The 144,179-nt window shown below is 36.4% G+C and overlaps 4 protein-coding genes across 5 annotated transcripts; 2 read left to right on the forward strand and 2 right to left on the reverse strand.

Moving 5' to 3' along the window:
• Positions 1-26,138: 26,138 nt before the first annotated feature.
• Positions 26,139-106,560, reverse strand: LOC145668051 (uncharacterized). Of its 2 annotated transcripts, XM_081735533.1 has the most exons (4): positions 106,289-106,560; positions 96,014-96,176; positions 60,828-61,545; positions 26,139-28,262 (listed from the first exon to the last, which is right to left on the reverse strand). In XM_081735533.1, the coding sequence occupies exons 3-4, from the start codon at positions 61,346-61,348 to the stop codon at positions 26,735-26,737; spliced, it is 2,049 nt and encodes a 682-aa protein (XP_081591659.1). In that variant the 5' UTR covers positions 61,349-61,545; positions 96,014-96,176; positions 106,289-106,560; the 3' UTR covers positions 26,139-26,734. The 2 variants fall into 2 exon arrangements, with proteins under 2 accessions (XP_081591659.1, XP_081591658.1); XM_081735532.1 differs by lacking the exon at positions 96,014-96,176.
• On the forward strand, positions 74,504-75,037 carry LOC145667524 (uncharacterized). The gene has a single exon (XM_081734998.1). The coding sequence runs from the start codon at positions 74,504-74,506 to the stop codon at positions 75,035-75,037; it is 534 nt and encodes a 177-aa protein (XP_081591124.1).
• LOC145667525 (uncharacterized) lies at positions 76,332-77,102 on the forward strand. The gene has a single exon (XM_081734999.1). The coding sequence runs from the start codon at positions 76,332-76,334 to the stop codon at positions 77,100-77,102; it is 771 nt and encodes a 256-aa protein (XP_081591125.1).
• A 27,440-nt stretch (positions 106,561-134,000) lies between the features above and the next one.
• Positions 134,001-136,070, reverse strand: LOC145667526 (zinc finger MYM-type protein 1-like). The gene has a single exon (XM_081735000.1). It carries the CDS (start codon positions 136,068-136,070, stop codon positions 134,001-134,003), a length of 2,070 nt encoding a protein of 689 aa, XP_081591126.1.
• Between the last annotated feature and the right edge of the window lie 8,109 nt (positions 136,071-144,179).

Genomic DNA, 144,179 nt, shown 5'->3' on the forward strand with positions numbered 1-144,179 from the left:
AATTTCTAAAATAACCAGCACCATGATATAAGTGCAAATTTCAACGAGGCACTTTGTGTCTTTTGATTTTCAGTATGTGTGTGTATATATTTATCTGCTTCTACGTTCCTCCTAAATCAATCAGCCACACATATTTTAAACGCCGTGATTAAGTAACTACTTATATTAGAATGGAAATCAATTCTATAAATGTGCCCTAGTTGTTTGAGGTAGTAAATTCTTATATTTTCGCTGTTTTGAAAACAGTAAAATTCATGAACAACAAAGACGGAAATATTCATCTTGAACACACACACACACACACACACACACACACATATATATATATATATATATATATATATATATATATATATATATATATATATACAGGGTGTCCGAGAAGTCCTTCCCTGATTACAGAAATTGATAACTCAGGCTAGAAATAAGATAGAAATATGAAACTGGTGTTGAATTGTTTACAAACTATAAAAGTTTTGGTCACATCAGTACACTTCCACATGAGCACCCTTGGTAGCACGTAGCACACATCTAGGCGATATTCAATTTCCATCCACACATTAGCCAACATCACTAGAGGGATCGATGCAACGACTGTGGTTATTCGTTGCTGCAGGGTTTCAAGATCTGGTACACGTGTTCGGTAGACCTCATCCTTGACATAACCCCATAAAAAGAAGTCTAATGGGGTTATGTCAGGAGAGCGTGGAGGCCAAGCTGTTGGTCCATCACGACCAATCCATCGCCCAGGAAATGTCCTATCGAGATAGGCACGGACGAGTTGCACTTTGTAAGCACGAAACAATAAACGTTTGTGTAAAATGCCATGGATAGAGCTTTTTGGCATCTGTAATTCACGTGAGGCCCTGCGCACCGATTTCTTAGGACTTCTCAGAAAAGACTGCCGCACAGCCTCCACCGTGTCTGCTGAGGTTCTTGGTCGACCAGACCTCGGAATGTCAGCAACCGACCCTGTGTTCTTGAACTTCTCATACCAGGATTTAATGCTCTTGACATCAGGTGGAGTTCTCCCAAATGTTGTCTGGAACTGTCTCTGCACCGTGGTCGGTGATCGTGTCTCATGGTACCACAGGACACACTGTGCCTTCTCCTGGTTGGTTGGCATGGCTTCTTGGGCTTCTTACTCACGTACTACAAACCTAAAACAAACAAAAATTGAGACTTGGTAAAACAGAACAAACCTAACACAGACAAAAACTTTTATAGTTTGTAAACAATTCAACACCAGTTTCATATTTCTATCTTATTTCTAGCCTGAGTTATCAATTTCTGTAATCAGGGAAGGACTTCTCGGACACCCTGTGTATATATATATATATATATATATATATATATATATATATATATATATATATATATATATATATAATTTATGTGAATCAAGTTTTTCATCCATTGGAGATGGCTCCCTCAAAATTTTCTTTGGCCCTTCGTTGGCGCCCCCTGAAAAATATTCTAGCTACGCTACTGATCCCCGGTGGGGATACTTCAGTTGATATCTTTGAGGGGGACAAAATGTGACTGAAGGGGAAAATCCCCCTCATCCCCCCGGTAATTCGCACCCTGAAAACTAGGGTACCATAATTAACTATATACAGTAAGGGGTTAATATAAATAAACTGTGTTCTGATGAGCAGGCCTACTGTACTACTAGAAAATAGTTTGTTGATGGTATTTAATATTGGAGTTCTTTCAGATCAGTTTGCGTATCCTACGCTTCTCTATATTATGTATTTTTAATTTTAGATAACAACATTGTTATTATTATATAATTAGTTTAGGAGAATAATAATAAGCAGCCATTTTTTTCTGCCTTGGAATGGGCACGAGTCGAGCTAAAACTCGACTCGAATTCAAGTCGAGTTTCGAGTCGAATCAAAGGTAATTTTCTGGAATCGAGTTCCCAGCCGAATCATTGTTTTTGACGTCGAGTTTCGAGTCGAGCCGTTTGATAAATTGCTCGCTCGTTCCGCTCGTTTTAGAAAGACTTCCAGCATTTATGCACAGCATAGGTTGGAAGCAGGGATTTATTTGTAGCCAGGGAAGCCTGGGAATTTCCCCCCTTCTAAGTTTTGGTTTCCCTGTCTCTAGGTTTAATTCAATCTTCCCTGCCTGGGAAGATATTTTACACCTTTCTTAGGCTATACAATCTGTTTTAAAGTACAAATAATTTAACTCCATATTTTAGTAACAATTCTTTACTTTTTTAGTATATTTATTGTCGCGAGCTATGCTGGTCTTGTTTATAGAATTGTTTCCCGAAGAAAAATCTTGCAACTGATACCACTGATTATCATACTTCATCTGAGTAGCACAATAATAATAATAATACATTTTCAGTTATCTGTGAGCAGTCCCTGCAGTTGTGAATTGGTAGTTTCTTCGTTGACAAGTACCTTGAAAAGAACATAAGGAAATTGATATTACACTATATTTTAATAAAGGAAAAGCTCCTGGCGATTAAAAGGCAAGTAATTCCGGTGCACAAACTAAGAGGCATTCGTGTTAATTGGGAATGAAATTCGTGTTAAAAAGACAACTGTGATATTTAGAACTCTTTATGTTATTGCCCAAAATCGTCTGTCGTTTACCGTGCATCTTATTAAATAAATGGAATGAACCTCGAACAAGTTCTCTACTCTAATGTTACGTGTTCAAATATTATTGATTTTGTAGCTAGAGAAATGAATGAAAAATGACCCAGTATCTTGCGAATTCCGATGAACCCTTCGCGCTAATGATGGATGAATCCTCCACTGTGTCTTATAAATCTGTTCTCATTGTGTATATTCGTACTGTAGTTAATCAGGTGTGTAGCAATATATTTTTAGGTTTATTTGAGTTATAGGTAACAACAGGCAGAGAGATTTGTGATTCCATAGTTAAAATATGTGAAAGTATGAATCTTTCCAAAATGATGATAGCCTACGGGAAAGACTTATAGTAGTTTGTATTGATGGCGCAAATAACATGCAAGGCGAAATAAATAGTGCTGTTTCTTTACTCCAGCGAGGAGGTGTTTACTTAATGTCCCCAAGGAACAGGAGAGAAATCAAATTAATATCAGGAGAACTAAGTATTTGGTTCCATAATATTACTAAAATTTTTGATTTACGGTGGTTAGGCTCTTCATACCGTTCAGTAGAAGCATTGCGGAAGTCCTACTCTGCGCTAGTGGATCACTTTCGAGAAGCTTTACAAATTAGCAGAGAAGCTTTCAGCAGCGTGCAATATTTTCAGATCTGTACGTAAAACGTACTAAGTGGGATTTTGTTTATGAAATATCCATGATCCGAGATGCGCTGGAACCTCAACATATCCTTAGCCTGTTTCTACAAGAAAGGTCTGCATTCCTTGTACAGGTAATAAGCAAAATTGAAAAACTGGAAATGTTCTGAAAGCGTTGAAAGAAAAAGGCGGCATGTCCATGGAACAATTACGTCAGTTTGAACAAACTGGTCAGTTTTGTGGAGTCTCACTGGCAAAACCCTTAGACAATTCTCTTGTGAAGTATCAGAAAATAAGATTGCAAGGGTCTAGCAGATAACATACGCTTGAAACATTCAGTGGGGCCGAGGTTTTGCTACAATCCAATTGGCGAGAAGAATTGCCTGCAAGAAAGTTAAACGGGGACAAAGAAGTAATGCAAATTTCAAAAATAAAATAAAATAAAAAATAACAGAATTACAATTTTCCTCTAATGATTCAGCCAAAATTTTGCAGGAATTCCGAGAGCATAAGATGAAACCTAATATTGGCTCAAATCTACAAAATCTTAACATGAAAATCAGTGTTCTTCCAATTTCTTCTGTAGAGTGTGAGAGGTTTTTCCAGCTTAAACTTCCAGCATACTGATACTAGAAACCATTTATCTCTAAAAACTCTCGAATTTATTCTTTTCATAAACGTTAATGGACCAGATATTATTTCGTTCAATGCAGAAAAGTATGCCATCAGTTGGATAAAATATGGACATTATGACATCATGCTACTACCAACAAACTAACTGGGGAAAAAGACGATATCCGATGTAAAACAACCTCGTATTGCTACACTATTCTAAAGTGAGGTACGTTGTGAAAGTATTGTTAATTTCTAAAGACAGTGTTAGATAATGCCGTTCCTCATTAAGTAAGCTTAACCCTGCCTTTGTTCAATTCTAAATTCATTTTAATGCCAGCATATTTTGTTGGCCAAAAGTTTACTTTCAGCAGAACATTGATAGGTGCACACACCCATGAATCTAATTTTATTAAGTACAAGGAGCAAAATGGCACTAAGACTTATTTATGGTAATGAGGAATGACATTTAGTAGCGTCTTTCCCCTTCTATTTAATAAAATTAGGCTCAAGTATATGTGCACCTATCACTGTTCTGCCCAAAGTAAACTCTCACCTTTTGTTATGTTTATTGTTCGGGCGCGGAATTTGGTCTTTAAGGACCAAATTAGAACAGGCTAAAGAATTACTTGTCATAGCAAAATCGTTTTACTTAACCCTAGAATGGCAAGCATTCGTAAATTTTACGAAGCGCGTTAAACTTTTGGCGGGTACTAATTTATTGTTGCGTTGGCAACTCTGACAATCCGGCTATTCCGACCCCGTGCTGTCTCAAGGTCAGTGTGGTGGCGGCTTCCGCTGGAGTCCGTTCCTTACCCTTGATCTGAGGGCGTAGTCGTGAAAATTACGAATGCTTGCCAGTAGTGTTACTTTTTCTTAACTACCTTTTTTATTTTGTTTTGGTGGTTGTGGGGTGAAAACGTTTTAAATATCCCATATTTTTAGGCAGGACATGGCGTTAAGTTAATCTGAAACAGCCAAATTGTTAGAAATAGCCAAATGAATCTCCAATAACATCTAGTGATGAATCCGAGGAAAATGGCAGTGAATTACATGATAACATTTTGTCTTATTCTGGGTCAGATGATTACGAACCGTCCTCAGATGAACTGATATCTGACGATGAGTTTGAAGACACTTGGCCAAAAAGGAAAAAAAGAAAAAGACCAGCGAAAGTGCATGATGAATCATGTGTTTGATTGAAAAAATCTATTTCTGATTTACTACATGTTATGGATGACCAGCAGCCAGTAAATTCAAAGTCATCACAAGGGTCATTCTCGTCATCATGTTTTCAGCAGCAAAGCACTTCAGTTTCGTCCGTGCAGTTACAATGTTCATCTACAATTCAGCAGCCAAGCCCTTCAATTTTGCCCCAGCAGTTACAGTCTTCATCTTCAGATCAGCATCTTCAGATTAGGACAATGATAACCAACGTTCTGCGTCTTCCAGAAGAGGTCCCTGCTATTCCCCGGCAAGAAAACAAAAGGACAATATGCAAGATTTGTTCTTGTCAAAAAAGATGCATGACTGCAAACCATTGTGATCAATGCCGACAGCCGTTTTGCGCCGAGCATCGAGGTATGATGTGTGTCGCATGCACGGAAGAAAGTTAAATTTCAAATGTAGACTTTGCGTACTCTGTTTCCAAATTATATCACAAATTTATGTCTAAGACCTAGTATTATTACTCTACTTAGTAATTTTGAACAAATTACGAATAATTTGTCAATTTAAACATATATTAATTTATATATATTTTCCTTTACTTTTTTCTTTATCGTTATGTAATACTTTTTATATTGAAATATTTGTATAATGTATTCTTTTACTTAGGTCATATAACAACGGTATCTTATTGAGTACTAAATAAACTTTCAGAATATATTTAGTTTTTTTTTCGTAACCTTGCCCAAATTCGACTTTTTAATATAGTCGTAATATTTACTAATGCTTGCCAATAGTGCTTCTCTTAACATGCTTGCCATTCTAGGGTTAAGAGTGTGACACTTGTTATGACAAGGTGTGCACATTGCAATGCAATTATAGGGCTTTTACTGGATGCTCTACACTTGTCCTCAGCAGTAGGACAAAAAGTAGTAAGGTAACTAACGCATGCAATCGAACAAAATCTTATCTAACGTATCTATCCGTATTCATCATAAAATTGTTTTTAAAAAAGTTTTAAAAATGACGAACTTGGGGGTCTTCTATCAAACTAGTACCATAATTTCAAAGTAGGTAGGTTTAAAAATAACGTTGTCCCAACCCCGCTTTAAAGTTGTTCTTTTATACAGAACACAATCTTGCATAAGTATTCCCCCCTTCTACAAAATCCATAAATAAATCACTGGTTGGAAGGTCATTTCTATATCAACTTCATGAATTAAAGGGAACTCGTATGCCTCGAAAGGCATTTGTTTTGTCCTTCAAGGTCAATAGAAGAATGAAAAAGCTGATACTAGGAGTATTTTAACACGCGACTCACTACAACGATATAACAGAATGTTGCCTCCGGCTGTTAATAAAAGGCTTAACTAGCTGGAACTCGCTAGTATAGTAGCAACGTTCTATGCTGTGTAAGAAATGCTAGGGGTTGTTCTGTCCATGCGCACCGACTACGTGGGTGCTCTCTGGCTCCAACACTCACACAAATAATCTTGTCAGGGCGCTGCAGGCAAAATTTTTAGGTTCATAGAAACATAACAAAATAAATATTTCTCACTTGCCACTATCAAAAAATAAACAATTAAAACATAGAGATTGAAGTTAAAATTTCTAACCTTGAAAGCATAATTATTTCTTTCAAGTTTGTTTGTGCAAAGGCAACCAAGGAACACACTAAGTTAGTCACTTTATACTTTATGTCCACAACAAAATCCTTGCAAGTTCTTTCTGCTTTAAAATTATTTTATTTTATAATGATTTTTTCATTTTAATTTGTATGAATGTAGTATTTTCTTTTAGTAACGTGTTGATAATATCACTGCCTCTTGCACTCATTGTGCATCATGTAAGTTGTTGAACATATACACTAAATGTCACGATTATATATGTTGGGAATATGCATTACAGTAATTAAACTTGAACCCGGGGGATTAAACCTGTTTCTTTACGTTTAAGTCAGCCGTGTTACCGACTGAGCTAGGACAGCTCCAACTTATCCTTATATTACCGGTATATTTTACTTTATCACAGCACAGCCCTTGATGACAGTGTTCATAAAAGATTTTAACTGAAAAGAAATCAACCAAAAAAATCGAGACTCCCCTGGAAACATATAATACGCCCCGCCATTGATATGCACCCACATACATTTTGGAAAGTCGGCGCCGTTGGTTCTATCTGTTGTGTTTGAAACCAGTGTTTCTTTCAGAAACTATGTTCCGGGGGGGGGGGGACATTTCGTATTCCGGGAGGCATTGTTGATATTATTCTGTTTATTATTATATTATAGACGTATTGTTTTGGTCTCTTCCGGGGGACACTCTCAGAGCTCCGGGCGGGCAGTGCTCCCTAAAAACACTTCTGGAAGAAACACTGTTTGAAATACACCTAATCTAATATAAATAAAATAAAAAGTTTCTTTCTGTGTCTGTCTGTCTGTATGTATGTATGTATTTGTGTGCTGCCTGGAGACCAGACGAGAGGCCCGAGAGTTACCAAATTTTGATCTCGGGTACGTTGGTCCAGGTCCTAGATCAAGATGAAGCGTTTTTTTTTAAAATCGAACCAGGGGGTCTCAGGAGACGTTTACAGGGACATGTGAAAATAGCAGAAAATGACCGATATTAGTGTCGAATTCATAGTTTTTGCGGCTCAGACATCAATGGTGAAACTCCGACTGCATTAACTTCCAAATTCACCCCATTTGGTTGCGGGTCGGGGTACCGGAGAGGATATCCTGACATGTAAATATAATCCAAAATACCTATATTAATGTCAAATCCATAGTTTTCGCACTCGCTGAAATCAACGGTGATACTACTACAGGCATTGACTTCCAAATACAGCCACCATGCGAATAATGGGTTTTTCAGATAGTTATTAATAAATGCAAGAAATAAATTATTAATAATAAATTGGAATAGATAGGAATACATTTTTAAATAAAGAAACGAAAGTGTAAACATACATAACCATATCTGACTTTGCATAATCTATCCTAAATCACTAATCACTGCACGATCACTAATCTAATAAGAAGAAAGTAGATTTTGGTAAATTAACTTCGGGGTAATTTTTCGCGAGGTAGTGTTGCGCATTTAAAATACGAATATTTAGGGATGCTCACGAGTCGAGACGTGTCTCAAATCTCGACTGGAATTCGAGCCAAGACACACTTTGTAAAATTCGAGACGTGTCGAGACAAACGTATTTCTCGACTCTAATTTTCGAGTCGAGACACGGGTCGAGTCGGGACTGTTCGTAAAACTTTCGACTCGACTCGAATGTCTCGGAAATCTTTCTATAATTTTTAAAATTATTTTGAAGAAAGTATTTACTCAGAAACAGCCTTGAAACCAATTACAGCATTTATTACTTTAGAAAGGTACAGAACGGATAAACTTAATAGTTAATCTTTCGAAATCAAGATTTAATTTTCAGCTCAATTCAGTTATTTAAAACTAACAATTAATGTCGTGATATTTGATTTTACTTCAAATATAATAATAATAATAATAATAATAATAATAATAATAATAATAATAATAATAATAATAATAATAATAATAATAATAATGCTCTGGGGAACATCCACGTGATCATCCATGTGTCTGGTGGAGCTCGAGCAAGGCACAATGATGGCCGAGGCGTATCGCACACTGTTTGCAGACTACGTATACCCCTTCATGACGACCATGTTTCCCAACGGTAGTGGCATTTTTCGACAAGATAATGCACCATGTCACAATGCCAGGAGTGTGATGAAGTGGTTCAGGATATGTTCAACAATGTTCTATATCTGTTGACAGTGTGCGAATTACAAGGGGGATGAGGAAAATCCCCATTCGTAATACTGGATGTTGCTATAACCAAAGGAGATTTCTCTCTATGTCAAAGAACTATGTGCTGTGTAATTAAAATGCTATGAGTAGTTTTATCTGTAGTGTGTATAAAATAAATTATTAAGATCTATGTGACTTTATGATTCCAAAAATGGCTTTGGTTCCAATAACATCATAAAACTATAAAAAGAAACTAAATTTCATTGTCAAACCAGCATCCTTTGAAACTTAGACAGAAAAAGGCTGACACGTTTGTGTCTTTGTTGGGAACGAGAAAACTCATGGAACAATGATTAGTCACTGATGAAACTGGCATTAAGAGAACTTGTATTTGTATAAAGGATTTTTATACATACATATAAGCACCAGCCCTCGGAATGAAATCTTCTGAAACACTGATCTCGATGCATGGTTTAACATTTTATTTGAATCTGGAACACTATCACAAAATATTTAAACTTGAATCGATTGGAAAATGGAAATAAAAGCTGTTTGTAAGAATCATTTAAAAAAATAACTTTAGGTATTCCTTGTTCTTTAAGGATAGTCCTCATTTGAAATAATAAACACTGGTATACTTTCGAAGGCAATAATTTATTCCGAGTTAATACATTTTTAAATAATTTCAAAAACTGTGTTTGCATTTTTGAGACATTAGAAGAGACGAGGCATTTCAAGAGACGTCTCGTCTCGTCTCTGAAACGAGACGGGACAAGTAGTCTATCTCGTCTCGTGTCTCGTATTAAAGGGTTCTGTCTCGTCTCGTGGCAACACTAGTTGAAAGAAAGAAACAAATATGTAAAAATATATATATGACTACACACACGGATAAAGTAGTCATACATGTATTTTAACCTTCTGACTACTTAACCCCCACTAATTTAAGATAATCTACAAAAAATGCAAGAAAGTAATTATTAAGAAGAAATATAAACATATAGAAATGTATTTTGAAAGGGAAAAAAGCAAACCGTACCAGCCGTAATATGAATCTGGGTTGCTCACTCAACAAGCAGACACCTTACAGAATTATCTGCGGGAGAACTTGCAATTTGTGGTTTCGAAGCTTTATTTATACTGTGTGTGTTACGTAACGACGCTACGGGATGTCATTACTAGTGCGATCACCTCATTCAAGACCCGTTTTGTAGATTGATTGAGAAAAAAAGTGTGATTTCGTAAATCTACAAAACGGATCTTGTATATACAGAGTGTAACAAAAAGGTACGGCAAAACTTCATGGGTGGATTCCTTATGGGTAGGCAAGCAAAAAAAGTTCAGATGACCATATGTCGGGAAATGCATCGTTCCAGAGTTATGGCCCTTGAGCCGCCTAATGGTGTGAAATAGTCACATTCTGATCACTCCTTAATGTGTCTCAATTTAAACCTCAATATCTCAAACTCTAATTAAGATAGTACGCGACAAAACATAACCAATTTTTCCATCGAAGGTCAAGATCTAAGGGTTTACTTGTCCCTACCATAAATCCTTCATTGTAACTAGATTTCGGCGTTGCCGCTCCAACTCAGGTAGAACTGTATAAAGCTCTCATTATGGCTAACCCTATTACGGTTATCATAGTAGCATCGTACAGCGTTTGTTCCGTTTGGCATCTAGCTTTTAAAGCGTGATTGAACAACGTATATTTCGGTAGCTAGGCTTTGCAATCAGCCCACATCATGTGACAATATATTATCTCAATGGAATGATAATATATTATGCCTTTTTGGCATCAAATTTCAAAATTTTGGGTGTGGGCTTTTGCCTCCTAAAGCCGTTTTTCCGCAGAATAAAAAAACCGTATTCTTTTATTTTTTGCGTATTGTCCCTACACAATGTGTCGTTTCAATTCATGTCCTTCAAGCACTTCTGACATACTGTTATAAGCACTTTTGATGTTTCACGATCAAAGTTTTGGAGGGGTCTGTGTCCCACCTAAACGTTTTTCTTTTTTTTTTTCAGGAAAATACTTTGAAGCCTACGACTTGGTCTTAAACACCATGATCAGAAGATTTGAGGACTATATTTTCTTTCCGCTGTAGGATATTTAACAGTTGCTGATTAATAATACTAATGTAAAATCTGTTCACATATCTCCAATTTAATCTAAATGTATTCAAAGGACATATATTTTGATATTTTAAAAGCACAGTTAAAAATACTTTCCTCGCTTCACCGAAGCAAAACTGATTCTTTAAACGTATGTTCTTTCTAGAACAGCATCTCTTTATTGATAAAAATCGTAATTTGGCAGTTATTAAAAGCAATATTTCTGAGTCTAGACGTAGAAGAGAGGGGACCATCAGCATTAAAATGATGACAGAAATATAGTGAAATCTCAGTTTCAAATTTCATGTCTACCTTGAATCCAAATACCTGTGTCGTCATTTCCTTCAATGTTGAAAGGGGCCGAAATTTGCAATTGATCTAAATTTTTCGCTTATGTAATCGTTAATTCCCACTATTTGTTCATAAAATTTTAAAGAAAAAAATGAAATGAAATCTTTAAGTGTTACGTCCCCCGTTTATGCCGGTTAGGCTAAAGGAGACGGTGAGGATGAGAAATGAGTGAAATGGTGGAATGAAGAATGTGGGAGGAAACGGGAGAACCCCGAGAAAACACACGAGCACGGTGTTTCTCTATCACAAAGTCCACACGGCGCTAGCTGGCATCGAACATGGGGCCCCAACCACCGAAGATGAACGCTCTACCACTGAGCCACTGCGCCCCAAAATTTTTAAAGAAATATTAGTTACTAACAAGAAAAACTTCCGATGTGTAACACTTCGATTTTGATAAAGTTTGGCAGGGAGATATTACACATGAAATAAACGAATACGTGTTTCCTATTTTCTGCGGAAAATCAGTTTTAGGGTGCAAAGCCCCCACGCAAAATTTTGAAAGTTGACGCCCGAAAGGCAAAGAAAGTGAACAGAAGTAAACGAAATTTTACACACATATTGCAGACAAAATTAGGGAATAAGTGCTTCGTATTTTCCTAAAAAAAAAAACGGAGAGGTGGGGCACGGACCCCTCCAAAACTTTCATCACGAAATATTGAAAGTGTTAGTAACAGTATGTCAGATAGGTGTAAAGGACATGAAAAATTGCAACGAAACTTCGTGTAAGAACAATACGCAAAAAATAAAGGAAAACGGGTTTTTTATATTCTGCGGAAAACCGGTATTAGGGGGGCAAAACCCCCCACCCACATTTTTTTTAAATTGAGGCCGAAAGGCCAGAGGAAGTCAACCGGAGTCAATGAAATTGTGCACAGATATTGTAGACATAAAATGAGGGAAAACGGGTTTCTTATTTTCTTGAAAAAATGAAAACCGTTTAGGTGGGACACAGAAACCTTTTAAATTTGATCGTGAAATATCAAAAGTGCTAATAACAGTATGTCAGAAGTGCTTGAAGGACATGAAAAATCGGAACGACACATTGTGTAGGGACAATATGGAAAAAATAAACGAATACGGGTTTTCTATTTTCTGCAGAAAAAGGTTTTAGGGGCAAAAGCCACCATCCAAAATTTTGAAAATTGAGGCCGAAAGGCCAGAGGAAGTGAATTGAAGTGAATAAAATTGTGCATAGATACTGTAGACATAAAATTAGGGAATACAGGTTTCTTACTGTCCTGAAAAAAAAAAAAAAAAACACCAGTTTAGGTGATACACAGACCCCTCCAAAAATTTGATCGTAAAATGTCAAAAGTGCTCATAACAGTATGTCACAAGTGCTTGAAGGACATGAAGAATTGGAACCACACATTGTGTAGGGACAATACGCAAAAAATAAACGAATACGGTTTATTATTCTGTGGAAAAACGGTTTTAGGGTGACAAAAGACCCACCCAAAATTTTGAAATTTGATACCCAAAACGCAAGAAGAATTGCACCGAATTGAATTACATTGTACAGAGATATTGTAGATGCAAAATGAGATAATTGGGTTTCGTATTATCCTGGAAAAAGCGGTTGAGTGAGGCACGGACATTCTAAACCGTTGATTACTAAATTTCAAAATTGCAAACAAGCATACGTCAGACGTTCCTAAAGAATATTTAGAATTGCAACAAAACTTCGTATAGGGACAATTTCCAAAACAATAAATGAAACGTGATTCACCTTTTGTGGAAAAACACTGTTGGGGCCTAGGCCACATCAGAAAAGAAAGGAAATATTTTCGTAATAGCACAGGAAGGAGTTGACCGAAGCAAGTGAAATTGTGTGTAGATATTATATAAACCCTATGTTAAATAAACACTTTCGTATTTCTCAAGTGTCCCTATCCGTTTTGCTTCAAATTTGGGAGATCAAGAGCAAACTGGAAATACATCGACACGTGTTTTTGTTTATGCTCAAAAACATTGTAAGGGTTAAAAGTGCCTCCTGAAATACTATTTAAAAAACGCTATACTGTTTGTGCTTGTAGTTGATCTGAAAAATTTAAAGAAATCGGATGGAGAAACGACACATGTGAAACACGAAAGGCCATAGTTTATACACCCAATATCTACATACAATTTCATTCGCTTTCGTCCACCCCTCTCGCCACTCAAAGCCTCAAAGTCATCTTACCTCTACAATACTTGTGCACATTTCATTCATTTCGGTCCACTTCTTCTTGCCTTTCTTGCGTCAACTTTCAAATTTTTGAGTGGGAGCTTTTGCCCTCTAAAACCATTTATCCACAGAAAATAAAAAACGCGTATTCGTTTATTTTTTGCGTATTGTTCATACAAAAAGTTACGTTCAAATTCTTCATGTCCTTCACACACACCTGATATACTGTTACTAGCACTTTTGATATTTCTTGATCAAAGGTTTGAAGGGGCCCGTGCCCCACCTAACCGTTTCTTACAGGAAGATACGAAACCCGTATTCCCTCAGTTTATATCTGCAATATCTGTGCAAAATTTCATTGACTTTGCTTCAGTTCTTCTTACCTTTCGGGAGTCAACTTTCAAAATTTTGGAGTGGGTTCTTTTGCCCCCTAAAACCGTTTTTCAGCAGAAAATAAAAAACAACAGTATTCGTTTATTTTTGGCATATTGTTCATACACAAAGTTATGTTGCAATTCTTCATGTCCTTAACACACATCTGACATACTGTTACTAGCACTTTCGATATTTCGTGATCAAAGGTTTGGAGGGGTCGGTGCCCCAAACAACCATTTCTTCCAGGAATATACTTAACCCGTATTCCCTCATTTTATGTCTACAATATCTGTGCACAACTTCATTCACTTTGGTTCACATCTTTTCGCCTTTCGGGCGTCAACTTTAAAATTTTTTGGTGGGAGATTTTGCCCCCTAAAACCGATTTTGCGCAGAAAATATAAAACGGTATATGTTTACTTTTTGCGTATTGTTCATACACAAAGTTATGTTGCAATTCTTCATGGCCTTAACACACATCTGACATACTGTTACTAGCACTTTTGATTTTACGTGATCAAAGGTTTGGTGGGTTCGGTGTCCCACCAACCGTTTTCTGAAGGATAATATGAACAACCGTATCCTCAGTTTACGTATGCAATATTTGTGCACAATTTCATTCACTTCTGTTCACTTCTTCTTGCCTTTGGGGCCTCAATTTTCAAACTTTTTGGTGGAGGATTTAGACCCTAAAATATATTACCTCAAAACATAAAAAACCCGTATTTGGTTATTTTTCCGTATTGTCCATATACAAAGTTACGTTGCAATTATTCATATCCTTTACACACATCTGTCATACTGCTTTTAGCACTTTTGATATTTCATCATCAAATGTTTGGAGGGACCGTGCCCGACCTAACCATCTTTTTTAGGAAAATACGAGACAGTGTTCCTTCATTCTGTCTATAAAATCTGTGCAAAACTTCATTCACTGCGGTTCACTTTTTCTTGCCCTTCGGGCGTCAACTACCAAAATTTTGGTCTGGGTTCTTTTGAACCTAAAACCATTTTTCCGCAGAAAATATAAACCAGTATTCCTTTATTGTTTGCGTATTGTAAATACAAAAAGTTTCGTTGCAATTCTTCATGTCCTTTACACACATCTGACTTATTGATACGAGCACTTTTGATATTTCGTGATTAAATTTTTGGAGGGGTTCGTGGCCCACACAACCGTTTCCTCCAGGAAAATACGAAACCCGTATCTTCATTTACATATGAAACATCTGTGCACAATTTCATTTACTTCGGTTTACCTATTCTTGCCTTCCGGGCGTCAACACTCAAATTTTTGTATGGGGGCTTTTTAAGCCTAAAAACATTTCTCCGGAGAACATAAAAACCCATATTCATTTTTGTTTTTGTGTATTGTCCATACACGAAGTTATGTTGCAATTTTTCATGTCCTTTACACACATCTGACATACTGTTACTTTTGATTATTCGTGATCAAATGTTTGGAGGGATCTGTGCCCCACCCAACCCTTTTCTCCAGGAAAATTCGAAACCCGTGTAATCATTACACGAGTTCAATATCTGTGCATAATTTCATTCATTTCGGTTCACTTCTTCTTGCCTTTCGGGAGTCAACTTTCAAAATTTTGGGTTTGGGCTCTTTCCTCCAAAAAACATTTTTCCGCAGAACATAAAAAACCCGTATTCGTTTATTTTTGGCGTATTGTTCATACACAAAGTTTCGTTGCAATTCTTCATGTTCTTTATACACATCTGACATACTGTTACTAGCACTTTCGATATTTCGTGATCAAAGGTTTGGAGGGGTCTGGGATCCACCCAACACTCTTTTCCAGGAGTATACGAAAGCCGTATACCCTTTATGTCTACAATATCTGCGCACAATTTCATTCACTTTGGTTTAATTCCTTTTGCCTATCGGGTGTCAACTTTCAAAATTTTGGTTGGGGGATTTTGCCCCCTAAAAGCGTTTTTCCGCAGGGAAAAACAGTATTTGTTTATTTTTTGAGTATTGTCCAAACAGAAAGTTATGTTGCAATTCTTCATGTGCTTTACACACATCTGACATACTGTTACTAGCACTTTGGATATTTCGTGATCAAAGATTTGGAGGGTTCTTTGCTCCACCCAACCCTTTTTTGCAGGAGTATACGAAACCCGTTTTTTTTGTCATTTTACGTCTACAATATCTGTGCACAATTTTATTCACTTTGGTTCACTTGCTTTTGCCTTTCTGGTGTCAACTTTCAAACTTTTGGGTCGGGGAGTTTGCCCCTAAAATGTTTTTTCATCAGAACATAAAAAACCCGTGTTCGTTTATTTTTTGCGTATTGTCCATACATAAACTTATGTTGCAATTCTCTATGTCCTTTACAAACATCTGACATAGTGTTACTAGCACTTTTGATATTTTGTAATCGAAGTTTGGGGGCTTCGTGTCCCACCCAACCGTTTTTTCCAGGAAAATACGAAACCCATTTTTTGTCTTTTTACGTCTACAATATCTGTGCACAATATCGTTTACTTCGGTTCACTTCTTTTTGCCTTTCGGGTGTCAACTTTTAAAATTTTGATCGGGGCTTTTATATTAAAATTTTGCATTATATAACTCTTTTTCCTTTTTATAAGATTCTTTTTTGGGGGTGAAGGAGAGAAATGGTTTCCTCTGATATCTGTTTCTTGCCATTCATCTTGTTTGAACTGCTTAAGTAAGATCATTTTGTAACTTTTGATGTGATCCAAATCTGTTACGATAATAAAATTGTCATTCTTAATAATTTGTTTTATTCTCTTATTTGCAGTTTTCCACACTGATATATTTGTTACGAAATTGAGGTTTGGTCCAACGCCTTTCGAATTCGCAACCAACCAAAGCGCCGAGCTTTTTGGGTTGCCTGCTATTGCAGGAAAAGGAGAATTGCAAGTGGTAATGTACTTTTGGAGTCGTGTATACAATCACTTACCTCTGTTACTTTTGTGGCTCCATCTCTGGATCACACTCGGCCTCAATAATCTCTTCCAGTGACTGCTGTCTTGATGTTTCCTGTATAACACCAACGTGTCGTGATCTTAAATGGTACCACAAGCCAGTCGTTGAATTTCGATTGTGGATAATACTTCGAGAGTAATTGCATTTTGAAGAAACACCCCCCTTTTCACGATTGAAATGTTCCCATATATTTGACTTTCCCATTGTAAATACTTCCCGAAAATATCTCTTCTTGCAGTTCTCTTATATAGTTCGAAACAAGCTCTGCGTTGGTAACTGATATAATGAACGTCGGTTGGGTATTCCTCATAACGAACTAATGCTTCTCCCACTAGGTCAATAAACATATCAGAAGTGGTGATATCGTAGGACACGTGTCCTTTCTCTAAACAACAATCTTTTATTGTTACCAAAATATGCAATCACAGCAAATATGAAACCACGTACCATATCAGCAAAGGCGAGTACGAGATAGCTAGCTAAAAGCAGTCTCAAATAGCTATTACGATTAGAACACGCCGCATCAGCGAAATAAGATACTATTCAATTTCAGTCCAGGAGTAAAGCTTATCTGTATGTAATGATGCGTTTCTTTTCTTTTGTTTATAACTTCAATCAAACCAGGCAGGGAAGGAAATGTTGCTCTTTCGCAACTTCAAATTACTCTTCAGTTTCGTTTCGTCCCTTCGTGTTCCATCTCCAAACTTTGCCCTTCTGTTTCGATTTTTTTTCTTTCGTTTTTCGTTTCTCGTTTTTCGAAAAAAAAAAATTCGTTTTTCGTTTTCGAAAAAATGTGGCCATCCCTAATTTTTATACGTGTAAAGCTGGTATAACAATTCAACCTGATAAAAACAGCTTTTCGTATCTATGAAAATTCAATTATGAAAACTATTTTATTATTATATTCCTTACGCCATTTTAAGATTCCTTTCACGAATGTTGACCAATCGTTCCCCACAAGGGGCGTCCTGCAAGTAACCAATCACATGCCAGTTACTAGTTGTTACTTCTTGCTGTTCACAGCTCAGAGCATTGCTGATTATGGACAGACGCTCAGCTGTAATTACCTTATGGGAGTTGGAGGGCTATATTGCAACTGCAACTGGTAGACGAATGGATCGGCAGGACAGGTGATGGATTCGGCAATATGATAGACCAAGGGCCAAGGGGGTGATAACTCCCCCCCACACATACACTAGGGAAATTTTGCTACTATATTAGAAATGTTCCTTAGGATCCTTAGAATCAAAAAATAGTTGTTGGTCAGCATATAAGTGCAACACCTGGGTCCTGGGGCCCTTAACCCTTTAGCACCCGTGTATATTTACAGACATCGATGGGATCTCTTTAAATGACCGTAGATCAGACCGTTAGTGCAACACTGGAACAAGTTATACCTCGATCGATTTGTAAGACAGTAGGCTTTCAGTTTACGTTATGAACGGGACATTTCTGTGTACAAAGGAAAACTAATTGAGGGATATTTAAGAAAATTTCCCCTAAAAAGTCCCTTCTCGCGATTCTTTTAATTATTATGTGGCAACACTGCAAACTACGTGAATAATAAAATGAATTTGTGTGTCCCATTTCATGTTCAACTTACACTGAAAATTTCATCTTGATCCATCAAATAGCAGCAATGGATTTTTTTTTTTCACAGAGTCCATAATAATAGATTTTCATGAAAGTACGAGTATGACTTTATGTCAATGTTCCTACCGTCAGTGCAACACTGGAACAAGTTATACTTCGAACGATTTGGAAGAGTGCAGGCTTTCAGTTTACGTAACGAATGAGACATTTCTGCGTACAAATGAAAAATAATTGAGAGATATTTAAGAAAATTTCACTAAAAAGGTCCCTTCTCGCGATTCTTTTAGTTATTACGTGGTAACACTGCTAACTAGGTAAATAGTAAAATGAATTTAGGTGTTCTGTTTTATGTTCAACTTAAACTGAAAATTTCGTCTTGATCCATGAAATAGCACCAGAGGAAATATGTATTTTATAGTCCACAATTTTCATAATAATTGATTTTCATCGAAATATGAGTATGACTTGGTGTCAATGTTCCGTTTTATTTTTGTATAGAAAACAAGTGATACAAATTATTTTAGTTGATTTTCTCATTCGTTATATTATGACAGATTCCCAGTACCGGAAAATCCCCCAGGAAGTTTTTATGGTTTGTTCGCCCATGGTATAATAGAAATAATTTCAAAGCAATAATTTTACTGTTGTGCGGTTACGTTATCAAATAACTCTCGAAGTTATTGCGTACAGCATGTATTCTTATTACATGTGCACATAGATAATCGCACTTAATATAGTAAATATAGTATGTAATATGTAGTTTTTTTTGTTTTTTTTTTTTTTAATTGCCGTAATATTAAATAATTTGTTATATTCTTTGTGTTCTTGTGTGTCTGTAAGTTGATAATAGTAGCACATTCGACCTGAAATCCACGTGTGGGTTTCACGTCTTGATCCCAATTTTAACTGTATTTCTGGCCAAATACGCACTGCTCCTCGTTAAACAGGATGTCTGCTACATACTGCCGTATAGCAGTACGCTCCAAATATGGTGAATTATCCACTAAGATTGTACATTTTTCCGCCACAAATGATTCAGCAAATTGACTTAGCAATCGTGGTAATTTTATGAAACTTTGATAGTCTCAGAGATAGACCGTGTTTGTTTGTGTCGTATTCTGTAGGAATTTGGATACAATTTGATGTTAAGTGGTGCAGTTCTTGCCGCAGTACTTTGACCTGAAAGTTCTTATGGAAGGCTTTTTTTTTTTTTAATGAAATTTGTCCTCGCTTCAGTTTTGTTTTATGCGTAGTGTATTACACAGAATTTTCAATTTTTCACAACAGTAATCCTTTTTCTTGTTGCAATTGTCGTCTGTCTGACTGGTTTCTTTTGTTTGTCATTCTTTTCCAGAACAACTGAGAACACGTAGATTTCAGGGCGAATGTGCTATTATCAACTTAGATATACAAGAACACAAAGAATATAACAAATTATCTAATATTACTGCAATTAAAAAACTACATATTACATACTATATTAAGTGCGATTATCTGTGTGCACATGTAATAAGAATACGTGCCGTACGCAATAACTTCGAGAGTTGTTTGATAACTTCACATACCAGCAGACATGTTTGGAAGTGTATTCGTTGTAGAATAGCAGAACAACAAGTATTTTCAAAGGAACATAATGTAACCGCACAACAGTAAAATTATTGCTTTGAAATTATTTCTATTATACCATGGACGAACAAACCATAAAAGTTTCCTGGGGGATTTCCCGGTACTGAGAATCTGTCATAATATAACGAATGAGAAAATCAACTGAAATAATTTGTATCACTTGTTTTCTATACAAAAATAAAACGGAACATTGACACAAAGTCATACTCATACTTCGATGAAAATCAATTATTATGAAAATTGTGGACTATAAAATGCATATTTCCTCTGGTGCTATTTCATGGATCAAGACGAAAGTTTCAGTTTAAGTTGAACAAAGAATAGGACATAAATACATTTTATTATTCATCTAATTATCAGTATTGCCACGTAATAACTGTACATTGACACAAAGTCATACTCGTACTTCCATGAAAATCCATTATTACGAGCCCTGTGAAGACTATAAAATACATATCTCCTCTGTTGCTATTTAATGGATCAAGACGAAATTTTCAGTGTAAGTTGAACATGAAATGGGACACATAAATTCATTTTATTATTCACGTAGTTTGCAGTGTTTCCACATAATAACTAAAAGAATCGCGAGAAGGGACCTTTTAGGAGAAATTTCCTTAAATATCCCTCAATTAGTTGTTCCTTTGTACAATGAAATGTCCCGTTCATAACGTAAACTGAAAGCCTTCTGTCTTACAAATCGATCGAGGTATAACTTGTTCCAGTGTTGCACTAACGGTCTGATCTACAGTATTTAAAGAGATCCCATCGATGTCTGTAAATATACACGGGTGCTAAAGGGTTAAGGGCCCCAGGACCCAGGTGTTTTACTTATATATTGACCAACAACTATTTTTTTTGATTCTAAGGACCCTAAGGAACATTTCTAATATAATGGCAAAAATTCCCTTTGGGGGGGGGGGGGGGTTATCACCTTCTTGGCCCTTGCTCTTTGATACTACAGGTCAGATTGGTAATTTAGTACATTCTCATGTGTCTACCAAGGCGAAAGATCCAGATTAGTAAACGAATCCCGGCTAGACCCACTAAGGACGTCTAGACAGCTAACGGAAGCTTCCAACTTTCCTGGTAGTACCCAAACAGCGCTCTGAAGGCTTCGTCATGTTGGATTACGTGACTGTATTGCTACCATGAAGGAAAATCTCTAAGATGAAGACAAAATTTACCGTCTTGCATTTGCACATGGGAATATGGATCTCAACTGGAAAAACGTAGTTTTCTCACGAGGTACATTCGCGAAGTGTCCCCTCGGGATTCGTGTAAAATTGAAGTTCTCAGCGGCCCAATGTGTATTGTACTAATTTTAGCGGCCCATATGGGTAATTTGCATATTTATGGGCCTTCATATATCCGGAATTCATACACTACTATAACGCTCGGACACACATTGCTTTTAGTTTCGTTAGATGTAAATGGACATGAATGTGGGTATATGCAAAACAAATTACATCAACTACGGCTTCTCTGACACATGTTACTCACCCCGCCGCCATCTTGGATCCACCATATTTAACTTTCGGTTTTTCAAATGGGAATAGGTGCAAGTGATATATCAAATTCATGTAGAATTTTCTCGGAAATCCACTGGTGTAGTTAATTTTACCGTAGCTGGTGCCGTTTGGAAGATATTGCATATTAAATCCCTCCAGGCACTTCACGAATAGACATTTTAGAGTAATGTCAGTTAAGGTAAAGATGTTGACAAATCAAAACAATTTCTAACTGCAAGAAAACAGTAGGCAGTGGCATATTTAAGAGGGGGCTGCCGGGCTTAAGCTTCACCAAAATTTTACTTACTATCTTAAAGTAAATCAAATATCTTGCAGAATTTTCACATTTCCAGAAATAAAGTTGCAAAGCCCCCGAAACAAAATCGTAAATACGCCACTGACTGTAGGTATAAACAAACTCTTTACAACATTGGTGTTATAATCTTATTACATTTATGTGAGTGATTGTTATTACTTTCATGTTATACCATAACAAGGAAGTATTCTATTACAGTCAAAATGCCTAATGTAAATTAAGATACGACCAGATTTGGGTGAAGACCTATCATTTCCGTATCTATGTCTGTGTGTATGTATGTATTTACGTTCAGGGAATATTTCGTCCACAATAAATCGTTTAAAAGATTACATATACACACGGGAAACTGCACAGTTATCTATTTTTTCAACATTCGTGAAGTGCCTGACATTTAACATGCAATACCTTGAAAACGGTACAAGCTACGTTAAAATTAACTACACTAATGAATTTCCGAGAAAATTTTATATGAATTTGATGTATCACATGCACCTATTCCCATTTGAAAACCGAAAGTTGAATTCAATATGCCGTCGGGGATGGATATAATGTGTCAGAGAAACAGTACTTGATCCTATTTGTTTTGCATATACCCACATTCATGTCCAATTACATCTAAAGAAACTAAAAGCAATTTTGTGACCGAGCTTTATACTAGTGGTTGACTAAATTCCGGATATATGAAGGCCCATAAATATGCAAATTACCCGTATGGGCTGCTAAAATTATTACAATACACATTGGGCCGCGGAGAACTTTGCATTTGAATCAATTTTACATGAATTCCGAGGGGACACTTCGCGAATGTACCTTGTCAAATGAATCCATATTCACAACATCGAATGAGGGACGCCACTTTGTGTATCGCCCGAGTGGCATCCGATATGACCCTGGATATGTGGCTGCTTATAATCGCAGTGGTCATGTGTCTATTTCATTTTGAGGGTGATTTCCAGACGTGGTGTAGGATAGATTCACAGAATTGAAGAGTACCTGGACAGTGCTCAGTACTTACACATTATGAGTAACATCAAGACGCTATCAGTACTTCAGCCTCATGGTGACATTCAGTTTCAGCAAGATCAGTCCCAATACATACCCGTATGATTCGGGAAGAGTTCACAGGACAGGCTGAGATTAATTTAATTCACTGGCCGCCTCGTGAAGCAGACCTCATCTTATGCAAAATACGTGGGCAGAGGTGAAGCTTACTCTAAGGAACAGTTCGCCTGACGCAGATCCACCAAGAACACGGGATGACCTGTGGGGCATTGTTTCCGAGGCATGCTTAGAAATGGAGGAAGGAAATGACAGATACCCAGAAGAACGGAACGTGTAATAAATGCGGGAAGGTCCCGGGCACAATATTGGTGTCCCCCACCCGAACTCCTAAAACAGCCTTTTTAGGGATACCGAACCTTTTTTGAAAATATTTCTCGAAGTAATCACTCCTTATATCATATTTTTGTACAATCTTACGAATAAATAAATAAATAAATAAATAAATAAATAAACCTCTGAAGAATTTGAGCTGAAGACCTGACAATCGGAAATCCCACGCTCCACCAGTGAGTTAACATGAACTCACTTATAAAGTCGTTCAGAAGAAACATTACTTCAAATTTCCCGTTTCGAGGACAATGATACTTATATCACTCATATCCATTACAAATGTTGTATTAAACTTGGAATATTCCGAAAGCCCAAAGGGCTCGATGTAGAAAATGTTTGAACACACTTAAACGACAAATGGCAATGAAAATATTTATTTACTTTCATTACTCAATTAGTATCACTGTGGATTTATACGGTTTCTTTCCTACAACCCTGTCAATTTTTTGTTGTGTTTCATATATTTGGATATGGGATTTTTACTTTCTACAACTGCAAAATTCCCATATTTAGAAATTTCGATAATTTGAAATTCGGAAATTGAATTAATTATTTCGTAATGTTACATACTCGATCACCATTGGTTCTTATACAAGGTGTCACAAAATCGCAGATTGGAAGTGTTTAACGAAATACAATTATGTATATTTCAGTCTCTCACGTAAAGTGGGGGAAAATGCTAATAAATTCAAAACAGCAGAACATGCCGTTTTTCTCAAATTATACAATAAATAGTGCATTTTACTCTGCATGACTGTGATTATGCATTAGACGAATAACGTGTATTTATAATAATCCACAATTTAACCGATGAAATAAAAATAAACACTAGATGTAAATATCTCATATTTAGCTATTATAATAGTATCTTTAACAACGTAAATCTCATGTTGCAATGAAAATATTGAGAAGTAACTTCCGTATGACAAATAGTTGCAGACAAATACAGAACACACATTATGTATTGTCATTATACGATTTACTTAACTTGTATTGAAAATTCACATATAATATACCGACTGTCAACACCCACCACATCTCAGATTCTATATTTTGAACATAATAATTACTTACGTCCTGAAATGATTGTATGAATATATATATATATATATATATATAATTTATTTAATATATTTATTATTTACGCATTGAGGAATATACAATTAAATATCAAAAAGTTTGAAATAAACGGAAATCGAACTCACGATCTTACAATTAGAAGTCCCCTACTTTACCACTGAGCTAACATAAATACTCCTGTGGAGTTCCTTCTGACAAGATCTAACTGGATTTCCAAGACAATGACATTCATATTTGCTGAAATTTTTTTCTCTCTCTCTCCTGTATTTCATTCTACTATGCATGCGAGAACTATACTCGCGGTCTTTCCCTTCGTTGGAAATGTTCCTTTACGTATGAAACTGTAGGCGACAAAACCAGCATATGCTCACATGTATACATGCTCACATACTGTATATACATGTATGTACAAAGTTTCGAAATACTACATCATTAGTATTTTGATAATGCTACTTTTATCTATACTTAATAACATTTCAACAAGTCTTATTACACTTAAAAGAAAAAAAAAAGAACACTTTTTCACATTTTTCCCGATTGCGAAGGTTGGCTTGGGGCTCGAATCTGGCATCTTTATTGTTTCCGAAGAAACCTAAAGTTGAACTTAGAGAATAGGCTTATCATCATCAACCATTTATTTTGTAACTAACACAACATTCGTATGTCATAGAAACAACGTCTTCCTTTTCTTCTTTCAGGTGAGTATCCAAATTCATACTAATTTTCGCCCGGTATATCCATTTTGATATCAAACACCAGACTACGTCATTTTAAGCAGTACAGCGATATCTACCTGCTTTTTTTTTTATGACTACTGTAAACCGTGCTATAATTTTTACAACTAATCGAAGACCTAATCATCGTCTATGTGATGGGATGTAATACCTATTTAAGCAGTTTTTCAAAATAGTGTTTTAAAAAGAAAAGACAAATTTTCATTCCCTTGTAATCTTGCTCTTCAGCGCTAAGTTACTTTGGATATGCATTGTTAGTGTCACTTGTTTTATTAATGTTGTAGATGCTTTCAAAGTTTTGGTGTTTGTCATTCTGCGTCGTCTCTATTTTTTAACATTCAATAATAAATGTGGTATTGTACATTTTCACTTAATATGTAGGCTTGAAATCTATAATAATCTGACGTATATCTTTAAAAAAACTGTTAGGTTGGCAAAACTGTTAATCTGGTGGTACTGTAGAGTATGTCAAACAATTTCCCTCTATCAATATTTTCATTGTACAAAATTTCAGCTTTTTTTATATTATTGTTGTTATTTAATTATTAACTTAGAAGTTGTAAAAGCATTTCAAGGTAAATGACACGTCTTTTTTTTTTTTTTTTTTTTAATATTCCTATTGCCTTGTAGTATAAATTAGCAATGCAACCGTATCCATTCTGTCCAAGAGATAAATAAATATGTGTACCGGTTCCAGGCATATCAAAAATAATGAGTTAGCATACAGTTTTGATACTTTTGTTGCCAAAGAAATCTTACTACAGAGCGAATGACGGTAATTTACAGAATATGAAACCTTATCTTAAATCCAGAACAATAAGAAAACAGGATTCTGTAGAACATGTCTTTAAAAACACCGTTATGTGCAAAATATAAACACGTAATTCGTATTTTGCATGAAAAATCGAAGATCTAATCATCTGTAACAGAAACAGACTATTTTCACCTAAACTAACAATGTGTTCATATTGTTCATACTGATAAATTTTGTAGTAGATAATTTGAAAACTTTTCCTAGTTAATGGTAAGTTATAAATAGTTCTACTATTAGTTTTTTTAAAAAAGTTGGATATTTAGTTTAAAAAATAAACACTAGAACATACTGGATTAATAAATATCTTTAATATATTTTGATATAAATTATGCATAATCATGGGTTTATAACGATAAAAATACATAATTTTACATATATATATATATATTTGAATATTGAACAAGAGTTGATTCCACTTAAACCTACTGTGACAATCAGAACCTAGAGTACAGACTGTGTGTATTTAACAGAGTTGATTCAAATGTCAAGCTCCAAAGCATTAGGCAAAAATCGTATTTCTCAAAAGCACGGCATTGTAATACATTAATTCAAACTCGGTGAACTTCCAAGATTCTTCTCCATATAAGATACATTATGGCGGCTTTGCTTTTAAACAACTATTATGCTAACAATGAGTGAAACGTGAAAATCGTGCTTCTATACAGAACTGTACAAAAACCTGCTACAGCTGCAGAACAATTACAATTGTGAGAACCTCTGTTGGTGCTGCTCAAGACCAACATCTGCTGCAATCAGCGATTCTAATGAAGTAAATAGAATGTTATGTCATGGTAAGCCAAACGTTACTTATAAATCAGACGGGAAAAAATGTAATCAAGGTATTCTATTAATTCTAACTGTCATTATAGAAAGAAGAAAACACTAATTATGAATTCGTTTGTGCCATAGAAGACTAGTATGAGTTGAGAAAGCTTTGCCACATTCTAAGCATGGGAAAGGTTTCCCTTCTACGTGAGTACTGTTCACATGATTTGTTAGTCCATTGGGAGTATCAAAGGTCTGTCCACATTGACTGCAGTGATACGCTTTGCCGTTTTGATGAATTCGCGTGTGCAATGACAAAGCATATTTCCTTCGAAATGATTTCCCACACTTCGTACAGCTGAACGGCTTTAAATCACTATGAACAATCACATGATTCAAGTAATACTGTCTACAAGCAAAAAATTTGTCGCAATGCTCGCATTTGATTGGCACTTCTCCATGGACATTTTTTTCATGTAATAACAGAGCATTCTGACGAGGGAAACTGCTATTGCAAACCTTGCATACGAAAGGCTTTTCCCCGGAATGTTTACTGGTATGCGCCCGTAAGGAAGCCTCGGTTGAAAAATTCTTACCACATGTTTCGCATTCATGCTTATCTTGTTTTGAATGACTTCTCAGGTGATATTGGTAACCAACTTTAGATACGAGAACTTTTCCACACATATGACATACGTATTCTCGTTTTGGAATTAATCCACGATGGAATTTTTTAACGTGAAAATTTAAACCGTTTCTCCACGCAAATTTCTTACCACACTCCTCACACGAGTATGGCTTCTCTTTACTATGTACGACCGAATGTAGAGAAAGTCCTGTCCTATCTAGAAATGAACGTCCGCAAGTCTGGCACAAATAAGGTTTATTTTCATTATGAGCTAACATATGTTTTCGAAAACTGTCTTTTAATACATAATCTTTACCACATATATGACAGTGAAATGCCTTCTGTCCTGTATGCCATCTTTGATGTTCTGTAAGACTCTTTTTATACGTAAAACATTTTCCACATTCCTCGCATACCCACGGTTTTAACCCACTATGAACACGACAGTGTCGTTCCAGATCACCCTTCTGATAAAACGCCGCAGGACATTGCACACACCGATGAGGCTTCTCTTCAGTATGTAGCTTCACATGTTTACTTAGATTGGCTCTACTGGAATACGATCGACCACAGTATTTACATGTTACCCACTCTTTGCTATGATTGACTCTCATATGAATCTTTAATTTTCGTTGTCCTTTAAACTGTCGACCACAAATTGTACAAACACTTGGTTTTGAATGTTCGGTTGCCAAGTGCTTCTTAAAAAGTCCCTTTTGTTCAAACACTACACCACAAATCTCGCACATATACAATGCTTCCTTCTCTTTATGCTTTTCCAGATGGGTCTCATAATCGTCGTATTGACAGAATATACTATCACACTTCTCACACTGAAACAAATCATCTAATGTGTGTATCGCTACATGATCTCTCAGGTCTGCTCTTTTAATAAAAGATAGATTACACGCTTGACAATAGAAATCTTCGACTGTATGGTCATCGGATAGTGACTCATTGTTCTCCTCATTGTAATTTTCGATTATCGCTCTTATACGGGCAAATTCGTCATCTGATCTGAAATAAAATGAAACGCTAATTAGAAACAAACAAACAAAAAGAGTTATAAACTATTATCTTTAGCTATAATATGTGTAACTGACACACTAAATGAAAATTCCTACTAAGAATACACACACAAATATACATTACTCTTTTATTTTTGTATATCTCTGTGATTGAACAACCAATTTTCTGTGTATAATTTGAGGACTGAATCAGTCATCTGAAGCGCCACGTTAGCCTAAATGTGAAAATGTCGCTCTCACAGCAAGAAAAGATGCAATGTGTAGGAAAGCTAGCTCAAATTAAATTGCCAATCAGTGTCCAACTAAAATTCAGAACCACATACACGGAACATCCACTTCTTGTCAAATAATTAAGTGACAATATAAATTGATGACCTTCAACATTTGAAGATCATGTGGCAAAGATTCGAAGAGCATTCACCAGATCACCAAGCAAATCACTGCGACACATCAATTACAAGTATCAAAGACTACAATGCATAGAGTACTGCACTACCGCCTTAGAACTCTATTCTATGTTTAAAAGATTCAAAAAGCACAAAAAATGAAATCAAAAAACATCGAGGTGTTTTCAATTCCATGTTATCCCGTACTGATAAAAATGAACATCTTTTAAAAGAGTAAGCCTTCTTTGACAAATCCACGTTTCATGTCAATGAGGTCGTTAATAGCATAATGTCTGTGTCTGGGGGGGCACTGAAAAGACTCGAGTTGTTAGGGAGCGTATCATAGTTAGTTGAAAGATAAATGTGTGGTGTGCGGCAGTGCATTAACAGAATCACTGGGCTGTTCCGCTTTGTCGATGTAGCTGTAACCGCTAACCTTGAAATATTATGCCCCAGTTACAGAAGATACAGCCAATAGTTTATATTTATTTATTTATTTACTTTTTTATAACGAAGTACAACCTCATTGGATATTAAAGTGCGGCATTGACTGACTTAAGCTTGTCCGAACTAGTGCATCGGAAGAGATTCTGAGTCCAATGACATCCAACTAAAACAAAAGGATGGCTAGTATGGATTCGTAAGTGTAATCTCGATTTTCTTCGATTTTCAAACAGGGCAAATTATGGGTATGCTGTTAGCTGGAGCAAGTGTATTTACGGGCGCCATTGTTTTAAGTTTTTCGAGAAACGGTGTACAGACCTTGTGGCAGCATATCATCAGAGAAGACGAATGGTAGATAGAAACCAGTTCTTGGTGAGACAAATACCAGAACGCGGAGCAGGATTGTAAGAAAGAGCCATACAGCTAATGTAGCGTATCTAACCATAGAACACAATACTTTCAACGACCTGTTTCTACAACCACAGTTCGACGACAGCTGTATAAATTGTCCATCATCGTGTTGCACTTTCGAAACCTCCTCGACACCAGTAACACGATAGTACGAGAAACATAGTGCTGAGATTGGCCGCTGATGATTGGAAGAGAATAGTATACTCCGATGAGTCATTTTTCTCGTTTGGATTTGTCTGCCAGACTTCCGAAAAGTTGTATGTTCCAGACTACTTCATATCGCTCAACATGGCCGTAACTCTGTGTTGGTGTGGGTTAGAACTTGTCCGACTCCAATGTTAGAACTTGTCTAGTATGAACGATTTCTGATTGTATGGCAGGCCATGTAATGTTGTGGTGAATAGCATCTTGCCCGTGAATGTTACCGAAGATTTCCCGCTTTCTTCCATCAATTCTTGAATCATCGCTCAACTTATCGTTCATTTCCTTTAACTTGCAATATTTATAGAGCTGTTAATATTTTATTAAATTATTTTGTAGATTCACGACTCATATGGACTATACTTAAAAGAGACATTTTTTATTTAAAAAAACGACATAAACCCTTTTCACTAACTCAAATTGGATCTAAATGTAAATCGTATCAGTCCACAGAATGTTCTCCAAAGGAATATTTTACTAAGGATAGATAAATCTTTCGAAGCGTTAAGAACATGGTAGAGTTTACATATATATATTCAACTGTTTACATAATGTTTTTATAGTGTGTTTTTATTGAAATCTCTGAGCACACAATCCTTTTTCCCCATTTTTTCAATGCCAGACGTCCAACTTACACTCCCTTTTAAGGTTAGTTTAAAGTGACAAGTTTTGCCGATAGATGTCACGACAGTCTTCGTATATCTCTCACGTATTTTTTACCTTTCACGAAAATTCACGATTTCTCTTACAAATTTCAATCTAGAGATTTCAAATTTTTTGAGAAGGAACTTCATAACCTATCGAAGGCAACAATCCGTGCCGATTTTTTATTTAGAATTTTCTTCATTGTTGAAATGGCTTGTTTGTTGAAAGGGATATCCAAACCTTTAACAATATAACTTTCAACAATAAAGAAAATTCAAAATAAAAAATCGGCACGGATTGTTGCCTTCGATAGGTTATGAAGTTCCTTCTCCAAAAAATTTGAAGTCTCTAGATTGAAATCTGCAAGAGAAATTGTAAATTTTTGTGAAGGGTAAAAAATACATGAGAGAGATACGAAGACTGTAGTGACATCTATTGGCAAAACTTATCCCTTTACACCAACCTTAACGAAATTACTTCATCGAAATTCGAAGTATCACGTTGTCTAAAAGGTATTGATCCTTTGGAGGTCAAAATTGAGAAGACATTTTTAGTGATTTCAAAGTAACATTATGAAATCACATATGCACCATTTCTTTCGATGACTTACCATTTTCTCGGCATCATAATCCTTTCGCTACGGAACTTCAGCGGTTTCTGGTATAAAAGCTGTGACATGTGGTTTCAACAGACATCTTTCAAAATTAACATCACTCACGACGTTCTGCAGAGACCGAAACAGATGACAGTCTGACGATGCTAGGTCTGTCTTATACGGTGGATGCATTAACATCTCCCAGCCAAGTTTTCTCAGTTTCTGACTGGTCTTAAACACTAACTTACGACGCCCGAACGCTCAATATGCTTCACGATACGGCGGGTGTAGTATGTGAAACAAAAGCATATAGCATCACTTCTATTGTGTACAGAGACATGAAGTAAAAAGTATTTTGTTGTCCAGGGTCTGTACTATAATTTTTGGTGGCATTTATGATACTTTATGCAAATTTAGTGGGGCCAGGGGGACAAAAGTCCTCCTAACCTTTTCAATGGAAAATCAGTTTGTTGCAGGGCGAAATATGAAATAGTATTGTTACTATATTTTTATCTAACACCTTGCAAATAAATAATGACGACTTGATAAATGAGACCAGGTTATGAAATCACCTTTATATTCTTGGGCAAGGTCCCTGCTATAATTTTTGGTGGCATTTGAGATACTTAGTTCAAATTCAGTGACGTCAAGGGGGCAAAAGCCCAAAATTGTAGAAAAAAAATCATACATTTGGGGGAAAAGACCCCCCTTCCCGAAATCCACCCGATTTGGTTTGTAGAAAATTGTCACTGGAAATGTATCTACAAACTTCCCAATGCAAAATGAGTTTGTTTCAGGTCGAAAAATCAAATAGTATTGTTACTTTATTTTTTTCTGACTCCTTGCAAATTGACTTGACACGGCACTAGTCCTAAATGGCACAAGACCTAAAAATCATTTCGCGGCACAAGTCCTAAACGGCACTGGACCTAAAAATCTCTTGTGGCGCTACCATCGCATCCGGGTCAAGAATACTGTCAATCTGTTAGTCAAAGTTTTAGATATACTGTTTCATATTACAGAACCAGACTCTAGCTTAGTTCTTACAAGTAATTTGTATAAATACATATTCTATCGTTCTGAAATAGAAAAAAAAAATAATAAATAAAGCCTATTGTTCTTTCTTGCTGTTTGCATGATAGCATTTGTGTGGTAAGAAAATATTTTAAATGCCTATCAAATGTGATTCCCAGATTTTTCATAATGTCTGTTTTTTTTTTTTTTTTTCCACCATTGATCTTCTATTAGTAACGTAAAATATTGTGTTTTAGTTATGTACGTCATAAAGAGATTGCCTCCCGTATAATGCTGTAGCACCCCATTGCGAATAATAATGATATTGATATATGCTGTAGCGCGATCAATTCTGCGTACGTTAATACCAAATGTAAGTACGATGACCATCTGGATCATACCTAAAAATCGGTTTGAATTAACATGGAGGTCCATAAAAGGAGCGAAAATATGTAGGTTTTTTACGATATTAGGTACGTGAACATCGGAAATGTTTAACAAAAAACTAAAAATAAGAAACTATGGACAAAGAGCTTTCTGAAAATATATATCTTATTATTTGGAGAAAATCACGTGACATGAAAATCGGTAGCCGCAAAATGTATATGTACAGTTGTTTCTTTTTTTTATATATATATATATATATATATTTACATATTTTCTTATAGTTGCATGATTTTCTTGGAGTTTTTTTAATTTTATTTCTCTTTTTGGATTTTCGTATTTTATTTTATTTATTTATTTTTGATTTTCGTAGTTTATTACTTTTGTGCGGATTGTCTTATTTTTTTGTCGTTTTCTGGTTTGTTTTTCTTTATCTATACTATTTACATACTAGGTTTATCGTCAGGTTCATATGGTGGCATTTCACTTCCGTCGAAGTGCCTATTTAGGAACTCTGAAAGAGCGTGTATCGTTTAGTCAGTGTGTCTATAGTACCCGAGATACCATATTACTGCCATTACATGCGCGCAGCAACCTGCAGTTCTTGCACCGTTGTCGCAAGTACAGTAGTGTGCTTTGATGGCTTTGTGTCCATCTAAGTCCCAGTCAGACAGAATGTACAGCATGTACTGCTTACTGCTCGAATGACGCGTATGCATTTTGCCTCTTACAAGCATTGGAATTGCTGGCATATGTTCGGCATAGTCAGGATGATGATTATCTTTTACTATCGAGAACTCATATTCTCCATTGAACAAGTGGTCGAAGTAGTAAGACTTGGCTAGACTTTTGATGTATGTCGAACCTAGTTCGTTCATGTCTCGTTCACTCAACTCTGAGAATTCTGGTATTTCATCAGCTGTCATCTTTAGGAACGCTGCTCTCATTTTGTTCATCGGCTGAACTAACGGAACTAGCCAGTTGCGTTCATTGATCAAGCTGAGTAGCTTCTGAGCCGCCTGAGCTTCGTTCTTTCTGTATCTTCTCCTACCGTACGCGTTGTGCATGGTGGCTACAACTGTCGTGTCTCTAAGTAGACTTCGTATCATTCTACTCCTTAACTGTTTAGCCAAGTACTTATATTTTTTAAGGTCTCGATTCGTGTTTTCGATTACCCAACGGACAACTGTACATTCTCTTGATTTATTTGCCTGAATGTCATCCAACTGTTTATTTCCTTGGTGAGATACGGGTATTTTAACTACAAATCCCTTGTCTTCAAACTCATCTGCTACATGGGAGAATCCTCGGTCTAGTACGAACACATCACCTGTTTTGTACAACATCTTGAACCAGGTTTGATTCATTATCATGCGGAGAACTGCTCCATCTGACGAGTTTCCATCCCAGAAGTCATCGTCCAATTTTCCTAGTACGGACTGTATGTATCCGTTCGGAGCACATATCACCATTGACTTTACACAGTTTCGCTTTTTATGTCCAGAGTATGACATTCTTTGATATCGAAAATTGAGGCTCTTATTCAAGTACAAGTACGTACCATCCCACATCTTATTATCGATTCATCGTTAGTTCTGTACAATGTATTTGCGAAGATTGATTGACTATTTTGAGATTAGCTCGAAGAGCATCTGCATCTTCTTGTGTTTCTATTTTTACACTGATATGTTTTGGAACGAAGTTCATCCACATTGATTGACGAGTATTCTGAATACATCAATATACACGAGTCTTATCCATTTTATATCTTAGTCCAAGTGATCTTTGGGATTCACGAGTGTACAGCATTGTCAGATATACTCCAAGCTCTATCTTATTGCATTTTGATTGTCTAAGTCATCAAACTGAGATTTTAGTTCTACCTGTAGCTAGTGACATTTCCACATCTGACATTTTTGAGAAGGGATTGTTTGCCTTCTCGTGTACTGAACTACCGATTCTTAGTCCTGTGATGAGGTTTACCCATTCATTTACTGGCAGCTCTGAGTCCTCACTGATCTTGTGTTGAACCACGTTTTCAAGTGCTTCTTGCTTGAAGTTGTCATCTTTTTCGAAGTGATCACGACAAAACCTTGTACCGATAGGAACAACTATGGCCTTTTCAACCATCACTTTGGTTATTGCCTCTTTTGTCACGTTTCGTACCGGTTTTCCCTTACACCCTAGTAAGCACTTCGATTTTGTCTTTGATGTTCTAGAGAATGGTAGCTTTAGAGTTTTCTCTTCTTCCTTTTCAACTGCACTAGCCACATCGTCACTATTCCAATCTGTGTCCGATCCAGTGCCTGACTCCGAACTGGGTTCTATTTCCGAACCTGCACTTGAACCTGATTTGGAAGCTGATCTCGATCGGCTTCGAACATTGTCTCTTCTACATTTTCATAGCACACGAATTACAGAACCACTGTCCATTCAGAATTCGCTTTTGTGCACGTTTTAGCTTATCGATACGTTTATTACAATTAGCACAATGCATGTTTGATGATGATGGCACGAACGTTGACCGCGAAGCTTCCTCGGTGCCTTCCGGATGTGCGGGGTTTGACCTCTGTCGATGATAGCGACTCATGGTCGCGCGCCGTCGGAACTGCCCCGAGCGGCCACGCCCATGCTCCATGTTCTACACGTGTGCCACGGCAGGAAGTTAGTCCCGTTAAATGCTCAATCGTTACTCATCGATGAATAATGGCCCCGCCTGTGAGCGAGTAGTTACTTGTACATTTTTTGGAACGGATACTTCGTATCCGATCCGGGTTGACCTCTGTCCGCAGACCACGGTCTGTGGGGGGAGACCATTTTTACGTATCTACAACACAGCCAACTGAGCCAAGTTCACTCACCAAATATTCGTATATTCCCTATAAACCTTGTACTGCCTCAGTGTATAAGTTCTATAGCAAATATACATTGGGGTGCTGCCTATGCCAAGTGAGGCAATCTCTTTTGCTTTATTTGTGATTTCAAGTAAATTATCATATTCAACTCTTTCCGTAGCAAATAATTTCAAAATTGTAATTAACTACTCTTTACTCGTCACCATTATTAACAATAGTTTTAGTATTACTAATATAGCTGTTACCGTTGGAAATTATATTATTATTATTATTATTATTATTATTATTATTATTATTATTATTATTATTAATAATAATAATAATAATAATAATAATAATAATAATAATAATAATAATAATAATAATAATAATAATAATAATAAATAATATTTCAAATACGCTACATTTTTCAGACCTGAGCCTTGATTGTACGTGAAGTTAAATTCAAAGGTTATGTCACGGACGGCAAATGATGACTTAACACCAAAACAAACTCTTGGCCCCCCTCCCCCCAAGTGAGGGTTAGTCTGTGTTTAATAATTACAGGAAATTAACTAACTAACTCTATGGCCTATGAAACCCGAAGGATCAATGCCGCGTTCACAAAAGCTCTCCATTGACTTCTATCCTTAGCTAACTGCATCCAGTTTCTACTTTGTATTCCAATCTCTGCGAGATCAATGTTAATGTTGTCCTCAAATCTGCGCCTAGTCTTCCTAATGGTCGTTCTCCGATTGGTCTTCCAGTCAAGACTTTGATAGCGTTTCTACTTTCTTCCATTCTAGCTACATGACCCGCCCACCTAAGCCTCCTAGACTTGACGACCCTATGGGTAAACCATATAATTTATGTAGTTCCTCGTTATGAAGTTTCCGCCATTCCCCATTCCCGTTCCTCTTGGGTCCGAATATTCGTCTCAGGATATTGTTCTCAAATACTTTCAGTCTATGTTCTTCCCTCAGAGTTAGTGACCATGTTTCGCAACCATACAGAACAGTCATTATTATCGTTTTGTATATTTTAAGCTTCAAATTCCTCGACAGAATTCGCGACGACAAGAGATTTTGAACCGAATAATAACACGAATTCCCTGCTTTTAGTCGACATTTAATTTCTTCGTGAATATGATTTTCTTCTGTTAATATTGATCCTAAATATTTGAAACTATCCACTTTATCAAAAGTATTATTTAATATTTTAACGCATCCATAATTTGCTGTATTACGGTCCCGACGCACTTCCATGTATTTAGTTTTCTCTGCATTTACTTCTAAACCCATGTCCCTGCAAGCGTTTAATAAGATCTCTGCATTTATCTCTATTGTTCTCCTATCATCCCCTATTCAATTTACATCAGCATATGCCATAACCTGGTGAATACCGTTCAACTCTAGGCCCTGGTTGCTATCTTTGATTTTCCTTATAGCGTATCCCAGAACAAAGTTAAATAGTAATGGCGACAACGCATTTCCTTGTTTCAGGGCATTTTCGACGCGAAAGCTCGCGGACAAAAATTTTCCTACCCGGACTTCACTTTGGGATTCATTTAAACATCTTAATTAATCTAATTAGCTTTTTCGGTATTCCAAGTTCTGTAAGAACATTATATAATGTTTCTCTTCTAACCGAGTCGTACGCTTTTCTAAAATCAATAAATAGTTGATGTACCGGGGTATTGTATTTCCACTTTTTTTTCGAGTATTTGGGGAATGGTAAATATTTGGTCGATAGTTGATCGATTTCGTCTAAATCCGCACTGATAATCTCCAATAATTTCATCTGCGTATGGTGTCAATCTTGCTAATAGAATATTTGAAAGGATTTTATAGGATGTTGACAGAAGAGAAATGCCTCGATAATTATTACAGTCAGTTTTGTCGCCTTTCTTGTGAATTGGAACAATGATTGATTCTTTCCACTCTTGCGGTAATTCTTCCTTGTTCCAGATATGGAGAATGAGTTTGTGTATCTTGTTCCACAATTTTTCGGCTCCAGCTAAAATTAACTCAGCCGGAATTTCATCTACACCCGGAGATTTGTGTTTCTTTAATTTCTTTATAGCGGTTTCTACTTCTATTCGGTTGGGTGCTGGAATATACGGTTCTGCGGTGTGTATCTCCTTTTCTCCACGCACACTAGTTTTTGGTTGCGTGTTAAGCAAATCGTCAAAGAAATCTTTCCATTTATTTAAGATGCTATCCGTATCAGTGAGAACTGTACCGTCAGATTTTTTTAATATATAAGCACGAGGTTGATAGCCTTTCTTAAATTCGCTGATTCCGTTATACATGTCCCGGATGTTTTTATTTTTACTATTATCTTCAAGTTCCTTAATTTTAGCATTCAGAAAATCGCGTGTCTTTGTTCTAAAAGTTTTGGAAGTTTCCCGCCTGATATCTGCGAAGTTTTGTGTAGTTATTTCATTCGGATTTTGTAGCCAGTGTAATTTTGCCTGTTTTCTCTTCTCTGCTAGTTTTATACATTCCTGGTCGAACCATGGTTTGTTCCTACGTATTTCGGCGTGTCCCAATTTTTCTTTTGCTGAACTTTTAATGCCATCTCTAATTTCAATCCAGGTATCCTCAACACTAGTGCACTCCGAATCTTCTAAAGCCGAGAATCTATTCGAAACTTCAATCTGGTATTCCTCTCTTACCTGGATACCCAGAAAGTCACTTATCTTAAGTCTTTTATATAAGAGTACAGAAGATGAAGATAGTCAAACAAATGGACTTTCTTGAACAGTTTCCGATTTCTTATTCGTACATTTCCCACAAGCTGTAGTTTTAAATTCACGCACTGTCAAAACCCAGGTTTCAAAAAGGTAACAAACTGAAAATATAATGATAATAATATATGTATTTATGTACGTATATTATATATATATATATATATATATATATATATATATATATATATATATATATATATATATATATATATATATATATATATATATGTATATATATGTCTTATTGTTAATTATTATTATATTAATGAAAATAAATATTTCAGTTTAACATCCCATGACTATGCCTTTTAGACTAAGTGAGACGATGATTAAAGCAAAATGAAATGAAAAGAAATCTAAGTTTTATGTCACACGCTTATGCCGGCTAGGCTAAAGGAGATGGTGATAGGTAGAGCAACCCAAAAGCATAATAGCAATTTAGACATATGGTTGGTACCTTGAACATGGTTGTGGTTATTTAAGGGTCCAGAAGAAACTAATTTTAAAAGCATAATTTAAATTATATAGCACAATTCTTGGAACATTCTGTATAACTGCAAGTTTAACATACTATATTAATATTTTTTAAAAACCAATATTTACAAAGCAAAATCATTGAGAACATAACAATGCAACAATGAAAAGCTAATTTTTATTTCTGTAAACTTTTTGGTGTAATCCTTTGATGTGGAGAAAAAGAAGGAAATGAAGAAAACTTTCCGCCAACAATGAATAGTACACAAGAACTCCACACTATATTGTTGTGTGTACCTCTTGAACTTGAGCACTTTCTGTATTTTTTTGTGACATCTTTTACTTTCCCTTTCTATATATATGCACCTCTAAGGCGCACACAAGTGAAACAAAAACTTACTCGAGTAAAGCATATCTCTTTACAATGCATTAAGTAGAAATTTCATTAAATATGAAAGAAACTGGTTGCATAAAATATTAATAAATAGATCAAGATATTTAGAATATTTAATGTATAGTAAATATTTTACATTATACAGGATTAATATAAAACTGACTGAAATTAACAATAAAGCATAATAAAGCATAATTTGGAAAAAAAATAAAGCATAATGTGGTTTGCTCCAGTGATAAGAAATGATGGAATGAATATAGTGGGAGCAAACGTGAGAACCCCAAGAAAGCCCACGTACACGGTGTTTGTCCACCACAAAGTCAACTTGGCGCGAACTGGGATCGAACCAGGGATCCCACGCACCAGAGGTGGGAAGTATTACTGGAATGAGGAAGTGGGAGGAAATGGATGTATTCCGAATAAATCCACGGACAACATGTTGTCCACCACAAACTCACTTGGCCGGAACATAATAAAAATTGATTGTGTACGAGAAACATGTCACTTGTTGAGTGAGATTCATACTTAAGTATAACTTCATTAAATGCTAGCAAAACGACACTACATAGATATATTCTAAAATGATTATTACCTCTTAAATTTTAATTTTTGTTTAACTAAGGTAAGGCATATATCGGTCAATAGACCACACGGAACTGAACGAACGAACATTTTAGCGTAGATTTTGAGAAAATCGGAAAAGAACTAACTTTTCTTGTGTCAGATAGTCTGTCGTTCGTTGCCGATAATAAATTATAGTTTTTATTTGGTCTAGGAATTAATTCGTGCGGGTGGACAAGAGATGGCGCAACGAACGGAGCGTCCCACAGTTCCGTGTATCCACACATGTGTTGCAAACCCCTGTCATCGCGTATCGTTCCTAGTATAGGGCAGTGGATTAAAGCGTCAACAACACCAGTTTGTAGTTAAGTGAACATGGCGCAATTTGTGCCTTATAAAGTGTTTTTGCGGGGTGTCCTGCTGCATTACTTTAACATGCAGAAAAGTGCGACTGAAAGTCATCGTATTTTGGTGGAAGTGTATGGTGACCATGCTCTAGCTGAGCGAACGTGTCAGAAGTGGTTTGCACGGTTTAGAAGTGGTGATTTCGGCTTGGCAGACCAAGAGCGAGCTGGACAGCCAAAAAAATTTCAAGACGAAGAATTGACAGCATTGCTCGAGCAGGATTCGTGTCAAACGCAGGAACAACTTGCAGCAGCATTAGGCGTTGATCAAACAACAGTCTCTAAACGCTTGAAAGCCATGGGAATGATTCAAAAGATGTCACATTGGGTTCCACATGAATTGAAAGACAGAGACGTTGAAAGACGAAAAACCATTTGCGAATTGCTGCTTCAACGACAGAGCAGAAAGGGGTTTCTGCATCGAATTATTACGGGTGATGAGAAGTGGATCCATTACGAGAACCCTAAACGAAAAAAGGCCTGGGTGAAACCAGGTGAACCAGGTCCATCACAACCAAAACGAGATATTCACTGTGCAAAGGTTATGCTGTGCATATGGTGGGATATGAAAGGTGTGGTGTACTATGAGCTGCTGCAACCGGGTGAAACTATGAATGGAGAACGTTATCGACGACAATTAATGCGTTTGAAGCAAGCTCTGGCCAGAACGCGACCAGAATGGGAGAACAGACATGATAAACTTATTGTTCAACATGATAACGCTCGCCCACATGTCGCAAAACCGGTCAAAACCTATTTAGAAAATGTCGGATGGGAAGTTTTACCCCACCCGCCGTATTCACCAGACGTTGCTCCTTCGGACTACTACTTGTTCGATTGCATGAACAACGATTTGATTGGACAGCGGTTTACTTCTTCAGAAGATATCGAAACATGGGTCTCTGACTGGATCGCTTCCAAGGATGAGGACTTCTTTCGCCACGGAATCCGTACATTGCCTGACAGATGGGCGAAAGTGGTGGCTAGCGATGGACAATATTTTTCTTAAGGTATTTATGTATTTTGTGTTTGTGCTACAGCTTCAATGTGTGCGTACCAACCGCACGAATTAATTCCTAGACCAAATAGTTTTGATGCAAGAAATGGTCATTTACTTATGTACAATATCCATAGGAAACTAGCAGATTGTATTTCCTGTTTTTTTTTTTTTCCTAACAGTGACACTCTTATTCCTTGACGATCCTCACTTTCCTCTTCTGTACCTTGTTTCAGATTGTCTTAGCATGCACATGAGATTTCATAGACACCGGCAGGTTTTCTCACAGTACCGGTGTGTCGCCTTACTATGCGACAGTATAGCATTACATTGCAAACCGCTTAAAAAGCAATCTTATAAACAAACTTAAAAAGTGTTCACCTGGCGACACCCCGCTCTAGAGGAAAGTCTCTACAGAAAATGATTTCAATGATACGTTCGCGAACTGTCAGACATCAAACCATCTGAGTATAGTATTCCATAACAATTAAGTAACGTTCTCTATTTATGCTTATTTTATTATATATTACCTATACAAACTGCTCTCAAGAAACAATTCACAACACATGTAACACGTTCGTTGTCATTCTTTGTGGTCAAAATGTTAAAAAGGATTCTTAGTACGAAAATCCAATTTATGGAACTCATCATCATGAGTATTTTTTTTGAGCAAAGAATTTTATTCCAATAGCAATAGAAATAAACCTGCAATAATGTCGCTCAAAACGTTTAAGACGGAAATTTATCTTCGACTGGATGACAGAAATAGCAATAATTTTAATCGGATGGATAAAGTTACGATTTCCACTCAGTGAATTTGGGACTAATTTTATGATGTTTAAACAATATAAAAAGTTTTAATTGATGTGTGTATACAAGATGTACAAATGTACTGATCCTTTTGTGCAGAATTAATAGCAAAGAAAGTTTTTTAAAAATGGAACAAAACGTGAAATTGTTCGTAAACAGAATTTAAACATATCAATTCTAGCTACGTGTAAAGCAAGAGATTGTAAATCTAAGATTACCCAGATGATGCATTACAAAGCATTTCGAACAATGCACTTTTACAAGAAAACAACAAACAGGTGAATTTAAAAGTTTACATAGTGAGGAAGTTCACAGTAGTTACAGACATCCGAATATCATGTGGATAATACAAGACATCTGAGAAAGCCAGAATACATTGACAACGAGGGAATTGGGGAGAACTTTGAGTAAACAAAGTAGTTGGAATGATACTTCTTGTTTGTCCTATATACAAATCCAGTGTTTGCTTAGCATACTTCAAGAAGACTTGTCAGTACGTGACAATAGGCTATTTAATATTAAAATTTGTCTCCTAAGAGAGAGGAAGAGGTCCTAATTTTACTCCAAAAATAGTGTTCCAGGAGCCCCAAGCTAAAAGACTGAAAGTGATTTTCAGAAATTTCGCTTCTAAGGGGAGATGATGCCGGATTTCTACATTATTTTAACATATTTCTCCGTTTTAACAAAAAAGACACTGACCAAAGCTTAAAACTTTATTTTAAATTATAATTTGTAACTGTTTCGGATATCTAGCATATCCTTCTTCAGACACGATCGAAATTAATGAAAATACAGACATATATATAAATGTTGTTATAACAGAGTTTAAATTCTTTAACCGTCGTATATATAGCCATTGTTATAAAAAAATTAAATTCTTTTAACAGTCATATATAGAGTCATTGTTGTACTTTTTTATTTTTATTTATTTATTTATTTATTTTTCTTATTTACCGAATCCTTCAGCCAATCCTATAAGTCTTCGTGTTCACTTTCCAATTCATCACTTCCTTCATTTTTGGTTCTTATAAGGGCCTTTTATTTTTATTTTTATTTTTTATTTTTTTTTATTTATTTATTTTTTTTTTATTTTATTTTATTATTTTTTTTCTATGTTATTCAAACTTCCTTGCCATGATTCATTAATTGGTAAGCCCCCTGTCCAGTTCATCAGTTTATCTCTTCCTACCTTCTTTATCCAATCCGCTTCTTTCCACTTCCTTATTATCATTCTTTTCTCCATCTCCAATACTTCCGTCTTATCCCAATTAATTGCGTGATTCGTCTCCTTAACATGTTTGTATATGGCATTTGTATCTTTTTTCTTCCTAACATCATCTTCATGTTGTTTTATCCTTTCTTTCATTCTCTTTCCTGTCTCTCCTATATATGACATATGGCAGTCCTCACCCATACCCTGTAAATGACCCCTTCTTCCTCTTCATTAATCTTTTTAGTTCCTTTTCTATTCTTCTTCTTTATTGATCTTAATAAAGTTTCTCCACTCTTTCTATAAGTTCTGACCCCTCCTTTCTTCAATAAATTCTTCAGTTTCTCCGTTTCTTCTCCCATACTTTCTATGCCATGCCATTTTCCACTCTCATCCTCTTCATTCTTCTTTCTCCCTCTCTTCCTTTTCCTGCGTTCTTCTTCCTTCTCTAACACTTTCTTGCTGTAACCGTTCTTCTCTAACTGTCTGTAGAATTTCTGTATGCTCTCCTTCCTTCCTTCCTCTTCGTCCTCCATCATTTCTATTCTTCTTATCATATTTGTTATGAAATTTCTCTTTGTACTCCTATCCACGTCGCTCCTCTCATGGCAGTACACTCCCGCTGAGCACTCTTTCTGGTACCACCTCGTAACCAGGCCTTCTCCTTGTTTAATTATGGTCATGTCTAAAAAGTTTATTTTTCCATTTTCTTCCAACTCCATTTCCAAGCTTATGCCTTTTTCTTTATTGGGCTTATCATATTATTTTTAGACATGACCATAATTAAACAAGGAGAAGGCCTGGTTACGAGGTGGTACCAGAAAGAGTGCTCAGCGGGAGTGTACTGCCATGAGAGGAGCGACGTGGATAGGAGTACAAAGAGAAATTTCATAACAAATATGATAAGAAGAATAGAAATGATGGAGGACGAAGAGGAAGGAAGGAAGGAGAGCATACAGAAATTCTACAGACAGTTAGAGAAGAACGGTTACAGCAAGAAAGTGTTAGAGAAGGAAGAAGAACGCAGGAAAAGGAAGAGAGGGAGAAAGAAGAATGAAGAGGATGAGAGTGGAAAATGGCATGGCATAGAAAGTATGGGAGAAGAAACGGAGAAACTGAAGAATTTATTGAAGAAAGGAGGGGTCAGAACTTATAGAAAGAGTGGAGAAACTATTAAGATCAATAAAGAAGAAGAATAAAAAAGGAACTAAAAAGATTAATGAAGAGGAAGAAGGGGGTCATTTACAGGGTATGGTGTGAGGACTGCGATATGTCATATATAGGAGAGACAGGAAAGAGAATGAAAGAAAGGATAAAACAACATGAAGATGATGTTAGGAAGAAAAAAGATACCAATGCCATATACAAACATGTTAAGGAGACGAATCACGCAATTAATTGGGATAAGACGGAAGTATTGGAGATGGAGAAAAGAATGATAATAAGGAAGTGGAAAGAAGCGGATTGGATAAAGAAGGTAGGAAGAGATAAACTGATGAACTGGACAGGGGGCTTACCAATTAATGAATCATGGCAAGGAAGTTTGAATAACATAGAAAAAATAAAATAATAAAATAAAATTAAAAAAATAAATAAATAAAAAAAAATAAAAAATAAAAATAAAAATAAAAGGCCCTTATAAGAACCAAAAATGAAGGAAGTGATGAATTGGAAAGTGAACACGAAGACTTATAGGATTGGCTGAAGGATTCGGTAAATAAGAAAAATAAATAAATAAATAAATAAATAAATAAAAATAAAAAAGTACAACAATGACTATATATGACTGTTAAAAGAATTTAATTTTTTTATAACAATGGCTATATATACGACGGTTAAAGAATTTAAACTCTGTTATAACAACATTTATATATATATGTCTGTATTTTCATTAATTTCGATCGTGTCTGAAGAAGGATATGCTAGACATCCGAAACAGTTACAAATTATAATTTAAAATAAAGTTTTAAGCTTTGGTCAGTGTCTCTTTTGTTAAAAAATAATCTTACTATCGAAGTGACTCCAAGACTGAAAAGGAGTATATACATATGGAAAGATAGGAGAAGAAGGGAGATAGTGAAGATACAGCAAATATGGTTCCTGAAAACGTGTTTGGAAGAAGAAGTAACACCAAGAGGTCTCAGGATTATGAAGAAAGGAGTGGATCACACATCACTGAGATTTAAGAGATTACTAAAAAAGGCCGAAAAAGAACTAGTGTGGAGTGTAATTAGAAGAAATAAAGAAGAAGAAAGGAGGAGTAGAGAGACTACAGATAGAATAAGAAGTGAAATAGAAGACGGACTGACAGTGTTTGTAAGAGAAGTGGTTATGGAGAATTTGGAGAAGTGGGAAAGAAGTTTTAAAGAAAAAGTGAAAGAGAGACTGATGAAGAAAGGAAAAGCTTTAGGATGGCGTAGAGAAAAAAGCAAAGAAAGAGAAAAAATTAGAGTAGTGGTCTTGGGAGACGTGAGAATAACGGAAGAGGAGGAAGAACTTCTTAGTTTAGGTCACAAATTCAAGGTGAAAGAAGGGGAAATAGACTTTAGAGAGCTGATTTACTCAGTGGAAGAGGCCTTAACGGACGTTAAAGAAGAAGAACAGAGAGAGAAGATAAGGAGAAGAGCAGTAGCGTTAGTGAAGAACAGCATGAAGAAAAGGAGTAAAGAGAATTTGAAGAAGAAAGAAAAAAGGGGTCTTATGATGTTGAGAAGTAGGAAGGACATAGTAATAGAACAGGCGGACAAAGGTGGAGCAGTGGTAGTTATGGAGAAAGAATGGTACAAGAAGAAACTGGAAGATTTATGTGACAATACATATGAGGTTATAGGGGATAAGGACATGAAGGAAGAGGATCTATTGAAGAAAGTAATGAAAGAAGGAAGAGGTTTCAAAAAATGGATAAATATACAAGGAAGGATACCAAGAATGAAAGGTTTCCCAAAATTACACAAGAAAGAGGTGAAGCTTAGACCAGTACTAGACTGTAGAGGCAACTACTGGGAGGCACTAGAGAAGGAGTTGAAGGAGATTTGTGAAAGCATAAGAGAAGGACAAGAATCGTGCAGAGTGAAGAACACAGAAGAAGCCAAGGAATTGTTAAGAAGAGTGGATCTTATTGGAGGCAGAAAGCTTATGTTTAGTCTTGATGTTAAGGCTATGTTCCCGAGCCTTAGTAGAGAAGCAATAATAAGTGTCATAGAGGAAGAAATGGGTAGTAAAAGTATAAAAGGATGGACAAAAGAAAAAGTAGTTAAGGCTCTGAAGTTAATATGGGAAAACAGTTATTGTATAATCGGTGAGAAAGTGGTAAAAATAAGAAAAGGAATCAGTATAGGTTCGAGGCTGAGCCCAGTACTGGCAGAAATAATTATGAACAAATGGGAGAAAAAGGTGAAAGAAGAAGGGGGTAAGAACTTGATCATATTTTGTAGGTATGTGGATGACTGTCTAGGCTTGTGGAAAGGGACTAGGAGACAATTAGAGACCTTCAAAGATAGTGTGGAAGATAAAGAAAAAGGCATAAGCTTGGAAATGGAGTTGGAAGAAAATGGAAAAATAAACTTTTTAGACATGACCATAATTAAACAAGGAGAAGGCCTGGTTACGAGGTGGTACCAGAAAGAGTGCTCAGCGGGAGTGTACTGCCATGAGAGGAGCGACGTGGATAGGAGTACAAAGAGAAATTTCATAACAAATATGATAAGAAGAATAGAAATGATGGAGGACGAAGAGGAAGGAAGGAAGGAGAGCATACAGAAATTCTACAGACAGTTAGAGAAGAACGGTTACAGCAAGAAAGTGTTAGAGAAGGAAGAAGAACGCAGGAAAAGGAAGAGAGGGAGAAAGAAGAATGAAGAGGATGAGAGTGGAAAATGGCATGGCATAGAAAGTATGGGAGAAGAAACGGAGAAACTGAAGAATTTATTGAAGAAAGGAGGGGTCAGAACTTATAGAAAGAGTGGAGAAACTTTATTAAGATCAATAAAGAAGAAGAATAGAAAAGGAACTAAAAAGATTAATGAAGAGGAAGAAGGGGTCATTTACAGGGTATGGTGTGAGGACTGCGATATGTCATATATAGGAGAGACAGGAAAGAGAATGAAAGAAAGGATAAAACAACATGAAGATGATGTTAGGAAGAAAAAAGATACCAATGCCATATACGAACATGTTAAGGAGACGAATCACGCAATTAATTGGGATAAGACGGAAGTATTGGAGATGGAGAAAAGAATGATAATAAGGAAGTGGAAAGAAGCGGATTGGATAAAGAAGGTAGGAAGAGATAAACTGATGAACTGGACAGGGGGCTTACCAATTAATGAATCATGGCAAGGAAGTTTGAATAACATAGAAAAAAAATAATAAAATAAAATAAAAAAAAATAAATAAATAAAAAAAAATAAAAAATAAAAATAAAAATAAAAGGCCCTTATAAGAACCAAAAATGAAGGAAGTGATGAATTGGAAAGTGAACACGAAGACTTATAGGATTGGCTGAAGGATTCGGTAAATAAGAAAAATAAATAAATAAATAAATAAATAAATAAAAATAAAAAAGTACAACAATGACTCTATATATGACTGTTAAAAGAACTTAATTTTTTTATAACAATGGCTATATATACGACGGTTAAAGAATTTAAACTCTGTTATAACAACATTTATATATATGTCTGTATTTTCATTAATTTCGATCGTGTCTGAAGAAGGATATGCTAGATATCCGAAACAGTTACAAATTATAATTTAAAATAAAGTTTTAAGCTTTGGTCAGTGTCTCTTTTGTTAAAACAATTAATCCAAAGCCATGAATAATCTTAATATTTCTCCGCTATACAAATCCACACGTTGAAACATTTGAAATGGATCTTAGAACATAGTTAGTATCTACCTCGAACTTTTATTTTTAATCGTGTCGTTTTGATTCGAATCTCTCCAAAATTTTATTCCAAAAAAATTTATCTCGGAAGATCTTCAAGATAAAGAGATGAATGAGATAAATAAACTTCCCATTACAAATAAACAGACACATGTCCGAGCGTCTTGGAAAATTACGCTTCTGAGAAGGGATGGGGAGTATGTTATTTTAATTACCCATTCTGTATACATTAAATTGGAACGTTAACGAAACTGTTTACAATGAATTTTTTGAAATAATTAACACTTGGGTCCAGGGTTGGCTGGTTTAAACCAGCTGTTTTAAAAAAAAAGAACTGGTTTAAACCAAAAAACGAAAAGTGTTCGTAAAAGTGTAAGTGTTTGTAAAATCTTGATGAACACACATTTATGGGTTATCACGTTTCACTCCCGTATATTATTCGTATTATATTCATACTAAATTCCCCATTCATTACTCAAAGAGATTATACTACAAAATCAACTTATATATATATATATATATATATATATAAGTTTATGAATGATTGTTTTGTGATCATTATTATTATAGTTTGTTATTATTGTTATGTAATTGCAATCAAAGAAATATTCTAAATATTGTTTCGTTTCAGTAATGTTTACTATTGATAAAATACATCGAAATGCCGTACTTTTGTGTGTGTGTTGGGGGGGGGGGGGTCATACAAATCTCAAGAGAGACATTTAGTGAAATGAGAAGTATCTTTGGTATCTATTTATGTATAAATGAGTCTGAGCCAAAGTGGACTCAAATAATTCTTATTTTTATTCACTTTTCTTACTGATATGCAAATTAACTCGTTGTATTTCTTTAACTTGGACTAATAAAAGTCGTTGTTAACTAACTTGGACTAAGTTAGTTCTTCTGTACTCTGTAGTACTTTGAAATTGACCATATGGAATTCTGTATAATGGTTTCACTTGTGCACCTTTTTGTCCTTCTGAAACGACTCTTGACAATTACATTAACAAGTATGTAAAGATCAGTGCAACGTATTTTTTATCAAGAGTCCTTCGTGATTGAGCCGGCAGACGTATCGCATTTGTGGCCAATTAGTCCTGGTTCCGAGTTCAAATGGAGGACAATTTCTCTCGGATGTAAGTCTAGAAGCGGTTTGGATTCCGCTTTAAGCTTATGTGACCCCTTCCAGCATAACCCGGTTGTTGCATAATAACACCAAGGCGAAACAAACTTATTTCTGTCCATATATGATATGAATACATAGAGCAAATTATTTAAACCAAGAAAACCTGGTTTAAACCAAAAAACCTGTTTTTTTTTTTTTTCAATAAAAACCATGGTTTTTGCCAACCCTGCTTGGGTCAACCTGGGTTATCACTGCACTTTGACTGAAATGCATATCTTGAGTGTGTTTTGAAGAGAAGCAGGGTTTCAAGTTTTCAAAACGAAAAACAACTGCACTGTTTGAAATAATTTTTGAACATATTTAATACTTAGGTGGAGCTAGTTTATCACTTCATTTCCATTTAAACATTTATCCTACGGGCAAAAGAGGACTGAAATATACCTTTCGAATATTATTCATAAAGCTGTTTTTTGTTGTGTGATAGAATTTATTTGCTCGAAAAAAAATATAGCATACGTATGCATTTCTGACAGCCTCAGCTGTTGCAAGTGCACACTAGCAGTGTACCTTGTCAGCTGACTGGAGTATGGATGGTGCTGTCACCTACAAACTCTCGTGGGTGTGTGGCAAGCCTCCACTCTTCAGAACGAAAGATAAGGTAATATCGACAACATCTATATTTTTATTAGTAGTCTAAATGTCACAAAGATCATGTTTTTTCACACAGTTATTCTTTCATTTGCGCTGCGAAGAAAAGCTAAATTTGATTAAGGCATGTACCGAATTAAATCTGCCATTTTTAAATTGATGTAGTACCTTTATTACGCATCCTACAAGTTTCTGTTTTACATTTATTGAGAGCAAGTATATTGACTTAAAGTATGCTCAAAAAAACAATGCGAAGAGTTCACGGATTGTATTCATGGCGTAGCTTCTTGCGGATTCCCTTCATGAGGATTTCGACAGACACTTTTTTGATCGTCCTGGCAGCAGCAATCCACTTTCGCTGAAACTCCTGAACGGTTTTCGTAGCCTTACCTGTCTTCCTCAAAACGCCTTTCACTCGCGCCCAATAACGCTCGATAGGCCTGCACTGCGGGACGTTAGGTGGGTTCATGACTTTTTCGACAAATTAGATCCCGTTGTTCTTCATACACTCTATCGTCACTTTGGCGTAGTGGGCTGGGGCGAGATCAGACCAGAATATAGTGGGGACATCGTGCTGTCGAATTAGTGGCAGCAGTCGCTTCTGCAAGCACTCTTGAACATACCCTTCGTGACAAAAACTGAACTCCTTTCTCCGCACTCGCAGATCGCCTGCCACACAGGATATTTCTCGTCGAATTTGCGACTGTTGTTTCGGATCGTGGGAGATGCTGTCCAGGTGAGACAGTATAGAATTGTTGGCCAGGAAGCGCTGAAAAGTCGGCCTTGACGTAGGTTTCGTCGTCCATAATGATGTGGCGATCTTCATGTCCGAGGCAGTCATAGACTTTGCGAGCACGTGATGTGATGACGGTGCGCTGATTTTCTGAAACTCTTGGCACCTTCTGTTTTTTGTATGTCCTATTACCTTCGCGTTGCTTCGATCTCTGCACCACGCTGACGCTTGTGTTGCACTTCCTGGAAACATCCCAGACCGAAGTACTAAGATTCTTCTTTATGGCACTCACAATCCTTTTGTGAAGTCGAGGGTCACGTGGGCAGTAAGCATTTCGATTGTGTGGTTGTCGTTCGATCGACTGAGTGGTAATGTACTGTGTCTGTATGCTTTGGACAGTTCTGCGCGGCATTTTCAGGTCTTTCGCAATCAAACTCCACCGGCGACAAGGATTTTGGAGCCATTTGTCGACTACTCGTTGACGGCGAGCTTTTTCATTCATTGCTGTATCAACATAAAACAATGAAAAGTATATCAATTTATAAGTTAATGTACACACTATCAATACATGTAAAACATAAACTTGTACAATGCGTAATAAAGGTACTACATCAATTTAAAAATAGCAGATTTAATTTGATACATGCCTTGGTGTGAAATTAGTTATTCTGTGGTATCTTCCAGATGGTCTATTTGTCTTATATAATGCCCTCTCTTGACAAAATATAGAGAAAATGCATTTCCCTGTATGTACGTACACCTGTTGGAATTGGAAGGAATTTAGGCTTTTTTTTTTTTTTTGACTTAACAATGTGGAAGGTCATCTAGATTTTTGTACCAGTAGTATAGCTATCAAAAGCGGGTCAAGAATTTACGCATAAAGTAGAATGTGTTCTGTTTAGCAATATACAACTATTAGCTATCTGAAAGGAAATCGGAGTATCGGAAGGGGTATTCAAGAGCTATTAGGCGAATAATTGGGTTTTACACTTCCATTCAATGTATATCAAAATCTATTAATATTTTCTTCCGTAGATTGCGATGAGTACATGTGATATCTCAATATCCAAAAGATGAATTATTTAAACTGCAGGGTGTCCAATATACAATGCAACCCGGAGTTTGGGATAGTAGAACTTTTGAACCTGAAGTGATACACAAATAATGGTTATACCAAAATGAAGCCTTGTTCATGTATATATTTTTAAACTAGGAAGCAACGATTGAAGTACACTAGGAACCACACAATGTTGCCAGATGTAACCGAAGGTGTAAATCAATTTTTTTGCAAAATATGTAAATTGACTCATAACTCATATGTATGGATGTTCTGCCGTTAATTTTCAGTTTTGTTTAGTTGGAGTAGCTTGGAAACTATGGAACAGTAAAAAAAAATATCGTAGTTTTCATAAATTAACACTCTGAATTGGCAACCCTGCTGATGTTTCAGCGCATCAAAAGGTGTGTTAAGGATCTGTCTACATTATGCAATTCCTGAAAACAATGGAAAAACAAACTTTAAAATTATCATGATAAAATTTTTACTTACATGCACACGGCAACACTGCTATTCATTCCTATGGGGCTACTTAAAGCAAGAGGTATACAATAACTATTCAAGACCTGGAAACGAACACTCGCAGTGCCATTGAGAACATTAACACTTCTAATCTTCGTAAAGTTGCCACCAACCTGGTGTAACGTGTGAACCAGTGTTCGAATCAAAACAGGAACACTCCCAGCATCCGCTGTAGAGCTGGTAACTTATTTCTGATAGTAGCAGTGTTGCCGGGTGCATGTAAGTAAACGTTTTATCATGATAATTTCAAAATTTGTTTTTCATTGTTTTCAGGAACTGCATAATGTAGAGATCCTTAACACACCTTTTGATGCACTGAAACATCAGAAAAATTGCCAATTCAAAGTGTTAATTTATGAAAACTACGATTTCCCTAGTTCCCTCTTACAGAGGCCTCATCCGATTAGCTATCGGTAGAAATGAAAAATTATTTTTTCTGCTCTATAGTTTCCAAGCTACTCTAACTAAACAAACTGAAATTAACGACAGAACATCCATACGTACGAGTTATGAATCAATTTATATGTTTTGCAAAAAAAAAAAAAAATAAATAAATAAATAAAATAAAAATAAATAAAAAAAATAATAAAAAAATAAATAAATTACACCTTCGGTTACATCTGGCAACATTGTGTGGTTCCTATTGTACTTCGATCGTAGCTTCCTAGTTTAAAAATATATACATGAACAAGGCTTCATTTTGGTATAACCATTATTCGTGTCTCACTTCAGGTTGAAAAGTTCTACTATCCCAAACTCCGGGTTGCATTGTATATTGGACACCCTGTACTTAGCTCTGTTTACTACGTTTATACACTGGGAATGAGAGGCAACCGAAGTTCGACTTCGAATGACGGATTGCGTGAGGAAACCAAGCTATCTTCTTTATTCAAAATGTAGTGGCCTGTGATATATTCTCATAATAGTCACATTATATCATTACGCTCTTAGTTGGCAAGTTCTACGCAACCAATTATGTTCAACTTAGTTTTGTGTGTTTATTTATTAATTTCAGTTTAACGTCCCGTGGCTCTCACTTATTGTCTAAAGAAGGCGATGGGAATCGAAGTATGATGATCAAACGAAAATTAAATGATGATTAAATAAGCATTCATGTCCTAGATGGAGTTTGAATCTGTGATTGGTACATGTATGACGGTCTCGCATCGTAAACCATTTAACAAGCCGTTCAAAACCTGTTGATTTTCCGATTTCAACTTTTGATAGACAAGAAGCTGGAGAATAATCATGTTAATAAATTGAATAAAGTATAATCTAAATACCTCTGAACTCAAGAATGTTACAACAATTTATGACATCTGTACGAGGATTGGCCAAATGAAAAGGAACTATCTCCAACAATCACTTAGACATACCCTATGCCTGCAGTCACGTGTTTAATTGTGGCAGTGCGCATATGTCCTGCAGAAAAAATGTTTTACGCTGTGAGAAGCACCAAACGCGGAGCTCGACGTATGGTCCAAGACGGTGATCTTTAGCGAAGTTTCTTGGATAAGAAAAGGAAAATTACACGGAGGTAAGTGTCAACTATAGGAAGGAACACGTTCGAAAGAAAAGAAGAAATGACGAAGAGCGTATCCGACACACATGTGGCCGAGCGTTATTGTGGGAAACATCACACCAGTGCTCACATTTCTTGGTGTTTCGTACTTAATCGTTCCACACAGTCATTAAAATGTCTAATCGTATACTGCATTGCTGACGGTAGGCCTGTACTAAAGGATCAGCGCCTGATAAAAAAAAAAGTGTCTGCGAAACGAAGAAGATAATTACATCTTCCCAAGTGCTACCAAAGCTATGAATGTTCATGCTCAAAATGCTGGCTGGAGTTTGTAATGATAGGAATGGGTTTTACCGGCTATTACGAGGAAAACCAAATCAGTATGATACCATACCAAGCAGAGATGTTCACCCTCGCGAGGGTGGCCCTCTCGATGGCATCCTCACCCTCAAGTTCCCTCGCCCACAGTGACGCGAGGGAGGGCGAGGACAAGTTTTGGCCGCGAGTGCGAGGGAAAGCTTCGACGAAGAGGGTGAGGGTGGGCGAGGACAAGTTTCGGCAGCGAGGGCGAGGACAAGCTTCGATGGCGAGGGTGAGGAAAAGCTTCGATGGCGAGGGTGAGGAAAAGCTTCGACGAAGAGGGCGAGGGTGCGCGAGGGCGAGGACAAGTTTCGGCAGCGAGGGCGAGGACAAGCTACGATGGTGAGGGTGAGGGTGCGCGAGGGCGAGGAAAACCTTCGACGAAGAGGGTGAGGACAAGTTTCGGCAGCGAGGGTGAGGATGCGCGAGGGCGAGGACAAGCTTCGACGAAGAGGGCGAGGGTGAACGAGGGTGAGGGCCAAGTGTTACTGCGGGAGCGAGGGTGCACGATGGCTAGAGACAACTTCCTTCAGGAGAACGAGGGCACGCGAGGGAGGAGGACAAGCTTCCTTAAAAGCAACTGTTTTGGAGTTTGCTGTTTGACCTCTTTTGGAGAGAGGCAAAATTTAAAATATCATCTGCCATGTCCCCTAGATGAAAAGTTAGTGTCATAGCAAGGTTATACATTAATCGTATTTTTCCTTTCAATTAATTGCAGTAGACAATTTCTCGTGTGTACGTACATAATTATTAAAAACAATAATGCAAATAAGAATAATATTTGATTTTTCCCATGAAAGTTTCCGGGTAGAAATAGCGCTACATTAAGAAGTAAGTGTGCCTCATTGTTGCCCTCCCTGTGTTGGAGACGTTTTAGATAAGAAGTGTCTACTACACTGTCATGTTTAAAGAGTGTTGGTAGACAGACAGACAGTCACTCACGTCATTCAGCAGTAAATGACAAGAGCGCTGATATCTGAACAAACACAATCAATGAGAGAACCATCAGAATGTAGTAGATCAGATGGAGAAAGACTTGATGGAATGAATGACTTTGGTTCATAGATGGCCATTTTGCTCTGAACTCTCTCGGACTCGGGCTCATTTTTTTCAACTGGGCTCTCGCTCATTTATTCCTTTGGGAATCGTGCTCGGGCTCACTTCCCTCAGTTGGACTCACGCTGACTTATTTCATTGGCGCTCGGGGTAGCGCTTAATTATTGAACCCGAGAACGGTTGAGCGCGAATGCCGAGCTAGCGAGCGTTGGGCTCGTGAGTTTGGATGCCCATGAAATGGGCTGATTAATAGCATACATCCTCCTCCAATGTCCACCACTGATGAAGTTGTTACAATTAATCGGAATTTTTAACTTTTCATAGTTTTGTGACAGCCCAAACTATTATCTGAATCGATATTTGTTAAAATAATGTCAGTCACTATTGTATCGATTTTCATTGTTTCTGCTTTTATAATCTACGTGGGGTAGAGCTATCATTTAGTTACAAAATAAATAATATGTTTTTTCTTGTCCTTAAATAGAAATATCTGACACGTTAATACTGAAATTTTGTTAAAAGAGCTGCTTTAACAAAATAAATTTAATAAGTTCCACAAGACATAAGTTGTTTATGCAGCCGAAATTTGCAACTGTTGACTGATTGCCGTTTAGCGTCCTCTTTCGTCGGCGAGGCTATATGAGAAGTGGACCTATAGGTTTAACGCGGAATTCGATCCACTGTCGCTCAATGTTCTCCCACTCGGAATTGTCCCCAGGACCCCATGCACTAAAGGTTCGCGTGCAAGCCAGTGAGATAGGGTTTGTATGTTGTGTTGTTCAATGATTTTTATTAGGAATAAAATACGTTACAGGATGATATACTGATTGTAAATATTATAGTGCAAGTATTGAACGATTGTGTGGTAAAAGAAGAAATATAAATTTGGACAAATTAAAAAAAAAGGCCTGAAAAAACTGTAGAATATATGAAACATATAAAACTTAGGAAAAGCCACTTCAGCAAAACGAGCAGGATTTTGTTGGGGGTAAACAGTTTAATCATATTATTATTAATTTCGCACAAATGTGGCACACATCATAGCATGGGCGGCGATATGGGGGGGCAAAGGGGGACAGTTACCCCCCCCCCCCACTCTTTTGAAATGACCCATTAATGTCGCTATATAGTTTCATTTGGAAATATAAAGTTTTTGTATGTATTAAGGTTCATAGAATGATAATAAGTGTTCTGAAGTATTTTATTTGTTTGCTGACGGCGTTTCAAAATTAAGCTCTTTAGATCTTTCCCTTTGAATTTGTTCAAATTCCTCAGTTACGCTACATACATCAGGGATGGCCAACGTGTTGACTGTCAAATTCTGACAGATAGTCCGCGGCAGTCACTCTACCGCCAGTCATCAAACCTTGATTTCACCCTCACCTTCATGAGAGCCGCCCTTGTGTGGCTGAATACTTATGCTTGCATCGTAGTTCAAGGAACATTTTGAAGTAAAGGCATTGGATACTGTTGATAAATTATGTAAACGTCACTATCGACCGAGATCTCCATTGTAACAGTTGTTCCATTTTAGGTGTTCCACAGTAAGTTATACGATGATATGTTTAGTTTCCTTTCTTTAGGACGTATGTTAAGCAAGGGCGGATCGAGGACGGACTTCTGTAGGGATGTGCACGAGACAAGATTTGAGACTGTCTCGACTCGAAAATGTGCTGTAAAAGTGATGTCTCGACTCGAAAAATATATATTTTTCTATTGGAAGAGCTGTATCTCGACTCGAATTTTGTCAGGAAAATTCTGTCTCGACTCGACTCGAACCCTAGACTTCTGGTGGGGGTGGTGGGTTGTAATGCTGCTACTTAGAGCTACTTTTAAGAGCTCCAAACTCTGGTATGCGTTTTATTTGTATATATAAAATAAAGAAGTTTCCTCTTCTGGGGGGGAGCGATCGCCCCGATCGCCTCCCCTGGATCCGCCACTGACGATAAGGAAATAATTCAACAAATAGGTTGAATAATTGATGCTCTGATCCTCACGAAGGGGGCCCTCTCGAGGCCTCCTCACCCTCAATGATATGAGGGCGAGGAAAAGCTTCGACGAAAAGGGTGAGGGTGTGCGAGGGCGAGGAGAAGCTTCGATGGCGAGGACAAGCTTCGATGGCGAGGGCGAGGGTGCGCGAGGGCAAGTTTTGGCCGCGAGGGCGAGGACAAGTTTCTACAGCGAGGGTGAGGGCGCGCGAGGGCAATGGACAATTCCATTCGCGAGGGCGAGGGTGAGTGAGGTCGAAGTAAAATGAACATCTATGATACCAAGTATTACAGTACACAGATTATTCATGTATCAGATTGCGCATTCAGTAATGATCACAGCAGAATTCCAGTACAATTGTCCACATAGCCCCGTAACTGAGCAAACTGTCCCTGCGAACATACCGTAATCCTGCAATTTGCCATTATGCATTCTTTAATCCACGCAAGAAATTCAAGAGTGACGATACTGCATATCTGACCATCATTACAAGAGTTCACGACCTTTGGGACTTATTCTCAAAACCACTAGATTAGTAATACTTATTCGTACACCTGTGACATTAATCTACAAGAAAATGTGTGTGTTTCTCGGACCTACAAGAGTAAATACTACCTACAAATCTGTGAATTAGTGTTACTAGAACACGTGACATGCTTTATCAGTGATTCTATTTTACAAGATACTAGTGTGGTCTAGTATGTTTGAGTAATACATACCCACAACATATTGGAATTTCCCAAGTATAAACATCTTAGTATGGACTACCATACTGAACTTTCTCGCTCCTACTTTTTAAATTATATCATGCCATGCTTTAATTATTACTGAAGTATGTATGTATTTATGAAATGTAAACAAAATTATAACAGGCATCTTTAGGAAACTCACCCTACTTTGGTAAAATACTTTTTGTGAATTTTCTCAAGAGAAATATACCATATTGTACGGCTGTTCATTAAATACATGTGATGAGATATTAAAATACCTCAGTAATTTCTAAGAAAATTATAAAATACAAAAGAAATCTCTTACGAGTAAACTACCCTTTGGATATTTCCAAGAGGAATTCTTTCTCCAATATTGTAGGGTAATTAGTGGTATTTATAAAATATGCATACAATCACCTTTGCAGATTTGAAGAAAACTGACCGAAAAAAATCATCTTAATTCAGAATATTTTTAGAAATTATTTATCACATACTCAACTCCAAGACTAAACTATTTCTTCTTATTTATGTCAGAGCATATTATGGTAAATATCGACTTAAGAAAATATTTAAAAATCGTTAAGAACTTCGGAATAACGGAATTTCGATTGTTACATTTCAGTAAACCAACCTAAGTTTTGAGATAGAAAGAAAGTTTTCAAAATACATGGCAGATTCTTATCAAGTTTAATTTGGTCCCAATACTTTGACGGTATCATCACTAAGCGTGTATGTGTGTTTCGTGACAAATGAAGATTCACATGTCATCTTTCTGCATGAAGCAAGCCATGAAACATGATACTGTAATTTCGATATTTTTGCGATCACAATACTCTGTTCTCTACCGTCACTTGAAAGCAAACAATCTCAAATCTAGCGTAAGATGTGGTCAAGTGACTGAATCTAATGAGCACGAGTTTATAAGCAACGTGTGTGTAATACATTTATAGAAAATATGTACCTATTTGATAAACAATTCAGGCTTAGTGTACACGAAAGATTACCATTATCACTATGTGTTAGACCAGAGCTTCCATATGCAACACCTAGGTTACGAAGGATGAGGCTTCCCATTAACATGGACTCTGAAGCACAGCCAGGTGCATAGACCATCACGAAAATCAGCCTTCACAACATAGTAAGTTCCCCACCTCCAAGAAGACAACATTACAGGATCATGCCACCGAAAATGAAATGAAATCTTTGAGTTTTACGTCCCACGGTTATGCCAGTTAAGCTAAAGGAGACGGTGATGATGAGTAATGAATGAAATGGTGGAATGCAGAAAGTGGGAGGAAACGGGAGAACCCCGAGAAAACCCACGCACACGGTGTTTGTCCACCACAAAGTTCACTTGGAGGCGGGGATCGAACCCGGGACCCCAAGCACCAGAGGTGAACGCTCTACCACTGAGCCACCGCGGCCCCGATCATGCCACTGAGTCCTGCGATGAGTCTATTAGCTTGGGTGGATACCTTCAATATTTCTGTCCATAAACTTGCTTTATGTTTCTATCAAATTACCAGAGGAACGCTTTTTATTCCCTTATTATTTTCAAAGTACTCAATTCCATTGCCTTATTCGAATGATTACTGAAAACAATGCTCTGCCCACAAGTAGTTGTGAATTCTTGAGAAACAGACCTACAACAATTTGTGAAATTTATACTCGTAGCTCGTAATGGAATTGTTTGGAGAAATAGGCCCCAAGCCCAACAATAGTCATCACTTGTGACAGTTTCCCTGACACATTTCTATGTATGGCAGCTACAGTATTGGACAAAATAATACAAACACGTGTGAAAATCGGAACATTTAAAATTAATACAACATTGGTCCACCTTCAACGCGCAATGCAGCTTGAATTATAAACGGAAAAGACCGACATAAATACAGAATAGTAGTGTGTGGAATTTGAAATTGTGCTTGCAGCTCCAGCTCAGATAGAGACGAATGAGGTACATATCGACTTCAAATCCTGTTTCCCAAAAACCACGGAGGCTAGACGCTATTCCAGTCTGGGAAACGCAGTGGACCAGGGAAGATGTTGTACCTCATCAGCATGCTCTTGAACAAGTTAGCGATGTGAATGGGAGCATTATCATACCTGAATATGGCATTCCGGTCTGGAGGTAAAGTTTGCACCATTGGGTGCATCTGGTTTCCCAATAGTTGTCTATACACTGCTCCTGTGACCTGAGCATGCAATGGAACAAGGAAGGCTGAAAAATACCATGCTATAGCGACCCAGACCGTAATAAAGCCGCCGCCATGTTTGACAGTCAGGCAGAGACAGTCCACATCGTATGCTTTAGGAGTCCATGCCTCCAGTCTGGAAAAGAGGTTAAAGGTTGATTCGTCCGAAAAAACGACTGCTGCTAGTCATCCAACATCTAGTTTTTGTGGGAATTACACCATGCACGTAGTCTTTGCGCATTAAGGGCTTGGGAATAGCACACGTTCATGGATATCCATTTTATGCAATTTCCAACTCAATGTTTTGGATAATACTGGCGTGTAAATATGCTGATTAAATTCTGTAGTCACTTTTTCAGCCATTGTTTTCTTCGGCCTTGTTACAATACGCTTGAGGACTGGGGGTCCCTATCCTAGCTTCAGCTTTTGATCACTATTGTGCGTCGCCGACCCTGCTTTACCGTGCACTGTGTATGTATGCAGTCATGACTTTCGAGACCAGCCTTGTGTTACACTGTATAACGTCGTTATTTTGCTCAACAATATTCCAGCTAGACGGGTACCAACAATTAGACTTCTTTGAAACTTCGTCAGGTTGGGCATACTGGTCACTCACTACACTAGCATAACGTCCACAGCCATACTCACTCAGGTAGTATTGCACAAGTCATACTACCTGCAACAAACAAGAGACGGTTCATTTATACAGTGCTTCGAGTTGCCAGGCACAATAAAAATATGTTCCACTTTTGACAAGTTTGTTATTTTGTCCAATATCTGTATCTTCTGATGAATATCAATCGCCATAATACTTCGCGGTTAGGTACCATATCACAGCTTTTTAATTACTATTAGAAGTGTTCTTCAATTGAAATGCCATTACTCCTCCCCGACTTAACTAAATAGATGAAGGGCCGAGCGGACAGCAAGTTTATTGACAGAATCATTTACCACGCTTGCTGCTTCATAACCATGATATTAGACACATGACCTTGATTTTGTAGGTTGTCTTGTCACAGATACCTTAGTCACTCACTATTTCACATCCTCCTTATCATACACTTTTAAAACTAGACACCTTTTTATTTGGCCATTCCTGTACTTTTATAGTACGCAATTCAACTAAAATTTTCAGTATTGCAACAACTACAGATAACCAAAATTTTTGTGAATAAAGAAGAAAACCTACTACACTGAATATGTTGAATACTAGTGAAAACTATCCAACTACATACCCTGTATCTAATTCCTCCTCAATTATACCATTTTCCTCTGCGTCATAGCTGCTTGACAGTTGAACTATTTCCTTACCGGCCTCAGCGTCACTATTTCGTTTTTGATCAACATCTGTCGACTGCACCTGAGTCACTGAGCCATCAATGTCATTCGAGTTCTCTGAATTTTCTAAGCCACCAATACAACCTGTTACGACGACAGCCTCTTCGCCATCTTCATCGCCTTCGATAGATATATTAAACACAACTTCTTCCACAAAACTGGAATCACTTTCATATCCTTGTTCCTCATTCTGTTTTGCAGTGTCCATATTATTCATGATTGGCATAGTTCCCAGAAACTTTATAGGATTAAATTCGGTCTTTATGTTGTGATCCACGTCCCCATTGTTACGTGGATGTTCTATTGGCTCAATAATATACAAAACACCATCTTCTACACATTCTACATCAATAGGTTCCTGTTTAATTATAATACCAGAATCGAATGGAACGGCCACTGCTTGATCCTTGGATTCCATTTTTAGTATTGGAACAACAAAATAATACTTTTACTTCTTCCCTTCAGTTTTTATTGTATATAAATAGAAACTCAAGCTTGCTTAGCATTATTAACAAGACCTATAAAACAGATGATAATCTGGAGCAAAGTCGAAAGGCAAAACAACTGTTTGCTTTCTCTGAATTAGAGGATATTATTTGTTATACATGTTCTAACCTGTAAGATAAGATTTAAAAAAAATTAGAAGGGGCAACAAAATTATTCTCTGTACAGCACACACATTTCTATACAAATAACACACAAAATTATCAGATTATCATATTTATAAAACTTACCATTATTTTATCACGCGCTGTTATCAGTTTCATAATTATATTATTATAGTTTTCATCAAACACTATATTAAGTTTCTTCGGCACAAGTAGGTATACATTTAAAAATAAAAGTCCAATTGTATGAGGAAATAATCAGACACTCTCACATGTGTGTGTGTAAAGTCAGTTGAGTAAAGAAGATTTAAAATTGAAATTATAACAGCCTTTTTTTAATGTACATGCATATAATGTTCACTTAGAAAATTGGTGTGATCTTATTTGGAGATTTAAGTTTTTCTTTCATTTCTTTTTATTTACAATTTTAATTATCTCTCTCTAGTGCTACTGCTGCAGATTTATCAAACTTTACCCGTAGATGATACAAATAACAAAGAAAAAAAAGCCCTTTTTTCCTTATGATATGCGTTCTCAAATAGTTGTCAAATTCAAAGAACTACGCATGGAACCAACAAAGATTAAAACGTTGCCCTGCGGAAATAAATATATAATATATAATGGTATATCTCAAACGGAAAATTTTACATAAACGGTAGATCGATTTAAAGTTCAAGGTGCCGTTTAGCACGAAGAAACGTGAGACATGGCACGAAATTTCAGTTCTGACTCTCCGTAGTCGCTAGATCTGCGAGGTTTTCTTCTTCTTCTTCTTCTTTTTTTTTTTTCAAAATAAAGGCAAAATTCCTATTACGAAGCTGAAATATTTCGCGCCGTGCCTACAAATTAAAGTGAGATTTACGCTACATAAGTTTGCATCGGAAATAGACCATGGATTCCCGCACCGAAGGAACGTGAGCAATGAGGAAGCTAATCTCTTTTGACATATGAGTATTGTTTAACATAATTAGTTACTTATTATCTGCAGATTACAAAACACATAATGGAGATCAGCAGTAAACCGCAAAGGCAAAGAATTTCATGGATTAAGAGGACGACAGATATTATCGCTAAAATACATTCACTGATGTGACAATGTGCCACACGTTGTAAGAGAACAGAAGAAAGAACGATTGATGGGCACAAATAATTCTTGACTGTATACCACAGGATAAGAAAAAAATGAAATGAAATCTTTAAATTTTACGTCCCACGATTATGCCGGTTAGGCTAAAGGAGACGGTGATGATGAGAGATGAGTGAAATGGTGGAATGAAGAAAGTGGGAGAACCCCGAGAAAACCCACGAGCACGGTATTTGTCCACCACAAAGTCCACACGGCGCGAGCTGGGATCGAACCAGAGACCCCAAGCACCGGAGGTGAATGCTCTACCACTGAGCCACCGCGCCCCACCACAGGATAAGAGGGAACCTAGGGAACATCCCCATCCACGGTGGTATGACCGATTTCGAAAAGGACTGTACAGCAACGTAAAAAATTGAACGCAATAGACGATTACGGAAAGAAGTTGGAGCAGTGGATTCGTAACAGACTTTACATATAGGTACCGTTTGCTTAATATAATACTAGATCAGAAGCCAAATTTCGTTTCAAAATGAACATTCCAAAATGGCCATTTCTAGGTTTCCAACCGCAATGTTCAGAGCTCTTTCTTTCAACGTTCTGAACTACGTCTCAATGTGCACAGAACACTGAATGTTGTCCATTCTATTAACTTTCATATGGTTTTGGTCTGAACTCACTATCTTTAAAACCTAAAAAGTTACAACGTTCCGAGCAAAATACGCACACGCGCCTATACAAAATGGCCGCTACAAACAAACCTGCGCGGTTAAAAAATAAATGAATACCAGTTAACTCCTTGAATGTGGTACAATCTTAGGTAAAAAATTAAAAAAATAAATAAATTTTGTTAGCAAGTTTTGACCTGGAAATTGGTCAATTTCATTTGGATTGCCCCATACTCTTTGTAAAGTGAATATATCAAAAGTAAACTACATTAAAACGGAAAAGATAAATACAAAAGTATAATGAAATTAGATTTCATCCGAAAAACAGTGAAACAGAAAATACCATTTGACACTTAAAGAGGTAATGAAGTACCAGATGTGGACACAATAGTGTATAACAGATAAAATGTTTAGAGAAGTAGGTGAGGAAGGTGTTGAAACATTTCTAATATTGTGTAATAAGATCTGAACAAAGGATAGATTTTTACCGTAGAAGCTAAGTAGACTTAAAAGAAAAAACAAGCAGTATTCAAACAGAAGCAGTTATCTGAAAATAGATATCAACGAAGAATAATGATACAATCTTTCATATACGTTTTCTAAAATTATTATTATTATTATTATTATTGTTTCTTTTCTCATTCTGATAATAAAATAAGACACAAAATAAAGCCTACAAAAACAGCTTGTCAGGCGGGATTGAAGATCTGAGTAGCTTCCCAATGATGTTTTCAAGCACAGAGTAAATTCAAAATTCACTTGCTCGTAAAAATCCATCCCAGCAGTGAGAAAATGCTGAGACGATGGATGTCAACCATATTATATTGGCAAAATCTATAGGAGGCAATCACTATGGAATATTTCTACACTAAGCATCCCCAGGTACACAAGGATAATCTAGGTCATATAGAGATGGGAAACAACCACACCAAGCACTAAGAAAAATCTTAGAACGAAGCTCTCTTGAGGTGGAGTTTGGAGTTTTGATGAAGCAGTGCAGAACGAAGAACTGAGATCGAATCTTGGATGTAAAGACCGGAACCCCGTTCAAGGGATGAAAGTACATTGCCACGCGAACAGTGAACTTACCTTCGACTTGTGACCCGAGTCTAAAAGGCATTAATGCACCAATGGCCCTGCTACCGCAAAAGCACTGCCAAACCACACTTCTCACAAGTACAGAAGAAAATTACTAAGAGTTTCTTTACAGACATTTCTTGTAATGCACATTGTATTGACAGTAACAGTGAAAACTTGTGCAACAGTGAAGCACAGACAAATGCAACCAAAGCATAGTGAATACTGCCTTTCTATTAAGCTGTCGAGGTATAGAACGGGTTTCTCACTATGACTCATACGCCTATTATGAGCGAATATACGTATGAGATTTCACAAGCAAACGAGAGGAATTTTCTAATTCAGTTAATTAATTTTCTAATGCTTTAATTTCAAATGATGAGTTACAAATTTCAATAGGAACTATTTTTACACACTGCTTAGACAGTTTTTAGACAGGTCTTAGACAGTTTTTTTTAAAACTCAACCATGTGTTTGCTTTTATTTAATTCTCTTAATTATATCCCAAATCTAGTGTTTGTATACCAAAACTATAGAACGTTTTTTTCTCCTTATTGATACGAGAACACAATCGTTAGAGAAAGAGAAGTAGAATTTAGACAAATACAATCCTAACGACAATATTTATTCCCATCCATAGGAAAGCCTCAGTAAGATACTAACTATCGGACAACTGCTCTGATTTCCTTTGCCTGCAAAACACGCCTTCAGATTTTGAACCACACATTCACTCAATGATATCTAAGGAACAAGCAGGCTTCACCTTCCCCTAGGAAAGAAAGGGGAAGCGAGAAGAGATACTCAACATGAGACAACAGAGTTCCCACAGATTTTTGTTAACTTTTAGGTATAGTACTTTAGATACTATACTTAAACTAAAGGTAGGACAGTAACTTCCTATAAAAGACGTCGGCCTATGAAACATTCATGACTATATATATATATATATATATATATATATATAGATAGATAGATAGATAGATACCGGTGTACGGGATACGGAATTATGCGTGAACATACCTATGGTACGGTCTAACTTACAAGATTGTCATTAAATCCTGATAAAATTTATATGTATCCTGAGAGAAAATACACTCTTCGAAACTGAAAAGAATAATCAAAATCAGTACTTCCGTGTTGAAGTTATACGCAAGCATGCACACCGTGAAGTCGATTTATTAGCCTACGATATTAACACTATCAACCGTTAGGAGTTTCAAGGTCTAGCAACAATGACTACCATATCAGATACTAATGAAATTTATATGAAACCACCGCGAGAATGTAATTTTTCAAACAACACTAAATCAACAAAATTAATGCACCTATGTGGAAATTATGTGTGATCATAAACACACACAATTATGGTACAGATAAACACTGTCAGCCATTGAGAAGTTTCAGGGTCTAGCTCAAAAGATTACAGTTAGCTTCTCAAGATTTACGTGGAACAACCAAAATAGTACTCTTTAAAACCAATAAATAAATAAATAAATAAACAAGCACACAAAAATAAACAAACAAACAATAAATAAAATTGGTTCACCTGTGTCGAAGAATTATACCTGAGCATACGCGCAACACACATATATAAGCAGGTCGAATTGAGAACCTCGTCCTTTTTTTGAAGTCATTTAAAAAGATGTATGTATCTCAATTCAGACAGTCAGAGACGCCACATTCTGTCTAGATTAAGGGATTCACGATGCTGTAGCTCAACTGATTTCAGAATTAAGAACCTAACCACAAACCATGGCACAACACACCTCGATATAACTTAATTCATCATTACTTCAAAGTTGCCTTCATTACCGAAAACGGCTATATATAGGGAATACCGTTAGGGAATATATACTTTGTTTCCCTAACATTAAAGAACTTTACAATAAGTTACCTGACTTTTCGTGATAAAAATCAAATTCCCTGATTTTCCAGGTCTGTGGCAATCCTGGACAAATAACAGAAACGGCTATATACAGTTAGGGAATATATACTTTGTTTCCCTAACATTAAAGAACTTTCTAATAAGTTACCTGACTTTTCGTGATAAAAATCAAATTCCCTGATTTTCCAGGTGTGTGGCAATCCTGGACAAATAACAGAGATAGTTAAGAGAATTTTGTATTCCCGCAATTATCTGCTTTTTTGATTACTTAACGAAATTGATGTCTCACATCATCTAATATCGTTGATACCAGCAGTATATAATTAAAACGCTCCGGCTATAAAGACAGGAGGAGAACAGTCAGTTTGTTTCAATTTACCTCGAGGTGTAAAGCAGGCTGTATCTTGCTCCCACAGCTTTATATTGACAATGAGTATATCATAATTAAGATATCCAATGGTATGACTGAAGGTATCTCAATTGATGAAGGGAAAATCAATAATTTGTGCTTGTAGATGACCCTATCCCGATAATTAGCTGTAAAGAAGAGTTATCACATATGACAGAGGGTTCATAGCGTGAGTAAAGAATATAGGCTGCAAATTAACCAAAGTCAGTGTAAATTCACGGTAACTGATACATCAACACAGGGTGAAAATATAAGGTGTTTGAGTAAATTAGATGTAGCTGATGATCTCGTGTATATTAAGTCAACCATCAGTCATACTGGAGACTATGAGAGAAATAAAGAAAACAATTGCTCTGGGAGTGTTGCCTTGAAGTCGAATAAAATACAGAAGACTCCAACAATAACCTATACTACAAAGATTCGTATAATGAAACCCCTTGTCTTCTCTGTCTTGCCCTACGCATTAGAGACATAGACCATCAAGGTTAGTAATAGAAAAAAGATTCTTTCGAGATGTAATGCTGGCGTAGAATGTTTCGAGTACCACAGGCGACCAAACGATCAAATGAATATATACTCAACAAACTAAAATACCTAAACATCTTTCTCATCGCATACGGTAGTTTTTTGGGTACATTGTGAGGCAACTTGGAAAAAATCTAGAGGAGGCCATCGTCGAGGCAAAGGATCACGAGGAAGAAAAGCAGCTGTTATACTGGGTAGTCGAAGACAATTACTAGCCTACCATTGCAGAATGACTGAGGAAAACCAATGACCGTATAGGATCGAGACACTTCATTAAAACTATAATTAAGACGCAAAGAGGTGGTCTCGACGCTCAATCATGAGCAATGATTGATGTTGATGGAAAAACATCAGGATTTGAGCTCTTGACTTTTTCTTTTATCGATTCTAAATAACGTTTACAAAAAGAAAGGGGATGGTGTTACTACATTATATTATTATGCTAATGTTGTTAATAAATTACTGTATGTATTAATAACGATAATAACCAGTAATAAAACGCACTACAATATTTTCGGAAGTTATCTCCACCTTCAGCTTTGAGAAAAGAATTACTGGTAGATTGATGAAATTGTGGCCTCTTTTACAGAAATCCACTGGTGACATCCTCTCACCTAAACAAATGAAAAAAAGTCCATATGGACATAGGGCGAAAACCGCATTATTTTGAAATTACACGATGCTGAAAACCAGAAAGGTGTAACCTTGAGGCTGCCTAGCTCGAAAACTATAAAACATATTAAAGGCGGTTCAAGAAATATCACAGGAACTAGTGGCGTCTTCCATTTCAACTCAGGCAAAAAAAAAAAAAAAAAAAAAAGTACCATCATCATATTAGATATTGTTGAAACTTTTTTTTTTACATAGCACCTAGACGTTTTTAAAGGACCCATATTTTTTTTTTTTTTTTTTGTATTGTCGAAAAAAAAAAATCACGCCAAGTAATGAGCCATCAAAGACGTGAAGTACAATTTATGAATTGTAGAAAAATAGAAAATGGTCAACTTCGGAGTCTCACCATTCAGCTGTGGACACAGGTAGAGTTACAATTCTTGTTGTGGTATGTACATAGGAATATAAATAAACTATATTTCATTATATTTGGTCTAGGAATTAATTCGTGCGGTTGGTACGCACACATTGAAGCTGTAGTACAAACACAAAATACATAAATACCTTAAGAAAAATATTGTCCATCGCTAGCCACCACTTTCGCCCATCTGTCAGGCAATGTACGGATTCCGTGGCGAAAGAAGTCCTCATCCTTGGAAGCGATCCAGTCAGAGACCCATGTTTCGATATCTTCTGAAGAAGTAAACCGCTGTCCAATCAAATCGTTGTTCATGCAATCGAACAAGTAGTAGTCCGAAGGAGCAACGTCTGGTGAATACGGCGGGTGGGGTAAAACTTCCCATCCGACATTTTCTAAATAGGTTTTGACCGGTTTTGCGACATGTGGGCGAGCGTTATCATGTTGAACAATAAGTTTATCATGTCTGTTCTCCCATTCTGGTCGCGTTCTGGCCAGAGCTTGCTTCAAACGCATTAATTGTCGTCGATAACGTTCTCCATTCATAGTTTCACCCGGTTGCAGCAGCTCATAGTACACCACACCTTTCATATCCCACCATATGCACAGCATAACCTTTGCACAGTGAATATCTCGTTTTGGTTGTGATGGACCTGGTTCACCTGGTTTCACCCAGGCCTTTTTTCGTTTAGGGTTCTCGTAATGGATCCACTTCTCATCACCCGTAATAATTCGATGCAGAAACCCCTTTCTGCTCTGTCGTTGAAGCAGCAATTCGCAAATGGTTTTTCGTCTTTCAACGTCTCTGTCTTTCAATTCATGTGGAACCCAATGTGACATCTTTTGAATCATTCCCATGGCTTTCAAGCGTTTAGAGACTGTTGTTTGATCAACGCCTAATGCTGCTGCAAGTTGTTCCTGCGTTTGACACGAATCCTGCTCGAGCAATGCTGTCAATTCTTCGTCTTGAAATTTTTTTGGCTGTCCAGCTCGCTCTTGGTCTGCCAAGCCGAAATCACCACTTCTAAACCGTGCAAACCACTTCTGACACGTTCGCTCAGCTAGAGCATGGTCACCATACACTTCCACCAAAATACGATGACTTTCAGTCGCACTTTTCTGCATGTTAAAGTAATGCAGCAGGACACCCCGCAAAAACACTTTATAAGGCACAAATTGCGCCATGTTCACTTAACTACAAACTGGTGTTGTTGACGCTTTAATCCACTGCCCTATACTAGGAACGATACGCGATGACAGGGGTTTGCAACACATGTGTGGATACACGGAACTGTGGGACGCTCCGTTCGTTGCGCCATCTCTTGTCCACCCGCACGAATTAATTCCTAGACCAAATACTTTGGTTTCCACATGCGTATCTTTTTCTACATAAATTAACATATGAAGGTAAGTTTATTTAAAAAGTCGAAGTTTGCGAACATTTTTCGAGCACTTTCGGTTCGAATTTTAATATTCTGTTTTGACGGTTGGTAAGACCTAGCTATCCGCTTTCCGAAAAAAACAATTGTATGACTTCTGTATGCAACCGTCCTGTCGAAGGAAAAAAAAAAAGTCAAATTTTCAAAAGTCGCTATTTTTGAGCGCCATTTTCTCGAAAACACCATTTTTTAAAATTCTGAAATTTTGTCGGATGGATACACGGATAAGCACACCAAATAGCATTCTTGACAAATGCTTCATGAATTAACTACAGCCTTTTGAAGTTAACGAAGCTCTTTAATTTTGATGTCGTAGTTGGCAACAGTGGAAACAACAAAAGTGCCACAATTTGATGAGGTTTGTGGTTGACATTCATTAAATAAAGAACAAACCTTTTTCCTGACAGCCTTTTATCATTTTGATCAAAAAGGTTCTCTGAAATAGTAAACTGAGCGTCCTCCCACTCCTCCACCGTTTTCTTGAACCGAAGTAATCTGAGGTGGAAATTATGATTACGAAACACACAAATTTTAAGTTTAATTACTTAAAATGTTCTTATGAGACAAAATTTCAGTTTTTTTTTTCTTTCTTCACACTGATGCAATCATTTGTTTGCTTAGTGTCTATTTCGCTAATACGATGTAACCATGCAGATGCACCGACAGATGTTGGTGCACTCACAAGTAGTAGCACATTGTCGATAACCACAAAACACTTATTTTCATTTCTCTTATGCTCTTCTGGAAACCACTACCCTGTTGATGGTCCATGTGGAAGCATGAACAGCACTTCAACTTCACGTAATTTACGATGTATTGGTAATATTTCTGCCACTCATCACTGGTTATCATACAGGAGTTGGACAAAAAAATCTAAAACGTTTGCAAAAGTGTGAAAATCATACCTAGTAGGTGTGGGGCCTCCTTTTGCGTCCAAAACAAATTGGATCCAACGTGGAATGGACATATATAGCTCCTGAATCGTGGTGTGTGGAATTTTGTACCATTGTTCCTCCAAAACATGCTCCAGTTCCTTAAGGGATGCTGGTGGAGGGTAATGCGACCGAACACGACTTTCTAACTTAGACCACAATGGCTCAATGATGTTCACATCTGGTGATTGTGGGACCTAGGGGAAGTGTGATAGCTTCTGGTCATGCTCCTCAAACCATGATTTCACCGTTCTGCAGCGAGACAGGGTGACAAATCATCTTGGTAGATGCCATCACCATCACGGGTAGAACCTGGTCCCCCAAAATGGTCTCATATGCCTTAGCATTCATCATTCCATGCAGGGCTATGATGGGACCTGCAGAATATCACGATATCACTGCCCATACTGTAATAGAACCACCCCTATGCTTTACAGTTTAGAGCAGTCTGTATCATAGGCCTGCGACGGTGTTCTCCATACGTAAACACGACCGGTTGTTGGAAACAAGGTGAAGGTCGATTCATCGGACCACATTACATGTTTCCACTGCTCATGAGTCCACGCCTTGTGGTCCTTGCACCACTGGATACGACTCTTCGCATTTACTGCTGTGACCAGGGTTTGATGATAGCGGCCCTGCCATGAATTTTCATTTTATGAAGTTCCCGTCGCACTGTTTTCGATGAAACTGGATTCTGTAGGCCGGAATTGAGTTCAGACGTAATTTTCATTGCAGTGGTCCTCTCTTTAGCTGCTACAATCCGTTTTAATGCCCTCCGGTCCCTATCTGACAGGATTGTCTTTCGACCACTATTGTGCTTTGCAGACGTCGTTTGCCCATGAATTGTGTATGCCCTCGTGACATTGGGCACAGTGCCTTTCGATACCCCCACAATGTTCGCCACTGTTGCCACTGAAGCTCCAACCAGACGGGAACGAACGATCATGTCTCTTTGGAAGTCTGTCAGGTCACCCATTTTACCGCACCACTTTCACACCACGACACTCACAGGTGAACAGGTTACTGCTGACGGAAAAGGAAGGTCCACATGACACATTGAAAACAAAAAACGATCGACAACCGCAACACGTGTTGTACAGTGGAGGGCCAAACTTACGTGTCCTGTATGAAGTGTTTTTAGATTTTTTTTGTTCATTGCCTGTATATGCATGTATCAATAGTTCCTTTCTGCAGACTCCTTAAATCTACACTTTGCATTGCCGAAGCTAGATTTTGAGGAAAGCATGAAGTTAGTTCATGGTGACCCGTTACTGCTATAAAAATTTCATTTTCAGAAAGCCAAAAGGTTATTTGATAGAATACATGTCGCCGGTCGCCCATTTTTTCCTTACTTTTCGATTTCAGTACCTAGCAACAAAACGAGAAAAATGACCAGTTTGTACTTGCTCCATACCCACTAACTTTTCTGCGGTCTTAATATTGTATGCCTGTTTTTGCCGAACGTTATGTCAAGTTCCGTTCCATAACAGAATTTGTATCTTGAAATTTTACACAATACTTTTCGTCAGATATTAATTCTCTTTGGACTTTATTGACGTAGTCATGAGTTCAATTCTTACAGTTAAACCACCAATGTACGATACAAAAACAGAAGTTTTTTTTTTTTTTTTTTTTTTTTTTTTTTTTTTTTTTTAACGAGATCATTGTTCTCTCATATGACATGCATAACAGTTTCCTTTTCATCAGGATCAATAATTAAAGACACTAGACTTACTTCTTCCACTCCAACACATTCACCACATTTGTGAAGACAGCTGTCATTTTCTACAGAGCATACTACTAATGAAAATAGGTCACACCTTTGATTTGTTGCGACACAGTAGCAGCTCACTTAAAATTCGCACATATACACCTACCTCCCTCACAGCTTGCGAACTAACACACTTTGGTCGAATACTATAAAATTTCGAGTGAGCCATTTTTATGCTGGGATTGTTCTGTTTAACAGACCGTACATTTCTTTGATGAAACGCGTAAAAAAAAAAAAAAGTTTCGATTTTTTAACTTTTTGTTTATTTTCGATAACTGTAATGACATCGCACTTATTGGAACTTTGTCTGGACTCTGGAGGATTCCAAATCCTCACTAAGGTATAATTCAGCACTGTTAGTAGATCATCAGAATTTATTGGATGGCCGTTGTACGAATCTGCGGATCCATACACGCCTTTCTCAAGTACGATTGTTCGGGCTTTGTCGATCATGTGTTTTGTGATTGACAAGAGTTCCAATCTTTTTATTTTGTTGTCGAGTTGCATATAAGCGTGGCAAGACGAACTTGGTCTTATATGACAACTTTGATTGAAGAGCAGAGTTTAAATCACGCACGTATTTCATATTCCTTTTTTACATAATTTGAAGTTTCTTCCACTGGAATATTTATGTTTTATATACTGGAAATGTTTGCCTTGGTTTGCTTCGAAAATTGCAATTGCGATTTGCCGTCGTCTGCTTGGACGTGGTGGTGGCCCTCGTACAAGCAATCACTTCATTGATGTATCAAGTTTATCCGTAGGCTGCAGTGAAAATGCAAGGAAGGCTCTCTGCTTAAAAAAGGGAGGGGCACATTTCAGAAATTAAGACAGTGTCTTTAATAATAAAAGAAAAGCTGAAAGGTACTTAGAGAAACGTTTTCATATCTTTATTTAATGCATGTGAACCACAAACATAATCAAATTGTTGCACTTTTATTGTTTCCAGTGTTGCAAACTGTGACGACTCAAAACTCGATAGTCACAAAACACTTACTTTCACTATGTTCTGGAAACCTGCACCTTGTTGAGGGTCCATTAGAAAGCATAAACAACACTTCAATTTAAAGTAATTCATGATTTATTCATATTTCCCACCACAACTTATCATACATGCATATAACCAAAGTTTGTTTTTGCAGACTTCTTAAATCTACACTTTGAATTGCAGAAACTCGATTTTGGATTTTGTTCATGATGACCCGTTACTGCCATAAAAATTTCGCCATTTTCCGAAAGCCAAAAGTGACTTCGTTGAATACGAGTTACAGGTCGCACACTCCAATTCTTTCTTTTTCTTTTTTTTTTTTTTTTTTCAAAACTTGTCGAATTCAGTTCTTGGCAACAAAACATCATATCCGGAGTTTGTACTTGCACTATACTCGCGAATTCTTCTGCAGTTTTAATACTGTGTATCTGGTTTTGCCTACGGTTATGCCGTCTTGCCACATTCTTTACACACACACATACACACCCTCCACACACCGTCGCAGAGACCCTTGCCATGGTTGGTTTCAATGAAAATTTACTACTTTATCGGCCCTGTCTGCATCTCGGACATCTGAAGCGATTTTTAAAGTGGGATGCAGCACCATCAGAAATCACTGACACGCTTTGCGAAATGGTAGGCACTTATTCTCATGTATTCGAACATTTTTCTATAACCTATATTTTCGCTTTTCTTCGAGTATTTCTAGAATCTTGTCATTAGCTATGAGCATATGAGCCGAATCGTGTGTTTTGTCGTCGCTCATTCACTTGTTTCATAATAATATACCACTGCCGTTGTTTAATCCTAACTTGTTTATTTAAATTGTTTAGTTTTGTTCAAAGATGTTTGTTCAATGTAACTTGTTAGCTATAGAAGAAGAAGCAAGGTGTAGGTGCTTGTTGAAACTGTGTATAGCAGCAGTGTGTGAGTGTGCGCGTAGTGTTCAATGTGCATTTTAACTCGGGAATTGTAAAAAATATTAATATTATTAAACCGAACTATTACAGAACGAACCAGCATTTGTGTTATACAGTCCATCATAGAGATTTGGTCCTCCGGGCCGGATGTTAATACGTGATTGTGTGTGTTTTATGTGACCTACGTCCTAAGACTCGTGTGTTAACAAGAAAGAAAAAACTGTGTGGGCGACAATGGAAGCTTACAATTCCCGAAAGCGTTTTTTAAAAGGTAAGGTCACTCGTGCTGAAAATTGCATAAACAATATCACAGAACAGGAAGATATTAGTGTAGTTCAAGTCTACAAAAACAAAGTGAGTGAACTGTCATGTGAAACAAACGAGCTTTTGTTGCTAGCCAGTAACTTGTGTGCCGAAGAAGAAATTTATTTGGTGCAAGAAGAGCTTGCTGCTATTGAAGACAGACTTACAAAGCTTAACGTGAAATTAGTGGAAGTGCAGGGTAAATTATCTCACGCTTCTTCTAGTGATGTGAATAATCAAAAAAACGCAACAGAAATTCGACTTCAAAAATTGCAGTTGCCATGCTTTAGCGGGAACTTAAATGATTGGCTTTCGTTTCGTGATTTGTTTATCGCAGCAGTGTATAATAATGAAAAATTGACGGGTGCACAAAAACTTCAGTACTTAAAAGCTAGTCTGCAAGGTGAAGCAGCAACACTTATTCAATCTATACAAATAACTGACGATAACTATAAAGAAGCTTGAAACCTGTTAAATTTAAGGTATCAAAATAAACGAGAATTAAGTCACGTCTATCTTGCGGCGGTTTGTAAGTCAAGGCCAAGTGCAGCAAGAATCAGCTGGCACGTTACGTCGGTTGTTGGATACAAGTGTTGAGTGTGTGCGATCGTTATCAGTGTTGGATATAAAAGTAAACGAATGGGATCCTTTGCTTATATTTCATATAACAGAGAAGCTAGACAGTGAAACAAAAAGGCAGTGGGAACTTTCATTGTCAGATAGTGAACTACCAACATTCGACCGATTGGTGAAATTCATTGATCATAGGTGTCGTGCGTTGGCAAGTAGTACTTCCAATGCAAAATCAACCCCACCTAGTGAGCCAAACAAGAGTAATAAAAACTCAACAATAGCGCATCATGCTTCAGCTCAATTTTCGTGTTGCCAGTGCAAAAGCAAAAATCATCCTTTGCATAAATGTGATGACTTTCTTTCGCTGTCAAGTTGACGAACGTCATTCTTTAGTGAAAAACAAAGCATTGTGCTTTAATTTCTTACAATCTAATCATAAACTGTCCAGTTGCAAATCAGCATCGTGTCATGAGTGTGGCAAACGTCATCATACTTTACTTCATTTTTCAAGTAAACAGAACCCAGGTGTTTCAGTGGGGACTCATTTTTCAAGTGAAACTAATGTGCAACATGCAGTGTTATTACAAACTGCAGTAGTGATGGTGAAGGATTCATATGGTAATTTACAACCTGTGAGAGCCTTGTTAGATTCAGCCAGTGAGAGAAGCTTTGTATCAGAAAACTGCACACAACGACTCGATTTACACAAACAGCCGGTTTATGTACATGTTTCGGGACTGAGTTCCAGTAATGTTGCTCGGGCAAAAGGTGTTGTTAATATTGTGTTTACATCAAGTTATGATGTTAAATCAGAATTTTCTGTAGAAGCATTAGTATTGCCAAAGGTAACAGGTATATTACCAAAACGGTATATTCATAAAAGCAAGAAGCGGTGGCATGTTAACACGTTAACATTAGCAGATCCGAATTTTAATGTTCTTGACAGAATTGATCTGTTATTGGGTGCCGATATTTACTCTCAATTGCTATTGGTGGTGTGTGTAGTGGTGTTAATGGTTCTCCCGTAGCAGTGAATACCAAATTAGGATGGGTGTTGTTTGGTTCTATTGGCAACGATCAAGTGCGACGTAAAGAATTCACAGCGTCAACATATCATATCCAGTGCAACAGTGAAAGAATTTTGCAACAGTTTTGGTAATTGGAAGATATTCCTATACAAAATATAATGTCGTCAGAAGAAAAACAGTGTGAAATTTATTTCGAGAAGACCTATCAAAGAGATGAGACAGGTAGGTTTCATGTTCAATTACCGTTTCGTGACAACAGACTTGGTGAGTCACGTAAAGTGGCAATTAAACGCCTTAAGCAAGTAGAAATTCGGTTGAAGAAGAAGCTTAAAATGCGTCAATTATATGTAGATTTTATGCATGAGTATGAGGTACTTGGGCATATGGAGATTATTCCAGAAAGTAAAATACTGAAACCAAACAATGAAGTGTGTTATTTACCACATCATGCAGTGCTAAAAGACTGCAATTCTACGACAAAACTGAGAGTAGTTTTTGATGGTAGTTGTAAAACTTCATCTAATGTGTCATTGAATGATAAGTTACTTGTCGGACCTAGGTTGCAGTGTGACTTAATTCCATTACTTGTGCGTTTTAGACAACATAATGTGGCATTGACTGCTGATATTGAGAAAATGTATAGACAGGTGCGAATCCAACCAGAACATAGAGACTTCCAGCGAATTGTGTGGCGTGAGAAACCTAAACTTCCGATCAAAGATTACAGACTTGTGACGGTAACTTGTGGTACAGCTTCAGCACCGTATTTAACAGCGAAGAGTTTGCAACAATTAGCGAAATATGAAGAAGAATCATTTCCTATTGCAGCGGCTGTAGTAATGCAAGACTTCTTTGTTGATGACTTAATCAGTGGTGCCAACTCAGTTACGAGAATAACTCAGCGTATTATTGCAGAAAGGAGGTTTTGAACTGAGAAAATGGGCATCCAACAGTCCCAACGTTTTGGACTCCGTACCCTCTCATTTGAAACAAGCGACGAGTAGTTTAGACTTTGATAGTAGTAATTCAGGGAAAACGTTAGGAATTCAGTGGTATCCATCAAATGATGTATTTTCGTATAATGTGAATCTTCTGTCAGTTAAGTCAGTTGTAACTAAGCGTAACATTTCATCAAAAAGTGCAAAGGTGTTCGATCCATTAGCTTTGATTTCTCCAACTACTATTATTGCGACAATATTATTACAAGAAATTTGGAAACTAAATTTAGAATGGGACAGTCCAGTTCCTGAATGGATTTTGAAAAAATGGAGGAATTACTACTCAGAGCTTTCTTTATTGAAAAACATCAAAATTAACAGGTGTATCAGTATCACTCAAGCTACGAGAAGAGAGTTAATAGGATTTTGTGATTCTTCCGAAAAGGCCTATTAAGGAGTGGTGTATATGAGGTCTTTATCTCAAGACGGCCAAGTGAGTGTGAACATTGTTATGGGAAAAACGAAGGTTGCTCCAATCAAACAAGTGTCTTTGCCACGATTAGAGCTCTGTGGTGCATTGCTATTAGCTAAAATTATGAATCTCATGTTAAATTACGTTTGGAAGTGCATGATATAATTGCCTATTCTGACTCTACTGTTGTGTTATCGTGGCTGAATTCGGATTCAAGCAGATGGAAAGTGTTTGTCGCGAATCGTGTAGCAAAGATTCAAACTTTTTTGCCATCAGTGAAGTGGCTCAAAGTGGATTCAAAGAATAATCCAGCAGACTGTGGTTCTCGAGGTTTATTACCTTCTGCCTTACTTGCACATCACTTATGGTTCTCAGGTCCAGAGTGGCTCAAAAACCCCATTCTCCCAGAGTGTAATGAATCTACAGTGGATTCAAAGTTAGTCAACCAAGGGCAAAGAAAACACATAGTTTGTATGCATGTTCATGTTGATACCTCCATTATTGACAATTGTTCATCGTTGGTGAAACTTCAGCGAATTCTTGCATATTGTAAGCACTTTAATAATAATTATCGTGTGTCGCAAGGAAACAAGCACACAGATCCACTTACAGCAACAGAACTTTTTCATTTACATATTGTTTCAACTTTTACAGTTCTTTCAAATATTGTACTAATTCATCTTTCGTGTATCTTGAACTACATCGTTCGAGGGTGGGGGCTATGTTTAGTCCTAACTTGTTTATTTAAAATGTTTAGTTTTGTTTAAAGATGTTTGTTCAATGTAACTTGTTAGCTATAGAAGAAGAACAAGCAAGGTGTAGGTGCTTGTTGAAACTGTGTATAGCAGCAGTGTGTGTGTGCGCGCGTAGCCTATAGCGGCATCATCGTACTGTTCAATGTGCATTTTATTTTAACTCGGGAATCGTAAAAAATATTAATAATATTATTAAACCGAACTATTACAGAACGAACCAGCATTTGTATTATACAGTTCATCAGCCGTAAAGATGGAGATTTGCTCGTTTTTCCACTGATAACTCTGAATTTCTCTTTACAGAATAACAGTCCAGTTTTCAGCGAAGTTCATATGTAGTAAAATAGAATTTGTACCTTGAAATTTTACATGATGCCTTTCGGTAGCAATTAATTCTCTTTGCATTTTCTTGATGTACTCATGCATTACAATTCTTACAGTTAAACCACCAACATACGATACGAAAACAGAAACTGGCTTTTTTTTTTTTTTTTTTTAATATATATAAAGAGGTTATTGTTCTCTCACATGGCATACATAACACTCATTTTCATCAGGATTAATAATTAAAGATTCCATACTTACCTCTTACACTCCAGGACATTCACCTCATTCTTGAAGACGACAGCTGTCTTTTCCTACAGAACATACTACTAATGAAAATAGGTCACACATGATAGCTTCAATACATGTTGCACCTTTGATTTGTTGCAACGCAGTAGCAGCTAACTTAAAATTCGCACATATACACCAACCCCCCCCCCTCACAGGTTGCTGATTGACACACTTTGGTCGAATGCTACAAAATTTCGAGTAAGCCACTTTTGTGCTGTGATTGTTCTGTTTAACAGACCGTAAATTTCTTTGATGGAACGCGTAAGAAAACGTTTCGATTTTTTAACTTTTTGTCCATTCTCGATCACAGTAATGACATCGCACTTATTGGAACTTTGTCTAGACTCTCGAGGATTCCAAATCATCATTAAGGTGTAATTCTGGACTGCTTGTAGATGATCAGAATTTATTGGATGGCCGTTGTACGAATCTGCGCATCCGTATACGCCTTTCTCACGTACGATTGTTCGGAATTTGTCGATAATGTGTTTTGTGACGGACAGGAGTTCCAATCTTTTTATTTTGTTATCGAGTTGCATATAAGCGTGGCAAAACGAACTTGGTCTTATACAACAACTTCGATTGAAGAGCAGAGTTTAAATCACGCACGTATTTCATATTCCTTTTTTACATAATTTGAAGTTTCTTGCACCGGATTTCGAGAAAACTGGACGCGTTTTGAAATCTTTAATGAAATGCAGAGCAGAAACCAATTAAGATACAGACATGAGAGTGGTATCGATTAAAAGCTCTTTCAATGGGCTTTCGTATGAGATGCTACTTGGTATGGTTATTTTGAAAAAAAAAATCGTTTTTTATTTAAATTTTCAGTTATTTTTTTTCAAAAAGTTACAAATTTAAAATTTTGAAAAAATTCTTAAAATAAACTCATAATGTCTCCTTACATCACCCAAAGTTTTGTTCTGGAATCTCCATGGGATCAGGAGTTAGAATGCGTAACTCCCACACATATTCAGGAAAAAATGCAAAATATGTGGATACCCAGAACAAAACTTTGGGTGCATATTCTGTTCTTAAGACCACGGGCGGCGATTGGGGGGGGGCAAGAAAGGGTAGTTGCCCCCTACTTTTTGAAGTGATTCCTTAATGTATATAGTTTTATTTGGAAATGTAAAGTTTTTGTATCTATTATTGGTTCATAGAAAAAATGGTGTCATATAATATCTGTCGTTGCGTGAGTACGTATTGGTTATTTGTCTTCCCATGCAGTTGGGAAAGCTACAGGAATTGCCTTTTAATTGTAATTCAAAGTAATTAGTAGTGCAATTGGCGTATTTCTTTAAATGTCGTAGCATATGCTTGTATTTACTGTTTCTCATTTTCTAAGAGTAATAACATACATTTAATGGCATGTGTGGAATTAAAAATATAAGTTGTTTATTAATCCCCAGTTTCAATATAACTTCTACAAAACAAGCCTCATTGTTCATTACTTTTCATTAATATTATCTTTTCTATTTATTTGTTTTGCAAATTGTTAGACCTATTAAATAATCTAATCTCACAATTTTCCAGGCAGAATTTTAAGATGTTCATGAGGAAGGAATCAAATCTCTTCTTACACCTTCGTTGTTTACGAGTACAAAGGGCTAGTACGTACATGCGTTGATCTTGTCAATTTACTTATAGTCCAGAAGGTATAATATCGTTGGCTTCCCGCGCTTGGATATGCTCGTCGCTGGGGTGTGGTAAAAGGGCAGCCAATCACCACCAACCATCTACTGCGCTCAGCGAGCCACGAGTAACCAAGCTGGCCACTCCCCATAAACGTCACAACAATTTTCGCGGGAAGCCAACGATGTTATACCTTCCGTACTATAATATGAAATACGCTATATAGTATTTTAACTGAAAAAAATAGTATCCTATGAGTTATATAACTTTTCGTTACACAAAGTGTTAGGAACAACCAGGAAAACTAACATTGATATACAAATATTCAGATCATGCCTTGCCCCCCCTTCCCCCCACACTTTTAACGTCCAATCACCGCCACTGCTTAAGACTTAAGTTTCTCTTCTTTGCAGAATTTCCAATGACAAGTCTTGCCACTATAAGTCTGAACAAGTTTATGCATGTCCGCATCTGACTATGAACTGCTTCTTCCAATCGTACTCCACTGTAATTAGTCAATGGAGCAGTGTTGCCAACCGTAGCGGAATTCCACTACGCGTAGCGACTTTTCGTTGACCTGGCGACAAAGCGGCGACGGACGAAAAATATGGAAAATGTAGCGACTTTTGAAAACATATCTTAAAACCTCCAATTTTCCCCCATAGCTTGAAAGAAGTGAACAAATTAGGTTACAAAATATTTATGTTAAGTTAGAAAATATGTGACAAAATTTAATCAATTCGGGACTTATGTAGAGTTGTTCTGACACGTGACATAGTAAACAGTTCGAATAAAATGTTTCCTGCAGTAGTCAGGCCTTTAGTATAATGTAAATTATACGTCAAAACGACTCTACATAAGATGAAATCTATCTTGTGCATTTAATGCTTATCCAGGCTTAATCAGAATATGGTTTGGAGGAGATAGGGTTCACTTGTAAGGTAGAAGTACTATTGAGACAAAAGTATAGAATTTTTTATGCAGTTAAATAATATTTTATAGTAGTTTCATAGGGAGAGAAATTTAAAAAAATTAGCATTAAACGAAAAAATATTTTTTCTTGAAGGTAATTGCAATGAAACATTTTATAAATTTTATATATTTGATATATGTATCAACATTATTTGCACGCTAATCTTTATTTTGTTGTCAAGTGACATTATTGTAATTACTCTTACATAATTATTTAGAAGTTATTGTGTGCAGTAACGAATGAAACATATCCCTTTTCTTTCATTTCTTCTATTTTTAAAAGAAAAAATGTTTACAACTGATGTTACACCAGGCCCATAATCAGGGGGCCTCCTAAGTTTTTGCTGCCCCCTAAAATTTTCCCGGTAGGCTTGCAAATGGACTATAATTTAATGATAAAGTATAATATGGTTGGATCGGACTCCCTCTAACTTCTACCGACTCCCCCTCTCCCCTACAGTTTTGGGCTGGTTACCGGCCTGTGTTACATAATGTTAATAAAGAACAGGATAATAAAAGAATAATAAGTATTGAACGTGAGTGATTTATTCAAACAAGACTGAAATTCCCTTCGTTTTTTAATTCATAAAATTAAGTGAAGCACTAAATCAGGGCTTTCCATTTAGAATTTAGGCCTACTATTAACGTGTGAATTTTCTGCAGTTTTGTTAACATTTTATAATGTAGTGGAAAATAGCGGAATTTCAGTAAGGGTAGCGGAATGTGCGGAATTTTGACGGTACAGTAGCGACTTTTCGAGCTGGGGACCTGGCAACACTGCAGTGGAGCTCCAGATCTGAAAGAGAGTAGTTGATTCATGTGAATGCATTGTGTTCAGTGATTAGTCCTAGTGAGTTCTGTATTACAAATCTGCAGAATCGATCCTTCAGACAAGAGACAGTTTGAATTGCTTTAACCCTTTTAACAAACCTAACCATTCACACGTTAGGAAAGGATTTAGACTTGTGACCCAGTGGATGTGTGCCTTGATGCCAGGAACAAGTAACAATTCTAAAGTGTGTAATAGTGTGTGTGTGTTGCAGGAAGAAACTTTCCAATTTGAAAGATCAAGATACCGTTTCTCATCTACCAGGCAGCAGTCAAGAAGACGCAGATGTTTGTGATTTACCTTATTCAAATACAACAGAGGCACTTCAATCTCTAAACAGTCCTCTTTTAGAGATGGGAGAGTCACCTCTGGATAAAAGGAAGATTGGTTACAAGTCATACTCGCAGGAGAAAACAGCAAGGATCAGTGTTGCAGTGATGAGGAAATTGCTGAATGCACCTTCTACCGATGAAGACAGTGACACTGAATGTGGTTTCGTAAACATGTCAAAAAGATATATGCAAGCTGCACTAGTAGAAAAAAGAAGGTTATGTTGCTGACCCTTGAGCCCGATAATTGGAGTATAAGAAAAACAATGCAGGAATTTCAGGCCCCCAACTACATTGTAAGACAAGCGAAGACACTTGAAAGAAAACGGTGTCTTGTCGAGCCCTGACATGAAACCCGGAAAAGACCTACCAACGGAAACTGTTAACTGTGTCAAATACTTTTATGCAAGTGACGAAGTCAGTCGAGTGATGCCAGGAATTAAGGACTGCATTTCTGTGGTGGACACAGGCCCGTATCCAGGGGGGTCTAGGTACCCCCTAAATTTTTACTGGCCCTCTCTAAAATGTTCACGGTAGGCTTGGAAATGAACTATAATATGGGATAAACTAATATTTTTGGATCGGGCCCCCCTACATTTTCGGGCTGGCTATGGGACTGGGTGGATAACATAGGTATAAAAGTTAAAGTAGCGGAAAGACTGATGCTTTGTAATTTACAGGAAGCCTACAAACTGTTCAAAGAAAACTTCCCACTCAAAGTGGGTTTATCCAAATTTGCGGAATTGAGGCCAAAAAACTGTTTTTACTGGTAATAGTGGTACACTTTCAGTCTACACTACAGGTTTAATACTGTGTAGCTGGTTTTGCCTACGGTTATTCCGTGTTGCGTCGCAGAGACCCTTGCCATGGCCGATTTCACTGAAAATCCACTACTTTATCGGACCTGTCTGCATCTCGGACATCTGAAGCGATTTTTAAAGTGGGATGCAGCACCCTCAAAAATCACTGACACGCTTTGCGAAATGGTAGACACTTATTTTCACGTATTCGAACCTTTCTCTATAATCTATATTTTCGGTTTTCTTCGCGTATTTTTAGAATCTTGTCTATGGCTCTGAGCACATGAGCCAAATCGTGTGTTTTGTGGTCGCTTATTACAAAAATCAGTTGTTTCATAATAATATACCACTGCCGTAAAGATGGAGATTTGCTAGTTTTTCCACTGATAACTCTGAATTTCTCTTTGCAGAAAAAGTCCAACTTTCATCCAAGTCCAAAATAGAATTTGTACCTTGAAATTTTACACGATGCCTTTCGGTAGCAATTAATTCTCTTTAGATTTTCTTGATGTAGTCGTGCATTACAATTCTTACAGTTAAACCACCAACATACGATACGAAAACTGAAACTGGCTGTTTTTTTTTTCTTTTTCTTTTTTTTAACGAGACCATTGTTCTCTCATATGGCATACATAACACTCATTTTCATTAGGATCAATAATTAAAGATTCCATACTTACCTCTTACACTCCAGGATATTCATCTCATTCTTGAAGACGACAGCTGCCATTTTCAACGGATCATACTACTAATGAAAATAGGTCATTCGTGGCAGCCTCAATACGGGTTACACCTTTGATTTGTTGCAACGCAGTAGCAGCTAACTTAAAATTCGCACATATACACCTACCCCCCTCACAGGTTGCTGATTGACACACTTTGGTCGAATACTATAAAATTTCTAGTAACTCATTCTTATGCTGGGATTGTTCTGTTTAACCCTTATCCGGGCAACCGGGGCCTCCCAGGCCCAGTAGCTTCATTTTTCTAAAATTTCTCAATAACCATACATATTTCGAAGACATAAAATACTGAATTCTTCTATCTTTCGTCGAAGTTAAAATCATGAACATATCGAGTTGGTAAAACTAATGGTTTTTTTTTTTGTTCTTTTTTTTTTAATTTGAAAATCTTTTCCTGACATAACCGGGCAACCGGGGCCTAGAAGGCCCCGTATAATTTTAGTGAAATTCCTGTCAAATATTAGATCAAATTGTCACATAATTATATATTGAACACGTGACTATTGTAACCTTTAGTCGGAACAGTATGCGGCAACAGACATTGAATTTTGAGTGTTCTGCACTTAAAATATATATTGGGCCTGACAGGCCCCGGTTGCCCGTTTACGTTTCAAAAATGTCTGGACCGGATTTGCTATTCTGCTTGGCTTACAAAAGCGTGACACGAAGTTTCGCTACTTGACAAAAATATGTACCGGTACATTCTAGACTAGTCTAAACAATAAGTGACAATAGGCATTGATTTTGTGTATTCTGCACTTAAAATATATACTGGGCCTCACAGGCCCCGGTTGCCCGTTTACGTTACAAAAATGTCTTGCCCGGATAAGGGTTAAATAATCTGTAAATTTCTTTGATGGAACGCGTAAGAAAACGTTTCGATTTTTATAACTTCTTGTCCATTTTCGATCACTGTAATGACATCGCTCTTATTGGAACTTTGTCTGGAACATTCCAAATAATCACTGAGGTAATAGTTCAGGCTGTTTACAGATCATCAGAATTTATTGGATGGCCGTTTCAAGTGAACTTAATTTGTGTGTTTCGTAATCGTAATTTGCACCTCAGATTACTTCGGTTCAAGAAAACGGAAGAATAAGAAGAGGCTAATTTTACTACACATGGATCTTCAACGGTGTACTGGTTTCCAGAAGAGCATAAGAGAAGTGAACATGAGTGTTTTGTGACTATCGACGACGTACTACGAGTTGAGAGTGCACCAACACCTACTGGAGCATCTGCATGGTTACATGCTATTAGCGAAGAAGATATCAAGCAAGCAAATGAATGCTTCAGTGTGAAAAAAAGTAAAACTTTGTTTCCAAAGACCGTTTTAAGCAAACAAATTTAAAATATGTGTGTTTCGTAATCGTAATTTGCATCTCAGATTACTTCGGTTTAAGAAAACGGAGGACATGGGGAGGCTCCTTTTATTATTTCAGAGCCTTTTTGATCAAACTAAAATAATAATAATAAAAAGCACTCAGAAAAATACTTTCATTTAATAAATAAATATGAAGAACAAACATCATCATATTGTTGCAATTTTATTGTTTTCAGTGTTGTCAACTGCGACACCAAAGTTAATGAAACTTGGTTAACTTGAAAAGGCCGTAGTTAATTCATGAAGCATTAGTCGAGAATGCTATTTGGTGTCTTTATTATTCATGTAAAGCTTAACCATCTGACAAAAACCGTGAACATGAACCGTGAAGACAGAATTTTAAAATTCGACTTTGCAGATACACTGACGTTCATTTGTTAATTTATGTACAAAAAGATACGCATGCGCTAACCAAAGAATAATAAAATATAGTTTACTTATATCCCTATGTACATACAACAACAAGAATCATAACTCTACCTGCCTCCAATTAGGCGAATGGTGGGGCTCCGAAGTTGATCATTTCCCACGTTTTCTACAACTCATAAATTGTACTCCGTGTCTTTGATGGCCCATTACTTGAAGGGATTTTTTTTTTCGACAATACAAAAAAATATGGATCCCATAAAAACATGTATTGCTGCTAAAAAAAAAAAAAAAAAAGTTTCAACAATATCTAAGATGATGATGGTACAGTTCGAGGCATAGAAATTGTTACATAAATTCTAAGTCCAAATTAATAACAAGCTCATGCCTCGTATTCTTATGCATCCAGAAATAGAAATAGTCTCAATCGATTAGTTGCTTCTAGTTCGATCCAACTCCAACTCCTCCCCTCCTCCACCTCTGCTTGTCTAAAGCAGTGTGTATTACGTAGTACACTTTCAATTCAGACGGAAAAAAACAGGAGTCAAGTTTACAATGTTATAGCTCTAAAACAGTCTTTTCCAATCGTTTGTTCTGAAATATCTTTTAAGAGCCTTTTTTTTTAAAAAAAAAAAAAAAAAGTCACAATCTTCCCACAGCTTTATTAATACCTTCAGTTTCATTCTTTCCCTTCTTTAAAGACTGCAAGATGCTCCCTAAGAAATCTATGGGAATTGCCAATAACGGCAGTAAGTTTTGTGCTTCCTAAAGTCTGTAATGCACGCACACAGCTCGAGAGTATCTACTGATAGAAATGAGTGCTATTCAATGATTCATTTAATTTCTTTTCAGTAATTGCAAGCAAATGTTCCCAGAGCGTCATTTGGGCAGGACAGGAGGGTGTAATTTCCCCTCCCATGAGCTTCATAGATACATATTGTTTGAACAAATTATATAGTAATACACTAATAAAAAAGTGAAAAATTTTTGCCGGTGGAGACCCTCCCCCCCCCAATAAAATCTAAAATGACACTACTTTTAGCAACAATTGTATAGAGTTACGATAGCACATTGCTAGAAAGCTTACATTTGGTTTCAAGGTTGATCTCAAGCCATATGAGTTCCTGGGCGACATTGAGAGAGAGAGAGAGAGATTGAAATATGGAGACAGAGAGGAATGATTTATATACAGAAAATTAGAACTGGGGAAAAATGATCGGACAGCATTCGTACTATTACGATAATTGTGATTTTGTGAAACAGAAGAAGGGAAGGTTTCGAACTGCGAGAATCACATTAGGCAGTTGTCGAATTAAGGTGGACAACACTTTTTAGATCATCAGATGATTACGTATGGAGAGAAAGATTTTGAGAACTGAGGAATTAAGAATTTAAAAAATCTGCAGCTTCCGAGATGGGTTTCGAACCACGAACCTTGTAGTTATCGAACCATGACTTTATCCATTCTGCTACGGAGAACTCTCTACTTAGTTACAATGTGCATAATGAACTTCTTCTTGTTCAGAACACTTTTTAGGGCAGTAAAATTTGTTACTATTATGTTAATTAGGTTACATTTGGTAGAAACATGTGATAAAGTAGTGCCAAAACCTGTGCGTCATTGTCTGTCAGGTGAATGGTTAATGTAAGTTACTCGTACGTGTATGGTCCGAGCTTCGCATCAACACCATTCTTATTGATTATTTTCTTTAAGTTACGCTCATTCTGTGCATTCCACAAGTTCAATTTCGAAGTAATGTAGTCACAGCTAGTTTAATTCGAAATTATTTTCAAATATGATATTTGTTATTACATGCGCTTCTTTAACTTGCGATGTTTCAAACTTGATATTAAATCTTACAACCTTAGTGTAACTAATTTCCCTACAGCATATCATCATAAATGTTTGCACAACGACGACAGTCGGTCGTTAATACAAAATTCAGTTCGAACTGTGATGTATGTATATATATTTAGAAAGTTTGACTCAGAAAAAAACGTACAGTGCAACATTGACCCTTGGAGGAATTTCAAACAAATTTACTATACGTATAAGTTACTATTTCAACAATTTACTGTGGGGTCTAAGACACTGAAACCATTCCAGGAGGGAAAGGGCTTACAAGTAAAAAAAAAAAAAAAAAAAAAAAAGTAATAGAATAAGAAAAATATTGGTGTCAAATTCATAGTTTTCTGGTTCGAGGAAATGAATAGTAGATACCAGATGGCACTCCTCACTTGTTTGTAGCCTTGTATAAATGGAAAATTGTTTTAAAAACATATTTTACATTCAAGTATGATTGTTTAAAAAAAAAAAGCTTGTCTTTCAACATTATGTTTTGTAATTATTTTCTACTGTATTTCTTATTTACATTTTATGTCTTACATTTGAAGAGGAGCTTACACCAATTAAAGCAGCAGGGACATACACAGGATGCAGGCCTTGGCAATTCAGAGCTCCTGCCCCACGAAATCACTACTTTTCTGTAAATTATATATAATTTTAGAGATGATGATAAACATTTTAGTAAAACGCCCTCAAAAAGTCTTGTCTACGACCCTGCAAGACAGTGAAAATTTTAGAGAGTGATCAGTTAGTAATTCCTCACTGGAACAACGACACTTCCCCAGAAGTCGTATCTCTGATACTTCCGAATGTTATATCAGTATTTGTGCGTTATCACTTTTCACTCGCAGTGTATTGAAACGCACCATAAAGGAACTGTTCTGAAGTATTCACTGGTTCCCCCTATAACCTCATGCCAATAGGTAAACCTTCGACATATCCACTTCTGAAATATCACCTTTTATGTCAGTGATCCCGAAAACTACCCATTCGACACAAATATAGGATATTTTCGATTCTTTTTGCCTGTCAGTCTCCGATTCTCAACTCCATGCCAACCAAGGCTTAATTTGGACTTACGCAGCATCCACAGTGTCACTATTTATCTTTGCACACTAATATCGTTCGTATTTGACTTCTTTTACATGTCATCTCCACCTCTTGGTAGGGGTGGTTTCAGTGTCTCGCCCGCATAACTATGGAGAAATTTCAACCAACGTAGGTATAATTACAAATTACCATTTGAAAAATAATTGTACAGGTGATCTTTTTCGGAGAGGAATTCGTTAACTACATTTTCGATATCAATGAATTGCCTTCTTTTTTTTTTTTTTTTTTTTTTTTCATGCTGAAAATTGCCAAAGGGCTCAACTTCATCTGCACAATTGTGCTACGAATATAGGTTTTAGTGGTTTAATTCACTGAATGCTCGCTTAGATGTTGCTCACGTCACAGGGGAAGTGATACAGTTATAAAAGAAAAATGAAATGAAATATTTGTCTTACGTCCCACGGTTATATCGATAACGCTAATGGAAACATTGATGCTGAGAAATGGATGAAATCGTGGAATAAAGAAGTGGGGGCAAACGGCAGAAACCCGAGAAAAAGAGCAAAACATTGATTGCACAAACGTATAATGGTATTTGCATGCAAATTTATAACTTATAAAAGATGATGTATTGTTAGATGAAGGTTAGTACACGGGGTTCTTCTGCTGGTGGTCCTACCTTCGAATCTTGCTAATTCTTGTTGCGTTTTTCTTTTAGCTACACTGAGTTTGTGCATTCCAGATCTTCAAGCTTGAACCAAATCTAATACCAGTTAGTGAATTAAAAGTAGCTGACATTATTTTCAAATACGAGACTTTATTACATGCTTTTCATTAGCTTACAGTACTCAACTTTGATATCAACTCTTCCATCCTTCATTTAACTCATTTCTTGACGTGTTTTGTTACAAAATTCATGAATCGTGACGAAAAAATTGCTTTACCAGTTAATGGTGACTGCTTTGAAAGCAAGTGCAAAGTATGAGAATTAAATTTGTCATATTTGTAGTTTCGTGTGGAGAAGAAACACTTGTGAGCCAAAGGTTTAAGAACAACTCAAGTTATTAATATAAACTTTGCCGAAGATTATTCACTTATATCATCATAAAAGAAATACGAAAGACGTTCTGAAACGAAGAAATATAACATACAACTTTGCAAGTGGAGGCAAAGAAACCTAACGTAACAAGACGAATCATTTACGGAGTAGTGATCGTGGTTGACTGGTTAAGGCGCTCTACCAGTAATCTGGAGGCTCGTGGTTAAAATCCGCGTCAGGCTTTTTTTTTTTTTTTTTTTTTTTTTTTTAGGACTTTTGATCGCGATTGATCAACGATGACACACGTTTTATTATATTCAGATATTTGAATACTCGGATGTTTCAATACTCGAACTATCAAATCTTCAGGGATTTTTATCACGTAGAAGATTAAAAGATATGAGCTAATTATCGCTCCAGTCATACTGTTACAAACAGAAACGTGACATTTGGCAAGAATATTTCGGTTTTGTTTAATGTTACCCACGAGAAGAGAAATTTCTCATCTTGTTTCTAAAACAAAATAACATGAGAATTAACATTTTACATTCGAGACGGGACAAGGGTAACTCAAATTATTATGTTTTGGAGATGAGAATCGAGACGAGACGAAAAGCATCGTAAAAGTTTCTCGTCTTGTTACGATTCTCGAAATAGTGCATGTCCATTCTTTAAGTAACAATTGCTCTGTAGACTGAATCTTATAAGCTTTTTGTTACTTTCCATTTTACAGCTCATTGAATTATGGTCTGTGTATTTTTTTTTTTTTTTTTTTTTTTTTTAGCAAAGCTTTTATAGTTACCTCTGCATATCCTAAAAATTAGTATATTATATGCCTTACTGTTGAGTGATATTCAATTATTTCTATTATAGTTATATTTCTTAAAACATACAGTAGAACACTTTCTACATGAAACGTTAATGGAAAGCTTTTGTTTAAAATGTGGGTAGTTGCAGAGGTGTATCTTGAAGGTACGGAACCCCTTTCTCCGAAATCCCTACGTTTAAGTACGTTTTCCTAAATTTTAGGACTACTTCTATTTCAATGCAAATAAGCATACTGAAGTTAAGAAAAATTAAAAAGAATTTGATGGACCCTCTATAAGGATGAATTGCCTTATAAGATATACTTTGGAAGGAAAAGAGTGGGGAAAAAGAAGGTGTCAGCTACTGGACAATATGAAAATCGAACCTTCGAATGCCTTAACAGAAACTAAGTAGGATTTGTCTTCATCACGATACATAGTAACGCCCTTTCTTTGGGTAAAAGACATTGGATTTTGTTTGCGTTATATTGATATTTTAACAAAATATATATACAAAAAAAGAATAGTTCGTATTTACCAATTTTGGTTGAACGAATATATGGAACGTGTTGAAAATGACGAACGGAAATATTATTATTACTTTTAGTAAGAGTGGAAGAACTTAGAAACAATTCCACAATGTCGTTTCACACAAATTTATGACTCATACTAGGCCTTGAGGATGACCGTTTTATATTCATGAATTGTTTGGGAAACACGCGAAGATTTCAGACAGTAGGAATCGAGAGTGTAGACTGTGACGTCATTTTGTTAGTTTCCCCCTCTGTGAAGGAAGTCGTTTCAATTCTAACGTGTAAGAACGAGAGAAATTGGCTATTTTTCATGTTATAATACATCAGAAATATCAAGTTTGTAAATTATAAAATTTTTCTGAATTTCGTCAGAGGGACTCGAACCGCGGATTCCTGACTCACGAAACGACTACTCAAGCCATTACCCTTAGACTACTTTTTTTAAGTAAGAGTCAAGAAGCACTCGTGTATATAAGAACTTGCAAACGTTTACGATTCCAATATTTTATTAACGATGAAACACTGATTTCGGCCATGACAAAATACTATAGTCCAGAGAATTCACGTTTAAATTTTAAAAAAAGATCGAAAGTATCTCCGTAACTTACCTCTATTATATTCGGTAATTCTCGTTTTACATTTATTTCCAGTAACCCTGAACGAGAGGGACACGAACACAAATACATCGATGACATTTAAAATTTTAAACGATTTCCCATCGGGAATCGAAACTGAGACCCCGCCTACTGAACTATCTGATGCGTGGGGTGCCTGGTTCGTTCCCAAGGCAAGTAAGCTTGAGACGGACAACATCGTGCTCGTGGGTTTTCTCGGGACACTCCCACTTTCTCATTCCGCCAATTTGTCCATCATAATTCACTTGCTTGAATCATAGTCTTCCTCAACCTAACTGGCATAATTGTGGGGCATTAAACGTAAAGATTACATTTTCAAGCTGTTAACCCAAACCAATCCGAATCAAAGAACAGTTGTATGTTATTGCTCATTAAAATGCTTTCACAAAAAATATGTAGAAAAAAAAATGGGGAATCGTAATCGTGTTTCGTTTTAGTTTAAGGAATTATGAGTCTGCTGCTTCACTTTTGAATCGAATTACGATTCCCCGTTTCTTTTCTACATATTTTTGTGAAAACACGTTAATGAGCAATAATATATACACGAGTGTTTCTTGACTCTTACTTAAGAGTAGTCTTAGGGTGGTGGCTTGAGCAGTCATTTGGTGAGTCAGGAGTCCGCGGTTCGAGTCTCTTCGACAAAGTTCAGAAAAATTTTATAATTTACAAATTTGATATTTGTGATGTATAATAACATAAACAGTCAACTTCTCTCGTTCTTACACGTTAGAATTGAAACGACTTCCTTCACAGGGGAAAACTAACAAAATGACGTCACAGTCTACACTCTCGATTCCTACTGTCTGAAAACTTTGCGTGTTTCCCAAACAATTCATGAATACAAAACGGTCATCCTTAAGGTCTAGTATGAGTCATAAATTTGTCTGAAACGACATTGTGGAATTGTTTCTAAGTTCTTCCACTCTTACTAAAAGTAATAATAATATTTCCGTTCGTCATCTTCAACACGTTCCATATATTCGTTCAACCAAAATTGGTAAATACGAACTATTCTTTTTTTTTTTGTATATATATTTTGTAAAAAAAAAAAAAAAAAAAAAAAAAAAAAAAAAAAAAAAAAAACAATATAACGCAAACATAATCCAATGTCTTTTACCCAAAGAAAGGGCGTTACTATGTATCGTGATGAAGACAAATCCTACTTAGTTTCTGTTAAGGCGTTTCAAGGTTCGATTTTCATATTGTCCAGTAGTGACACCTTTTTTCCCCTCTTTTCCTCCCAAAGTATCTCTTATAAGGCAATTCATCCTTATAGAGGGTCCAAAAAATTCTTGATTTTTCTTAACTTCAGTATGCTTATTTGCATTGGAATAGAACGTAATATTTAGGTCTCAAATATCCAGTAATAATGCTACTACTAATAATAATATAAAAGACAAATTCCGTATAAGGACAGATTACACTGGTCAACAAATTTTCACTTTTTATTTTTTAGAGAAACGAAAGGAGCCAATCTTTATAGATTTCGAGGCGCTGAACACGAATATCACACTTGAAATTAGCTGGTAGCTCAGGGTTGCCAGTAAATGTGGAATTTACCTTAAAAAAATTCATGTTTTTCACATTTATTTTGTTAGGTTTTACTCAGGAACGTATAATTACGTCCCTATTTATTGTTGCGGAATGTGTTATACCTCTTTCTATTCGTTGATGATCGTACTTTCTGAAAATTTAACAATCGATCCGGTAACCGGTACCGTTGGGAAATCATATACCCATATATTCGAAAATATCTTTTTTTTAGAGGAAAATCCGATTTTTTATTTTTTTACTGGCAACCCTGCAATAGTAAAATTATAATTTATATTTGAAAAGTAACCTGTCAATATTGGGAATGTTTTCTGCAAATGTCGTCATGATCGAAGCGAGGCGAACTGTGAAAAAAAATATTCCTTCTACAGAAATTTTCCCTACCTTTGCAGCATGTACATTAAAAATGTAATATTGACTTCCGTATGCCGAACAGAACTATAGGACAATGTAACTATCATTTCGGTAGTCTGTACTGGGGTGGTGGATTTTATGTACTGAAATATTGCACGAAAAATTCCCTTTAACTGCAAAATTCCGACTTTTTTCTGCCTACAGCTGGTAATCCTGCAATAAATAACTGCACTGGCTATCCTCGGATAAATATAATCATAAAATATACGCTGACACCAACAATTTATATTCTATTCACATCCACACATTTTTTTTTTTTTTTTTTTCATGGGATGACCGTAGTCAAGAAATTTCGAAGGTAAATGTCACAAGTACTTAGGGAACAAATGAATTGCGTTGTTGTTATAATAGCAATATACAAAGAAGTGTAACAACGGTTTTGCTGCCGTCGCGTCGTTAAGCAAGTTGTACTTATTGGATCTGGCAACAATGCGTAAAGCTCACTCATGTGCCTACGGTCCAATCACCTGATCATTCGACAGGCCGAAAGTTGTTGGCGGCGTGCGTGTGTGTCCGCGCTCTTTTACTGTACTGTAATGTGTGTTGGTTGAGAGGTGGTTGGTGATGAATGTATATACAGTAAGGTATTTGAATTAAACTGTGAGTGTTTGTGTTATTTGAACGAGTGTTGGTTTTCATGAAAATGCCCCACACCTGCAAGAACAATCCTAATAACTTTTGTTACATTTGTGCAGACGCTATTTGTGGTAATAGAAGGCGACCACTTACTGATGCAGTAAGGAAAGTCTATTCATTGTATTCCGGTTGCCGAGTGGGAGACCAAGACAAATCTTGGGCTCCACACGTGTTGTACGTCGTGTTCTTCCATACTAAATGCTTGGATGCATGTGAAAAACGTCTCCATGAAGTTTGGCGTGCCTGCTATTTGGCGTGAACCCACAAATCATGTGTCTGATTGCTATTTTTGTATGACTCCGCCCTTGAAGAAAGGAATCAATACCAAAATGAAGAGAAATAACGAATACCCTGACATCCCATCTGTAATTCGCCCTGTGCCTCATGGACAAGGACTGCCAGTTCCTGTTCCCCCAAACGCAACAACATCAAGCAGTGATAGCGAGAATTCTGATCCTACACATCTAGCCGAAGAAGTGCATCCATCCACCAGTGTTGTTGATCCTTCATTTACGCCATCTTCATCCAGCGAAACACAAAATCACACAACGTGAACTCAGTGATCTGATTAGGGATTTAGACCTCCAGAAGTGTAAAGCTGAAATGTTAGCCTCACGACTGCAGCAGTGGAACCTTCTAGCTGAAACAGTGAGAGTGTCAGTTTTTCGGGATCGTCAGAAAGAACTTGAGAACCATTTCAGTATTGAAGGTGACATTACATTCTGCAGTGATGTTGAAGGTTTGTTTCATGACCTACATATTTCATACAAACCGAAGGAGTGGAGACTATTCATAGATGGTTACAAAACAAGCCTGAAGGGTGTACTGTTACATAATAATAACGAAAGACCGTCCACCCCTGTCGCATATGCTGCTTTAGCGAAAGAAACGTACACTACGTTGAAATCTGTTCTACGCGTTATTAATTACAATCAGCATGAATGGCTAGTATGTGGAGATTTCAAAGTAAGTTTGATTTTGTTGGGTTTGCAAGGAGGTTATACTAAGTTTTGTTGTGAATGGGACAGTCGCGCAAGAGATAAACACTATACACAAAAGGAGTGGCCTTTAAGAACAGCTCTGATTCCTGGCTCAAAAAATATTGTCAATGAACCTCTAGTGAACCCTCAGAAAATTGTTCTCCCACCATTGCATATTAAGTTGGGACTTATGACAGCGTTTGTAAAGGCAGTGAACACGAATGAAGCAGCATTCGGATATTTGTGCATGAAGTATCCACGATTAAGTACAGAGAAGATCAAACAGGGAATATTCATTGGTCCACAGAAACGCCAGCTCCTAAATGACCCTGACTTTGAGGCCACTCTAATCCCTGATCAGCTGCATGCGTGGCGTTGTTTCCGTAATTTGACCACATTGTTCTTGGGAAACAAGAGAGCCGACAATTACAGGGACCTTGTGGATGAATTAATTCATGCTTATCAAAACATTGGCTGCAACATGACACTGAAAATGCACTTTCTTCACTTACACCTCGATGTCTTCCCAGAGAACTGTGGTGCTTTAAGTGATGAACACGGCGAGAGATTTCACAGCGATATTTCTCTCATGGAACATCGATACACGGGTCGGTGGACAGCTGCAATGTTGGCTGACTTCCGCTGGACGCTACAGAGGGATGCTCCAGACACAACCTACAAGAGGAAGGCAAAGAAACGGCGCATTCATTGAAGGTGAGTGCATTCATTTATCCTAGGCAATAAATTTATGTACAATTTACTTTTGTGCAGCAATAACGAAGGTCCGACGACCAATTTATTTTTTTGGCCAAAAATGTAGTAAACAGGGGAAATTTGCGGTATTTCAGTTCAAAGGACAATATTTATTCTCAGTTCGGTCTTCTTGATGGCACATAATGTTACCAGTCTTAGAATAACTTTTCCAGCATTCTTTTCAGTTATTTATTGCAGGATTGGGATTGCTAGCTGTAGGCAGAAAAAAGTCGGAATTTTGCAGAAAGGGAATTTTTCGGGCAATGTTTCAGTACATAAAATCCCCCACCCCAGTACAGACTACCGAAATGATAGTTACATTGTCTGAATGTATTGTCCTATAGTTCTGTTCGGCATACTGAAGTCAATATTACATTTTTAATGTACATGTTGTAAAGGTAGGGAAAATTTCAGCATTTCGGTAGAAGGGATTTTTTTTTTTCAGTTCGGCTCGCTTCGATCATGACGACATTTGCAGAAAACATTCCCAATATTGACAGGTTACTTTTCAAATGTAAATTATAACTTTACTATTGCAGGGTTGCCAGTAAAAAAATAAAACCGGATTTTCCTTTTAAAAAAAGGGATATTTTCGAATATATTGATATATAATTTCCCAGCGGTACCGGAATGATTGTTAAATTTTCAGAAAATACGGTCATCCACGAATAGAAAGAGGTATAACACATTCCGCAACGATAAATAGGGAAGTAATTATACGTTCCTGAGTAATACCTAACAAAATAAATGTGAAAAACACGAATTTTTTAGGTAAATTCCACGTTTACTGGCAACCCTGAGCTATCAGCTAATTTTAAGTGGATATTTGTGTTCAGCGCCTCGAAATCTATAAAGATTGGCCACTTTCGTTTCTGTAAAAAAAATCCACTGTAGACCAGTGTTATACTAAAATCAATAAAATCGCTCCTAGCGTCAGGCAAAAGTTACAAAATAGTCGGGATTGGAGACAATTGTCAGAACCATCAGGACATACTCTCTGCATACGTCCCTCCAACTAGCTACATGTTAAACGGAAAGTTTCCAGGCGAATATCATGTAGAAAGTAGGGATACTGAACTCACAAGAGCAATACAAAAATTCGTTTTTTAAGTAATGGTTATGCCGGCTAAGCTACAGAAGAAGTCAGTGATGCGAATGAAAGAAATATCGAAATAAAGAAACTGAGAGGAAGCGGAATCCGGAGAAAACTACACACACGGTGTTTAGTTAGCACAATGCCCACTGGGCGGGAGCTGGGTGGAACACAGTGAACCATTAACTTAACAACATTTCAGTAATAATAATAATAATAATAATAATAATAATGCTATTAAAAGCTTTAAAGTAGCTCTAAAATTTGGGAAAACTTACTTAAACGTAGGGATTTCGGAGAAGGGGTTCCGTACCTTCAAGATACATTTTAAACAAAACCTTTCCATTAACGTTTCATGTAGAAAGTGTTCTACTGTATGTTTTAAGAAAAATAACTGTAATAGAAATAATTGAATATCACTCAACAGTCAGGCATATAACAAACTAATTGTCAGAATATGCAGAGGGAACTATAAAACCTTTGCTAAAAAAATACCTACACAGATCATAATTCAATGAGCTGAAAAATACAAAGTAACAAAAAGCCTATAACGTTCAGTCTACAGAGCAATTGTTACTTAAAGAATGGACATGCACTATCTCGAGAATCGTAACAAGACGAGAAATGCTTACGATACTTTTTGCCTCGTCTCGATTCTCATCTCCAAAGCGACATGATAATTTGAGTTACCCTTGTCCCGTCTCGAATGTAAAATGTTAATTCACACGTTATTTTGTTTGTTTTAGAAACAAGATGAGAAATTTCTCTTCTCACGGGCATTAAACAAAACCGAAATATTCTTGCCAAATGTCACGTTTCTGCTTGTAACGGTATGACCGGAGCGATAATTAGCTCATAGCTTTTAATCTTCTACGAGATAAAAATGCGTATTATTATTATTACTATCCCTGAAGATTTGATAGTTCGAGTATTGAAACATCCGAGTATTCAAATATCTGAATATAATAAAACGCGTGTCATCGTCGATCAATCACCATCAAAAATCCTAAAGTTAAAAAAAAAAAAAAAAAAAAAAAAAAAGAAAAGCTTGACGCGGATTTTAACCACGAACCTCCAGATTACTGGTAGAGCGCCTTGACCAGTCAACCACGATCACTACTCCATAAATGATTCGTCTTTAGTCTTGTTACGTTAGGTTTCTTTGCCTCCACTTGCAAACTTGTATGTTATATTTCTTCGTTTCAGAACGTCTTTCGTATTTCTTTTATGATGATATAAGTGAATAATCTTCGGCAAAGTTTATATTAATAACTTGAGTTGTTCTTAAACCTTTGGCTCACAAGTGTTTCTTCTCCACACGAAACTACAGATATGACAAATTTAATTCTCATACTTTGCACTTGCTTTCAAAGCAGTCACCATTAACTGGTAAAGCAATTTTTTCGTCACGATTCATGAATTTTATAACAAAACAAGTCAAGAAATGAGTTAAATGAAGGACGGAAGAGTTGATATCAAAGTTGAGTACTGTAAGCTAATGAAAAGCATGTAATAACGTCTCGTATTTGAAAATAATGTCAACTACTTTTAATTCACTAACTGGTATTAGATTTGATTCAAGCTTTAAGATCTGGAATGCACAAACTCAGTGTAGCTAAAAGAAAAACGCAACAAGAATGGACGAGATTCGAACGTAGGACCCCCAGCAGAAGAATCCCGTTTACTAACCTTCATCTAACAATACAACATCTTTTATAAGTTATAAATTTGCATGCAAATACCATTATACGTTTGTGCAATCAATGTTTTGCTCTTTTTCTCGGGTTTCTGCCGTTTGCCCCCACTTCTTTATTCCACGATTTCATCCATTTCTCAGCATCAATGTTTCCATTAGCGTTATCGATATAAGCGTGGGACATAAAACTTAAATATTTCACTTCATTTTTCTTTTATAACTATATCTTACTTTTCCTGTGACGTGAGCAACATTTAAGCGAGAATTCAGAGAATTAAACCACTAAAACCTATATTCACAGCACAATTTTGCAGATGAAGTTGAGCCCTTTGGCAATTTTCAGCATGGAAAGAAAAAAAAAAGAAGGCAATTTATTGATATCGAAAATGTAGTTAACGAATTCCTCTCCGAAAAAGATCACCTGTACAGTTATTTTTCAAATGGTAATTTGTAATTATACCTACGTTGGTTGAAATTTCTCCATAGTTATGCGGGCGAGACACTGAAACCACCCCTACCAAGAGGTGAAGATGACATGTAAAAGAAGTCAAATACGAACGATATTAGTGCTGAATTCATGTGCAAAGATAAATAGTGACACTGTGGATGCTGCGTAAGTCCAAATTTAGCCTTGGTTGGCATGGAGTTGAGACTCGGAGACTGACAGGCAAAAAGAATCGAAAATATCCTATACTTGTGTCGAATGGATAGTTTTCGGGATCACTGACATAAAAGGTGATATTTCAGAAGTGGATATGTCGAAGGTTTACCTATTGGCATGAGGTCATAGGGGGATCTAGTGAAGACTTCAGAACAGTTCCTTTTTGGTGCGTTTCAATACACTGCGAGTGAAAGGTAATAACGCACAAATACTGATATAACATTCGGAAGTATCAGAGATATGACTTCTGGGGAAGTGTAGTTGCTCCAGTGAGGAATTACTAACTGATCACTCTCTGAAATTTTCACTGTTTTGCAGGGGCGTAGACAAGTCTTTTGGAGGACATCTTTTTCTAAAATGTTTATCATCTCTAAAATTATATATAATTTACAGAAAAATAGTGATTTCGTGAGGCAGGAGCTCTGGATTGCCAAGGCCTGCATCCTGTGTATGTCCCTGCTGCTTTAATTGTCATAAGCTCCTCTTCAAATGTAAGACATAAAATGTAAATAAGAAACGTATAACATAGAATAAAATATAAATAGAAAATATGTTTTTATAAATGAGAAATACAGTAGAAATTAATCATAAAACATAATGCTAAAGGACAAGCTTTTTTTAAACAATCATACTTGAATGTAAAATATACGTTTAAACAATTTTCCATTTATACAAGGCTACAAACAAGTGAGGAGTGACATCTGGTAGCCACTATTCATCTCTTCTAACCAGAAAACTATGAATTTGACACCAATATTTTTCGTACTCTATTCCCTTTTTACTTGTAATCCCTTTCCCTCCCTGGAATGGTTTCAGTGTCTTAGACCCTACAGTTAATTGTTGAAATGGTAATTTATACGTATAGTAAATTTGTTTGATATTCCTCCAAGGGTCAATGTTGCACTGTACGTTTTTTTCTGAGTCAAACTTTCTAAATATATATACACGCATTATAGTTCGAAATGAATTTCGTATTAACAACCGACTGCCGTCGTTGTGCAAACATTCATGATGATATGTCGTAGGGAAATGAGTTACATTAAGGTTGTAAGACTTAATATCAACTTTTAAACATCGCAAGTTAAAGAAACGCATGTAAAAACAAATATTATATTTGAAAATAATTTCGAATTAGACTAGCTGTGACTACATTACTTCAAAATTGAACTTGTGGAATGCACAGAATGAGCGTAGCTCAAAGAAAATAATCAATAAGAATGGTCTTGATTCGAAGCCAACAGACAATGACGCACAAGTTTGGCACTATTTTATCACGTTTCTATCAAATGTAACCTAATTAACATAATAGTAACAAATTTTACTGCCCTAAAAAATGTTCTGAGCAAGGACAAGTTCATTATGCACATTGTAACTAAGTTACAAGAGGTTCATATCCTATCAGAACGGCGCATCCACCAAGTCAACTTTTGGAATATCCCATTGAGTTACCTTTCAACGTAGCTAAAGGAAACGTATGTGAATGAGTAGAGAGTTCTCCGTAGCAGAATGGATAAAGTCATGGTTCGATAACTACAAGGTTCGTGGTTCGAAACCCGTCTCGGAAGCTGCAGATTTTTTAAATTCTTAATTCCTCAGTTCTCAAGATCTTTCTCTCCATACGTAATCATCTGATGATCTAAAAAGTGTTCTCCACCTTAATTCGACAACTGCCTAATGTGATTCTCGCAGTTCGAAACCTTCCCTTCTTCTGTTTCACAAAATCACAATTTTCGTAATAGTACGAATGCTGTCCGATCATTTTTCCCCAGTTCTAATTTTCTGTATATAAATCATTCCCCTCTGTCTCCATATTTCAATCTCTCTCTCTCTCTCTCTCTCAATGTCGCCCAGGAACTCATATGGCTTGAGATCAACCTTCGACTCTTGAAACCAAATGTAAGCTTTCTAGCCATGTGCTATCGTAACTCTATAAGACTGTTGCTAAAAGCAGTGTCATTTTAATTTTATTGGGGGGGGGGGGGGAGGGTCTCCACCGGCAAAAATTTTTCACTTTTTTATTAGTGTATTACTATACAATTTGATCAAACAATATGTATCTATGAAGCTCATGGGAGGGGAAATTACACCCTCCTGTCCTGGCCAAATGACACTCTGAGAACATTTGCTTGCAATCACTGAAAAGAAATTAAATGAATCATTGAATAACACTCATTTCTGTCAGTAGATACTCTTGAGCTCTGTGCGTGCATTACAGACTTTAGGAAGCACAAAACTTACTGCCGTTATTGGCAATTCCCATAGATTTCTTAGGGAGCATCTTACTAGCTTGCAGTCTTTAAAGAAGGGAAAGAATGAAACTAAAGGTATTAATGAAGCAATGGGAAGATTGTGTGAATTTTTTTAAAATTTAGGCTCTTAAAATATTTCAAAACAAACGATTGGAAAAGACTGTTTTAGAGCTATAACATTGTAAACTTGATTCATGTTTCTTTTTTTCCGTCCGAATGAAAAGAGTTTACTACGTCACACACACTGCTTTAGACAAGGAGAGGTGGAGGAGTTGAATCGTACTAGAAGCAACTAATCGATTGAGACGTGTATTTCTTGATGCATAAGAAAACGGGGCAAGAGTTTATTATTAATTTGTACTTAAAATTTGTGTAAAAATTTCTATGCCGCGAACTGTACATGCTCTGCCTGAATTGAAATGGAAGGCACCGCAGAACAATCTAACAAAGCGCTCATTACTTGCTGGTTGCATCTATTCCCGCTCAACGCAAGGCACAACTGGTTGTTCGCGAAGCAAATTAAAATGAAATGAAATCTCTCAGTTTTATGTCCCACGGATATGCCGGCTAGGCTAAAGAAGACGATGATGAAACATGAATGAAATGGTAGAATGAAAAAAGTGGAAGGAAACTGAACTCCGAGAAAACCTACGCACATGGTGTTTTCACACCACAAAGTCCAATCGGCGCGAGCTGGAATTTTAACCAGCGACCGCATGCACTAGAAGTGAACGCTCTACTACTGAGCCACTGCGGCCCAATTGTTTCGTGAAGCGTCTGTCTGTATGAGCTGGCACATTAAGTATCTTGTGTACACACAATTAAAATTCTCTAAATCGTGGTTTGATAAAACTATACTGTAATCATTCCCATAATAATCTTCCCAGTATCAAGAAGATAAGCGAAAACATTCACTACGTTGATTGCGACTGTAAGATATTTCCTTGACAGTTCTGAACCTTTGCATTATAAGTGGAAAATGTGTTCATGTCATTTAACCTGATATTCAAAGGACAGCATAAGTGGCTCGCAGGGAAGGTTCTCAAACACAGGTACCCCCTTATAAAACTAATGAATTCTGTGTTTTACGTAGCTTGTCTTGGTTTGTTTTCGTTCCCTATTCTTTTCTTTCAGCTTTTCGACTTTTTTATCTTTGAAATATATTATTACCGAAATTAAGAACACTGAGTCCATTAAAATGTTTCTTTACTAAACCACACTAGTCGTATGTATAGATCTATTGTTTTATACATAAAGTAATAATAATGTTTTAATTAATTACAATTTTAGATAAATTGAGTTTTCTTGTTGTTTCTTCGATATTATGTGCATAAATTTTATTCTAGTTTGTTTTTTACGTTATTTGAAATTCCATTGTTTCGTTTTCGTATTCGAAGCCGATGTTGAATAGTTAATTTTCTGTAGACGTGGTATTTCGTAGTATTATGTGAATCTATCGAAGTATTTATATATTGCAATATATTGCTTTACACTGTCCATTTTATAGTTTCCTTTAGTGTTATATTTCTTAATTCTACTGTGTATGTGTGTTTCGGTCTTGTGGGTTTACGAAATGTTTATTGTGGCGTACAGTGTGATGTTCTTTGAAGTTCAGGAACTGTTTAGTAATGGGCGAAACGTACCCTGCGGGGCCCTAACCCTCCTTTACTCGCTAACGCTCGCTCGGCAATACTGTCTGAATTAAATGTTATTAACCTAACCGAACCGAATGTGAATAGAATATCGCAAAAAACGCCGGTTAAAAACCTGGCCCCCCAAAGGTAAACAATAGCCGAAGTTCATATGTTCGCAATGGATATGTTGTTTTGCATTGCCTGATGTTATTGGTGTTCCTGGTTAGTTTTGTTTTTTTGTGCAAATTGGGTGAATTACGACAAAAGACAAAATAAATAATTCGAAATTATTAATTAACTTAAATTTCACTTGCATTTAAAGATTTCTTCTAATAACATATATTTTAAAATATATGTTTGGGCAGTGGTGGGGGGCTCTGAGCCCCACAATTATTTTACAATGAAGATTATTAGAAAAAATCCTTTTATGCAAGTGGTATCTCGGTTAGTTAATAGTCTGAAATAATTTACTTTGTCGTAATTCACCTAACCACCTTTGGCTGGTGGACCTGGAGGAAACCCTGTTCTAGAACCTTGCTAGGCTCACATAGTCCAGGAAAACTAGACACAGCTACCAGTTGGTATTTGCACTTATTTTTTTGATAATTTGATTAAAAGGCGTCAATTTTAGTCTTTAAGGAAATATTCTTCCCGTGTATATCTCACTCATTATTAATATACTTCGGTAGGAAAATCTACAAAACAATTTCCCGTCTACAATAATTTCCTATTATTTGTTTCAAAATTTCTTGCACAAAATTCACCAAGTGACAGAGGGAATAGCTCCAAAAGCCGTATTGAATTGGATGGAGTTAGGAAGGGTTGTAGAATTGTTCCGCATCCTTACTGAGTTGTAATAAAGAAAGCAATCAACTTAACTACTAACCCACCTTCACATTCTATCGCTTGCTCGGCACAACTATGTGAATTAAGGGGTTAAGTGCCGTATCGCCGGACCAATTTTAGGAAACTTACCGGAGAATTTATTTAAGTTTGTGAGGAGAAATGAGTGAAAGCGAGGTAAGTGAAATATTAAAAGTGAAGAAAGATGTTGTATCAGCGGCACTGTATTGTGAGGCGGAAAGACTATTTCGCGGGAGGTACATTTCTTATGACATTGTAGCGCGAAAGGCATGGTGTTGGGAAACAAGGAAGAGCATTTCGAGGTCTATTTAGCGGAATATTTATTTAAGGAAAGGAAATCCCAGGAAACGGTTTTCGTCTTGAAATTGGAAAAGTTTAAAAGCTTCAGTTTTGAAGGTAAGTGACTTCTAGCTGAACGGGAATGCTTCTGCACGTGTACAGAAGCTGCATCGCATGTTAACAAGTGAAGCGTTGCAAGTATGAAACCATGACAAGTGAATTTGAAATTTCCATTATCGCCAAAACGTACTTGTCAATACCCTCACATACGCGAATACCCACCGTAGATGACGCGCCTGTTCCCTCAAGACACATCCCCTCCCTCCGCTGGGACCACCTGCTGCGCTCCTGTCTTCATTCGGTTAAATAGCATTCGTGCTTTTAGCGGCTACCTACCACAGAGTAGTTCGTGTTTTTGCACTATTTTTTTATGCCCCTAACGTACACTAACGTCATCTGACAACTTAATGTAATCCAACAAAATGTAATCGAATTCAAAGCATTTTGGTGCTTTTCTTCAGTTTTCAATGTGGTCCGGCAATACGACACTAATGCCGAATTAAGTATTGAACTTTGACAAGAAACAAATCAACCCTTGCTACTAACCGACTTTTACCTATGTATGCAGGCTAGCATTCCAGAACACGAGAAAGTTTAGCAGAAGGGGCCCAGAAGTACTAAAAACTACAAAATTTATAGAACTGGATGATACAAGTACTTAGACCAAACATAACATAACCTAACATTAACAGAAACAAGCGAAATTATTTTTCTCAAAAATTATGCGACCTCTACACTAACATGATCTAACAAACCAAACTAACATCACGTTACTTAAACTAAGGCTATTGTTTAGTTTCGGGGGTCAGGATTTTTGATCCTATTAGTCAGATTTACAGTTGGTGACTCAATAATGTCACTAAGGCAGTCGGTGCTAGACACACGGTGTGCTCTATCGCTCGGGCCTCCAGCATCGCCGTTCTAAACTGGCATAGCTGCAATGCACTACTAACGCTTGAAAGCGCAGTTCACAGGCACAAAATAATTTGTATGAGAATTCTATATGAAAAGGGGCAAAAGTGCACTTTGAGCAGAACATTCATAGGAACCTATTACGAACCGAACCGAACCTAAGCTAACCTAACTTTGCCTGGTCTTATCTAACCGAATCGTACCTACCAATCATCATTAATTTTATTCCTTCTCCAATGTCACATCCTGTGATAAAATCACTTGTTCTGCTCAAAGTACTCTTACCGAAAAAAGTTAATAATTAAGCACTTTATCCTCAGAAATTACACTAACATTATGCATACAAGCTATACGATATGTACTAAAAAATTAAAAATGGCCTTGTACTAATCTCCATTGAATACGATTCTGTCTTACATGAATTTAAGATTTGGCACATGGCTACACACAAACGTAATTTATTTTTCAGCTATAATCGCAATTTAGCACGTGAAAAGAACTTTTATGTGCAGCGGTAATACAGAAAAAGAGATTACAATTTAACTACAAACTGTCTTTACCAAAATCAATTTATCGTCGTACTTACTATCAAAGGACAACTTCCGTTGCCAACCAATTTCATTAACGTATCTTGTCCTTAGTATGCTAAATTCAATTGAAATATAATTTATCTCCATTGTCATATGTTCCCACTAAAATTTTTAACTAATTTACGATATTATGCTTCGTTCCCATTCAGTTATCTTTTCCAAAACTAATCAGTGCTGCCAGATCTGAAGAATAAAAAGTATCGAGGATTTGAAGGGATTTGAAATAATAAAAAATGAATTGTTCTGCAACTATATCCGCCTTATGCAGAGTCGTTTTGCCTTATCATTAGAGTCATACTAAAAGCCTGACTACTACAGAAAACATGTGTTAGTCGAACTCTTTAGTGTGGAACTAACCATTCGTTAGAACGACTCTGCATAAGGCCCTTTGTGTCTACTAATGATATATATACTGTGTGAAGACAGACCCTTATCGATTTAATGGAAACATTTGGGGTACCTGTTTAGTATTAAGAAGACAAAAGTGACAAAAAAAGACAGGACGTTTTACAGGAGAAACGAGTTGATAGTGATGTTCAAGTAGTGAAGAAAGTATCGTACACAATTTTCTGAAGGCAGTAGGGGACCTGTACAAACCATGTAAGTGCAAGTAATTGCCCATTTTATGTCGAGAACTAAACCCAATAAACCCTTGCAGGGCTTCTAACCCGTTCCTACTATTATTACTACTACTACTACTACCAGGGGCGCCGGAACCGGGGAGCAAGGGGCAGTTGCCCCTCCTGAAATTTTCAGAGGGGGCAAGATATTCATTTCCCCCCTCACTTTCAGACTGTAAAAACATCACACAACAGTGATTACATGAACTAAATTTTGCTTTCTATGATAATGTGAAAAAAAATCTCTATTCCAGATTCATCTTTCTCTTGGAGACATGGGACCGGGTCAGTAGTAGTGGTCCCCGTTGGCGCGAATGACTCATCCTCACTCTCTTTTATGACCAGGATTTTTGAACTTCGTTCCCTTTTACGGCTAAGATGAATGCTTTGGTACGTCGATTCTGATTGGCTGAGAGAGGTCACGTGACGTTAGGCCCCGCCCACGCGGGAAACTCAAATTTTCCAGGTCACGTGGTATGACGTCATGAGTCACCCTGCGGGGAAAATCCCTCACCCGGGATTTTTGAAATTTGTTCCCTTTTACGGGTAAGATGTGTGTTTTGATTGGTTGATAGCTGTCACGTGATCTTAGACCCTACGATATTTGAAATTCGTTCCCTTTTACGGGTAAGATGAGTGTTTATGATTGGCTGATAGAGGTCACGTGATCTTAGGCCCTGGGATTTTTAAAATTCGTTCCCTTTTATGGGTAAGATGAGTCCTTTGGTACCACGATGCTGATTGGTTGATAGAGGTCACGTGATCTTAAGCCCTGTGACTTTTGAAATTCGTTCCCTTTTTATGAGTAAGATGAGTGCTTTGGTACCTCGATTCTGATTGGCCGACAGAGGTCACATGATCTTAGACCCGCCACACGGTGAACAGAATACGTGGGAAAACCCCATCACTCATTTGTTTCCATGTTACGGGTAAGATGATTGCTTTGGTACCACGATGTTGATTGGTTGATAGAAATCGCATAATCTTACACACCCACCCCAATGCTAGACATTCAGAGTGCTATGACGACGATCCACCCTAGACCTGGATTTTTTTTAATGGTTATCCTTTTTGGTACCTTAAAGTTCCCATGGAGGGTTCAACCCCATCCTTAAATAACCCTTTTATGGTATCATGATATTGTACTGAAGTTTACATTAAATATTATCGTTCTCTTTGGCAGATAAGATGATTACCAGCTTTTTTACCTTGATGGAGATCCTGTCCTTGAATTAGTAGCCTATGTCTCTGGAAGTAACAATGGTGAAAGAGGGGTGTCGCTTGTAGATTTCTTATAACACATTGTTGTGAGTTTAAGCGATTTTTTTTAAACGCTCAGCGTTTTATTGCTTAGTAAGCGCTTCATTAATGGAAACAGTGTTGCCAGATTTTTCTTACCTAAACTGCTCCGATTCTTTTCGAAACGGTTCCGCAGAGTACAAGAAATTTTAAACTAAAAATTTTTTCGAACTAAAAAAATTTCAAAACTAAAAAATTTTAAACAAAAATTTTCAAACAAAAAATTTTCGAACTAAAAATTTTGAAACAAAAAAGTTACAAACAAAAAAATTTCGAACCCCAAAAAAATTTCGAACTAAAAAAATTGAAACAAAATTTTGTCGAACTAAAACATTTTTAAAAACAAAAGTTTCGAACTAAAGATGTAAATCACATCTAAAAATTTTCAAATCAAACTTTTTATCGAACTAAACTTTTAAAATTTTCGAACTAGAAATTTAAACCAAGTTTAAGAAAAAATCCAAAGAAATGTTTTTTCAGGAATCGAACTCAGGTCTTTCAAACCAAAGATGTGTATGCTAACCGCTTAAATGAATTCGGTTTTAATCGATCTTGGTGGGTTTCGAACCATGGTCCTTGAAAAGGATACACATATACTTTAAGAAAATAAATCTGACAGTGTAACGCTTCTCAAATCAAACTTTTTATCGAACTAAACTTTTAAAATTTTCGAACTAGAAATTTAAACCAAGTTTAGAAAAATCCTAAGAAATGTTTCTCCAGGAATCGAACTCAGGTCTTTCAAACCAAAGATGTGTATCCTAACCGCTTAGCTATGAATGAATTCGGATTTAATCATGCTTGGTGGGTTTCGAACCATGGTCCTTGAAAAGGATACACTTATACTTTAAGAAAATAAATCTGACAGTGTAACGCTTCCGTTCGTGGATTAAAATAAAATGCTGATAGACTTCTTTGTGTGACGACATAGAAGCACATATGATTGAAAAATGCAAACGTCAGCGGATCGCATTACTTTTTGTTTTACTACGAACGTGTCAGCATGATTCATGAAAAAAGCAAACATTGACATTCTCGTATGGAATATGAGGAAAATGAAATGTCGTCACAGTTACGACAAGTAGTGACATGTAGAAATCATTTGGGATCGGAATTGCGATACTATTGAGACACGTGAATGACGTCACGATCGATTGTTACACATCGTTTTGGTTCGTGATTCATGACAAAAGCAGCGAGCGTTTTGATTGGTTCGTTGTGATGTCATTTTATAAATTTCCTCGTTTCTGATTGGCTGACGGTGACGTCGTTTTCACAGCGACCTAAATAAAAATCTAAATTTCATTTTTCAAATCTTACACCGCTCTCAACTATCGAGTGAGAAGGTAGACTTTTTTAGAAGTGTCTTCATTTAAGAAGCTTTACTGCACCGACTTTTTGTTCATTGAATTTGAGGTAAGTTCAGTGAGATTTTATTTTTCACACAAGATTCGAAAATCATTTTTATTTTATATTTGTGGGGGTGGATCACTCATACACTGTTTTACTTTTAGTACGAAATATTTAGGCTATGAAAGAATTAGTGGAATGGGAAAGTGAGAGTACCCCGAATAAACTCACGAGATCGAATCAGGAATCCCCACACATTAAAACTAAGCACGAGAAATGATATGTTTAGCGTCCCTTCAGCGAGCGCCCGTCGGGAATTGAACCATGGCCAGAAAATGTGTGCGCTTAGTTTTGAAAAGAATACATTACAAAATTTCTAAAACTATGCCTGAGAATAATATGGTTCGATACCCTTTGAAACCATTGTTTTAGTTTAACGTCCCTTCAGTTTAACGTGATATTCGAGCAACCGCCCCGGGATTGAACCAAGGCCAGAGGTGTGTACGTCAACTATTTAGCTTAGTTTTGAAAAGAATGTATGATAACGCATGAGAATAATACATTTCAAAAAAGGCTTGACAGCGCCCCGACGTGAAAAGCAAACCCCATCGAGGATTGAACCAGAGCCTTTCACGTTAGAAAGCATGTACGCTAACCGCTTAAATAAAAAAGAGTGCATGAATATTTGGTTAAAAGATTTACGCTATACAGATTTTGTTTTGACAATTACGTATGTGTAACGTTAATGGTTGATGAATCTCTTCAACTTGCAAACGCATCATTTAAAGGTCGTTGTGAGTAGAAAAAATGCTTACGCGTACTTTCTAACATCTCAGTACTGTTGAAACATTCATTCATTCATGCATTCTTTTTATCACTATAGAATGGTAGGTCAGTTAAATGCTGATGTAATGGTCTCGAGTTTGACAGCAATAAAACACTCATTTCAGTAACATAATTATTTTTTTTAAAAAAACTGATTTCTAGTACGTGTGCTTTCATAATGAGATTCTGAACGTCACCGCCAGAGAATCAAACTCAGGACCTTTACATGAATTACTTAGTTAATTATTTATCATGAATGTTATGATTTCCTGGGCTAAGCGGTTAGCATACGCGCCTTTGGCGTGGGAGACCCGGGTTCGATTCCCGGCGGGAGCTCATGTGGTTCGGATTCCACGTTAATCAGTAGGTCCACGTCTCATATAGCCTCGCTGCTGAAAGGGACGCTAAACTAAAAATCAAAAAATCAACTCAAATTCACGCTGCTCAATTCCTTTTTTCCCATTACATATTTGTTTTACCGTACCTGTTTGTTGTTTTCATTTTTTAATCATGGCCCAATCGGGTTTTACTGTTCGCAATGAAATCACTCGTCATTATAGACGATTTATGTACGTTTATGTATTATGAGGTGTACGTCAACCATTTAGCTTAGTTTTGAAAAGAATGTATGATAACGTGTGAGAATATTAAATTACAGAAAAGGCTTGACATGCCCCGACGTGGAAAGCAAACCCACCGAGGCTTGAACCAGGGCCTTCCACGTCCGAACCATGTACGCTAACCGCTTAGTCACAATAATAATAAAAAAAATACGCTATACAGATTTTGTTTCGACAATTACGTATGTGTATCGTTAATGTTTGATGAATCTCTTCAACTTGCAAACGCATCATTTAAAGGTCGTTGTGAGTGGGGAAAAAAAAATGCTGACGCGTACTTTCTAACATCTCAGTACTGATGAAACATTCATTCATTTCATGCATTCTTTTTATCACTATAGAATGATAGGTCAGTTAAATGCTGATGTAATGGTCTCGAGTTTGACAGCAATAAAACACTCATTTCAGTAACATAATTATTTAAAAAAAAAACTTTGATTTCTAGTACGTGTGCTTTCATAATGAGATTCTGAACGCCCCGCCAGGAATCAAACTCAGGACCTTTACATGAATTGCTTAGTTAAGAATTTATCATGAATGTTATGATTTCCTGTTTATCAGGTGATTAAGATTTTTTCTTTCTTCTTTTCTTTTGTAGTAAATTCACGCTGCTCAATTCCTTTTTTCCCATTACATATTTGTTTTACCGTACCTGTTTGTTTGTTTTCTCCTTTTATTAACATGGCCGAATCGGGTTTTACTGTGCGCAATGAAATCACTCGTCATTATAGACGATTTAACATTGAAGGCAGAATGCTCGAAATTCAGTTCAACGCACCGCCCGTAGGAACCGATATCATACAGTATGTACATAATAGTTTCCAAGCAATGCTGGACCATTTGTTAGCCATTGTCGACGATGAGGCGATGGTTGGTTTATCAGTAATATCGCCACGCAACACGAATAAACCATTTTGGGTGAGTTTTCGCCAAGCACGAAACTTGACACTGGAAACGATGTGGGCCTCATTCGAAAGAGTGTTACAAAGTAACAATGCATTTCTCCTGCACGAGCCATTTACCGTTCATTTTCATCGTGTGGATATTCCACGTGGCTATGGCGGTTTGCGGCAAGGAGTACTTCAAAACGAAGAATTATTACGTTGCAAGCGAGGGATTGTACGAGTAAAAAATCAAGATTCAAGGTGCCTGGCGTACGCCCTTGTTATTGCTATTGGCCTGAAGGCATACAAGAATGTAGATATGCAACGATATTGGCAATATCAACGTCAATCGAAATATGTTGTGGACGATGAAGTGAATGCGTTATGTGCAAATGCAGGAGTGAATTTGGATCATGGTGCCAGTGTAAATGAAATACGACAATTCCAGGCATACCTCAAAGAATATAAAATTACAGTGTATACTAGTTTCACAGGCCATGATATCATGTACGAGGGGCCCAATGATGAAAATCGCACTCCCATAAATTTGATTTGTTTGGCTGGCCATTTTGACATCATCCAATCTTTAACTGCTTGTTTTGCAACCAAGTTCTACTGTGAAGCGTGCCATAAAAAATACAGTGAACGTAACAGACATGTGAAAAATTGTCCTGTAACGTGCTCCAAATGTTTACAGAGACCTCTATGCGACAAGAACCAAACGCCGATATTATGCAACGACTGCAATCGTCAATTTTATGGCGAAGAATGTTTTAATAATCATCGTAATATTGTATATCATCAAGGGGAACCTGTATCCAAAATGGTGAAGCAATGTACTAGATGCTACAGAGTATATTCTTTTGTGCATACAGGACAACGCCTTCATGATTGTAATGAGATCTTTTGCAATGTTTGTAAGAAGATTGTTCCGGGATCCCATCAATGTTTTATGCTTCCCGATCGACAATGCTTGAAACCTGGTGTTCCTTCACTCATGCACGCAAAGAAAACCTTGTTGATATTCTATGATATAGAATCTATGCAGGACATGAATATTGGCGATAATACGTATGTACACATTCCAAATTTATTGGTTGCACAACAAGTATGTTATGTATGTGTTGAAAACAATAATATCCAGCAGTCTTGCAGTACGTGTGGTCAGCGCCAGCATATTTTCCAAGGAGAGGATCCAGTTTATGATTTTCTCCAGTACTTGCGGGAACGTCGTCCCAATATAAATAGGATTTTCTGTGTCGCGCACAACGCTAAGGGATACGATGGACATTTTATCCTAAAGACCATGGTAGAACAATGTCAATGGAGACCTGACGTCATATTAAATGGGACCAAGATACTGAGTTTAACGTTGAATAATCTGACGTTCATTGACTCTTTGAACTTCCTACCTATGGCATTAAGTAAATTGTCAAAAGCGTTCAATTTACCCGCAACCAAAGGCTACTTCCCGCATTTCTTCAACACCAAGGAGAATCAATCGTATATTGGACCACTTCCAGAAACGAAGTATTATGGTGCAGATGAAATGGCCGTCGAAGACAGAAACAAGTTCATGCAGTGGTACAACGATCATCGTAATGACACGTTTGATTTTCAGAAGGAAATTCTCAAGTATTGTATTCAAGATGTCAATGTACTGCGACAAGCATGCGTTTCGTTTATGACGTCATTTGAAACAGAAACCAAAGTGAATCCCTTCTTGGAGACGATCACGATTGCTAGTGCTTCCAATCTAGTATTCCGCCGGAATTTCCTCAAACCCAACACTATTGGAATTCTACCGGCACATGGCTATCGATGGAGAAGTACCCAATCGATCGCTGCAATGCAATGGCTGGCCTACATTGAAAAAACCGAAGAAAAACAAATCTTACATGCTGCCCGACAAAAGGAAGTGTTTATTGCGGGATTCCATGTTGATGGCTACTACCAAGATCCTGAGACGTTAGAGGAGCACGTCTACGAGCATGCTGGCTGCTTTTATCACGGGTGTAAAGTATGTTTTACTACAGGCCGTAATCAGCCCATCTATGGCAATCCAGAAGACACCATGGAATTCCGTTATGAACGAACGCAACGCAAAAATGCAAGACTGCGTGAATTGGGGTACATTGTACATGAAATGTGGGAGTGCGAATTTAATCAGTTCTTAAAACAAAATCCTGCAATGGCGACGTATCTGAAGAATCACCCGTACATGAACCGTAGACCATTAAATCCAAGAGATAGCTTTTTTGGAGGAAGGACCAATTGCGTGAAATTGTACCACCAAGTCGATGAAAAAGCAGGGGAAGTAATAAAATATTTCGATATTGTCTCGCTTTATCCTTATGTAAATAAGTGTGCTAAATACCCTGTAGGGCATCCACGAATTTATCTACAGGGTGATGAAAATATACCATCAATAAATAAAGTCAATGGTCTGATCAAAATGACGATATTACCAAGTCGCCATCTTTATCATGGTCTCCTGCCTTACCGATGTAACAAGAAACTACTCTTTCCACTGTGTGCTGCGTGTGCCGAAGAAATGAACCCAGACCCTACAGCAACGTGTACGCACAACGATCAGGAGCGGTGCCTCACTGGAACATGAGTATCATATGAAATCCAGAAAGCAATAGAATTAGGATATCAACCGGTGGAAATTTTTGAAATTTGGGACTATGACATTGAACAATATGATCCCATCACGAAAACAGGTGGCTTGTTCACGGAATATATCAATACGTTTTTGAAATCAAAAATGGAAGCGTCTGGCTGGCCCAGTTCCTGTGTCACCGAAGAAGACAAATCAAAATTCATACAAACCGTCCTGGAGCGTGAAGGTATTGCATTGGATCCGTCCAAAATTGAAAATAATCCTGCACGAAGAAGTTTATCTAAGCTTTGTGTGAACTCTCTATGGGGAAAGCTTTGCCAGCGTTCAAACTTTAGCCAGACCACAATTATTGATCGGCCGGAAGAATTTTATGAAAAACTCACTTCCCCCGACATTAAACTCCATCAAATTGTACCCATCAATGATACGATGTTGTATGCATTCTGGGAGTACAATGAACATGTGCCTGTTCAAAACCGAAACACCAATGTCGTGTTAGGTGCATTTACAACATGTCAGGCACGTCTGGAACTGTACAAGTACCTGGAAATGTTGCAGGAACGTGTTTTATATTTCGACACGGATTCTGTGATATTTACAGAGAAGCCCGGGGAGCCAACCATTAAACCTTCAACGTACTTGGGATGCTTATCGAATGAGATGGAGTCTTACGGACCACGAGCATACATCAAGACATTTGTCAGTGGAGGACCGAAAAATTACAGCTTAGAAATATACAATCCGGATACCAACGTCACCAGTTACATATGCAAAATTAGAGGATTTACATTAAATTACAATGCAGGACAACAATTAAATTTCAACACGCTAAAAGAAATGATTACAAATCAATGCCGTGGACAAGTCACCATCACTATCCCCCATAAAATATGCAGGACTAAAGACCATACCATCGTCACACGCAAAGAAGAAAAAATGTACAGTATCCAGTACACAAAACGTCGATTTAAAGAATTCAATTCTTATGATACGGTTCCGTACGGGTACGTTAAAAAACAGAAGATGGAACTGGAAAAAGAAGATGAAGAAGAAAAAACTGTAAATACCCAATAAGGCCGCCATTTCTTTTTTCCTTTTCCTTTTCTTCTTTCCCTTCCTTAACCACAAAGCAGCAACACCAAGAAGAAAATGAAGTACCCACAAGAGTTCATAAACCATCAACACCACCATCGGTGGAAGAAATGCAGTCATCTCGTACCGAAGGAGGAACCTTGACCATAAAGCAGCAACACCAAGAAAAAATGCAGTACCCAGAAGAGTTCATAAACATCCATCGGTGAAAAAAATGCTGTCATCTCGTACCCGAGGAGGAAGATGAGCCTAAACAGATCCATCATTTACGAGTAAGTTTTATTTCTCTCTTATCAATATTGACTCATTTTTATTGTTTCAGAAAAAAAAAGAAATTCATAAAGTAATCCGTCGTTTCTTCTTTTTCTCTACAGGATACGGCTACAAGATTCGAAGATGATGACGCGTCCAACATATTCATTAATTAGATCCTGTATTTATTATGTTAATAAACATGTATAGGAAGACCACATACCTTTCGTTAAATACAACAAGTTGAAAAAAAAATGTGTTTTATTATTTCTTGAAACCCTGAACACTTGTTTTCAAATCATGGTAATCTTGAAAATTTAAGGTGGAAAATACATCCAAGATTTGGTTTACATGATTTTGTTCGAAAAATAATTAAAGAATTTTTAGTGTCCAAAATTTGGTTTTTAATTTAGTTCGAAAAAAATTGATTTGAAAACTTTCAAATGTGGTTTACATCTTTAGTACGAAACTTATTTTTAAAAATTGGTTCGAAATTTTTTAAAAATTTTTAGTTCGAAAAATTTTGATTTGAAAATTTAGTTCGAAAGTTTTTAGTTTAAAATATTTTTCGAAAAATTTTTAATTTTTTTAGTTCGAATTTTTTTGGGTTCGAAAAATTTTTAAATTCCTTTTAGTTCGAAAATTTTTTGATTTGAAAATTTAGTTCGAAAGTTTTTAGTTTAAATTTTTTAGTTCGAATTTTTTTGAAATTTTTGTTTCAAAATTTTTTAGTTCGAAAATTTTTTGTTTGAAAATTTTTGTTTAAAATTTTTTAGTTACAAATTTTTTTTTTAGTTCGAAAAATTTTTTAGTTTAAAATTTCTTGCACTCTGCGGAACCGTTTCGAAAAGAATCGGAGCAGTTTAGGTAAAAAAATCTGGCAACACTGTTTCCATTAATGAAGCGCTTACTGAGCGTTTAAAAAATCGCTTAAACTCACAACAATGTGTTATAAGAAATCCACAAGCGACACCCCTCTTTCACCATTGTTACTTCCAGAGACATAGGCTACTAATTCAAGGACAGGATCTCCATCAAGGTAAAAAAGCTGGTAATCATCTTATCTGCCAAAGAGAACGATAATATTTAATGTAAACTTCAGTACAATATCATGATACCATAAAAGGGTTATTTAAGGATGGGGTTGAACCCTCCATGGGAACTTTAAGGTACCAAAAAGGATAACCATTAAAAAAAATCCAGGTCTAGGGTGGATCGTCGTCATAGCACTCTGAATGTCTAGCATTGGGGTGGGTGTGTAAGATTATGCGATTTCTATCAACCAATCAACATCGTGGTACCAAAGCAATCATCTTACCCGTAACATGGAAACAAATGAGTGATGGGGTTTTCCCACGTATTCTGTTCACCGTGTGGCGGGTCTAAGATCATGTGACCTCTGTCGGCCAATCAGAATCGAGGTACCAAAGCACTCATCTTACTCATAAAAAGGGAACGAATTTCAAAAGTCACAGGGCTTAAGATCACGTGACCTCTATCAACCAATCAGCATCGTGGTACCAAAGGACTCATCTTACCCATAAAAGGGAACGAATTTTAAAAATCCCAGGGCCTAAGATCACGTGACCTCTATCAGCCAATCATAAACACTCATCTTACCCGTAAAAGGGAACGAATTTCAAATATCGTAGGGTCTAAGATCACGTGACAGCTATCAACCAATCAAAACACACATCTTACCCGTAAAAGGGAACAAATTTCAAAAATCCCGGGTGAGGGATTTTCCCCGCAGGGTGACTCATGACGTCATACCACGTGACCTGGAAAATTTGAGTTTCCCGCGTGGGCGGGGCCTAACGTCACGTGACCTCTCTCAGCCAATCAGAATCGACGTACCAAAGCATTCATCTTAGCCGTAAAAGGGAACGAAGTTCAAAAATCCTGGTCATAAAAGAGAGTGAGGATGAGTCATTCGCGCCAACGGGGACCACTACTACTGGGTCCTTTTTCTGGCCCCATGTTAGAAAGATTTAGGAAAAAGAATCGAAAATTCTCTTTATTCCCATTGGTCTACATTCTCAAAACACTGTAAATTCTTTAAAAAATGGTGTTTAAGTAACCGTAAGTCTGCAATGTGAAACGAGTTGTTGAGCGAGATTTTAAAGTTTAAAAAATATAAGTAATAGGACATTTAAATACATTTTCTATAAAGTGAAATTAATGTTCTTAAAAACAATATGCAGAGTGCAGTAAGTTTTATAGTGAAGAGTAAAAATGTATGAGGTAGAATTAATAATTCAGAGCACATGAAAAATGCCAAATCCATTGTCGTTCCGTCCGTTTCAGATATCAGTGAAGAAACAGAACACCTATTTCAGCTGTACTTTCCGACCAAGTTCGTAAACAACAAGAATAAGGAAGACAGTCGCTGCTTGTAATAATTAATAGTATTAGATATTTAGCTCACAGTGGTCAAGCAATCAGTGAACATTTGCATAGTACGGGTAATTTGATGTCGCTCCTGGATGAAAGAAAAATGGATGTGCCTGTTCTCTAGTGCTGACTGTGACCTAGTGCTGACTGAAATAATGAAATTTTGAAGATTATGGACAGACAGACTTGCTAGCAGAAGTTAAAGAGTCTCAATTTTATGCAATCATAGCCGACTCAACGACTGATATTTCAAAGAAATATCAGTTTTCTCTGTGTGCACTGTGTTGACTCTGACTCATCAACCCAACCAAAAAAAAATATTTATGGCAATGATTACCCCACATGGCACAAAATCGGAAACATTAGAATTCGCCATCACACATTTTCTAACGAGACTTACCCTAAATGCAGAAAATATCCGCGGTCAGTGTTAAGATGGTGTAGCCAGGGCCGTGATGAGATACTAACGGGGGCGGTGGACAAGTATACCAAAAGGGCACCCATACAAACGTGAACAGAAAAATGGAAATAAATGGAAACAGAAAAATCGAAACAAAAATATATATACAGTTGGTGATCAGAAAAATGGAAACACCTGTAGTTGGCAACACGTCAGATGTATGGGTTGGCAGTGGTGTGTGTTAGGTCGGTCTCCATACTACGTCAGGCGCAGTGGAACAGCAGTGTCCAGTGGCTGCAGCAGACGGAAGTAGTGTAAAAAGGGAGACCTCTCAGATTTTCAAAGAGGGCAAATTGTTGGTGCGCGGTTATGTAAGTAGAGTAATCTGTAAAAGTCCTTTTTTTGACCTTGAAAGTACTTATACTCTATGTACATAGTGTCGTTGAAGTAATGAATATTGTAATTACTCTAAGTACTCTCATTAAAGTACAAAGGTTCAATTGTAATTGAATTATTACAGCTTTTTTACCGGTGCTTTAGGAACAATTACTGACATGTAATTATGCTGTACCGGACTGTAGTCTCATTACTTTGCGTATGTAACATTGAAACTACTTAGTTTTTGTACTTATACTCATTACCTGTAACTAGTATTACTTATGTGTACTTACTGTATTGCCCTTTGAACATATGTAACCTCCAAAGTACTTACACTTTCATTACTTGTATGCAACTTACCTTTTCACGTATGTAGTTTCATTGCCGAACTGTAATTGAAGTTCATAAGTACCCGTAATGTACCTTTTATTTGAATTAAACTTGTGGTAGTATGCTAATTACTAACCTTTTGCCATTAATATTAACATACGGCTGAAGGACAATTACTCACCCTCCATACTCACCCTTCCAGGACAGCAGGAAGCATTCTTTCTTCTTTGAAGACCATTAACTTCCAAGGTCAAAACCTGGTCGGTTTAACTGCTTCGTACTCTCTTATATTTATATACGGAGCTGATTTGTATGTAAGAAATATAATTAGTGATCTTTTGTAATTGTTTGGTAGGGATTATCATATTTCTACTTTTACATAAGTTCAGAATAATTTTGTTGCGTGTAATGACAATATTTAAGTACATAGGGTATGTAGAAAGAATTAGTAATAAATTAATTTAATATTTAATTGTATTACATGGATGTGATACAGCATAGTAATTCTCTTTACTTGGTTGGAAGAGAGGGAAAAAAACGTGAATGAATTCTTTAGCGATTAGCACGCGGAAAGACGGAACGAAAAAAAAGGATGAAAAATCATTTTTTTCTTTGGCGCAACTGAATAAGGTTGCCGAGGGTTTATGTTAATTTATTTTTTGTTTTGTATTGTCTGAGAGGAAACTTACATCTTTGAATTGTCTGCAGAATGTAATTTATATGAATTCATGTCATCGTACCACCATAGTCGCTTAGTTATATTTATTAAGAAAACGCTTATACAGGTACAATAGCAGGGACAGCTGATTGGGTTTTTGTAACAGGTAGCAAGGGTTTTATTCACTTTTTGTTTTTCACTCTCTCTTTCTCTCTCTTTCTTTCTCTCTGTATGTGTGTGTGTGTGTGTGTTTGACCTTCAGAACTCTCTCACAAAGGATTTTTTTTACCCGTTAGGAAATATATGTTGTATATTAGCCGGAGTAGTTGGGATATTTTGATTAAAATATATTTCATTATTTAACTGTACATAAACGCACAAATAGTTAATAAGACATATTATGAAGAATGAAAACACACTTATTTCTTACTGATTGTGTATTAATGTTTGACGTAAAGATATGTACGTGTTTGTATTTTAAAAGTAAAATGAAATATTTGAAGTTTTACGTTTAACGAATATACTGGCTAGACTAAAGGAGACGGTGATGAGAAATTAATGAATATGGTGGAATGAAGAAAGTGGGAAGAAGCAGGAGAACCACGAGAAAACCCACGCACATAGTGTTTGTGCACCAAAAAGCTAACTGGAAACAAGCTGGAATCGAACCAAAGACCCCATGCACCACAGGTGAACGCTGTATTGCGTACCCACCATAGCTTTTTCTATGTATTATATTTTGGATAAAGTACGCATTTATAAGTTGGTGGAACGAGAATGTAGGAGGACATGGGAGAACTATTGGCACAATATTTTGTATTAGAAATACACTCGAAATAAACGAAAGCATTTCGTTTCAGAAGTGACTTAGTTTATGGACAGTACTATTTACTGCTTACGAAGTTTTGGTACCAAACATTTTATAAGGAAAGAAACGTATTGTAGGTAAATAATGTTGCAAGCGTAACATGGCACAGATAACAGATAAAATTCTGAATATGGAATTAGATTTTTATGTATCTGTATACATAATACAGTAAGTTCAAGGAAATGGATTGAAAATAATAAATTGTGTTATATTATTGAAGTTGAATTGAATTTTAGTTTAGCGTCCGTTTTAACAGCGAGGTTATATGAGACGTAGACCTACTGATTAACGTGGAATTTGAACCACATGAGCCCACGGGAATCGAATTCGGGTTTTGTATGCTTACCGCTTAGCCACGGAAGAGCTTATTATTGAAGTTGATTCCTTGACTGAAGGATATTGCTTTTAACACTGAAAACCCACAATTATTTTCCACTGAGAGTTCAATAGTGACTATATGTATATAAAAAAATAGATTAGTAAAGGAGATATATGTAATGCACGTTAGGACAACTTTGGTATTATCTAATTAGTGTAGGTAGCGACATTAATAGTGTGTTTGTTTTTATTAGGATTAGCTTTGTATACAAATTGAAATATTCCATTTACAATAAGGGATACCACTTGGAACACTATAGTTTAATGAAATTGTTTTACAGCGTCAGGTAGAAGGCAAACAGCAGCACAATTGACGACAACTATTAGCGTGATTAAATTATAGGATATAGTGTGAATGAGAGACCGGGATGCCTTGTGTATGTAATAATAATAATAATAATTATGGTTAATTTTTACACCTAGAAAATTATGCAATTAACATTTCATAACTGTTTTGAGGGTTGCATATGATATTCACAGACAGCCTGATACGTTTTTAGTTGAGAAGTGTGCTTAAGTATTGAATGTGTTAAACTATTTTTTTCGTGCTTTTGAATTAAGAATAGAATATGTTAGATAAACTAGAAATATTTACACCCATTGCTATTCTGTTGGATTGAAATATTGAATTTAATTATTTCAGGAAATTGTTGAGTTACTGTTTTTACTGGTTCCTTGAATGACTAAAATTTAAGATCAAGGCTACATGAGAAGGGTACTGTTGTTTAAAGTGGAATTTGAACTATTACTGTGATTTATAACCGAGGAACGTAGTCCATTTAGAAATAGGAAGAGGTGGACTTAATTCCAAGCAAATGAGAAGTGGCTTGTTTTAAGATAGTACTGGATAAAGCATACCCTTTAACTGGCCTACACACCGTCTACATGATGTAACTAGCTCTATTAAGAGTTAGGATAGGTTGCATTTTAGATATAACGAAAGCTTTACGCAGTATACTTAACATTTATGCTACGTAAAAATAACGTATTTTTAAATAATGTTTCATAAGTTTTTTTGTAAGTTTGTAATTTTTGTGACAAAAATTTGCATCAGGAACTGTGCTGCAATCTATTTTGTATTTATATAATTATTACTATAATTATATTTGCTATACTTCAAACAAAATCGAGACTTAGGCCTAATAAATGGCTACTTAATATTTTTAACAAAACATATTGCATTTAAATTGTTTTGTTTGAAATATAATTGTGTTCTTATATTTGATATTGAGGAATTTCTGGCTGTACTATGATCATAAGACTTCTAAGAAGGAAGTGAAGAATAGCAAGCGAAAAGAAAATGACCCCAAATGTGTGTAAATCAGCAATTCACAACTTTTAATGCAAGTTGGCTACTAGTATGTAACCGACAGATTGTTAGAATTTAGCAGATGCTCGATTGCTGCTAACTTAGAGATCAGAAAACTTTTTAAAGTTCAGCAAGTCTAGTGCAAGTGAAGCGCAAACTTATGCTATGTAGGTTGTGACATACTCTGCAATGAAGCAGAAACGGAACTGGTGGGTCACATACCTAGAACAGATAGAAGATGGACGAGAAATAACATACATTGGATTTTCTAGAGATAAGAAGCGATGTACATAGAAGACAATCGAATACATGTATAGATATAACCTGTCGTTTAGCAGAAACTGTACAAATGGAAAAGAACAGCTGATGGAAACATGTAGAAGAAAATGATGGAGACCTTCGTTCACCAGATGATTGATATCATCTGAATACATATGAAAGTTACACTTTTATATTTAAGCTGAACGTTACAATTTTTTCTACAGCGATAGGAAAATGATCTATCAGTTGGCAACACTGAAAAAATGTTAGAAGCACAAACGATGGATGGTTTAAATTATTTATTTTTACGTCCTAATAGTTTTTAGTCTCACATACATTAATTGTATTTTCGTTTCTTTATTATAAACATGAACATGCAAAGCATTTTGTTTATACGGTTAGTTTTAATCATTTGGTATTTGATACTGTACTCTTTGGTATATTATTTCAATTACTAGAAGATAGTTGAAAAGTTTTGTGTAGCTAGACGACTATGGAAACCTTAGAGTATTGTGATATGAACATGTTTTAAGTTACAGAAGAAGGGTGAAACAGAATTATGATGAAAATTTGTAGAAGGAGAATGTGTAAGGAAATAAGAGATTCGTGAATTAAGAGAGACAATTGAAATCATATTTAGTTATTAAACTAAAATATTTGATAAAGATTTTTAAAATTTTCTATAATTTCATCTGACATATCCAGTTAAAAATGCGCACGTTATTCACAAGAAATGTAGTTAGACACATATTTGAAGACATTTAGTGGTACTTTGATACATTTTTAAAGATATTTCTGAATATTATTTTAACGATATATAATTGTTTGACTACATAGCTGAAAATCAATCATACTGATATGTATTTTGGTTATATGTTTTGTTTTCCAAGGCCCTAATACGTAATATAAGCTATTCAGCATTTTATGAACTTATTTTGTGCATCCACTACTAAATTACATCCATCAGTTGCACATTTAAATCAGTAAATTTTTAACTTATGAACCAACTAGTTATTAGTGTGAAGAATACGTTACATCATAATAAATTATAATTGACCAAATCAATTATTTCTAAGTCTTTAGTAGTGGAGGTTCGTTCAGATGTTAACATCTCAATTGTTCAAAATTGGATTCCAATTGTAAGTGCACTTGTTATGATTACTTTTGATATTTTAGTTTCATATTTAAGTATAAAGTTTGTTTGTTTATTATCTATATAAGTAAATGTTTGTATTCATACTATTTAAAAGTTCCTATAATACATTTTCAATGAAAGGAAAATTTTCGTCATTTTAGTTTATCCGAAGAAACAATGTGTAGTGTATTCCCCTGCAAGAGAAATGTTTCTGAAATTCAGTTTAACAGAAAAAGTCGGTAACAAAATATGTTAATAAAAAATTTTAGTGCAAAAGTTAATGTATATTGTAACCAAAACGTTTCTACATTTTAGTTTCTCAGAAGTTAGAAAAAAATGTAGTGTCAATTTTCTGCAAGAAAAGTTTCTGGAATTTAGTTTAACAACAAAAAATAAAGGTTTGTAACGAAATGTTAGTAAAACATTTTTAGTGCAAAATTTATTTGTATAGTGTTATAACAAAAAAGTTACCGAAAAGTTTATCTATTTTTAGTTTTTCAGAAAAGTTAAAAAGGAATATATAGTGTAATTTTCTGCAAGAAAAGTTTCTGGAACTTCGTTTAACAAAACAGTTTGTAACAAAATATGTTAATAAAAATTTTTTAGTGCAAAAAGTTAATGTTAACGTTGTAACAATAAACATTCTGCATTCTAGTTTATCAGAAGCGTTAGAAACAATATTGGTGTAATTGTCTGCAAGAAAAGTTTCTGAAATGCAGTTTAACAAAAGTTAGTAACATAATGTTAGTAAAACACTTTTAGTGCAAAATTTATCTGTATATTGTTGTAACAATTAACACTCTGCATTTTAGTTTGTCCGAAGAAACAATATGTGGTGTAATTGTCTGCAAGAAAAGTTTCTGAAATGCAGTTTAACAAAAGAGTTAGTAACATAATGTTAGTAAAACACTTTTAGTGCAAAAGTTAATGTTTAATGTTGTAACAATAAACATTCTGCATTCTAGTTTATCAGCAACGTTAGAAACAATATGTGGTGTAATTGTCTGCAAGAAAAGTTTCTGGAACTTCGTTTAACAAAAGAGTTAGTAACATAATGTTAGTAAAACACTTTTAGTGCAAAATTTTATCTGTATAATGTTGTAGCAATAAACATTTTTCATTTTACTTTATCCCAAGAAACAATATGTAGTGTAATTTTCTGCAAGAAGTTTTCTGGAACTTCGTTTAACAAAAGAGTTAGTAACATAATGTTAGTAAAACACTTTGTGCAAAAGTTAATGTTGTAACAATAAACATTCTGCATTCTAGTTTATCAGTAATGCATATGGTGTAATTGTCTGCAAGAAAAGTTTCTGGAACTTCGTTTAACAAAAGAGTTAGTGACAAAATATGTTAGTAGAAAAATTTAGTGCAAAATTTTATCTGTATAATGTTGTAGCAATAAACATTTTTCATTTTACTTTATCCCAAGAAACAATATGTAGTGTAATTTTCTGCAAGAAGTTGTGTCCACGAAACTTGTGAAATTTGGCGAGTAACAACTCGAGAAACTTCACTTCGTGGATACGATACACTAAAAGTGTATTACTAACATTATGTTGCTAACTTTTTGTTAAACGAAATTCCAGAAAACTTTTCTTGCAGAACATTCGAGTGCATATTGTTTGTAACATTTCTGATAAACTAAAATGCAGAATGTTTATTGTTACAACACTATACAAATAAATTTTGCACTAAATTTTTCTACTAACATATTTTGTCACTAACTGTTTTGTTAAACGAAGTTCCAGAAACTTTTCTTGCAGACAATTACACCACATATTGTTTCTAACATTACTGATAAACTAGAATGCAGAATGTTTATTGTTACAACATTAACTTTTGCACTAAAAGTGTTTTGTTAACATTATGTTACTAACTGTTTTGTTAAACGAAGTTCCAGAAAACTTCTTGCAGAAAATTACACTACATATTGTTTCTTGGGATAAAGTAAAATAAAAAATGTTTACTGCTACAACATTATACAGATAAAATTTTGCACTAAAAATTTTTTCACTAACATTATGTTACTAACTCTTTTGTTAAACGAAGTTCCAGAAACTTTTCTTGCAGACAATTACACCATATATTGTTTCTAACGTTGCTGATAAACTAGAATGCAGAATGTTTATTGTTACAACATTAAACATTAACTTTTGCACTAAAAGTGTTTTACTAACATTATGTTACTAACTCTTTTGTTAAACTGCATTTCAGAAACTTTTCTTGCAGACAATTACACCACATATTGTTTCTTCGGACAAACTAAAATGCAGAGTGTTAATTGTTACAACAATATACAGATAAATTTTGCACTAAAAGTGTTTTGCTAACATTATGTTACTAACTTTTGTTAAACTGCATTTCAGAAACTTTTCTTGCAGACAATTACACCACATATTGTTTCTAACGCTTCTGATAAACTAGAATGCAGAATGTTTATTGTTACAACGTTAACATTAACTTTTTGCACTAAAAATTTTTTATTAACATATTTTGTTACAAACTGCTTTGTTAAACGAAGTTCCAGAAACTTTTCTTGCAGAAAATTACACTATATATTCTTTTTTAACTTTTCTGAAAAACTAAGAATAGATAAACTTTTCGGTAACTTTTTTGTTATAACACTATACAAATAAATTTTGCACTAAAAATGTTTTACTAACATTTCGTTACAAACCTTTATTTTTTGTTGTTAAACTAAATTCCAGAAACTTTTCTTGCAGAAAATTGACACTACATTTTTTTCTAACTTCTGAGAAACTAAAATGTAGAAACGTTTTGGTTACAATATACATTAACTTTTGCACTAAAATTTTTTATTAACATATTTTGTTACCGACTTTTTCTGTTAAACTGAATTTCAGAAACATTTCTCTTGCAGGGGAATACACTACATATTGTTTCTTCGGATAAACTAAAATGACGAAAATTTTCCTTTCATTGAAAATGTATTATAGGAACTTTTAAATAGTATGAATACAAACATTTACTTATATAGATAATAAACAAACAAACTTTATACTTAAATATGAAACTAAAATATCAAAAGTAATCATAACAAGTGCACTTACAATTGGAATCCAATTTTGAACAATTGAGATGTTAACATCTGAACGAACCTCCACTACTAAAGACTTAGAAATAATTGATTTGGTCAATTATAATTTATTATGATGTAACGTATTCTTCACACTAATAACTAGTTGGTTCATAAGTTAAAAATTTACTGATTTAAATGTGCAACTGATGGATGTAATTTAGTAGTGGATGCACAAAATAAGTTCATAAAATGCTGAATAGCTTATATTACGTATTAGGGCCTTGGAAAACAAAACATATAACCAAAATACATATCAGTATGATTGATTTTCAGCTATGTAGTCAAACAATTATATATCGTTAAAATAATATTCAGAAATATCTTTAAAAATGTATCAAAGTACCACTAAATGTCTTCAAATATGTGTCTAACTACATTTCTTGTGAATAACGTGCGCATTTTTAACTGGATATGTCAGATGAAATTATAGAAAATTTTAAAAATCTTTATCAAATATTTTAGTTTAATAACTAAATATGATTTCAATTGTCTCTCTAAATTCACGAATCTCTTATTTCCTTACACATTCTCCTTCTACAAATTTTCATCATAATTCTGTTTCACCCTTCTTCTGTAACTTAAAACATGTTCATATCACAATACTCTAAGGTTTCCATAGTCGTCTAGCTACACAAAACTTTTCAACTATCTTCTAGTAATTGAAATAATATACCAAAGAGTACAGTATCAAATACCAAATGATTAAAACTAACCGTATAAACAAAATGCTTTGCATGTTCATGTTTATAATAAAGAAACGAAAATACAATTAATGTATGTGAGACTAAAAACTATTAGGACGTAAAAATAAATAATTTAAACCATCCACCGTTTGTGCTTCTAACGTTTTTTCAGTGTTGCCAACTGATAGATCATTTTCCTATCGCTGTAGAAAAAATTGTAACGTTCAGCTTAAATATAAAAGTGTAACTTTCATATGTATTCAGATGATATCAATCATCTGGTGAACGAAGGTCTCCATCATTTTCTTCTACATGTTTCCATCAGCTGATCTTTTCCATTTGTACAGTTTCTGCTAAACGACAGGTTATATCTATACATGTATTCGATTGTCTTCTATGTACATCGCTTCTTATCTCTAGAAAATCCAATGTATGTTATTTCTCGTCCATCTTCTATCTGTTCTAGGTATGTGACCCACCAGTTCCGTTTCTGCTTCATTGCAGAGTATGTCACAACCTACATAGCATAAGTTTGCGCTTCACTTGCACTAGACTTGCTGAACTTTAAAAAGTTTTCTGATCTCTAAGTTAGCAGCAATCGAGCATCTGCTAAATTCTAACAATCTGTCGGTTACATACTAGTAGCCAACTTGCATTAAAAGTTGTGAATTGCTGATTTACACACATTTGGGGTCATTTTCTTTTCGCTTGCTATTCTTCACTTCCTTCTTAGAAGTCTTATGATCATAGTACAGCCAGAAATTCCTCAATATCAAATATAAGAACACAATTATATTTCAAACAAAACAATTTAAATGCAATATGTTTTGTTAAAAATATTAAGTAGCCATTTATTAGGCCTAAGTCTCGATTTTGTTTGAAGTATAGCAAATATAATTATAGTAATAATTATATAAATACAAAATAGATTGCAGCACAGTTCCTGATGCAAATTTTTGTCACAAAAATTACAAACTTACAAAAAAAAACTTATGAAACATTATTTAAAAATACGTTATTTTTACGTAGCATAAATGTTAAGTATACTGCGTAAAGCTTTCGTTATATCTAAAATGCAACCCATCCTAACTCTTAATAGAGCTAGTTACATCATGTAGACGGTGTGTAGGCCAGTTAAAGGGTATGCTTTATCCAGTACTATCTTAAAACAAGCCACTTCTCATTTGCTTGGAATTAAGTCCACCTCTTCCTATTTCTAAATGGACTACGTTCCTCGGTTATAAATCACAGTAATAGTTCAAATTCCACTTTAAACAACAGTACCCTTCTCATGTAGCCTTGATCTTAAATTTTAGTCATTCAAGGAACCAGTAAAAACAGTAACTCAACAATTTCCTGAAATAATTAAATTCAATATTTCAATCCAACAGAATAGCAATGGGTGAAAATATTTCTAGTTTATCTAACATATTCTATTCTTAATTCAAAAGCACGAAAAAAATAGTTTAACACATTCAATACTTAAGCACACTTCTCAACTAAAAACGTATCAGGCTGTCTGTGAATATCATATGCAACCCTCAAAACAGTTATGAAATGTTAATTGCATAATTTTCTAGGTGTAAAAATTAACCATAATTATTATTATTATTATTACATACACAAGGCATCCCGGTCTCTCATTCACACTATATCCTATAATTTAATCACGCTAATAGTTGTCGTCAATTGTGCTGCTGTTTGCCTTCTACCTGACGCTGTAAAACAATTTCATTAAACTATAGTGTTCCAAGTGGTATCCCTTATTGTAAATGGAATATTTCAATTTGTATACAAAGCTAATCCTAATAAAAACAAACACACCATTAATGTCGCTACCTACACTAATTAGATAATACCAAAGTTGTCCTAACGTGCATTACATATATCTCCTTTACTAATCTATTTTTTTATATACATATAGTCACTATTGAACTCTCAGTGGAAAATAATTGTGGGTTTTCAGTGTTAAAAGCAATATCCTTCAGTCAAGGAATCAACTTCAATAATAAGCTCTTCCGTGGCTAAGCGGTAAGCATACAAAACCCGAATTCGATTCCCGTGGGCTCATGTGGTTCAAATTCCACGTTAATCAGTAGATCTACGTCTCATATAACCTCGCTGTTAAAACGGACGCTAAACTAAAATTCAATTCAACTTCAATAATATAACACAATTTATTATTTTCAATCCATTTCCTTGAACTTACTGTATTATGTATACAGATACATAAAAATCTAATTCCATATTCAGAATTTTATCTGTTATCTGTGCCATGTTACGCTTGCAACATTATTTACCTACAATACGTTTCTTTCCTTATAAAATGTTTGGTACCAAAACTTCGTAAGCAGTAAATAGTACTGTCCATAAACTAAGTCACTTCTGAAACGAAATGCTTTCGTTTATTTCGAGTGTATTTCTAATACAAAATATTGTGCCAATAGTTCTCCCATGTCCTCCTACATTCTCGTTCCACCAACTTATAAATGCGTACTTTATCCAAAATATAATACATAGAAAAAGCTATGGTGGGTACGCAATACAGCGTTCACCTGTGGTGCATGGGGTCTTTGGTTCGATTCCAGCTTGTTTCCAGTTAGCTTTTTGGTGCACAAACACTATGTGCGTGGGTTTTCTCGTGGTTCTCCTGCTTCTTCCCACTTTCTTCATTCCACCATATTCATTAATTTCTCATCACCGTCTCCTTTAGTCTAGCCAGTATATTCGTTAAACGTAAAACTTCAAATATTTCATTTTACTTTCAAAATACAAACACGTACATATCTTTACGTCAAACATTAATACACAATCAGTAAGAAATAAGTGTGTTTTCATTCTTCATAATATGTCTTATTAACTATTTGTGCGTTTATGTACAGTTAAATAATGAAATATATTTTAATCAAAATATCCCAACTACTCCGGCTAATATACAACATATATTTCCTAACGGGTAAAAAAAAAATCCTTTGTGTGAGAGTTCTGAAGGTCAAACACACACACACACACACATACAGAGAGAAAGAAAGAGAGAGAAAGAGAGAGTGAAAAACAAAAAGTGAATAAAACCCTTGCTACCTGTTACAAAAACCCAATCAGCTGTCCCTGCTATTGTACCTGTATAAGCGTTTTCTTAATAAATATAACTAAGCGACTATGGTGGTACGATGACATGAATTCATATAAATTACATTCTGCAGACAATTCAAAGATGTAAGTTTCCTCTCAGACAATACAAAACAAAAAATAAATTAACATAAACCCTCGGCAACCTTATTCAGTTGCGCCAAAGAAAAAAATGATTTTTCATCCTTTTTTTTCGTTCCGTCTTTCCGCGTGCTAATCGCTAAAGAATTCATTCACGTTTTTTTCCCTCTCTTCCAACCAAGTAAAGAGAATTACTATGCTGTATCACATCCATGTAATACAATTAAATATTAAATTAATTTATTACTAATTCTTTCTACATACCCTATGTACTTAAATATTGTCATTACACGCAACAAAATTATTCTGAACTTATGTAAAAGTAGAAATATGATAATCCCTACCAAACAATTACAAAAGATCACTAATTATATTTCTTACATACAAATCAGCTCCGTATATAAATATAAGAGAGTACGAAGCAGTTAAACCGACCAGGTTTTGACCTTGGAAGTTAATGGTCTTCAAAGAAGAAAGAATGCTTCCTGCTGTCCTGGAAGGGTGAGTATGGAGGGTGAGTAATTGTCCTTCAGCCGTATGTTAATATTAATGGCAAAAGGTTAGTAATTAGCATACTACCACAAGTTTAATTCAAATAAAAGGTACATTACGGGTACTTATGAACTTCAATTACAGTTCGGCAATGAAACTACATACGTGAAAAGGTAAGTTGCATACAAGTAATGAAAGTGTAAGTACTTTGGAGGTTACATATGTTCAAAGGGCAATACAGTAAGTACACATAAGTAATACTAGTTACAGGTAATGAGTATAAGTACAAAAACTAAGTAGTTTCAATGTTACATACGCAAAGTAATGAGACTACAGTCCGGTACAGCATAGTTACATGTCAGTAATTGTTCCTAAAGTACCGATAAAAAAGCTGTAATAATTCAATTACAATTGAACCTTTGTACTTCAATGAGAGTACTTAGAGTAATTACAATATTCATTACTTCAACGACAGTATGTACATAGAGTATAAGTACTTTCAAGGTCAAAAAAAGGACGTTTACAGATTACTCTACTTATGTAGAGTGAGTGTGACGGCAGTGGCTACTGTGTTAGATGTGTCGCGTGGGACAGTGTCGAAGGTGATGACGGCTTACACAACACACGGGAAAACCACATCGGGAAGCGGAACAGTGGGCGGAAGAAAATCATGAGTGACAGGTCACGCCGGGTACGTATTAAAGCGCATTGTCACGCAGAACCGTCGTGCCACTGCGGAGCAAGTGATGGAGGAACTCAATCAGCACCTCCCCCACCCTGTTTCGACAATCACAGTCCGCCGCGAATTACATGACATGAACTTACGGGGTTGTGTTGCACGGGCCAAACCGCTCATCAGGGACCATAACGCTTTCGCACGCCGCAAATGATGCCGCGACCATGCAACATGGACCGTTGAGGACTGGAAACGTGTGATATGGTCGGATGAGTCATCCTTCACCCTATTCCCAACCACGGGCAGTGTTTATGTGTGGAGAACGCCCAAAGAAGCTTATGATCTGCAGTGTCTCCGCCCAACTGTAAAACATGGCGGCGGCTCGGTGATGCTGTGGGCCGCCATATCATGGTTTTCATTAGGTCCTGTGGTCACACTTAGCGGACGAATCACTGCCAAGGATTATGTAGCAATTTTGGGAGACCACTTGCATCCTATGGTCCGGATGTTGTTCCCGGACAATAACGGCATCTTCCAGGATAATAATGCACCCATTCCAGTGGCATATCCTGAGTTTTGAGGTTGGGCATGCAATGTTCCAATATCACTACTTCTACTACCACTATAATATTATTATTATTATTATTATTATTATTATTATTATTATTATTATTATTATTATTATTATTATTATTATTTGTAAAACGCTCCGGCACTCCTTTATGGTGGAACATCCTACTTTGCGGCGTAGAATAAACTTTACATCAGTTTCAGTATCATGATGATGATGATGATGATTGGTGTTCTGCCCGAAGGCAAGTCTTTGACCCGAAGGTCCCATGATGTTTTTCCATTGCCTTCCATGGGATGATGATGACGTCCTAAGGATGGGACCTACAGCTTAACGTGGGATCCGAACCACTTGTGTCTCCACCGGGAATCGAACACGGGACCCCTTGATTACAAGGCGACGAGCGTAACCACTCATTCACGGGGGACACAATATTGAATGATGAAAAGAAATATATTTTGTTCAAGCGCAAACAGTACACTGTTCGAGAAACGAATGTTCCACCGTCAATTTCTAACTAGTTTTCAAAATCACTTTTATGCTTTAAAATGCTTGCACTTTCTCTCCCGCTAATAAAATAACGTAGTTCAAGTATATTCTTACTAGGTAGCTATTGAATGATTTGAAAATACACACTATTCACTCGGAAACACAACTAAGGAATATAATCAATCCAAGGGTTAATATAATCCACCCAATAATCAATCCAATGCTGGGCTAAATTTGCTTCTCCAATTTAAGCTCTTTTTTTTTTTTTTTTTTTTAAAAAAAGAGACAGTGGAAAACCAAATAAGTTGGCAACTGACTGAGGACACGAGGAAGATTGTCAGCGCGGACAATCATCCCCTTTCTCAAAGAGGGACACCGTCGAGCAGGCAGGCACATTGCGCTTTTTTTCTCTCCCTCTCTCTCTGTTTCGTTTGACAAGAGCAAAAAGAATGTGGATGCTCCAATCGCCCATGTAACGCTGTAATGAAGTCCCAGTCGTCATTGCATTTTCTCTTGCCCCTCTTGCCCAGAAACTTACGAAACTATTGGATACTTTCATACATGTGTTCCTCGCTATGTTCCAGCGGTTTCTCAAGCATGTATATAACTCCAAAGTTTTGTTTGTTACATTGGTATGCACATCTTGATGCGGAATTAATACTTGAAAAAAAAAAATAGTTTGGGAAAAGAAGGGGGTTCAATGCTCTTTTGCGTTACTTTTGTACCCACAATTCTCTGTAAATATAACATGTTCAAAAAGAGTAGAGTATCAGAAAATAATTAGAATTATGATAATACTCACCAATTACTTGAAAAGAAAATCCACTCTTCTGGCCTTCTTGCAAAATTCCTCGGTGACTTTGTCAAAGAATGAATCGTTGCTTTTCATTTCTATTAGAAGATCTTTCTCTATAGACATCATCGCCAAAGCCGAAAGACGTTCTTGTCCTTGAGAATTTCTCTGGAATGTTTTTATGCGTTTCAAGGCCGAAAATGAACGTTCCACTGATGATGTAGTTGAAGGTATAACTCTAATTAATTCGCACAGTTTGTTAAGTTCTTGAAGGCCAGTCTGTAGACCATTTGAAACTAAGAAGTTGTAAATATCTCCCAAACTCCTTCCCACAAAATGATCAGAATTATAGACACCCTTAAGCTCGGCTTTCAATTGTACAAAATCAAAAAACTTTGCGTACATTTTCTCCAATTGCACAAACTGTTGTTCTGGAAAATCTTTTGAAAATTTAGAACAATCAAGAAGTTCCAAAAAAGACATTTCTGGCACTGAATCAAAACGGTGCTGCAGCTGCAATATTATGGTGTCATATATTTCACAATAAAGCCTCTTTAATTCCTCCTCTACTGATAAGGAATTGGCTTGTTTTCGACGTTTTGTCGGCGGATCATTAGATAGTAAGGTGTCGCGCCAAACTTCTTCAAAACCATTGTTGCGTTTTGATGACAGTCTCTCCTTCAGTGTCAGTATTTCTTTTGAACAATACGCAATGTCTAAAGACTTGGACTGTAAGATATTAAACACTACATCGGTGAAAGTGTATATGTCTTGAAACAAATTTAGAAGAAAATTAAACTGAAAGTCATTTAACTTCGCAAGAAATCCGTCTGCCTCTTGTACGGTAATACTATCCCAATCCCCAGGAGATTCTAAGATGGCTTCTAATAGTTCCTGGAGCTGATCTTTGCAGTTAGCAATAGTTTGCACTAATCGGCTGGAAAAGTTCCATCTCGTAGCTGCAAGTCGTGGGAATCTTTTCTTAACAAATGTGTCCAACATATTAGTTCTTTTTGTTGAAGAAGAGAAAAATGCAGCAATTCCATTAATCGTAACGAAGAATATGCGACAAGCACTAATAAAGGAAACGGATTGTGACAACACAAGATTTAGCTTATGCGCGTAACAATGTATAAAAATCGCCTCCGGAACAATTTCCCTTACCCGCGTCTGGACCCCACTTATGTCACCTGCTAACACTGCAGCCCCGTCGTAAGTTTGTGCGATCAGTTTATTTTTGCACTCAAACTGTTCTAACACTTTCATAATTAGATTTGTTAATGCTGCAGCACTACGATCAGAACTAACGTCACTAAACCCTAAAAATCTTTCAACAACGTTATTGTTGTGACTGTAACGCAACACAGTAGATAACTGGGATAGATTGGTGACATCTGATGTTTTATCGATCATAATAGATACGAAACGACTTGTTTTGATTTGAGATTTAATTTCTTCAACCATAACTGCACCCACACTTTGTATTAAATCATTTTGAATTAAGGGAGATGTACCTGAGAAAACCTTAGATGTGGTCAAATGATGTTTCAATTTTGCATCAAATTCTGATAACTGCAGGATTTCCACGCAGTTGCCTCGGTTGTTCGATTCTTCGCTCTCGTCGTGCCCGCGAAAAGGTAATTCTTGCTTGCCTAAAAGACACGTCACATACGTTAGTCTTTTCAAAATTTCCCTATTCTCTTTCACGGTTTCATTATGTTTTCTAATATCCTCTCGCTTTTGCTTATCAAATTGTACGTCTATTCTAATTTTGCCAAAGGACGCCAAAGTTATTAGTGCATTAACGTGAGAGTCCGATTTTTCGTGCCTTGTAATAGCAGTATGAAGGTTATTCAGGTCTGCGTAGCCCCGGTTTTTACTGTTCCATGGTGAGTTCTCGGTTCCAAACAAAACACAAGGCCAACAAAATAGTTTGCACAAATTTTCCGAACCGCAAAGCCACACAGTTTTATTATACACTTCGGGATTAAAATTACGCACACAAGTTTTGTTTTGTGACTTTAAGTTCGTTAGAGCTGGAGTGGGTCGTCCATTTCTTACTATAAGTAACTTTTCCTCCATAGGGCGAGCACTGAAAGGTTTTTCAAACTAGTTCAAAATTACGTCTTCTCTATCCATAGTAAACACTAAAAAGATACACTTCACACAAGACACAACACTAACGATAAAGTAAAACGCACGCACTATAAATATTTCATACAGCGAAACGAAATAGAGTTAAAGACCGCACCGCACCACACTCTTTCCGAAATTTCTTCAACTATGAGTCAATGAACTTTTCCCGCTCGAACGAGGACTTCCGATAACACATTCTCTCGTCAATTTTCGCGGATTTTTCGGCCAACTTGTGCTTTCCGTAAGAGTACGCTTTGTTGCCGTAATTCAAACCTATATTTCACAGCATTCATAAAACATTTTTTTTCATACACCGATACTCTCTTGCATTTAGATCCGACAACGCTGCAAGCAGAAGAAATTCTGCTTTCACGTCAGACATTTTTTTAAATGCTTTGTTTCCAACCTCTTAAGCATTTTTTTTTTCACTAAACAAATTCATACACATTTAAATCACATCTGCGCGATTCTTTATTTAACAAATAGTACATTAAGTGACTACAAAGCAAATGTATTTGAGATAATGTCAATACATACTCTCCGTACTAGCAATTTAATTCATTTAGCTCATTTCCTTCATTTAGCTAATGCAATTAAATTGAGAGAGTATTTGGTATATCTTTGATTTAGTCATTTCGTGTATATGTATAGATGGCAACTATGCTGCGTGCAACTTTCGAGTTGAATGCATTTTGAATTTCTCTCGCTTCTTTCACCCAATAAAACACAGGTTTACAGGCTAGCGGACGACAAGGATCTTGAGCGGATGCCTGCACACATTGTCGAGAATACTGCAGCGCTACACGTGAACAGTTTTCTCAACTACTGACTGCCAGCTTTCGTAACACGTACTGGCCTACGATATCAAGGGAAGTTCCGTAATTTTTCAGTCTTGGCTCCTTGAAAATTAATTAAAAATAAATAAACTAGAATAAGAACGCATGCAATGCATGCCTCATTCATGCAGAATACGCCGCTGACCCATTCACACAGCTGACGTTGTTGCAGCGTGGTTTGAGGAACATCGGGATGAAGTTCAACACCTCCCCTGGCCCGCCCAATCCCCAGATCTCAACATAATTGAACATGGGTGTGGTCCGTCTTGGAAACACGACTACGGCGACGATTTCCACCTCCATCCTCTCTCACAGAACTGGCCGATGCCCTGCACGAGGAATGGTGTAAAATTCCACTTGCTACCATTCACAACCTCTATGCCTCCATCCCACGTCGCATCAAGGCTGTTCTGAAGGCGAAAGGTAGCACGACACCATATTAATCTGGTAAGTTGCAATTTCGTTTAGGTGTTTCCATTTTTCTGATCACCATCTGTATATATATATATATATATATATATATATATATATATATATGTGTGTGTGTGTGTGTGTGTGTGTGGTATAACTTAAAGTGGTAAACGTCGGTGTTTCGTGTCCCAGAGATGCAATGGAAAGTATAGACCAACCTGGAGGTAGAGATGCATTGGAGCTATGACCACCCGAAAATTTTCGGAAAAATGCAAAAACAGCCATCGAGAACAAAATGTCGGATCGAAATTGGGCAAAAGAGATTGTCCATTATATTTAATTGTAGATTCCATTAGTGTACAATCGGGTGTAGTGCAATGGTTGTCCAAGGGTGACTCCCAAAGAAACTCGAGTATTCCTTCGAGTATTTGAGCAAGCTTTGAATGAGGAAGATATACAGCAATCAAGTACAAGATTTCAACAATCAAAAGTAATAGTAGGGAAAAGTAGGGGAATACCACGCACATAAGGTACATTTTCCAATATCTCGCTACAAATCAAACAAATTAACATGAGGAAAATGTATGTTGTAACTTAGTCATTCTAGTTTCATATTCGGTCGTTTGTAGTGCTCCTTGATTTTCATAGATTCTGTAAAAATAAAGTTTGTGGAAAACAACAAGTGCGTGGTATTCCCCACCACATCGGGTAATCACACGCATTACATCGGGTATTGGCACGCACTAATTCCTTAACGTGAAGCATCAGAATCTCTTTCCATAAGCTTAGGTCGTTTGTTGACTGTACGTTTAGGTCAACTTCTAGTTTGTTTCCTCAGGTTGTCTTCACGTTTTCCACCAACATCGAATTTTTGAGTTTTCTTCTCAACTTTGCTATCTTGGTGCTTTCTTCGCTTAGTGCTCTTTCTGAATTCAGCATCTTCCAATATTCGTTTGGTTGGAGTAGAAGTTAAGATTTCTGAACGCTTTTTGTTATTTCGAGGAGTTGACTTGGCAGACCTGGAGATAGGAGAAATCTGAGACTTTCACAGCCTCATTTTGTAAAGAAGATGGTTGGACAAGCAATAGTATCTGCTGTGATGATGTTCCGGGTAGTTGATGTTCTCGATTTAGCCTTATTTTCGTCGAAGATGGTTGTTCATTTTGGCGTAAGCCTATATTAGTTTGAGCATCGGAAAGCAATTGGGATTTCACTTCTTCAGAAGTATCTCTTTTATCTTCAAGTTCTGCGGCCTGGAATTGCTGAACAGCTTCAAAATCATCTTTTCTAAAAGTGTCCAGCTCCAAAGGACAAATACCCGCTTGTTTAAAACCATTAACAGCTTTGTCCGTACTTGCTGCTTTCAGATAAGCTCTATTAAAGATATCGACTAAGTCATATGGAGAAATTTTTCATTAACGTAGCGCTTCGCAAACAGTGTGTATTCTTGGTTGAAATATGTTTTGTGGGGACCAAAAAAGGTGAGGTCTAGCGGCTGGAGTTTATGTGACGTATGCGGTGGTATTGTAACCATAACAATTCCTTTCTTCTTACAAAAATTGTAAATTTCTAATGAAATATGGCTCGTGTGATCCAAAATAGGTAGGACTGGATCATTTGTTATCGGTTTCGCAATAAGAGCAAAATGTTGCAGCCACTAGATTCATTACTCCACCCAAGAATATATAGATCCAGTAGATTTTTCTTTCTGCAGCTGAGGTGACATGCGTTTTCTTGGGTAGATAAACATAGGGGTATGTAAGACCTGGCAGCTTTGTAACGGTTTTACCCCTTTCCCATGACATTAGTGCTCTGAGCTGTTTCACTCCCTTTGGATCCAAAATACGCCCTGGTGTCTATACTATGAATATACCTGTTTCGTCAACGTTAAAGATCTAATCTTCGCAGATATGATATTTTTCGGTAACTTCTGTCAGGTTCTTAAAATACCCTTTCGCCTTTTCTTCATTGAATTCGTCGACCATGTTAATACTAATTGCTTCAGATTTCCTTAACCTTATCGTGGATTTTTTCTTTAAAAGCAATTCCAACCAATCATTCCCAGCAAGTCGACCTTCTTTATTCAAATTGTGTTTGATATTATTAGCTTCTGCGTATTCATAAGCTATTCTGAGTAGTTCAATTGGAGACATTCCGTAAAACAACTTGGCTAAATGTAAAGCGTGACCAGCAAGTACCGCTTTTTGTGTAGAGCTCAATACAGCTTTTCTTCCCATTTTCTTAGAACAGACAGTCCCAGCTTTCACTTTCGTTCTTAATGTAGCCTCATGTATCCCAAAATCATTTGCTATCTCTCTAATTTTTCTTCCGCCATTTATTGCTCCTATGGCGTTTGGTAGTCGTTCTAATGTCCATTTGCACTTCTATGTTTGCCTAATATAGATCATGACATCTGCAATATACATAAAAAAAGGAAAAGAAACGCAGCATAAACTTTTTTGATAACTGCTTCATGAAGGAGCAATACCACGCACAATGGACGACATGCGTGCAATTACCCCATTCCAAGTCGAGAAAGAAAAATTAAACCTTCAGAAGTTACACGTCGTTTCATATAAACAGATTTAGCATGGACTTACTAGTAACACACTACGCTAAAACACTGTATACACAATATAAAATTCAACTAAGTATTTCAATACACACCTCTAAATTTGCAAACGAAGTAAATTAGAAGAAATTACAGCAAAACAACATTTCGCCATGCCATGAACCATACCTAGTAGCAACTGGCGCCTCGCTCATGCAATATGTCTTTCATAGTCTAAACTAGATAGTAGCACTAATCTGAATCAGTTTCGAAGCATTAGAACTGAGAAAATAGGGTGCGTGGTATTCCCTCGTTGCGTGGTATTCCCCTACTTTCCCCTACAGCGTTCAAATTAGAACACGTAGAATTCGATCTACGTATTTTGTCTCAGCACTTAATAAATTCTCGGAAGAAGAATTTAAATGAAAAGAAGTCTTTAACGCATCACAGTTATTATCTTCTATGCAGGGGCGTCATTTAGGGAGGGCAGGAGGGGGCAATTCCCCCCCCCCCAAGAGTTTGAGGAATACATATACTTTAGTCGATTGTTTACTAATATACTAGTACAAAAGGTGAAATTCTTATGTCGGTAGTATTCTTGCCCCCCTCAAGCAAAGTCTGAAATGACGCCCCTGCTTCTATGCTAATGGTAACAGATGATAAATTAACGACTTCCTGTACATATTAAAGTGTGTGAAAATAGAAAAAATAGCCTTGATCCAGATTAGGTATATAACGACTGTGCATAAGACAGGTGGCAAAGATCATATATGATGAACGATAGTACAAGGGATATTCACATGACAACTCAGGCCCGTGCTGAGATAGTGATGAGGGCGGTGGGTGCCATTTTATATCAAAATCACCACCAAATTTGTTTTAGTATTAACGTAAATAGCTAATTTGTGGATAGGGATGCGCACGAGACAAGATTTGTGGCTGTCTCGTCTCGAAAATGTGCTGTAAAAGTGATGTCTCAACTCGAAATATGTGTATTTCTCTATTGGAAGAGCCGTGTCTCGACTCGAATTTTGTCAGGAAAATCCTGTCTCGACTCGTCTCGTGCGCATTCCTATTTGTGGAAACCTCGAATCGAAATCCTGTTTACTAGAGAAATACTTGTTAGTTTCTGTAATACCATTTCTGTCAAATAAAAACAAGCTAAATATACCATATTCAGTGGCGCGTTTACAAAAGCTCTCCATTGATTTCTGTTCTTACCCAACTGGACCCAGTTTTTACTTTATATTCGAATCTGTGCGAGAACCATTTTAATATTGTCCTCCCATCTGCGCCTTGGTCTTCCTAATTGTCGTTTTCCTATTTGGATTTCTACTTAGAACTTTGAAAGCGTTTCTATTTCCTTCCATTCTGGCTACATGACCTGCCCATAGCCTCCTAGACTTGATGGGCCTTATGCAGAGTCGTTCTGACGCTTCATTAGCGCTATACTAAAGAGTTCGACCAACATATATTTCCTGCGGTAGTCAGGCCTTTAGTATGATGCTAATCATATGTCAAAACGACTCTGCATAAGGTAGGATGACCCTAACAATGTTCGGTAACTGTATAAATTATGCACTTCCTCGTTATGAAGTTTCCGCTATTCCCCATCCCTGTTCCTCTTGGAGTCCGAATATTGGTCTAAGAATCTTGTTTTCAAATACTTTCAGACTGCGTTTTTCCCTCAGAGTCAGTGACCATGTTTCGCAAACATACTGCATTACAACAATGATTATCATTTTATATTTTAAGCTACAAATTCCTGAACAGAATTCGGGACAACAGAAGATTTTTAACTGAATAATAATACGAAATTTCTGCTTTCAGTTGACATCAAATTTCTTAGTGACTATAGTTTTGGTCTGATAATAATGATCCTAGATATTTGAAGGTATCCACTTTGTCGAAAGTAAATATTATTTGGTATTTTAACGCATCCATACAATACAGTATTACGATTCCGACAAACTTCCATGTTTTTAGTTTTCTTTGCATTTACTTTTACCCCATATCCCCTCAAGCGTTAATTAAGATTTCTGCATTCCTTTCTATAGTTCTGTCATCCCCTATTAAATTTAGATCATTTACGGAGTCAATTTTGCTAGAGCTTTTATTGGATGCTGACAGAAGAGAAATGTATCAATAATTATTATAATCAATTTTGTTGCTTCTCTTCTGAACTGGGGCAATGATTCTTTTCACTCATGTGATAATTCCTCCTTGTTTCAGATAAGGTGAATGAGTTTGTGAATCTTGCTCTATAATTTTTCCCCTCCACTAAAATTAACTCAGCCAGAATTTCGTGTACACCCGGATATATGTGTTTCTTTAATTTTTTAATAACGATTTCTGTTTCTGTCTGGTTAGATTCTGGAATATACGGTTATGCTGTATCCATTTCACTTTCTCCACGAACATTAGTTTTTGGCTATGTGTTAAGTAAATCCTCAAAGAAATCTTTCAATCTATTTAAGATGCTATCCTGATCAGTGAGAACTGTTTCATTGGCTTTCTTTAATGTAATAGCACGACGCTGATAGCCTTTCGTAAGTTCGTTGATGCATTTATACATGTCCCGAATGTTTTTGTTTTTACTACTATCTTCAAGTTAATTGATTTAGCTTTCAAAACTCGCGTTCCATTGTTCTAAAACTTTTGAAAGATTTCCGGCAGATGACAATGAAATTTTATGTGGTTATTTCGTTCGGATTTTGTAGCCAACGCTGTTTCTTCTGTTTTCTCTTCTCTGCTACTTTAGTGCATTCCTGTTGAACAATGGTTTGTTCCCACGTAAGTGTGCGTGCCCCAATATTTCTCTTCCTGAAACTTTAATGGTATCTCTAATTTCAACAAAGTATCCTGAACACTAGTGCACTCCGAACCTTCTAAACCCGAGAATTTATTCGATACTTCAATCTGGCTCCCCTCTCACCCGACTCTCCTCCAATTTATTTAAATTAAACCGCTCCGTTTTCAGATATTGAATATTTGCTTTATTCATCGATAGTTTCTCTCTTATTATCGCTGTTACCAGATGGTAATCAGTATCACAATCAGCTCCTCTGAACATCAGTTGTGTTAGACTGTTTTCTTCTGTCTACTAAAACGTGATCAGTTTGATTATGTGTTTTTCCAACTGATGAAGTCCAAGTATATTTATGAGTGTCGCGATGTGGAAATTTTGTAATCTTCCCGATAAGGTTTCTGGATGCTGCAAAGTTCACGAGTTTGACGCCGTTATCACAACCTTCTTTATGCAGACATTTATTCCCTACAATCGGTTTGAAAATACCCTCTCGTCCTACCTTCACACTGGAATCGCCTAACAGAATTTTCATATCGTATTGCGGCAGATGATCAAATACCCATTCTATTCTTTCGTAAAAACTGTCTCTTTTATCGTCATCCTTATTTTCTGTTGAGATATGTGCATTTAAAACAATAATATTATACCACTGACCCTTAAGAGAAGTAAAAGAACATTTATCATTAACAAATTCAACCCATGTAATAGCTGATATTATTCGTTTGTTAACGAAAAGCCCTGCTTCTAGTTGGTAATTTTTAATTCGCTCCCCGTAAAAAGAATGTAAAATTTCCCGACTTGGTTTTTCTATTTCCTTCTCATCTAACTTCCTGATATCCCACTAGGTCTATCCTTTATTTCTAAACTCATTCGCTACAAATTTTAACATGCCTTTCCTATAGAGACTTCTTATATTCCATGTCCTAAATCTCATGTCGATTTTACTTTGCGGAGTTCGTGCCAAGTTATCAATTCTGATCCGAGGATTCTGCGAATATATCTGAACAAGCTTCTTTTTAAGGATGAGATTGTTAGCCCGACACCAAATTCCCAAGCTGGAGGATCACCCCTTGTTGTCTGTCCGCGACTGTTTATTCAGTGTATTCGCAGCTAACCTTTATATCTAGAGGCCTTCTCCTTGGTCCACAACCTGACGACGCGCCATGCCGTGGTGACAGGAAGATCACATTCACGGAAATATAGCTATATTTTAGAAATACAATAGGTACTGATTAATCTGATCACTGCTTTAAAACACATAGGAACAATCAATATTCTCGGATATATGGATGCATATTAAGACTGTGAAAGCTTCGATGCCGAGAAAATCGTAAATTACAGACTATTGTCAATGTAGTATTTCATGAATGGATCGTATGTTTGACTATCCGAACTATCTTGATGTATCACATTGTTTTGCTTTATACCTATATAACTTTATAATATTT

Source organism: Thermobia domestica, chromosome 13 (assembly GCF_964235325.1).
Source record: "Thermobia domestica chromosome 13, izTheDome1.hap1.1, whole genome shotgun sequence".
NCBI lineage: Eukaryota > Metazoa > Arthropoda > Insecta > Zygentoma > Lepismatidae > Thermobia > Thermobia domestica.

Excerpts from the sequence above, each read along its gene's own strand:
- LOC145668051 (XM_081735532.1), bottom strand. The coding sequence starts at position 61,348 with ATGGAATCCAAGGATCAAGCAGTGGCCGTTCCATTCGATTCTGGTATT. Across the intron at positions 28,263-60,827 it reads GAGGAGGAATTAGATACAGG|ATCAGATGACGAATTTGCCC; the intron begins GTATGTAGTTGG and ends ATTTTATTTCAG.
- LOC145667524 (XM_081734998.1), top strand. The coding sequence starts at position 74,504 with ATGGAAGCTTACAATTCCCGAAAGCGTTTTTTAAAAGGTAAGGTCACT.
- LOC145667525 (XM_081734999.1), top strand. The coding sequence starts at position 76,332 with ATGTCGTCAGAAGAAAAACAGTGTGAAATTTATTTCGAGAAGACCTAT.
- LOC145667526 (XM_081735000.1), bottom strand. The coding sequence starts at position 136,070 with ATGGAGGAAAAGTTACTTATAGTAAGAAATGGACGACCCACTCCAGCT.